The 144,179-nt window shown below is 47.2% G+C and overlaps 2 protein-coding genes across 2 annotated transcripts; one reads left to right on the plus strand and one right to left on the minus strand.

The window, feature by feature from the left end:
* Nucleotides 1-7,980: 7,980 nt before the first annotated feature.
* Nucleotides 7,981-96,542, plus strand: GALNT5 (polypeptide N-acetylgalactosaminyltransferase 5). Its single transcript, XM_075317237.1, has 10 exons — nucleotides 7,981-10,076; nucleotides 44,269-44,435; nucleotides 44,518-44,637; nucleotides 57,198-57,333; nucleotides 60,888-61,007; nucleotides 63,161-63,278; nucleotides 71,185-71,508; nucleotides 87,022-87,102; nucleotides 90,828-90,989; nucleotides 94,048-96,542. Exons 1-10 carry the CDS (start codon nucleotides 8,287-8,289, stop codon nucleotides 94,186-94,188), a joined length of 3,159 nt encoding a protein of 1,052 aa, XP_075173352.1. The 5' UTR covers nucleotides 7,981-8,286; the 3' UTR covers nucleotides 94,189-96,542.
* A 9,550-nt stretch (nucleotides 96,543-106,092) lies between these two features.
* Nucleotides 106,093-142,379, minus strand: ERMN (ermin). Its single transcript, XM_075317238.1, has 3 exons — nucleotides 141,937-142,379; nucleotides 112,225-112,332; nucleotides 106,093-108,916 (listed from the first exon to the last, which is right to left on the minus strand). Exons 1-3 carry the CDS (start codon nucleotides 142,151-142,153, stop codon nucleotides 108,522-108,524), a joined length of 720 nt encoding a protein of 239 aa, XP_075173353.1. The 5' UTR covers nucleotides 142,154-142,379; the 3' UTR covers nucleotides 106,093-108,521.
* Nucleotides 142,380-144,179: the final 1,800 nt, after the last annotated feature.

Here is a 144,179-nt window from a genome sequence, read left to right on the forward strand (position 1 = left end):
TTCAAGAGCACTACACACGGGGCCCTTCAAGAGCGCTACACACGGGGCCCTTCAAGAGCGCTACACACGGGGCCCTTCAAGAGCACTACACACGGGGCCCTTCAAGAGCACTACACACGGGGCCCTTCAAGAGCACTACACACGGGGCCCTTCAAGAGCACTACACACGGGGCCCTTCAAGAGCACTACACACGGGGCCCTTCAAGAGCACTACACACGGGGCCCTTCAAGAGCACTACACACGGGGCCCTTCAAGAGCACTACACACAGGGCCCTTCAAGAGCACTACACACGGGAACCTTCAAGAGCACTACACACGGGGCCCTTCAAGAGCACTACACACGGGGCCCTTCAAGAGCACTACACACGGGGCCCTTCAAGTGCGCTACACACAGGGCCCTTCAAGAGCACTACACACGGGGCCCTTCAAGAGCACTACACACGGGAACCTTCAAGAGCACTACACACGGGGCCCTTCAAGAGCACTACACACGAGGCCCTTCAAGAGAGCTACACACAGGGCCCTTCAAGAGTACTACACACGGGGCCCTTCAAGAGCACTACACACGGGAACCTTCAAGAGCACTACACACGGGGCCCTTCAAGAGCACTACACACGGGGCCCTTCAAGAGCACTACACAAGGGAACCTTCAAGAGCACTACACAAGGGAACCTTCAAGAGCACTACACAAGGGGCCCTTCAAGAGCACTACACAAGGGAACCTTCAAGAGCACTACACACGGGGCCCTTCAAGAGCGCTACACACGGGGCCCTTCAAGAGCACTACACACGGGGCCCTTCAAGAGCACTACAAACGGGGCCCTTCAAGAGCACTACACAAGGGAACCTTCAAGAGCACTACACACGGGGCCCTTCAAGAGCACTACACACGGGGCCCTTCAAGAGCACTACACAAGGGAACCTTCAAGAGCACTACACACGGGGCCCTTCAAGAGCACTACACACGGGGCCCTTCAAGAGCACTACACACGGGGCCCTTCTAGAGCACTACACACGGGGCCCTTCAAGAGCACTACACACGGGGCCCTTCAAGAGCACTACACAAGGGAACCTTCAAGAGCACTACACACGGGGCCCTTCAAGAGCACTACACACGGGGCCCTTCAAGAGCACTACACACGGGGCACTTTTATGTTGATTTTCCTCTGTTTTGGGGTCCATTGTGTTTTGGGTTTTTTGTTTGTTTGTTTTTCAAAATTCAGTATGTTCCAGGTGGTTTGTGTATTTTTTTTCTTTTGTTCCATTTTGTTTTTTGTATTTTTTTGTTTTTCAATTTTGAATAGCCTTCTTTGTAGAACCTGAATAAAATTCTGAAGAAAAAAAAAATCATGAAATTCCCGACATTTTTCATAATTTTTCAGAAGTATTGCTTGGTCACGGAGACGCCATAAGTTGCACGCACAGTGCCTACAGGGAGAGAATAAACTGCCCTTGTCAGTAATACATTCCTGATCTGTCACTAGATTTCAGAACACAAAGTGAGTGCATTATTACCAAAACACCTTAGACCTGATGAGGCTGGTGTACTTACATTTACAATCAATGACAGAGAACCTGTAAAATCCTCCAATTAAAATGAGTGTTATAGGAGACAAGCTACGGCCAGCGCTCATAGGATGCTGATTTTAAAAACGTGTGCCAACCTCCAGAAAGGATTATTAAATAGATTTTAAAAGTAAGTACACCAGCTTCATCAGACCTAAGAGATCTATATAATAATGCATGCCGTTTCTATTGTAAAATCTACTGACAAATCCCATTTAAGAGCCTCGTTTGAAGTGTGACGCCCTGGACTAGCCAGGTAGTCACAGGTAGGCCCTTGCATAACACCCGTCCCCCTAATAATGTAACAACAGCCAACCACACTAAAACCTAGTCACCTCCCTCAGAGCTTAATGGACACACCAGGGGCGGAGCCAGGTGATTGGCCATGCCCACCGAGGAGTCCAGAGGGCCTGAGGCAGGAAACTGCAGTTGAGTTGAGTTGAGTTGAGTTGAGTTGAGTTGAGTTGAGTTCAAGTTCAGTTGTCAGTGGAGAGGAGTAGTGTGCAGCAGACCTCTGCCCAGGTCTTCAGCGGAAAATGACAGGTGTTGGGGTCATAGCTCTGGTACCTAGACTAGGAGGCAGGCGGTGGCCTGACCTGCGGGAGCCGGGAAGACGGCCAGGTGGAACCGTAAGTGACCGGGACAGGGTAGTGGCCCGCCGGTACTGAACCGGGGAGCCGACTGGAAACCGGAGCACAAGGAGGGGTACTCAGACCCAGAACGAGGCCCAGAAGCCACTGGACCACGTCAAATTTACTGATTGAGGTCTGGACTTTAGGTCCATTCCCATCCCAAGACCCGAAAGAAGGCAACAGCTCACCGAGGGGGATAGAAAACCACCGCACAGGCAGAGAGATCCCACGGGCCAGCGCCTGCGGGAAAACGGACTCCACCGGTACATACACAGCCATGGAGTGGACTCCCACTGCTAAGGCACAGGCAGTCTACACAAACATAAAGAGGTGCAGGAGAAAGGCCAGGACCACCAATCCGGGTGGGGGACATGACGCAGCCGGCTGCGGGCACCGACCACCATCAACTTTGTTCATCAGAGACTTGAGTGTGTCAGTAATCGTGAGTACAACAGTGTCATCCGGCCGCGTACCGCCCTGCACCGCCCAACCACTACACTCCCCTAGCGGGTCCCGGGGCCACCATCCCTGCCCACGGAGGGGTTAACATCTTGCTGCACTACCATCTCCCCTGGGTGCCCCGTAACTGCAGCGGTGGTGTCTACACCTTCACCAGGTCCCGTGGGTGGCGTCACGAACTCAAACACGGCTCCGGCCGTACACCTACCTAACCACCCCCATCGAGATCCCCAGCATCCCCTTGCAGAGCGGCGTGACCCCCGGGTCCAGAGGCGCTCGAGCCATCCACCAAACGAGCCCGGACCCGAGCAGCTTGGCTGCAGCTGAGCGCGGGGCGGTACAGAAGCTACCTTTGTGAACAGCTGCACCTTGAGTATAAGCCAAGGATCGCAGGACGGGTTTGCTTTTGTCACATTGGCTTTAATAATTTGGTAATTGATACAAAACTGTATCGATCGCACAGGGTCTGAGTGTTGGGTCATTCTGCAGTTTTGTGCTGTAGTTTTTATCAGTACTATTTTGGAGTCCATAAACTTTATGATCTCTTTATAGACATTTTGGTAAGAGGCAAAGTGACCAAATAACAACCACTGTATGGAATAAATATTGTAACGTCATATACGCAATGATATCAAATAAGTTAATTTATTTTATACATTAGTGAAAGTTGTGCCATTATGAACCCATGTGGTTACAGCAATGTTTCCGTTCCTTCTGGAAACGTTTTCAAGCCAACGGGAAGTGAAATGTTAAGGTAACCACATGGCTTTGAGGTTTGGGATAAAAGTGTACAGTAACTTTTTTAATCCACATACTTTGTGTAAAGATTCTCCAGCAAGAACAGGCGGTCACATGATCACAGCTATGCAATTTGCAGACTTCTGACCACACTCAGACTAGCAGTGCATGACCTCTCTCACTGTCACTGACTTGTTGGTATGTGACGGCATGTATGCAAATCACTTGCCATGCAGTCTCATGACCTCCCGCTTCCGCCACCAGAAATAGAAAATCCTGAAAGCCTGCAGTGCACACACTGAGGATTGAAAAAGTGACTGCAGACTTTCATATCAAGCCTGAACAATCGCTTTAATAAAGGCACAACTTTTTGTCTTGATTTCGAGCTTGGAGTGCAGCCGTTTTTGATATATCTATAGTGATGAGTGACTACTAAAGTGCTCAGGTGCTCTTTACTTGAGTCCAGCAGGTTGGACGCTCTGAAGAGCTCGACTCAAGCACATGACACATCCGAGCGCTTGCGATACAAATCCAAGTACGAAGCGTACCCGATCACCCCAATGTTTGACCAAGTACCCAGTAGTACCGAGAATGCTCGCCCATCACTAGCTACCATTAGTGATGAGTGGGCACTACCATGCTCGGGTGCTCAGTACTGGTAATTAGTGATGAGCGGGCACTACCATGCTCGGGTGCTCAGTACTAGTAACTAGTGATGAGCAGGCACTACCATGCTCGGGTGCTCTGTACTGGTAACTAGTGATGAGTGAGCACTACCATGCTCGGGTGCTCAGTACTAGTAACTAGTGATGAGCAGGCACTACCATGCTCGGGTGCTCTGTACTGGTAACTAGTGATGAGTGAGCACTACCATGCTCGGGTGCTCAGTACTGGTAATTAGTGATGAGTGGGCACTACCATGCTCGGGTGCTCGGTACTCGTAACTAGTGATGAGTGGGCACTACCATGCTCGGGTGCTCTGTACTCGTAACTAGTGATGAGCGGCGACTACCATGCTCAGGCGCTCAGTACTCGTAACTAGTGATGAGTGGGCACTACCATGCTCGGGTGCTCGGTACTCGTAACTAGTGATGAGTGGGCACTACCATGCTCGGGTGCTCTGTACTCGTAACTAGTGATGAGCAGGCACTACCATGCTCGGGTGCTCAGTACTAGTAACTAGTGATGAGCAGGCACTACCATGCTCAGGTGCTCAGTACTCGTAACTAGTGATGAGCGGGCACTACCATGCTCAGGTGCTCAGTACTCGTAACTAGTGATGAGCGAGCACTACCATGCTCAGGTGCTCAGTACTCGTAACTAGTGATGAGCGGGCACTACCATGCTCAGGTGCTCAGTACTCGTAACTAGTGATGAGCGGGCACTACCATGCTCGGGTGCTCAGTACTCGTAACTAGTGATGAGAGAGCACTACCATGCTCGGGTGCTCTGTACTGGTAACTAGTGATGAGCGGGCACTACCATGCTCAGGTGCTCAGTACTGGTAACTAGTGATGAGCGGGCACTACCATGCTCGGGTGCTCTGTACTGGTAACTAGTGATGAGTGGGCACTACCATGCTCGGGTGCTCGGTACTCGTAACTAGTGATGAGTGGGCACTACCATGCTCGGGTGCTCTGTACTCGTAACTAGTGATGAGCAGGCACTACCATGCTCGGGTGCTCAGTACTAGTAACTAGTGATGAGCAGGCACTACCATGCTCAGGTGCTCAGTACTCTTAACTAGTGATGAGCGGGCACTACCATGCTCAGGTGCTCAGTACTCGTAACTAGTGATGAGCGAGCACTACCATGCTCAGGTGCTCAGTACTCGTAACTAGTGATGAGCGGGCACTACCATGCTCAGGTGCTCAGTACTCGTAACTAGTGATGAGCGGGCACTACCATGCTCGGGTGCTCAGTACTCGTAACTAGTGATGAGCGAGCACTACCATGCTCGGGTGCTCTGTACTGGTAACTAGTGATGAGCGGGCACTACCATGCTCAGGTGCTCAGTACTCGTAACTAGTGATGAGTGGGCACTACCATGCTCGGGTGCTCTGTACTCGTAACTAGTGATGCGCGAGCACTACCATGCTTGGGTACTCAGTACTGGTAACTAGTGATGAGGGAGCACTACCATGCTTGGGTACTCAGTACTGGTAACTAGTGATGAGCGGGCATTACCATGCTCAGGTGCTCAGTACTGGTAACTAGTGATGAGCGGGCACTACCATGCTCGGGTGCTCAGTACTCGTAACTAGTGATGAGTGGGCACTACCATGCTTGGATGCTCAGTACTCCTAACTAGTGATGAGCGGGCACTACCATGCTCAGGTGCTCAGTACTCGTAACTAGTGATGAGCGAGCACTACCATGCTCAGGTGTTCAGTACTGGTAACTAGTGATGAGCGGGCACTACCATGCTCGGGTGCTCGGTACTCCTAACTAGTGATGAGCGGGCACTACCATGCTCGGGTGCTCGGTACTCGTAACTAGTGATGAGCGGGCACTACCATGCTCTGGAGCTCAGTACTCGTAACTAGTGATGAGTGAGCACTACCATGCTCAGGTGCTCAGTACTCGTAACTAGTGATGAGCGGGCACTACCATGCTCAGGTGCTCAGTACTCGTAACTAGTGATGAGCGGGCACTACCATGCTCAGGTGTTCGGTACTGATAACTAGTGATGAGCGGGCACTACCATGCTCGGGTTCCAAAGAGTCTGTGATGAATGAAAAGTGGAATCTGATTGGTTGCTAAGGGCAACTGAGTCAGTTCACACTTTAGACTGTTTGATAACCCTATTACACAGACTTTCAACCTACTTTTGGACCACCCTGTATATGTGTGTATATATAGATAGATAGATAGATAGATTAGATAGATATAGATATATAATATATTTTTTACCTTTATTTATATATTTTTCCAATCCTTTCTTTTTACAATTTTCATTAGTTACTTTATTAGTAGTAGAAAAATGGCAGACATTGTGCATGGGGAGGGTGAATAGACTTAATAATAATAATCTTAATTTTTATACAGCAGCAACACATTCCTTTACATACATCATCACTGTCCCCATTGGAGCTCACAATCTAAATTCCCCATTACTATGTCTTTGGAGTGTAGGAGGAAACCCACACAAATCCTTGCAGATGTTAGCCTTGGTGGGATTTGAACCCAGGACCCCAGTGTTGGAAGACTGCAGTGCTAACCACTGAGCCACCACAAGATTGCAGTGCCATCCCCTGATCCACCGTGCCATAAACTCTTAAACACTGTTGTTACAATTACCTGCAGTATCTATGGGGTTAAACTGCTACAATTGAAGTCAGTCCTGATTGCATAAATTAGATTAAGGTGTTGCCTGCAAACTGTTAAGCTTTGCCAGAAACTGATAAAAGCAGGAAACTGTGAGAAGTATCTTGTTTGTTTACTATTATTCTTCATAATAATATTCTGGATTATTACAAGAAATGGTAAAACAAGGTATCAAAATGCACATAAGAAATCACTTTAAGGCTATGTGCGCACGTTTCTGCATTCTATTCCGCAGCGTTTAAGTCTTTGCATGTGCGTTTCAAAACAAAGCCAAAAAGCTGCGTTTGGAAAGCATTGTGCATGCGGAATTCATGTGTTCTGGAGGCTTGCTTTGCCATAGACGGAGTGGGAAAAGCATTGCTTTTTAGAACGCAGCGTTTTGGCAAAATATTTCAGCAGCCGAAACGCTGTGTTCTAAACCGCAACATGCGGATGGAATTTGCACAATCTTCATAGATTGTGCTGGGGACGCAGGACGCATGCTTTTACGCTGCAGTGCAGAACGCAGCGTAAAAGCATGAAAAAAGCACATGTGCGCACACAGCCTTAGGCCCTGTGCGCACTAGACGTTTTTGCTGCGTTTTTACCGCGTTTTTGTGCAGAAAAGCTGTGACATTGCTTCCCCAGCAATGTCTATGAGTTTTCATTTTTGCTGTCCGCACACAGCATTTTTTTGTAGCTGCGTTTTTGTGGTGACCACAAAAACACAGCATGTCAATTATTTCTGCGTTTTTCACAGCGTTTTTCACTCATTGAATGCAGTGCACAAAAACGCAGCCAAAAACGCAGCCAAAAGCACCCGTGGTAGAAACGCGGGTGCGTTTTTTGTGCATTTTTGCTGACAAAAATGCACAAAAACGCAGCGTGAAAAAAAAACGCCTAGTGCGCCCATATATACAGTAAATTTCTTAATTCCTCCCAGTCACACAGACCCTGTGCTGTTTGCAGGTCCATCTGGATTTTATATATACTCTCTCCTCCTGTACCGGTCTGTGCTTATATTGTTCATGATTATTGTATTGTACCCATGGAATAAATGGCGCTATAATAATAAATCATGATAATAATATGCAAGTCAGCAAAAGTTCTGCATGAGGACTAACGAGTAGGAGTGAAGGGGTTAAGCCGGTCACTAATTGCTTTTGCAGTCCTCCTCCTCTTCCAGCCAGGAAGGGGTTACACCAGCCTGCAAGGTGAGGGCTGCTGCACTGCACTGAGGCTTTTTATACTGACACAATTTCCTCATATGTGGCGGCTTCTCAAGTTTCAACACAAGGATGGGTGGAGAGAGTACACGTCTGCTGCCCTGCAACCTTCAGCGAGCGAAGTGTCTCCAAGAAGCAGGATATGGGATGTGATACATTGTAGCCATGCAGCGCAGATGTGCTGCCCTGAAGAGCATAGCCCCGAGAGAGGCGCCCAAGTGCCAGGAAGAGGTGCCCAAGTGCCAGGAGGACAGGCGAGAAGGAAAGACCCAAGACATGCCACGCAGGCAGGAGTGAGCAGGCAACCCAAGAAAGGCTCCTGAGTGACAAGTACTACAACTCCCAGCCACTGCAAGGATGCACAGGGTAAGGAAGTACTTCAGGGGCAGCGGTAGAGCCCTGGCCTTCATATTCGTGGCCTCTATCATCTGGCTGATATTTGACATGGCAGCTCTGAGGTTTTCTTTCAATGAGGTTAACAGCAAGTTGCAAAGAGAGGAACTTTTCCGCAGGGACAAAGTGGGATCTGAATCCTGGAATCCCCCCGGTAAATGGAGAGACTACAGGGACCCCCTGGGAAAGGACGTTACCAAATTAAAAGGCATATTTTACCCCCCTGCGGATGAACTCGCTGGACCAGTTCATGCACTTGACAGTAACGTAAAAGTCATGGCCAAACAGAGGAAAAGGACTATAAATCCCAGGATATTTAATAAAACTTTACCTCCGTTGGAGGAGGCGCGAGCCAAAAACCTGAACCTCGATATGGGGGCTGAGAAGGACAAAAAGCTGGAAGGTGTAAATGTCACAAATGTGCAATTTCCTAATCCTCCAGCAAAAGAAAGGTTAATAGTCAAACTGGATAATACGCCCCCTGTCGTAAAGCTGGGGGATGTGCCCAATCAGGAGGAACCTGTAGGCGCAGGGGACTTTCAGAGTATGGTTAAAAGCAAAGACATAGTAACCCCTAAATTTAGAGCTGAGCTTAAAGATGCTGCGGCCCCCAATGATGGGAAAGAGGCATTGGGGCTCCAAAATGTTGTGGCCTCCAAAAATGGGACAGAACCAAAAGGTGCGGCTGAGCTGAAAGGAGCAGCGGTCCCGAAAGATGAAGCCGTGCCCAAGGATGCAGGAGAGTCTAAAGATACGGGAAATCCTAAAAATGTTGTGGATGAAGCAAAACTAAGGGGTGCAATGGAGCAAAAGGATGTAGAGACCCCTAACAAGGCTGCAGTGCCTAAGGAAGAAAACGGAGAACACCCCAAAGATGCAATAGCCTCTAAAAATGATGCTGCAGGAGCCCTCAATCATGGAGCTAAGCATGAGGATGCTGCGGCCCCCAATGGTATGTCTGAACCCAAAGATATCGGACCCCTTAAAATTGCATTGGAGGACAATGATGCAGTTGTTCCTAAAGATGTCCTTGAACCCAAAGATGTAGGACCCCTTAAAATTACATTGGAGGCCCATGATGCAGTTGTTCCTAAAGATGGCCTTCAACCCAAAGATGTAGGAGACCCTAAAGATCTAGATAATGAAAAGGCCAAAAAATTAGACAATCTCGCTCAACATCCTGATGAAAATGTCGTATTAATTAATAAATTAGATGATAATGACAAAATGGAGAAACTGCCCCCCAAAAATGTCTCTGCCGACATCGCACCTAAACATGCAGCCAATAATGATTTATCCGATAGTGATGCCAAGGGACCCAAATCCCTGAACGCAACTCCTTCACTCGGGCCTGGACCTAATATTACTCATATCGGTGCAAATGTGAAAAACTCCGACTTGATGCTCAATATCCAAGAAGGATTTTTAGGTAAAGTAGCCAAAAAAGAAAAGAACATTTTGGAGAACCTCAAGGAGAAAATTGCAAATAATACCAGCTCCGACCACGTGGTAAAAATTGATGTTAAAAGTGAAGAAATTAAAGTGGAGAACACCGCGATGCACAAAGTATTAACTATTGATATAACTATGAGTCCAAGAAATCCCAGAGCACCGGGCCAGTTTGGGAGACCCATGGCAGTCCCTAAAGAGAGGGAGCAAGAAGCAGCAAGAAAGTGGAAAGAGGGACACTTCAATGTCTACCTTAGTGACATTATCCCGTTTGACCGAGCTATTGAGGATACCAGACCTAAAGGGTAAGAAGTTGATCAATTACCTGAAATTTTGATTGCCAAATATACAAGTGTTTAGTGGGTGCTGAAAATTATGCAAACAAAATCTTACACCATCTATGATTACTTAAGACATTTTTTGTTTTTTATTTGATTTTTTTATTGAATATCATTGGTTTGTTGGTGGTTTCCACTCCTGAGATCTCCATAAACCAGTCGAATAATGGGTATTAGTGCTCACTGTATGGCTGTGCCACAGCTCAGCCCAATTTACTGAGAGAGCTGGACTACCAGGCACAACCACATTGCTGTGCCGAATACTACAACCATGGCACTACCAAACAGGAGACACAAAGGAGTTTTTCTGTGAAAGAATTACTTTCTATTTTTCAAGTATTTTTTTTTAGTATTTTTTATATGTGCAAATTATGAAAAGTACAAGCTAAAACAGATGAGACACACACACACACACACACACACACACACACACACACACACACACATCTAAAAGCTATGAATAAGTCTTACGGAATAAAATTGGGAGTACCAGGGAGCATGATAAATTAAATTAGGATCATGATCACATGGTAGCTGTACCTACATAGATGTGAATGCTCCTCTTACAAGCAATGCTATAATTAATAAGGTTCAAAGCAATAGCAGCAATAAAGAGATCAAAATAGCTTATAAGAAATGCAAAAACAAATTAATAACAATAATCTCCATATATAAAGTTCAGCAATAGCAGCCTGAGAGAGAGATTGCATACCAAAGTGTGTCCAATTTTTACTTGCTCAGGTTGTTGGTATTCCTCAAGGACAAAAATTCCCCTTGTGTCCACCGACGCACGTTTCACCTGGGGGATTAAGTTCCCTGCACACTTAATCTCCCAGGTGAAACATGCATCGGTGGGCACAGGGGGAATTCTTGCTCAGGTTGTTGGTATTCCCCAAGGACAAGAATTCCCCCTGTGCCTACCGATGCACGTTTCACCTGGGGATTAAGTTTGCGGGGAAATGTTTCTATCTTTTACATTTATTTCCTATATGAAAACTACATAAGAGCCAGTATTTGGTGACTTTACTAAAGAAATAATTTTGACTCAAAGTGAGGTGTCATTGGAATGTCCTATGGTTTAAGATTTTATTTTTCATTTCACTATCTATATTAAAAAAAAAAATATTGCAGTTTTCACAGGAGGAGGAGGTGCGCTGTGACATCGTCTATTGTGAATGGTGGATAATGTGTGAATGGTGGATAATGTATTTATCTATTTATATATAGAAGTTTTATCACAGCTCACCTCCTCCTGTACAAGAACTGATATCACCTATTGTAAATGGTTCATCCTGTGTTAGCTACCGTATATAGAGGTGTTATCAGCCTTTGTACAGGAGGAGGATGTGTACTGTGACATCACCTATTTTGAATGGTGGATCCTGTGTTATCAGCTGTATATAGAAGTGTTATCAATCACTGTACAGGAGGAGGTAAGCTGGGACATCAGCTATTGTGAATGGGGGATTGTGTGTTATTGGCTATATATAAAGGTGTTATCAGTCATTGTAGAGGAGGTAAGCTGTGACATTAAGTCATACAGGAGGAGGAAAAAGTGAGCTGTGATATCCCCTATGGTGGAGCTTATCTAATCTACAGTATATAATACTCAGTGATAAACAGAAGCTGAGCTGTGACATCATCTATTGTGAATGGTGGATCCTGTGTTATCAGCTGTATATAGAGGTGTTATCAGTCATTGTAGAGGAGGAGGAGGAGGTAAGCTGTGACATCACCTATTGTGAATGGTGGCGTCTGTGTTATCTATTTATATATTGAAGTTTTATCAGTTCTTGTACAAAATTAGGTGAGCTGTGATATCACCTATTGTAAAGGAGGAGGAGGTGTACTGTGACATCACCTATTTTGAATGGTGGCTCCTGTTATCAGCTGTATATAGAGGTGTTATCAGTCATACAGGAGGAGGTAGAGGTGTGCTGTGAGATCACCCATGGTGGATCCTATATAATCTACTGTATATGAGATGTCCCTAGTGATTACACAGAAGGAGGAGGTGAGCTGTGACATCACCTATGGTGGATCCTGTGTTATCTACTGTGTATAGAGCTGTTGCCTACTATTGTATTCATGTCTGTAATGATAACGATAAATAGAATAGGGCTCCATTACAACTAAATTTAGCCGGTGCGCAGAAAAAAATGTAACGATAACGAGACTTTCGAAATGTCTTTTTTACTTGACAGGAAGCCTTAGGCGGGCTTTGCACGTTGCGACATCGCAAGCCGATGCTGCGATGTTGCAAGCGATAGTCCCCGCCCCTGTCGCAGGTACGATATCTTGTGATAGCTGGCGTAGCGAAAATTATCGCTACGCAGGCTTCACATGCACTCACCTGCCCTGCGACCGTCGCTCTGGCCGGCGACCCGCCTCCTTCCTAAGGGGGCGGGTCGTGTGGCGTCATAGCAACGTCACACGGCAGGCGGCCAATAGCGGCGGAGGGGCGGAGATGAGCAGGATGTAAACATCCCGCCCACCTCCTTCCTTCCGCATAGCCGACGGCGGCAGGCAGGTGATGTTCCTCGCTCCTGCGGCTTCATACACAGCGATGTGTGCTGCCGCAGGAACGAGGAACAACATCGTACCTGTCGCTGCAGCGTAATTATGAAAAAGTCGGAGCCTGCAACGATGATACGATAACGACGCTTTTGCGCTCTTAATCGTATCATCTAGGATTTACACACAACGTTGTCGAAAGTGACGCTGGGTGTGCGTCACTTTCGATTTGACCCCACCGACATCGCACGTGCGATGTTGCAACGTGCAAAGCCGCCTTAAGTCTAGTGTTAGGATTAGTGGCCAATGTATCATTTTTCATGTTAATATGGAAATTTGAAAAGAAAAAAAAAAATATTTAAAAAAACAACATAAAAACAATCCCTGACTTTTAAACAATTGGTAATTTTTTGACCTACCAGACATCAAACTGCTCCCCTCTTGTGCACTGGCAGAGTCTGACACTGCAGCAGCCATCACAGAAATAGTAGACTCGGCCCCAGGACGTTTATTTCTGGAGGAAAGCAGATACGTTTCTTTTTTTCATCTCATTCAACCACGTTAGGAAAATGTGTAGGTGGGAGACCGTTATAGTCCGTGTCGTTGTTGTTACTCTATGCTCTAGTATAATGGGAGAAACAGCGCACGAGAAGAAACCACATGTGCAAAACTCCCAAGTGCTGAAACTCCGAATATCACATTAACAATAGGAAAGTGATGGCTGCGATGGATGAATGAGCAGAAAAGGCTGCTGTAAAACGTATAAATGATGCTGTAATGCGCCGTAACACCAGCCTAGTCTATTATTTATGTAGAGTGTCCATCAAGTGCTGGTTTCTTATACAGTTAGGTCCAGAAATATTTGGACAGTGACACAAGTTTTGTTATTTTAGCTGTTTACAAAAACATGTTCAGAAATACAATTATATATATAATATGGGCTGAAAGTGCACACTCCCAGCTGCAATATGAGAGTTTTCACATCCAAATCGGAGAAAGGGTTTAGGAATCATAGCTTTGTAATGCATAGCCTCCTCTTTTTCAAGGGACCAAAAGTAATTGGACAAGGGACTCTAAGGGCTGCAATTAACTCTGAAGGCGTCTCCCTCGTTAACCTGTAATCAATGAAGTAGTTAAAAGGTCTGGGGTTGATTACAGGTGTGTGGTTTTGCATTTGGAAGCTGTTGCTGTGACCAGACAACATGCGGTCTAAGGAACTCTCAATTGAGGTGAAGCAGAACATCCTGAGGCTGAAAAAAAAGAAAAAATCCATCAGAGAGATAGCAGACATGCTTGGAGTAGCAAAATCAACAGTCGGTTACATTCTGAGAAAAAAAGAATTGACTGGTGAGCTTGGGAACTCAAAAAGGCCTGGGCGTCCACGGATGACAACAGTGGTGGATGATCGCCGCATACTTTCTTTGGTGAAGAAGAACCCGTTCACAACATCAACTGAAGTCCAGAACACTCTCAGTGAAGTAGGTGTATCTGTCTCTAAGTCAACAGTAAAGAGAAGACTCCATGAAAGTAAATACAAAGGGTTCACATCTAGATGCAAACCATTCATCAATTCCAAAAATAGACAGGCCAGAGTTAAATTTGCTGAAAAACACCTCATGAAGCCAGCTCAGTTCTGGAAAAGTATGGACAGATGAGACAAAGATCAACCTGTACCAGAATGATGGGAAGAAAAAAGTTTGGAGAAGAAAGTGAACGGCACATGATCCAAGGCACACCACATCCTCTGTAAAACATGGTGGAGGCAATGTGATGGCATGGGCATGCATGGCTTTCAATGGCACTGGGTCACTTGTGTTTATTGATGACATAACAGCAGACAAGAGTAGCCGGATGAATTCTGAAGTGTACCGGGATATACTTTCAGCCCAGATTCAGCCAAATGCCGCAAAGTTGATCGGACGGCGCTTCATAGTACAGATGGACAATGACCCCAAGCATACAGCCAAAGCTACCCAGGAGTTCATGAGTGCAAAAAAGTGGAACATTATGCAATGGCCAAGTCAATCACCAGATCTTAACCCAATTGAGCATGCATTTCACTTGCTCAAATCCAGACTTAAGACGGAAAGACCCACAAACAAGCAAGACCTGAAGGCTGCGGCTGTAAAGGCCTGGCAAAGCATTAAAGGGAACCAATCATCAGGATTTTCGTGTATAAGCTGCAGCCAGTGCAGTGCTGGCACTATCATGCACAGTGTGTACATACCATCAGGGGCAGCTCGGGTGTTTAGGCAGTGAAATACAACTTTATAAAGTTTGAAATTTCGTGCACTTTTTGATTGACGTGTGCACCTCTCTGTTAATGTCCGGGCGGGTTATGCAGGAGTTCCCCGCCCCCCCCCACCAGCCTGTTCCTCCCTCTCTCCTGAGGTCCGGGCGGGTTATGCAGGAGTTCCCCGCCCCCACTCCAGCCTGTTCCTCCCTCTCTCCTGATGTCCGGGCGGGTTATGCACGTGTTCCCCGCCCCCCCCGCGCTGCCTGTTCCTCCCTCCCTCCCTCTGGCTGTATGTAAATATCTAATCTTCAGAAACATGGCGCCGGAGTGGTCCTCTGCGCATAGCGCTTATCTCCGGCGCCATGTTTCTGAAGCCCGCATTACAGCTTGGTGTCTGCAGACTGCAGAACAGCTGATCGGAGGACGCGATCAGCTGTACCTATGATGACGTGCCGCCTCAGGACAACGGGCCAGGACAGCAGCCTGCCAGCGACATCGGGGGTCAGGTGAGGTAAGTTCACAATGGACTCACATGACCCCGTGACGGCAGTGCTGCGAGACCCGGTCACGGTAGTGATATCGCGTCCTCCGATCAGCTGTTCTGCAGTCTGCAGACACCAAGCTGTGTAATGCGGGCTTCAGAAACTCCGCCACTTCGGCGCCATGTTTCTGAAGATTAGATATTTACATACAGCCAGAGGGAGGGAGGGAGGAACAGGCAGCGCGGGGGGCGGGGAACACGTGCATAACCAGCCCGGACATCAGGAGAGAGGGAGGAACAGGCTGGTGGGGGGGGGCGGGGAACTCCTGCATAACCCGCCCGGACATTAACAGAGAGGTGCACACGTCAATCAAAAAGTGCACGAAATTTCAAACTTTATAAAGTTGGATTTCACTGCCTAAACACCCGAGCTGCCCCCTGATGGTATGTACACACTGTGCATGATAGTGCCAGCACTGCACTGGCTGCAGCTTATACACGAAAATCCTGATGATTGGTTCCCTTTAAGAAGGAGGAAACCCAGCGTTTGGTGATGTCCATGGGTTCCAGACTTAAGGCAGTGATTGCCTCCAAAGGATTCGCAACAAAATATTGAAAATAAAAATATTTTGTTTGGGTTTGGTTTATTTGTCCAATTACTTTTGACCTCCTAAAATGTGGAGTGTTTGTAAAGAAATGTGTACAATTCCTACAATTTCTATCAGATATTTTTGTTCAAACCTTCAAATTAAACGTTACAATCTGCACTTGAATTCTGTTGTAGAGGTTTCATTTCAAATCCAATGTGGTGGCATGCAGAGCCCAACTCGCGAAAATTGTGTCACTGTCCAAATATTTCTGGACCTAACTGTATGTACATTATACAAGGTATATTTTGCACTACTGTTTATAAGACACGTATGGGACACCCCCTTTATCACCTATTTCTAAATCCTGGTGCCCCCAATGCTTTGAGAATGGGGGGCTCAAAGTACTCAGCAGCAGTACTGAGCATGTGCGACCACTGACCATACGGGCGCCGGTCACACATGCTCACTGTGGCTCCATTCACACAGGGCACTTTGGGCCTTTTATTATAAGGTTTAGTGTTGATAGATAATAAATATTTGAGTCAATCCCTTTAAGGAAGATGATTCTAGTCCAGCATTAGTGGCTAAATTATTAATGGAAATCAAGGTCCTGTATAATGGACCTGTAGGAATTTTTGGATCTGTCTGAGTAATCAATCCCTTCATAATAAATCATGCAGTGCTGCAAAGAGACTCCGTGTGCCTCCATTGATGTATTCAGTGTGAACAGAAAGGTCCATAGTAGTGTATGGGCACCATATATAAGACCGTGTAATACACCCTGTATAAAGTGGCTTGAGCAATTGATTTAAGACTGACTATAAAGTGCGGAATGCTCTGAATAATGCAGGAGGTGTGATACTAGTCACTACTTACGGCTAGTATAGACGGAAGGGTAGTCAAACAAGCCAGGAAACGGGAGGACATGACACAACACAAGGAGTAAACATAAATGCACTTGTGAAGCCCCGCCGGTGTTGTGTCGGTGCATTACCTTCAGGGACTCCACGTTGATGGAATAGTCTGGTCACAGGTAGGGAACCTTCTTTTAGGATTTTCGTGACGCCACTCTCGGTATTGCGGTCAGGGTGACCGCCACTGCAGATTAAGGGGTGCCTGGGGCTGATGGTGGGTGCAGTCAGTTGTAGTGGCCTCCCGACAGTGAGGCAAGCCCCAGGGCCCTGTGTAAGTGTGTGGAACCACAAGGCGCAGAATGACTCAAACACAAGCAGAATGTCTTTCAGGGGTTTTGCTCACATTAGGTGGCAGAGTGAGTAACCCGGGCGTAGCTGGGATGAACCAGGCTGGAACCAGGTATCGTTCCGGCTGGCTGATTAGGGTGACTACCAACTCGCCTTCCTTAGCCCTTTGTGTTTTTTGTGGTGACCCCGACTTGAAGTCCCTACGGGGGTCACCCAGGGAAGTTGCTGCTGCCTATTCTCCCCTCGTTTCGGCCCATTTGCTTGTAGCCTGGACCAGGTCACTCCGGCTGCTTGCCTCCTGTGAGCTATGGGCCCTCTCTTTGCTATGTGGCTGCGGACTCTGTGGTGGTGTGGTGTGGGTCTGGAGTGCCCCCACCGGCAGGTTTGGCAGAAGAAAGGTGAATCTATCTCTGCACTGGGACCTGTTACCCTTGCGGGCCTGGTACCTCCCTGGTAGTCCCCTTACTCTGCCACCCCTTTGCTCTCTCTAGCCTTGGGTGGATTTCTGGTGGCACTACCAGGTGGCCGATCTCCCCCGTCGGTTGTCACTGCGCGTACACTGTCAGCTTGTAACAGCCTGCAGGGTCTGCTCCTCACGTCTGCTCTCCCTGAGCTGCACTTACTAACTGGCTCACTACTTCCTCCTCTCCTGTTCTTGCCTACGCAACCTAGCAACCAGGCTCTCTACCACACCCCCTGAGTGGACATGGAGGCTACGCCCCCTCCCTGGAATCTCTCAGGAGTCCCTTCAAAGGTTAATGTGTGAGACCTTTGCGCCTGTGTAGTCACACCTCGGTCAGCCTTCTGGATTACGTGTATTGTACTGCCCCCAGCATGGGTGCAGTACTCAGTGGTGCCTGACCAGGTCAGGGGCGCCACACAGTCAAGTCACAAGCCGAGGATCAGAATTTCAGGAGAGTACGTATAGATCCAGGGAGCAGACAGAGACGTGGTCAGGTAACGGTCCAAGGTCAGAAGCCAGGAGGTAATGACAAGAACAGGGAGCGGGTAGAAATAAGTCAAATAACTGTCCGGGGTCAAGAAACTTTGATCAGAACACAAGAACAAACATAAGCCAAGAGCACAACTGCAGAACCAGAGAGTACGACTGGCGAGGTTCTGGGAGAGCATGCTCAGTAATGAAACAGAGCAATTACCAGGAAGGTGGAACACCTGAGTAATCAGCACCTGTATGGAATCCTGCGCTGTCAAACAACCTGTCAGCTAGTGCTCAAAGAAACACAGCAGAGCATCTCCAAATGCAAGATGCTCTGCACAGAGGAATAATGTCATTGCTGGCTCCATAATTCAGGAAGGTGCGGCAGAGCATCACCTGTGTGCAAGATGCTCTGCACGGAGGAATCGTGACAGGAGGGTTTACAGAATATTAGCTTGCATGTGCCACATTCAACACTGTGATACGGCAGACCTGGTGATTATGACAGGCTGCATATATAATGTCACTAGACCCTTTGTGGCCATGACCTCTGAGGAAGCGCTAGATGTGAAGTGCGCATTGCTGAGGTTGTGCAGTGTGCTCCCGAAATCCATTTGCTTGTTACAATTTCAAAGGAGTTATACTATATAGACTATGTAAACAGAGCTAATGTATTGTAATTATAGTGCTGCCACCATATTACTGTAGGCCTCATCAAACGTCAGGATTTTGCATCAGTGTTTGTTTGCCAAAGCCAGGAGCGGAACCTACAGAAAAAAGCTATAGTCGAATATTGCCGCCTGTGCTGTATTTTGGAGACACTCCTGGTTTTCTCAAATCCCGATGTGTGAATGAGGCCTTACCTTGTTATGGGATAATTAGGGGAGCAGTTGGGGATGAGGGCAGGTGTGTGTGTGTGTGTGTGTGTGTGTGTGTGTGTGTATCTATATATATAATTGCCTTATTCTGTCTGTCTGTCTGTCTATCTGTCTATCTGTCTGTCATGCTCCGAAATTGTGTCCTTACGGTGACACAAAGCTGATTGGCCGCTGGGCTCGCCATGGCCCCGCCCCCCCACACGGATTGGCCTCTCGCCCCGGCTCTCTGCAGGCCCCGCCCCCTCACGCAATGCACGCTCGCTGTGGCCCAACTGACACGGAGCTCCGACTCCCAGGTGAGTACACACACACATCAGATCACACTCACTCTCACACTCACTCTCACACTCACTCTCACACATCACATCCACACACTCACAACATGCTGGGATATCGCTTGCTTCTACACCGGCTCCGTCAGGATCCCGGCAGCGCCAGACATAACCTTGCGATGCTGGGATCTTAACGGAGGCCGTGAAAGCTGGTAACCATTATACACATCGGGTAACTAAGGTCCCTTAGTTACCCGATGTGTATCATAGTTACCAGTGTACACCGGCTCACACTCACACACACATCACATCGCATCCACACATCAAGGTCCTGCAGCTGCAGAACATACATAACATAACAGCACACACACACACACACACACACACACACAAATCAGATCACACTCACTCACATACACACATCACATCGCATCCACATACTCACAACATCCTGGGATATCGCTTGCTTCTCGGCAGCGATACTGTGCTGTTGTGAGCTTCCAGGACCTGCCGGGAGGATCACATGGCCAGAAGCATGTGATATCCCCGGATGTTGTGAGTATCAGCGCGTATGTGCAATATCGTCAGTGTCTGTGTGTGTGAGTGTATGCGATCGGGTGTGTGTGAGTGTATGCGATCGGGTGTGTGTGTGAGTGTATGCGATCGGGTGTGTGTGAGTGTATGCGATCGGGGGTGTGTGTGAGTGTATGCGATCGGGTGTGTGTGTGAGTGTATGCGATCGGGTGTGTGTGTGAGTGGATGCGATCGGTTGTGTGTGTGAGTGTATGCGATCGGGTGTGTGTGTGAGTGTATGCGATCGGGTGTGTGTGTGAGTGTATGCGATCGGGTGTGTGTGAGTGTATGCGATCGGGTGTGTGTGTGAGTGTATGCGATCGGGTGTGTGTGTGAGTGGATGCGATCGGTTGTGTGTGTGAGTGGATGCGATCGGTTGTGTGTGTGAGTGGATGCGATCGGTTGTGTGGGTGAGTGGATGCGATCGGTTGTGTGGGTGAGTGGATGCGATCGGGTGTGGGTGAGTGTCGGCAGAGGAGCACGGCGTGCTGGAGGAGGCTGGGAGCAGAGAGGCTGATCTTGGGGAAGGCTGGGAGGGGGGGGCTGATGCTCAGGGAGGCTGGAAGGAGAGAGGCTGAGCAAACGTGCTCCATCCGCCATACTGCGCACTCCCCATCGTGCTGCATCCCCCATGCTGCGCACTCCCAAACGTGGTCCATCCGCCATGCTGCGCACTCCCAAACGTGGTCCATCCGCCATGCTGCGCACTCCCAAACGTGGTCCATCCGCCATGCTGCGCACTCCCAAACGTGGTCCATCCGCCATGCTGCGCACTCCCAAACGTGCTCCATCCGCCATACTGCGCATTCCCCATCGTGCACCATCCGGCATGCTGCGCACTCCTAAGCGGATGGAGCATGATGGGGGGTGCGCAGCATGGCGGATGGAGCACGTTTGGGAGTGCGCAGCATGGCGGATGGAGCACGTTTGGGAGTGCGCAGCATGACGGATGGAGCACGTTTGGGAGTGCGCAGCATGACGGATGGAGCATGTTTGGGAGTGCGCAGCATGCCGGATGGTGCACGATGGGGAGTGCGCAGTATGGCGGATGGAGCACGTTTGGGAGTGCGCAGTATGGCGGATGGAGCACGTTTCGGAGTGCGCAGCATGGCGGATGGAGCACGTTTGGGAGTGCGCAGCATGGCGGATGGACCACGTTTGGGAGCGCGCAGCATGGCGGATGGAGCACGTTTGGGAGTGCGCAGCATGGCGGATGGAGCACGTTTGGGAGTGCGCAGCATGGCGGATAGAGCACGTTTGGGAGTGCGCAGCATGGCGGATGGAGCACGTTTGGGAGTGCGCAGCATGCCGGATGGTGCACGATGGGGAGTGCGCAGTATGGCGGATGGAGCACGTTTGGGAGTGCGCAGCATGGCGGATGGAGCACGTTTGGGAGTGCGCAGCATGGCGGATGGACCACGTTTGGGAGTGCGCAGCATGGCGGATGGAGCACGTTTGGGAGTGCGCAGCATGGGGGATGCAACACGATGGGGGGTGCGCAGCATGGGGGATGGAGCACGATGGGAGGTGCACACCTCCCCCCAACACACACACACACACGCGCACTGCACAACACACACACACTAGGAATCACAAACAACGCCCTACACAGACACCCACACACACAGGCAACGCTGCACACACAAATATACGCACATACTGCACAACACACACATTGCTCAAAACATACCTCCCCCCAAAACACACCACACCCACACAAACCGCACAACACACACACACACACAACGCTACAGACACACAGCGCTCCACAAACAACGCAACACACGCAACACACATACAACACCGCTCTCACCCCCCGCGACACTCAGAACATGTACAGCGCCCTACACAAACACTTGGTAACTACACACAACAACATCTATATATATAACAAAAATCATACATGAACTACACAATACGTAAATTCTAGAATACCCGATGCGTAGAATCGGGCCACCTTCTAGTATATATATATATATATATATATATATATATATATATATATATATATATTACTGTCTTCTATTTTAGGCTCTTCAAAGTAGCCACCTTTTGCTTTGATTGCTGCTTTGCACACTCTTGGCATTCTCTTGATGAGCTTCAAGAGGTAGTCACCGGAAATGGTTTTCCAACAGTCTTGAATGAGTTCCCAGAAATGCTTAGCACTTGTTGGCCCTTTTGCCATCACTCTGCGGTCCATCTCACCCCAAACCATCTCGATTGGGTTCAGGTCTGGTGACTGTGGATGCCAGGTCATCTGGCGTAGCACCCCATCACTCTCCTTCTTAGTCAAATAGCCCTTACACAGCCTGGAGGTGTGTTTGGAGTCATTGCCCTGTTGAAAAATAAATGATGGTCCAACTAAACGCAAACCGGATGGAATAGCAACCCCACACCATCACACCTCCTCCTCCATGCTTCACGGTGGGAACCAGCCATGTAGAGTCCATCCGTTCACCTTTTCTACAAAGACACGGTGGTTGGATCCAAAGATCTCAAATTTGGACTCATCAGACCAAAGCACAGATTTCCACTGGTCTAATGTCCATTCCTTGTGTTCTTTAGCCCAAACAAGTCTCTTCTGCTTGTTGCCTGTCCATAGCAGTGGTTTCCTAGCAGCTATTTTATCACGAAGGCCTGCCGCACAAAGTCTCCTCTTAACAGTTGTTCTAGAGATGTGTCTGCTGCTAGAACTCTGTGTGGCATTGACCTGGTCTCTAATCTGGTCTCTAACCTGGTCTCTTATCTGAGCTGCTGTTAACCTGCGATTTCTGAGGTGGGGACTCGGATAAACTTATCCTCCGCAGCAGAGGTGACTCTTGGTCTTCCTTTCCTGGGGTGGTCCTCATAAATGAGGATGCCCTCTAATTTCTGAGCGTCCCAGCCACAGGACAAATAGTTAACGTATTGTCAAGCGTTTTTTTTTTGGTTTTTTTGTTTGTTTTTTTTTCCTACAAAAAAGTGATTGTTCAAAACAGACCAAACCTTTTAAATGTTTAGTTCCAATTTACACAGCTTTTATCCTATCCAGAGGGTAGGGTATTTAGAGATCTCAACTCATCTTGAGAACTAGGGTCTTGATTTATTTCAATGTAACAGAGGGTTTGAAAAATGCTTATGGCCACTCCGGGCGCTGCACTCGACTACCTCGATCAGTCATTTAGACTTTGCGCATGCGCACTGCTACTTTACACAATCACCACTTCGCTCAGACAGGAAACTTGGGACCCCCTGCTTTCTTGATTGATGGGGGATTCTACAGTATAGACCCCTTGCAATCGCATGATTATAACTAAGCCTGTTGTCATTTTGGTCCAGCCCCTGGTTTGTTGGGCAACTGAATGGTCAGATCCATAGTGCGCGGCATTGTGGTCACTTATGTGTAGGAACTCGTGCAACACTCAACGTCAGATCTGTACAGTACATTCTCTGCTTTTAGTATGGTAAATCATGCTCAATCACACAGATGAAAAGAACTTATTTTATTTTTTTTCTGCTTTGAATTATTTCTTTGCTCTGGTTTGCCTGTAAATTCCAAGTTTTGTTGTACAGTAGACGCTGCCTTATGTAACACGACCTATGCGGATCGTCACCTGCAGCCAGAGAGGAGATCCGAGCCGGTAGACGGAGCCGACCTAGTTCTGTCATTTTGGTGTTGCCTCTATTTATAACGCTTCATTATGTAAATGGAGAAGATCTGACATAATTAAAGGTCATTTTCTAATAAAGAAAATTACTACTTGTCACAAACCACCGGGGGGGTCACTCAGAAATCCCCCGCGCTGGCTACCAGTACGTCACAATTGGGGGGTAACAAGTGGGTGTCACCCCTCCTTTATACCTCCCGACCGACAGACAGAGCACGTGACGCGCTCTCTAGCGCCCCTCTTATAGTCAGGCCAATTATGGAATTGCCCGACCATAAGCAAGGAGGCCGCTATACTACTTATGCCGATTATTGAAGGGTCCCCGGTGAGAGTAGGGTATATATTCCCCCGACCTCCGCGGGCGGAATATATAAAACCTCCCCGAATCTCACTGGCCTCCCCACAATAATCCTTGGCACAACTCGCTGCCACCAACCGCTTCACGGTAACTATTAGCCGAACACACAGACGTGGGATTCAAGATCGAGATAACAGAACAGCCCAAGATTAATTATATAATTTAATCAGCCTAAAGCACACTAGAAACTACAATATATACAATAGGGAATCTACAGAATATACATATGTCAGAGTACAGTTACAGATAAAGCATGGTTTACAAACAGGTATGCAATTCAATCAGTTACCTTGTGCGTCTGGCCACAGGGGGGCGCTGTAGACCAGGTTTCTAGGAACTCCCACAGATGTTTCCTGCACGTGACCCCCAGCGAAAGAACCCTGGAAAATGGCCGAAGTAGGGTTATCAACCTGGGCAAATCCAGGTCCCCTCCTACCTTCGTGACCTCAGAGGGAGCACTGCTCCACCCCTGGCTGGAGTTATGGACAAAATCCACAACATGGAATATGGCCATAACTTGGCCTGGGAGCGTCGTAGGCGGACGCCAATGCTCTCATTGTGACAGTTATGAATTTAGCTACAGAATGAGAGGACTCATGACTTGTCTACTAGTTCCCCATTGGCTGATATCACGCCTGGGGTATTTCCCAAGCTCCCGCTCCCATAAAAAGGGTGTGCCAGCATCGTCCGCATGCGGAGACACCATTTTTATGGTTGCCATATTTATCGGAAATATGGCTTGCGAGATATGAACCATTTTTTACTGGAGTCGTTCTGTCTGGATACTTCCAAGCTTGCTAATTAGATAGCAGCTCCTACCACAGGGTCACGGCAGGGAGTCCTCCTGTGTCCATTGTTCCCACATCATCTCATCTCCATATCACAGGAGATGGCCATGGAGGTGTAACACCTTCACAGATGCTGGACATTGAGAACAAGAAGGGAGGGGGGCACTGCCAGGGAGTGATGAGCGATTATGACTGGAAGTCATAATTCATCTTCATATCCCGGGATTTGCCTCACACTACTATTATGGGACAGATATGGAAAACTCTAGTTGTATAGGGAATGTGTCAGAAAACGACCTGCTGGTATTGTTTGTGGAAATAAAAAAAAAATAAAAAAGACATTGTGTGTGTATATATATATATATATATATATATATATATATATATATATATATATATATATATATATATATATATATATATATATATATATATATATATATATAATATATGTATGTCGCGGGCGGAGAGGAGGGTGTCAGCACACTACGCTCACCCCTTCTGCTCGGGTCCGGCGACTGCTGCTCAGTGGTGGCTCGAGCGGTGGGCCGGATCCCGGGGGTTTCTCGAGCGGCACTCCTCGCCCGTGAGTGAAAGGGGGGTTGTTGGGTGTGGGGATGATTATTGTCCGTGACGCCACCCACAGTTGTGGTGATTTCACCACCGCTGCTCTATACGGGGCTCCCGGGGATGGTGATGCGGAGCAGCCAGGTGTTGTGTTGCCCCTCCGTGGGTAGGGGTTGGTGATCCCGGGGCCCGGTGATGGCTTGGGAGGTGCAGGGCCCGGTGGGCGCAGGGACGCGGGGGCAGCGCTGTGCCTTGTGGCACTGTGGTACTCACTCAGCCTGAGACGTGGACACAGTTTGTACGGTAAACCAAACGGCTGGTAAAACGGTCCCACGGACGGCTGCACTTGCTCTCCCGGTAGGTGACGGTGATGTCCCTCTTCCTTGCACCTTGGTGTACTTGTTGGTTGCGATGGGTCCCCACCGGTAACCCGCTCCCCGGCTTCAAGCTGGACCGGGGGAGCTCTACTCTTTGCCCGCAGGCGCTGGCCCTAAGAAACTGGTGCCTTGGCGGTGGCGGTGTCTCTTCTATACTGGCTGGGCTGTTGCCTTCAATCGGGACTTGGTTGTTGGGGGATCTACGTCCCCTTCACTGACGGATTTGGCAAATTTGGCGACTCCTAGCCTTGCCGGGGTCCGAGAGGCCCCTGCCCTGGTGCTGACTGTCCTTCGGAACACTGCTCCAGACCGCCGGGCACACAGCCAACGGGGTCCTTCCAGGAACTTCCAAACGGTCCCCCTCCAGACAGTCACCGCCGTCGCTGACCTTGCTGACCTGGTCCTACACACAGCTGGACCCTTCAGGCTTTCTTTCTTTACTGTCACCTCACTTGCTTTCCTCCTTTACCACTTTTCTTCCTTCACTTTCACTTAGCTGTTTACTCTAGCCCTGTCTGGCTACTCCTCCACTCCTTCCACTTCCTCCTCCTAAACTCAACTCCCCGGTTTCTCCCGCCTCCAGAACTGTGAACTCCTCGGTGGGCGGAGCCAACCGCCTGGCCCACCCCCTGGTGTGAATCATCAGTCTCTGGAGGAAGGCAACAAGGATTTTTGGTTAGCTTAGATGTGCCTACCTGGGATGTAGGGTGTGGTGGTGTGTGACCTGTGTCCCCTGGCTTGCCCAGGGCGACATATATATATATATATATATATATATATATATATATATATATATATATATATATATATATATTTAAAAAAAAATATTATTTAAATCACTGTATATTTTTGGGGGAAAAAAATTGTACAAAAATCCCCAAAAAAGAACATTCGGCCTAATATTGAACCCCTACATCCTGTTCTTTTATATAGATGTTAGCAGCAATTGGTGGCCTCAAGCACTGTTTATGTAAAAGTATTTTCTGAGCATGCTCAAATATGGGGCAAAGGTCTACTATGTACAGGAGGAGGAGGTGAGCTGTGACATTTCCTATTATGCATTGTGGATCCTGTGTTATCTAGTGAATATAGAGGTGTTATCAGTCATTGTACAGGAGGCGGAAGAGGTTTGCTGTGACATCCCCTATTGTGCATGGTGGATCCTGTGTTATCAGTCATTGTACAGGAGGGGGAGGAGGTGAGCTGTGACCAACTATTATAGATTCTGGATCCTGTGTTATTTACTATTTATAAAGGTGTTATCAGTCATTATACAGGAGGAGTTGAGATGTGACATCATCTATTGTGAATGGTGGTGGATCCTATGTTATCTAATGTATATAGAGCTGCTTTCAGTCATTGTACAGGAGGAGGAGGTGACCTGTGATATCACCTATTGTGAATGGTGGATCCCGTGTTATCAGTCATTGTACAGGAGGAAGAGGTGAGTCGTGATATCATGTAATGCAAAATCTACCATTCACAATATCTACTCTGACAGATAACACTTTTTATATATTGTAGATAAGAGGGAGAAGGGGAGCTGTGACATCACCTAATGTGAATCCTGTTGTATCAACTATATTTAGTGTTCTCTCTTATTGCAATCCTGTCTGTAATGATATTGAGACTGCTGAAAAGTGTTCTTGAAAGAATAAGAGTGAGTCTAGTACAAGACTGAGTGTCCAGGATGACCATTGTATGAGATTTCAGTTATTTATCCTGATATAGGCATATATACGCCATACTCCGTTCATATGGAAATTTGAAAGAACATCATATAAAAAATACTGATACATTTTAACATGAAAACCATTAAACAGTAGGTAATCTTCTAATGACACTTCTCTATACTTGTTAAAGTGGGCAAATCTGATTTCATCATAACTAGCAAACCATGTAATGAGTATGGGCACTAACGGACACAACCAGAAAAGGGCCCCTGTGTAAGAACAATAAATGGGCCCTTTGCAGTCCAAGAGCTCATCATAATGTACAATACTGCCTGCTTTGGAGGTGGTCTTACCCCTTGGGACCCTATGCAGCTGCACAGGTTGCACCAATGATGTGTCTGCCCCTAAGTATGGGGGCTTTCACTGGCCATTAATGATGAGAATCCTTGTCTTCTCCTGGAAGATAAGTCGGTGCCTTAGGTGAACTGTTCATGCATGAGTCAAGAGACATAGGTGTTGACTGAATTATCCACCAGTTATCTGTGGGCACCAGATATCGCCCATGTCAGACTTTTGTCAATTGGAACAACCAGAATATATTCTGAGGTCCATCCTCCATCGGTACAGAACTTATAAACATCCACTTTTGCCAGATAAACTTTGTTGCTATCCTTGTAGCCATCAGGGAGCTACAAGGTTCTGCATCCTCACCAGGATGCAGGGCCTACCCCCTAGGGCCACAGAAGACCAGTGCCGGCAACACCAAACACTCCACAAAATCACAGTTTTCCCCAACATTCCCCCATAGAATGGTACAGGGCTAGGGTCGGGCCAATGGATGGCCGCCTAGAGGTGGAGCCAGTCCAGTCCACTAGTTGACCAGGTGGGAGGGGCAGACTGTGGACAGTCAGAAAGAGAGAAGACAGTCGGTGTGAGAGAGTGAAGATGGAGGCGAAGAGATGGACTGACTTGGAGTGAGCAGTAACCTGGTGCCCAGGAGGGTAGTTGCCGGAGGAGTACTACCGGAACTACGCACCAATGGGGTACAGGACCCTTGGACAGGCAGAAGCTCCAGGCAGGCCTGATAATGCCTGCACAGCAAGGGGAACATCACGGACCTCGCTGACCCTAAAACTCCAGAGACTCAGTAGCAAAGGGAGAACCGGGGACTGGACCAGAGACTCCATCCCCACAGGGTTAATGTTACCATCATATGGACAGCAGTGGAAGACCACTGGATGGGGACCCCCAGTTGCTCTATGACATGGGGACCCACCAACCAGAGACAGGTGCAGGGGAAGAAGGTACCAGATTACTGCACTGGCACTGGGACAAAGGGAACCTGAAGGTGAAAGCAGCCGGCCTCGGGTAACCAATTATCACCAACCAGCAGTGAGTAAAAGACCAGTTGCACTGAACTCTTGTGTGGCCTACCTTCTTCCAACACCCGTCACATCACCTATCCTCTGGGGCCTGGCCCTGCTTGTGGAGGGCCTATCATCCAGGCTGCAATTAACACCAGCCCCAGTAGTGGACATTGTGCAGCGGCAGCTCCATCCACATAGCCGCAACACCGCAAGTGGCGTCACGTGTGAACACTATCCTAATCCCCGGTAAATATCCCCTTTACAAAAAGCACCCAGGGCACGGAACCGGGTAACGACCACCAAAGTGACATTCCCCAGATATACACCACCCGGGACCAAGTACCCCATATTCCTGGGTGACACATTTGCACATGTAGAATGTATCATCAGTGGGATTTAATGGATTATATGTGATGCGATTTATAAGAAATCAAACCTATAAGCAAACAATTGGCCCCAAAGTCGGCTACAGGGCCCAATATTGTTTCAGAGCCGGTATCCCTCTAATATTCTGGTGGGTCAACCCAACCATTCATGTACTCAATGGATAATTTGCCAGTATTTATAGTCCAACGTTCTTGATTGTGCCACAACATTCCTAGGAAATGATCTACAAAAAAGGGGCCGAATTTATACAAATCCCACCGTAAAATTAGGACTTCTTGTATATTCTAAGGGTGGTCCCAGAAGTACAGTTTAAGATTGTATTATTTATGGCATTGAAATGTTAGTAAGAACATGTATGTATGGAGGGCATCTGAAATGGACTGGCGCAAAAAGATGGAGAGAGTGCCAGAAAGAAATATCCCACAGTCCGGACCTCCTTGCCCCATTAGTTCTCATGGTAGTCACATAGACATGATGAATATTATTTAGCCTTTTCTGACCGACTGGTGAACAATCCACATGACAGCCACCGTCAGAGATATTTTGCAGTGTACGATGGTGTTTTATGAGTCAGACATGGAGTACTGTAATTGCTTTTACTGTGTGAATTAATTCTATAATTGCTGTTAATGCTTCTGAGCTTTGCCAGCCTTGTCTGTTTTAGCGGAGGGTTTTTCTTGTTGATTTTCCAGTTTTACGAGCTTCTCTGAATGCTTTCTAGCTGGATTCTCGTTGTGGGGTTGTATGGTGTTTGCTTTCAGGGCAGACTTTTCTACTCGTTCATGGTGTATACAGAATTCTGAAAATATTACAACTTTACACAGGCAGGTTCCTCACGTAAAACGTATGGGAAAAAGCCTAGAGCAAACAATGACTGATACGTAGGCCAGCGATCTGTGCGCTATCGGAGCATATCCTTATTTACATAGCTCTCTCGTTGGAGGTGCTTATCACCTACACTCTTTCATTCAGACTTGCTTTATCCTCTGTAGGCAGATTACTGATCACATCTGAGCCCCCATTCCTAAAACCATCACAAGCTTTTATCATAAACCCCAAAAAACAGGATTCAGACATTCCCCCAGTGGAGCCATAGACTTCAATTCAACACATGGAGTCTAAAATTTATACTTTTGTGTAGCGTAGACCTCATGGCCACCACCAAATTAGGTCTGTAGCTACATATTTTGGACTCCATTTGCCCTAATTGAAGTCCACGGCTTTGTCCAGGGGCAGACATATCATTGGAGCAGCCTCACAGTGGCCCAAAAGGTTTGGGGCCCCATTTCTATCCCCAAAGCATGTGGAATTGGACATTTTGATGAGCTCTTGGGCTGCAAAAGGCCCATATAGTATTCTTGCACAGGGGCCCTTTTCTTTTTGTGTCCACCAGTGGCTTTGTTGAGGGCACATCTGAATCCTGTTTTCCACGGGTTTAAAAAGATAGCGTTAGGATTGAGGTCTGAAGCCAGTCTTAATCATTTTTGATGCTTCTAAAATACTACTTGTACTACATGACCTAATCATTGTCAACTTTGACTATTGTAGCATCTGTGTCACGGGGTCCTACTCCGATATCACACAATCAACAGAGCAGGAGTTGAGTGAACAATCCAAAGAACATTTATTCCAAGCAAATCAAGAAGTCCATAAAATAATCCACCACACAGAGGGTAAAATCATCCAGTAATGAGATAAATGTCCCAGGGATGAGTCACAATGCTCCAGCAGTCCTTTTTCCAGGCAAATCGGGGTTTCCTAACGGTTCTCAGGGGTGCAGCCTGTAGCTGCAGCTTCTCCCCCAGAGGATGAATCTTCCTGATTGTCTCTTGTCCTTATCAGGCTGACTGAATAATCCCCAAGGTAAACAGAGAGGTTGGGTGGATTCCATGCCCCCATCCCTCAGACCTAGGGACAGAAGCACTGCAGGGGGTGATTAACCTACAGACAGGACAATATACACACAAGGCAACAATCCCAACATCTGAACATACTACAACCCACCATATCCTACCATCACAATCTGGATGGACTTCCAATGAATAGACAGTTCTTGTGTCTACTGTACAATATATAATAGTTCTCAACCAATACAATTCTTTACCCAATTCCTGAGTATGGGCTACCTACTAACAAAGGGCTACCTGAAAACCATGTCAAACTTTCTTAGGGGCCTTTCGTACTGCATTCTGATCTCCCCATCCAGTGGTCCCGTCTACTGTCTGGGTGTCCATCTCCATTAAGTGTATACTTCTGAAAATGGTACACGACAAAGCACATGGTGACTCCGTCTGCACCATTATAGTGAATGGCCCCGTTGGTGTATATATCTGAAACACGTTTTGCGGGGGTTTCGGGTGGAAGCCTCGACGGAACCACTGAACGGAGATCAGAACGCTGTGTGAAAGGCCCCTTATCCATCTTGTCAAAGTCCCCATTCACATCATGCTGTTTGCAATCTTTTAGAAGAGGTAATGTAAGAGATCCTGGAATGTGAGTGTGCCAAGTGCACCTCTGAGAACATTTTCATAACACTCCCACTTCTTAAAAGCCCCCCCCTTTCCACAACCCAATTTGATGCCCACCATATTTGCATTGGTCCAATGCAGATCCATCTCGTGACGGATACTATAAGTTTTTTCGGCTTTGGCATTTTAGGGTCTTTTTTAAGAGAGGTGGCAATGTTTAAAGCTCCCGAATAACAGGCTAGAAGCGACCAGAAAGGTCAAGTAGTCAGGAGGCCAAAAGTGTGTCCTTTTGGGCTCTTCAAGTTCATTTTATTGCGCCCAAAAAAAGAAATGGGATCTACTAGACTGCATTTTTCCATATACATAATTGTATACAGTATACTGTTTTTGTTTATTTTTTACATAGACCGTAATGGGTTACAGCTTCCACAATCAGATGAATGTATATGTAATGATCTTTCATGAAGTTTGCATTCACTGGATTCATCATAATGGTCAATGGGTGGTGGACGCCTGTCATGGGTGCCATCCATAGCATGCAACTTTTAATTTTCCAGTAAGCACTTCCATACCACTCGGTTTGATTACTGGGGACCTCCTCTTTGGATAAACTGTTGTGTGACACACGTGGCCTAACTGCAGCCTTTATAGGAGGTTTGAGGAATTTAGCTACTTGTCTGTCTCTGAACTAAATTGGCACCAAAATAAGTTGAGAGATGGGACAAGCCGGTTTGGCATTCCTCTGTCGGCTTTTCGCAGCGTTTTACTAACATTGACGGAAATAGACTTTGTAGCATTTTTTCTGTAAAGAACATCTTGTACTTTTGAGTTTTGCCATTTTTGTGTAAATATCTTAACAGTATTCAATGGGACCTGGGCCATCAGCACCTGCAGGTAAGCTTAAGGAGCCTAGCCATAAAGGGGTTTGCAAGCCTACGGTACTCTGGGCAATAAACAACTGTTTGTTAAACCAAGAGGCCACCCAAGGGTCCATGTATTTCCGTAGCCAGTGCTTAGAAAACCTTTTGTAGTTGGGAAATTGAAAGATCCTTAGCATTCCTCCAAACTTCTGCTCATAATCTTTTAGCTCGGAGAACTCAATGATGACTTCACTTCTCCCAACACTACCAAAAATAAATGCAGAACTCTCACCGAGAAATGTCCACTCTTTCCACTCATTACTACCACATACTTGGCATTTTACAAAACCTGTCTAATTTAAATCTCCTATTTTTAGGCAACGAGCAGAGCAAAGAATTATTCAAAATGGCTGTCCCTTTAGGCAACCTTCTTAAAGAGAACCTGAGAGCTGATACATACCACTTGATCTTTGGGCAGCACATCTGTGGGATCACAGCCAGGTATGTTTGACTCTGAACTGCTGGAACGTATCAGAGAAAAACCTACTTTACTATCCGTCCAGGGACCAAGCAGCGCAGCAGACTAGTCAGACAGGGGGTTCTCTAGCTTCTCCCTGCCTGCCACCCTCAACTGACAGGTTCTGGACTATACATGCACATAGGCTGAGACCGGTCAATCCAGAACAGTGGGCAACGAGAATCTGCCATCGACCCACCCGTCCGACTAGTCTTTTGCACAACTCTGTTCCCGGCCGACTATTAAAATAGGGTTTTTTCTCTGAAACATCGCAACATTTTAAAGTCAAAGATACCTGGCTGAAATCGTACAGCTAGAGCCTGATACATGCTGTTTTTTAGACTGGGCAATATGTATTAGCTGTCAGGTTCGCTTTAAAAGAGAGTAGTGCCTTGACAATTAGCTAATCCCAAAATGTCCCCCAGCTTTGTGTCGAACAAATAAGCTGCAATCTCTTCTTGTAGAGCACAAAGTTGCACTTGGCCAAGCCTAATATTCCATGGTATGGGGGAGCTGGTGGAAATATCTGTCGGCTTATTGGATAGCTTTCAATCCATTGACCTCCATGTATGAGGGACCGATGAACCCAAAGTTATCCGCAATCCACAGAAGTGGATTACGTGGTCAGGTCTGCCAGAGAGCTTAACTATTTCTGGCAATCCCTATTTTCAAGAGCAGTGGTCGGACCATCGCTGATCAGAAATTTTTCACATATCTTCAAGATAAGTGATAATCTTCAGTGATGGGAATAACCCTCTAATGCAGGGGTCGGGAACCTTTTTGGCTGAGAGAGCAATGAACACCAGATATTTTAAAATGTAATTCCGTGAGAGCCATACTCACCAGAGGGGAGCGGCGGTGGTGGAGCGTGCTCAGAAGATCCCAGGAGACAGGGAAGGCCATGCTGCGGGCACGGAGGAGGGGGTGTTGCGGCTTAAAAGGGTTAGGGTGCAGAGGATCGGCGATACTGCGGGCTCATGGGGTGTTGCGGCAGCGAGGACTATTGATCTGCCAGCGGGCTGCTTTGAGTCTCCCACAGTTGACGAGATCAACTTTAAGAAAATGGCAGCGGCGCGTACACAGATTAATGCAATGGCCTTCAAGAAAATGGCTGCGAAGTCCTATCTGCGCACGCGCCGCCTCCACGTCCATTTTGTTGAAGTCAATTTCGTGAAGTGCGGGAGTTTCAAAGCAGCCTACAGACCAATGGTGCCCGCTGCTGCGACACCCCACGATCCCGCAGCATCGCTAACCGTGCGCCACCACTGCCTCTCCGGTAAGCCATATGTGGTTTGCAAGACGCACCCCCATTTTTTCCCCTAGTTTTGGGGGAAAAAAGTGCGTCTTACAAACCAATAAATACAGTATTTTTTTTTTTAGTAAAGATTTGTCTGCGAGCCAGATGCAGCCATCAAAAGAGCCACATCTGGCTCACGAGCCAAACGTTCCCGACCCCTGCTCTAATGCAATTAACTTATGACAATACTTCTGTCTTAGTTGTTCTATCTTACAAATAATTTGTGTTTTTTTTGGGTAGAAGCTTTCAAAAATCGATCAATTTTCTGCAAATAAAATGTTCTGGACAACATTAGAATCCGTAAAAAATAATTGTGAGTGTCCATGTCAGACAACGTAGATAACATTTACATAATAACAGAAGTCCTCTCTGTGCTGCAATAGTGCGCAGTCCCCGGCACATGAAAGCTGGAGAATTCACATGAAAACTGTGGCTTCAGAAACAATGAAGCGAAACGTAACCCACCATTTATCTAAAAGAAACATTGTAAAACAGCGTTGGAAGAATGACACATCAGAGCAGAGAACAGAGGCCTAATTCTTCACCAGTCCTGAAACGGATCATTTAGTTACCCAATTCCCAGTCGTTTCTTTATCTAGAGCCTTTAATCCTGCATGTGATGTGCTTGACATGGGTTTATGTACACCACTAAGTAGATGTAGATCTAATTTATTTTTTTATTATTAAATTTAATGTTTCTTTTATCTTTTACATGTATTCTTTTTTTTAATTTTTTTTATTTTACTATTATCCTCTATTTAGACATTCTCAACTTTTTTGTTTATTTTTACACTTTTCAATATACACCTTTCTTAATTTTGCATTTTTACACCTCACTAGATCAACAACCCATAATTACATGTGCTAAACATTACTTTCTCCTGTGCACACATTTCTCCCCATCCCAATAGGGTGTTTCCACATCCAACATTTTTGTAGAAGAACATGACATTTTTCATGGTGTTTCTTGTTTGTTTTTGTCTCTTTGGAAGTCTTTTATGAAATAAGAGGAAAATTTTACTATTGCTTTTTCACAGTAAGGCTAGGTTCACATTTCCGTTAAAATGTATCAGTCACAATCCGCGGCTCTGGTAAACAACGCAATCCATTTAGCGGATTCCGTTGTGTCCCATAGACTTGTATTAGTGGTGGATTGCGACTGATGACCTTGCGTTGCATCCGCTGCGCCGCGGTCGGTTGTTTTTTGACTGACCACTGGGCGGGAGCAACGCAGAATGTAACGTTTTTTGGGCCATTAAAATTAACGCACCGCGCAGGACTCCGTCGCCATCCGTCACGCTTGTAATGTATGTCTATGGTGCTGGATTCCGTCGTAATCCGTCTTACGACGGAATCCAGCGCTGGATTCCGTCATGCTCTACTGAGCACGCCCAGCATGTTTGGCACGCCCACTGGGCTGTCCCAAACACAAACGGATCATGACTGATCCGTCATAAAACGGACGCACAGCGGATGTAACGGACGCAATGGATCAGTTTTTTCACAGGATTCCTGTGAAAGGAATCCCGTGAAAAACACATCCGTTGCATCAGTTGACATCTAAAAAACGACTGATCCGTCCCTGACGGATTTAAAACAACGGAAATGTGAACCTAGCCTTAGACAGCGTAAACTTAGACCAGGTGGTCCAAAATTGTTACAGTGGTGCATCTTGCACCTTTGACTTGCTTCCCGCCACCTTTTGGCCTCAAGGTCGGTTGCACACATCTGTGTTTTTATGGTCTGAGAAAAGACCCCAATGTAGAAATCGGCTGCAGGTCTTCTGACCAAAACCCATCAGTGTTATATATGCCTATGCATATACCCGTAGACCGAAAATATATCATGGGCCGCAATCTGACTGCAGAACATGGTCATGTAAAACAGCCGAACTTTTGATCAAAAATTTGAGCTCAAATCTTTGAACTCAAATCAAAGCTCAAAAATTTGGTGCATGGTGTCACTCCTTTTAGTTGATGCAACATTATGCTTAGGAAATGCACCTGTCTCTCTTACTAGAGACTTGTGACAGGATCTGTGCCGATTTTCCATCTGAAACTCCTCCTTAACCGTATTCCCTTTTATTTGGTGCCGAAAGGGTTAATGTCAGTTTTGATTTCTAGCAGCTTCTGACTTTTGGCCACAGGTGTTTCCTGTTGGAGACCACTTCCTTCCTCTATATATGGTCACATCTCCCAGTAGAGGGCGCCGGTTATTCTGAATCCATTCTGTAGCTAGGCCTCAAGGTGGAAGGAGCTGTTGAGCCCTTGTTGCTTTGAAGTGGTGTAGGCTGCAGTCCTGGTGTCTGACAGCCGTGAAGTTTGGCTCTATCCTTTTGTTGTTTCCCCCTGTCTGTCATACCTTCCCTTCATGCTGTATTAGTGCAGCGGTGGGACTAGTGATCTTTACCTGCCAGCTCACTAGCCAGGGTAACTACAGGGTCTTTCAGGGCTTCAGGTATCCTGCAGGGTGACGGGAGTGGAATCTGTTTAGGAACCGGCTAGGAGTCCAGGGTACAGCTGCAGGTGAGTACAGGAGGTGTCTCATTTTCCTCCTCACTAGCATCAGGGTCCACCGTTGTCAGTGTCCCCGGTGTATTCCTTGTTTGTTGTGGTGAAACCCCTGTTTGTTGTGTGTCTTGCCCCACACCGGACCTACCTCAAGTGATTGTGTGACAGCACCATGTTTTGGCACATTCTGGACAAGGTCAAGACACAAACATATCAGTAAATGTTTCTCAATGTTTTGGGGTTTTTTTCGGTTAGTGGCATTTAACATACTCTAAGGGGTACTTTGCACGTTGCGACATCGCTACTGCGATATAGTCAGGGTCAAATCGAAAGTGACGCACATCCGGCGTCGGTAACGATGTCGCAACGTGTAAAAGCCTAGGAGAGAAGATGAACGAGCTTGAAACATTCAAAAATTGGTGATCTGTGTAGCGTCGGTCATTTTCATAATGTCGCACCAATAGGACATAGAATGTTGTTCCTCGCTCCTGCGGTAGCACACATCGCTGTGTGTGAAGCCGCAGGAGCGAGGAACATCTCCTTACCAGCGTCCCGATAAACGATCGAAAAAGCGTCGTAAATCGGTGATCTGTGTAGCGTTGGTCATTTTCATAATGTCGCACCAATAGGAGATACAATGTTGTTCCTCGCTCCTGCGGCAACACACATCGCTGTGTATGAAGCTGCAGGAGCGAGGAACTTCTCCTTACCTGCATCCACCGGCTATGCGGAAGAAAGGAGGTGGGCGGGATGTTTACGTCCCGCTCATCTCCGCCCCTAAGCTTCTATTGGCCGCCTGTCGTGTGACGTCACTGTGACACCGCACGACCCGCCCTCTTAGGTAGGAGGCTGGTCGCCGGCCAGAGCGATGTCGCAGGGCAGGTAAATGCGTGTGAAGCTGCCGTAGTGATAATGTTCGCTACGGCAGCCATCACAAGATATCGCATGTGCGATGGGGGCGGGGACTATGGCGCTCGGCATCGCTAGCATCGGCTAGTGATGTCACAGCGTGCAAAGTACCCCTAAGTATGGAGATTTTTATCTGCTGTTTTTCCTATAGGTTTCTTGTTAAGACTTAAAAAAAAAATCCTGAGACAAGTGTAGTAAATTGAAATAAAAAAAGCAATGAAAAACATATGAAATTCATGGCATTTTTACAGACCAAACAAGCAAATGCAAAAAACAGGTGGTGTGAAGTTAGCAGTATATTGAAAGAATTTGCCATAAAATGTTTGATAGATGCAGGTCCAAACTCTGGAAACTGCAACTATCCTTATATTTGCAATGCCTGGACTGGGAGAGGTGGCCGCACACGTGTGTGGTTTCCTCCATTTATTTCTTCTGCAAAAAAAATGAAATAACTTTTTTAAATTAGGTATTTTGAAAAAAAAACCTGTTGCAGACCCCTGAGAAATTTCCCATTACTGACATTGCCTTGACGTCCATGGTAAAGTCACATGATACGACCACAGCAGCCAATCACTACTCAACGGGAAACTTTTGTGAGCAGTAATTGGCTGCCGTTTTCACGTTTATACACAACATTGAATCACAACATCTGTGACGTCTGACAGTGCAGGATTGGTACAGAATTTCTGAGCCAAGTACTGTGCTAAGTATAAATGAGTACACCCCAACAGATTTGTCAGAAAAGCTTCCTTTTAGAATCAACATTTTCTATTGGATATGTGAAGATCTGAGGTTGTGGGTTGTATTAATCACTTAGGCGGGCTTTGCACGTTGCGACATCGCAAGCCGATGCTGCGATGTCGCACGCGATAGTCCCCGCCACCGTCGCAGGTACGATATCGTGTGATAGCTGGCGTAGCGAAAATTATTGCTACGGCAGCTTCACATGCACTCACCTGCCCTGCGACCGTCGCTCTGGCCGGCGACCCGCCTCCTTCCTAAGGGGGCGGGTTGTGCGGCGTCATAGCGACGTCACACGGCAGGCGGCCAATAGCAGCGGAGGGGCGGAGATGAGCAGGATGTAAACATCCCACCCACCTCCTTCCTTCCGCATAGCCGCCGGCGGCAGATAGGAGATGTTCCTTGCTCCTGCGGCTTCACACACAGCGATGTGTGCTGCCGCAGGAACGAGGAACAACATCGTACCTGTCGCAGCACCGGCATTATGGAAATGTCGGTGAATGCAACGATGATACGATAACGACATTTTTGCGCTCGTTAATCGTATCATCTAGCATTTACACAGTACGATGTCGAAAGTGACGCCGGATGTGCGTCACTTTCGATTTGACCCCACCGACATCGCACGTGCGATGTCGCAACGTGCAAAGCCGCCCTAAGGTAGGTTAACAACACAATTATTTTTATTTTTCCGTCCATGGTCACTCCATTCAATGAGGTCACCTGAGGGCAGGTTACCTGCGATCACAGGTTGAGGATCGTGGGAACTTCCAGCTGTGACCGCAAACAATCTGAGTGACGTCAGCTTTGATCAGTGTGGCTCAGTTATTCTCTGCCTTAAGCTCCCAGCGGGCGTTCATGTTCTATGTGTTGCGGACGGAGGACAGACCACGGCAGGGGGGCTGCTCGGATCCGGGATCGTTGCTGTGGCTCAAGTGGCAGCCGGACCCGGGCTCGTGCAGCCGTCCGTCCTCACAACTGAGTAAAGGGGTTATTTACAGGGGAGAGCTTGTCAGTGACGCCACCCGTGGGTTGCAGTGATTGATGGTGGCACCGCCACTGTCTTGGTATGGGGCGCCCGGGGCCGATGGAGCGGTGCAGCAGGATGGTATCCCCTCCATGGGTAGGGGAGGTGTTGTCCCGGGGCCCAGGTGTAGGTGGGGTGCTGGGACGCAGTCTGCAGGGCTGGACTGGATGGTACCAGTGTACTCACTGTTTGAATAAAGTCACACAGAGTCCAGATAGTAAACCAAGTGCCGGATACCGGTAGCCCCCGGAGGGGTGTGCTCGAGTCCCGCAAACCGGTAGACAGGACAGGGGCCTTTCCTCCTGCACTTCTAGTTTTGTGTCGTGTGTGATAACTAGTCCGCAGGGAACAGGAAAAATCAACTCCCAGTGTCTTTGCTGTGGGAGCTGTGGCCCGCGAGATCTGACCTTTGGGATTTTAGCAGGCACTTGCAGACGCCCTATCCCCCGCATTGGGCTTCCGTCTCGCTCTATCTGGGCTACTCGTGGGACAAGACGTGGAATCTTGTCCCCTGCTGGCTAATTGACAAGGTGCATGAAGCTGTCCTCGCCCTAGGGTCCAGGCACCTCGACTCTGCACGGCCTCCGGACCGGATTCCCGCTGTCGGCACCGGCGGGCTACAACCCTACCCCGGTCCACTTAAGGTCTCCAGCGACCGGATCTCCGTCGCCTGTGGCCCTGCTCTGCTGTCTGCCACCTAGTCAGCTCAGGTAGTCCGGGAGCTACAACCCCTGACTACCACTTCCTTTTTTACTCCTCTCAGTTCCTCTCTCCAAACTAGACTGTTTCTGCCCCTCCCATCACACCTCGGACCCCTAAGAGGGCATCACAATCTGCCTGGCCCCACCCACTGGTGTGTCCCTATTGTCCTGGGGGGGTGACTAGGCTTTTGTGGCTGGTGTTTGTACCTGTGTGTGGGGTTGTGTTGGAAGGCCAAGGAGGATAGAGTCCTGCAACTGGAAGATTTGTGCAGTCTCTGTGACAACCTGGTTTTGCCAGGGCATCACATATGCCCACGCGCGGTCACTTTATATGAAGCAGAGCTGGAATAATAAATGGAGTGAAAGAGGGTGTGTGTTTTTGTATTTTATTTCAAATAAAAGATTTTTTGGGTGTTTGTATTTATTTCTTTTGTTTACAGATTAGTAATGGGGGGTCTCATAGACTCCTCCCATTACTAATCTAAGGCTTAATGGCAGCTGTGAGCCGTTATTAACCCCTTTTTCCCGATTGCCACTGCACCAGGTCAGTTGGGATGAGTCAGGTAAAGTGATGGGATTGTTGAATCTAATGGATGTGACAAGCTTAGGCGGCTGCAGGCTGCTATGTTTATGCTGGAGGTCTCAATAAGCATGGGTCTCCCCAGCCTGAGAATACCAGCACCCAGCTGTTGGGCTTTTTCATGGCTGGGTATCAAAATTGGAGGAGATCGCAGGCTCTTATTTTGATACACAGCCATGATAAGCACACAGCTGGGGGCTGCAGGCTGTAGCCATGTGCTTTATCTGTGCTGGCTATCTTAATATGGAGGAGCTAGGCCACTTGTTTTATTTATTTTTACAGCAATAGAGATGCGCGTGCCCACAAACAGCTCCTCTCATTGGTCGCAGTCAGACACGCTGTCATACAGGGTGGGGCACGTTTGGCTGCAACCAATCCCCAGGAATGCCGGTGGAAGCAGTACATATGTAGGAGGTTAATGAGCAGCCCCGGAAGTAGCGTTAGAGGCACGCAGGAGACTCGGTAAGTATAACGTGCTTGCTCCAATCCCCATATCCCTTCTACCAACATTTTTAATCTCCTGATTTGGGTCCCGATAGACTTGTTTGGAAACCCACGTTCAGCCAGATATCTAGGATTAATTCTGGGCCCGAACCATGTTGTTTTCTTTTGGTTTTTTTTTTAAATCCTTTTGGACCCGCCGATCCCAGGTATCTGTGAGTCCACCCATCATTAGTTATGGGTTTGGTTGAAAAAATGTCTTGTCATAATTTTGAAAATTCTTCTTGTGTTCAGTGAGATATTGATTAAAATCTTGCCTTTCAAGTGTGGGAGGGGGTAAGGGCCAGATTTACATTTTTATACAATATATAATACAATATAATTAGTTTCATACAGCAAATTTGATTGTATTTTCATACGTTCCATCATTTCACAAGGTGTCTGTTCTCTACGCTTGTATAGCTAACTAGGGCAAAATTTTCATTGCATACCTGCGCCTGTGACACATACAGGTGCAGATATGTCCTTGTAAATATCTGAGCCAAGCTGCAACCTTATCACCTACCATGTATGACTTCACCATGACCTGGGTGAAGTGAGCATCTAATCTTTCCTTCTGCGGGGAAACTCCTGCTGTATAGAAAAGAGTAACAAAGGGTTGATATCTTGCTCTGCAATAATGGGAGTCCTGGTAGTTATTGTTTTCCAGATTGCAATTAACCTCTTTTACCCCTTTTTATAAAGTGTTTTTCCTTTTTTTTTTTTCTCATCCTTCTACATCAGTGACAAACATTATTCCCTGTTATGACAATGTGTATATTTTTATTTAATTTTTTTTACTTTTTTTTTTTTTCTTACTAAATGCAAAATTAGGCAACTTTCTCTATGGTCTTCATTAAAAATATTCTACTATTTTGCTGCTGCAGAGCGTCCCTAAGTCCTTTTATTTAGCTCAGTGATTTTGCTAAAAAAAAAAAAGGTTACACAAATCCATCAGAGCTCCTGCTCAGTTCTGACAGTCCTTTCTCCCTCCGTTCTGTCAATGTTATAGAGATAGAAGGAGCTAAATGGGGTGGTTGTCAGATCTCAAGAGTTGAAAATGGCAAAAGCACGTAAAGCTTCTGAGAGGGCAGAATTCAGGCTACAGATAAGAAAAGAAGATAAGTAAAGGATAGAAGCTGTGCTGATATCAGCTAATGCAGATAGCTGGGCTCACACCCAGCCTATATTACTGGGAGGGACACTCCCACAAGAGAATATTCTGAAACTTCAGGCTGAAAACTGCAGAGCAGGGGGTCTGAACATGAAGATTGCAGACTGCAATTTTATTAACTTAAAGTAACCACTTAATACAGTGTATATAAAAATTATTTTTCAGTGTCAAAGGTGACAATTGCCTTTTAAGCTATTCATAGTGTGAACAGGACAACAGCTCAGGACAAGGACGAATCATCACCGCCACACAATTAGAGAAAAAAAGGATAGATCTACCTGTGGCCAAACATTTTTGTAACCCAGACCACAGCATCATGGACATGAAATTGCTGGTATTGAAAGGAAATTTCAAGTCCCAGAGAAACAGGAGGCTATGGGAGTACAAACTTATGATGACCTTTGACACATTCAGAGCAGGAATGAATGTGTCTCATGGATTCATGTCTTTTTACATCAATTAAGAAATGTGCTGCTCAGAGCATCTGGGGGCATCACAGTCCGGACCAGACCCCAATCAGAGGACAATAACACTTTCACACTGCTTATCTATGAACTGCTGCAATATTTACTGCCACAACAGTTTGTCCCCTTGCCATACTGATAGTTCTGCTTCGCATAACTTGTCTTATTTACTGCCCCATTCTATGTCCTGTTGTATATAAATATGTAACTTTTCAGATTTTGTGTTATACTGAGCCTGAAGAAGAGACCCGAGTAGTCTGGAAAGCTGCTATTATTACCATCTTTTCAGTTAGCCATTAAAAGGTATCAACCACTGAGGACTTCAGTTCTTTTAAACAATTTTTTTATTGTGAACTGGTGATTTTCCTTTGTCCCTTTTTATACTTGCTCAGTTCTCAAGAATATAGCTTTGTACATAGTCCCAATTATAGCATATGAACATCATAGTGATGGATTCCTTCACTCTGTAACAGTGGCCCATATAATTATCCCGTGACCTCAGACTATCCTGAGACCGATAATCCTGAGAATGGTGGGCACAAAATCTCCACTGTGAATGGAGTGGTTTTGTGCATGCTCAGCCAAAGCCCGATTTTGCTTTTACAGGACTGATAATTATCAAATAGATAGTGAAAAATAGATGAAAAAAATCATCTGAGTAAAAATGTTTTAGTCCTGTTGTCCACTACTAGGACAACCCCTTTTAATTCCATACGTTTCTCCCATGTAAAATAATAACGCCTATACTCCCTTCTCGTACCGGTGCCCTTTCAGTTGTATACGGGACAGCGGTGCCAGGGCTCGCGTGGGACTGTGACATCAGGTGAGCCCCGCATTCAATCAACGCTGGCTTCCTTCTCCCCACCTTTGAAGAAACAATCAACAGGAAGTGAGTACAATCGACAAGAACTCATTTGGTCCAAAGGTGGGGAAAAGGGAGTTCGCACTGATTGGATGCAGACTCTTGTGTTGTCACAACCCGGCGTGAGCCCCCACCACCACCACAAGCCTGGACACCGCTGGAAGGGTGCTGGTACGGGAGGTGAGTATAGGCTTTATTATTTTACCTGGGGGAAACATCCAATCAAAATGGGTTGTCCTAGTAGTGGACAGCCCCTTTAAGTTATTGTTTTCAGTCCAGAAAGCGGCAATTTGGGTATTTAATTGTTCGGTCACAAAGTGGTTTGAGGCATATGCCATAATTGACTGAGTTGAGATCTCAGTCCTGAAACTGCATCTGTTTGGAGTGTAAATTAATTATATTACCGGTTGTACACTTCCAACATTCATGGTCCAAGAATGGGCGTCAGGTCCCTTGGCCTCAAGTCAATCGCACGATAAGCATAGTTGAGACTTTGAGTGCAGGTCAGGAGACTGTGGCCGGTCCAAACATTGTCATCTGTGCACGGACCATGAAAATCGAATATGTGAAACTAGCCAAAGGTGTCATCCGTAACGGACTGCTTGCACTTTGACGTATGGCAACAGTCATGCAAATTGCCGGCAGTCACCTATCCATAAATATGTCAGTAGTCTTTATAAAACACAAGTAAATGTAACGGAGTTTCCCGGTGATCGTTGCAGGTGTTCCGATCAGTTGGTCCATGATGATCTTCCAAACACCAGTATCATCATGTGTTTTGTAGACGAGGTGTGGTCCGCCCTCATCCGCTCTGTTTTTAGCGTCCTCAACCGATCCCCAGCTCATCTACTCAAAGAGATCATCCTCGTAGATGACTTCAGCACCAAAGGTCAGTGTTATTTTTCGTCATCTCTTATGCAGCAGATTAATTTGATTCGTTGCCTGATGATTTTCACGTTTTCTGTCTTCAGCCTACCTCAAAGACAAGCTGGATGGTTACATGAAGAAGTTCCCCAAGGTTCGGATTCTACATCTCAATGAAAGACACGGGTTAATTCGAGCCAGACTTGCCGGTGCAAATATTGCAACAGGTAATCATACTTTTTGTTTTTATAAGTAGGGTTTATATCCAGTTCTGTAACCACCAGTGATCGGCTAAGATCTGTAGCATTGTGTTCAATTTCCCCACAGCGCCCCCACAGGTGAACTGAAGTATTACAGTTTTGAAAAAAAAAATGGCTGGCAGGGTAGTTGTTATGAATGTTATGTTGGAGGATTGGGTTCCTCCAACGAGAAGCTTTTTGTTGCCAATCTTTGCTCTGTCTAAAAGTTGATGGTTCTTGACCTCTTCCCAACATAAGACATAGTCATATGTCCAATATCAGGTGCAAGTGTATGGAAGATACAGGAGTTGAGCTGACTCCATAGAGGCCAGTGTCGGCAGTTTTGTACAGCCAGCACCTGCCACTAACGACTATTTAAATGCCACTGTCAACCCTGACACTTCAAAAATGCTCCAATAAAGCTCAGTCCAGTGCCATGGAATTACAGTATGTAGTGCAAGTGACCAAAGGATTGTAGATTACTTGAATCCCTTAGGGGGACTAAAAAATAAAGCAAAAATTAATTACAAAAAAAATTACACATATTAAAAGTAAAATCGTCCTTTTTACCAATTCAAAAATTGAAAAATATCAGAAAATTAAAATATAAACTTATTTGTCATTATTATATCGTAACAGTTCTGTATATAAATATAGAACGTTAATGCATCTATATGGTAAACTCTATAAAAAAAATTTGAAAAAATGCCAAAATAGCCATTTTTTAATTTGGCAAAAAAAATGCAATAAAATGTGATTAAAGCATCGTATTATATCAAGAAAAACGACATCTCGCCCCCCCCTAAAATAAATAAAGAAATAAATAATCAAGCATTCACACAGGTTCATTGATGGAAGAATAAACGATATACAGGTCTTAGAATATGGCGACACAAACATCTTTTTTTGGGGTTTTTGTTTTTTTGGGTTTTTGTTGTAGCTGCTAAATTATAAACAAAAAACTTAAGTTTGGTATCTCTGTAAATTATACTGTGCTGGAGAAGTAAGCTGCCAAGACAATTTTACTGCAAAATGATTGAAAGGTGTAAAAACGGAATCTAAAAAGACAATATTGGAATTGCATTGTTTTTTTACCACTTTACCCCACTTGGACCTTTTTTTTCCCTGTTTTTCAGCCCAATATATAGTACAATAATAAAAAAAAAAAGTCATGCCTGTTGGAAGCGCAGGAAGGAAAAATACAATTGTACAAAAACAAATTGTGCTGTCATGGAGGGTTTAAAAAGGGAACCCCGTCTGTATCAGATTAGTGTCTGGTGGAACACAACAGTGGCTCCCAGTGCAGACATCGGAGGGAGGTCAACGGGATCTGAACTTACCGGAAGTGCACTCTTTACCAGTAAGTAGCTGGACATTAGAGAACCGGGAGGCTTCCCCCGCCTGGAAATTCCGGGCAGTATTCACCTGACTGTGAGACCGGCGCAGCATGTCAGCCGCTCTCAGGATCCAATGATGGATTTCTATACTAATTGAACGCTACAAGAATTTGTAGACTATTTTCCAAAACTGCCATCATATAAACCTGTGAAACATTTATGAAAAATGGCCTAAATCTTATAACAACAACACATATTAGATAGTATGTCAGTTGTATATAGCAGAGATTTATGGTGAGCGAATCTGAATCCTGTATAACTGAACTGAATTGTTATAGCGCTGCCATATAATGTGTCGTTATTACTTTGTCGCTGGTTTTTCTATGTTGTTCTGATGCATTAAAAGGGGTTGTACAAGTTTTAGCACAATGTTCTGCAGTCACTCTCTGTGACTGCAGACTTGAGAATCCTCACAGTGCGCACAGCACACACTGTCAGGATTCTCTGGGAGTGGGCAGTCATATGACCGCAAGTATGTGATTTGCATGCTCCCAGCCACGTTATGACTAAAATTCCCAGCCTCGCTCACTACAAGTGAATTGCTGGAAAATCGTAACGGCACGAGTTGTGAGTATTCAGAGTGACTACAAACATTTGTGCTAAACCTCGACAACCCCTGTAAGCAGCTATGCAGTAATAAACTTCATTTTAATGAATAGATCTTGGAATAATAATAATTTCCACAATTGGATGTATAGAAAAAAAATGGTTTCTGTTTGGAGATAATCATATACTATATGTATGCCCCTGCTGTGTACTGTGTAATGGCCGTGTCTGACCGTACAGGAACATGGTCTGATTATACCACATCTCCTGGGCAGGGGGTGACACAAAAAGAGTATAAAGACCTTACAGCACGGGATCACAGATGATTCTCTTTGTGAGGTAAAACATTTCCTTGCCTCCTATTAAACAATGTTTTACCAAAAAAAAAGAATCAGCTGTGAACACATGCAACGTATTCATAAAAATCAAATGCTGTATATCAGTTACATATAGAATTCGATTTTTTTTTTTTTTTTTTTTTTTTTTTGTGTGGACATCTGTCACAAACCACCGGGGGCGTCACTCAGAAATCCCCCGCGCTGGCTACCAGTACGTCACAATCGGGGGGTAACAAGTGGGGGTCACCCCTCCTATATACCTCCCGACCGACAGACAGAGCACGTGACGCGCTCTCTAGCGCCCCTCTTATAGTCAGGCCAATTATGGAATTGCCCGACCATAAGCAAGGAGGCCGCTATACTACTTATGCCGATTATTGAAGGGTCCCCGGTGAGAGTAGGGTATATATTCCCCCGACCTCCGCGGGCGGAATATATAAAATCTCCCCGAATCTCACTGGCCTCCCCACAATAATCCTTGGCACAATTCGCTGCCACCAACCGATTTACGGTAACTATTAGCCGAACACACAGACGTGGGATTCAAGATCGAGATAACAGAACAGCCCAAGATTAATTATATAATTTAATCAGCCTAAAGCACACTAGAAACTACAATATATACAATAGGGAATCTACAGAATATACATATGTCAGAGTACAGTTACAATCAAAGCATGGGTTACAAACAGGCATACACAGTTCCAGCAGTTACCTTGTTGCGTCTGGCCACAGGGGGGCGCTGTACCCAGGTTTCTAGGATCCTTCCCACAGATGTTTCCTACACGTGCCCCCAGCGAAAGAACGCTGGAAAATGGCCGAAGTAGGGTTATCAACCTGGGCAGATCCAGGTCCCCTCCTACCTTAGTGACCTCACAGGGAGCACTGCTCCACCCCTGGCTTGAGTTATGGACAATATCCCAACATGGAATATGGGCCATAACTTTGCCTGGGAGCGTCGTAGGCGGACGCCAATGCTCTCATTGTGACAGTTATGAATTTAGCTACAGAACGAGGGGACTCATGACCTGTCTGCCAGTTCCCCATTGGCTGATATCACGCCTGGGGCATTTCCCAATGTCCTGCTCCCATAAAAAGGGTGTGCCGGCATCGTCCACATGCGGAGACACCATTTTTATGGTTGCCATATTTATCGGAAATATGGCTTGCGAGATATGAACCATTTTTTACTGGAGTCGTTCTGTCTGGCTACTTCCAGAGCCTTGCTAATTAGATACAACTCTTGTTACAGGGTGACGGCAGGGAGTCATCCTGTGTCCATTGTTCCCACACCACCTCATTTCCATATCACAGGACATGGCCATGGGATTTGTTGCTAAACCAGTTGTGTGAAGGAAAGGGGGGGTGACACCAGGAGAGGGCTTCCTGACATACTTGAATATCATGATTTATCGTCATATCTCCGGATTTACCTCACACCTCCCCCCTTTTGAGGGCGCTAGGGGGCAGCACACTCCGGTGTTCCCCCGTGCGCCCGTCCGCGACCTCTCCTTGTCGGGACAGCCCGTCTGCGTTACCGTGGTCACGGCCCCTTTTGTGGCGAATGGTGAAGTTGTATTGCTGGAGCGCAAGGCTCCATCGCAACAATCGCCCATTCGTCCCAGAGACGGTGTGCAACCAGCTGAGGGGATTGTGGTCCGTCTCCACGATGAAGTGGCGCCCGTATAGATAGGGTTGCAGACGCTGCAGGGCCCACACTATGGCCAGGCACTCCTTCTCCATCGTGGAATAGGCAACTTCCCTTGGTAACAGCTTCCTGCTCAGGTACAAGACTGGGTGCTCTTGGCTCGCAGAGTCCACCTGGCTGAGCACCGCACCGAGGCCGAAGTCACTGGCGTCGGTCTGTACTACAAACGGCCGCGTGAAGTCGGCTGCCTGTAGCACGGGCGGGCTGGACAGGGCGTCCTTTAGGGCCCGGAAGGCTGTCTCGCAGTCCATTGTCCAATCGACTGCAGAGGGCAGCTTCTTCTTGGTGAGGTCCGTCAAGGGCTTTGCCAGGCTACTATAGCATGGAACAAACCTCCTATAGTACCCAGCGGTCCCCAAGAAGGACATCACCTGCTTCTTGGTCCTGGGGGTGGGCCAGGATGCGATGGCTTCCACTTTCTCAGGCTCGGGCTTCAGTGTTCTCCCGCCTACCCGGTGACCGAGGTACTGGACCTCGCTCATGGCCAGCTGACACTTTCCCGGCTTGATGGTCAAACCTGCCCGGTGGATCCGCCTGAGCACCTGTGCTAGATGCTCTAGGTGGTCCTCCCAGGTGGGACTGAAGACGGCAATGTCATCTAGGTACGCGGCCGCGTACCCTTCAAGTCCCTTGAGCAGGGTGTTGACCATCCGCTGGAAAGTGGCAGGGGCATTCCTCATCCCGAATGGCATCACCGTGGACTCGTATAGTCCAAATGGGGTAATAAAGGCAGAGCGTTCCCTGGCCTTGCGAGTCAGGGGGATCTGCCAATATCCCCGGCTCAGATCCATGATGGTCAGGTACTGAGCCCCGGCCAACTGATCGAGCAGGTCATCGATGCGTGGCATTGGGTACGCATCGGCGACCGTGACCGCATTGAGCCCCCTGTAGTCCACGCAGAACCGAGTGGTTCGGTCCTTCTTAGGGACGAGGACTACAGGCGAGGCCCAAGCGCTGTTGGATGCCTGGATCACCCCCAGCTTCAGCATCTCGTCAATCTCCTGGCGCATGTGTTGCTGCACCTCCAGGGAGACCCGATATGCTGAACGCCGGATCGGGGGATGATCCCCAGTGTCCACGTGATGGACAGCCAAGTCAGTCCTTCCGGGCTGGTTGGTAAACAACCCCCGGAAGGGGAGGAGGGTGGCCCACAGCTGGGACCGTTGGTCTTCCAAGAGCTGGTGGCCAACCTCCACATCCTCAATGGATCCGCCTGCCCTAACCTGGGCTAGCATATCCAAGAGGGTTTCCGCTTCTCCCTCCTCGGGCAGGTTGCACACGGGGAGCGCACATGCCTCCCGCTCATGATGTGCCTTCATCATGTTCACATGGAAGGGCTTCCGCCTTCCACGGGCAGGGTCCAGGGTGACCAGGTACGTTACAGGGTTGAGCTGCTGGTACACGAGGTATGGGCCTTCCCAGGCTGCCTGAAGCTTGTCCTGTGGTACGGGGACCAGTACCCACACCTTTTGACCCACTTGGTAGGTCCTCTCACAAGCGTTCTGGTCGTACCAACGCTTCTGATCGGCCTGGGCTTGAGCCATATTGTCGTGTACCAGTTGCGTCAAGGCCTGCATTTTGTCCCGGAAGCGCATGACATACTCGATAACCGACACTCCAGGGGTGGCCAAATCCCCTTCCCAAGCCTCTTTCACCAGAGCCAGGGGGCCCCGCACACGTCGCCCGTACAGGAGCTCAAACGGTGAGAATCCTGTTGAGGCCTGTGGAACCTCCCGGTAAGCAAATAACAGGTGTGGGAGATACCGCTCCCAGTCACGCCCATGGGAGTCGACCAACATCTTAAGCATCTGCTTTAAGGTGCCATTGAACCGCTCGCACAGGCCATTAGTCTGTGGATGGTATGGGCTGGCCACCAGATGTCGCACCTGGACTTGCTTACAGAGGGCCTCCATCAGCTGGGACATGAATTGGGTCCCCCGGTCAGTGAGCATTTCCTGGGGAAAACCCACTCGGGAGAAAATCTCCAGCAATGCGGTGGCCACCTTGTCAGCCCGAATGGACGACAAGGCCACTGCTTCTGGGTACCGGGTGGCATAGTCCACTACCGTCAGTATGAAGCGTTTCCCGGAGCTGCTGGGGATGGCCAGCGGGCCGACCAGATCCACAGCCACCCTCCTGAAAGGCTCATCGATGATTGGCAGAGATACTAGTGGGGCTTTGGGGCGTGGCCCCGCCTTCCCCACTCTCTGACAGGTTTCACACGAACGGCAGTAGGCAGCCACATCGGCCCCCATTTTTGGCCAGTAGAAATGCTGGTTTAACCTGGCCTTGGTCTTAGCGATCCCTAGGTGTCCGGCCATCGGAATCTCATGTGCGATCCGCAACAACTCCGTCCGGAACGGATAGGGTACCACCAACTGTCGGTCCCTGGGCCACGCCTCCGGTGAACCCTGCTGGACCGTGGCCCGGTACAGCCGTCCTTGGTCCCAGACCACTCGCTCCGGGTCCGAGTCCGAGGGAGGCTGTGCCGCCTGCTCCTTAAGAGCTTTCAGGCTGTCGTCAGCTTCTAACGCTGCCTGAAACCCCTGACTAGATGTGGCCAGAATCGACGAGACTGTCACATCTTCAGTCAGTACCCCGGGACCTGTGTCCTGGCCTCCACCTGACTCGGCTGCCACTTGGTCAGAAGGGGAAGAGCTATCGGACCTCCGGGAGGCCCCTTGGCTTCCAGCACTCCCACTGCGGGTGACAGCGGCCACAGCCGCTGCGACCGTGGGTCGTGCCTGCTCCTCCTCCGTTCCTGACCAAGTCGCCGGTTCAGGCAGACCTACCTGGCTTCCTGACACCCCGGTTGTGGGGGAACCATGCACCGAGATCTTACCTGGGAGCACTTCCGCTCCTGGACCGGCCCCAATCTCACCTGCCTGTTCCCCTCCTGCAGCAACAGAACCCCGCTGTGAAATCTCTGGGGACCCCACATTTGCTGTGGTAGCCCCCACCCCACACACTGGTCCTCCCCCTGCAGCACCCTGCTCTCTGCTTATCCCTGCAGAGGGCAACAGATCCCAGCTCACAGGCTGGTTACTTGTAGAGGCATTGTCACACCTTTCTCTGACCCCCTCCCCTGTCACAGCTGCAGCTGTGTGTGTGTCTATGGTGTCTATGCAAGCAGAAATATCAGAGTTCACTCCCTCCTCCCTTACATCATTCATAGATAACACATTAACATTGTCCGGAGGCATGTCAGTACTGGCTGAAGGTTCAGCCCTTGCTTGGGGCCCAAACTGGGAGGTTATCTGCCCCAAATCTGTCCCAAGTAGCACGTTTGCAGGGATCCGATCAGTTACCCCCACCTCCCTCACCCCTCGCCCTGCGCCCCAGTCCACATAAATGTCAGCAACAGGCAGCGCCGGGTCAGTGCCTCCAATCCCGGAGACAGCGAGGGTTTTTCCAGGGATCAAGTCTTGGGGGGACACCATCTCAGGCCGCACCAGAGTCACCTCCGAGGCGCTGTCTCGCAGTCCTATGGTCACAGACCGGCCGACGGTGACAGGTTGGAAGCTGTCCAGGGACCTACCACCACCCCCACCCACACAATACACCTTGGGCGGCCCTTGGGACGGGGACGGAGCCGGGGCCTTGGGACGCTGAGGGCACATGGCCTGGAAGTGTCCAGGTAGGTTGCACTGGTGGCACCGTCTTGGTTCCGCCACGGGCCTGGAGAGGGGAGTTGAGGGGGACACCCCCTGCAGTCTAGGGGCAGGTGGGGCAGTCGCAGAATTCATCTTACCCCCTCTCCAGGTGCTGCTGGTGGCCGCTCTCCTGGCCTCAGGGGCCCGGTTGTTGGTGTAGTCATCGGCAAGGGCAGCTGTAGCCGTGGACCCCTTTGGCTTCTGGTCTCGGATGAACTGGCGGAGATCCTCAGGGCAGTTCCACAAGAGTTGCTCCGTGATGAACAAGTCCAGGATCTCCGGTCCGGTGGAAAGCTGCAGGCCTTGGGTCCAGTGGTCGGCAGCTCGGGCAAGTGCCCGCCGGTGGTCAGCCCAGGAGTCCTTTGGTCCCTTCTGTAGGCTCCGGAACTTCTTGCGGTAGGACTCTGGAGTGAGGTTGTACTGTTGGATCAGGGCCCGCTTGATGGTGTCGTAGCCCTGATCTGCCTCAGCAGGCAAGTCCCCAAGGATTTCCAGGGCCTTACCCCTTAAACGGGGGGTCAGGTATTTGGCCCACTGGTCCTTGTCCAGATGGTGCTGCAAGCAAGTCCGTTCAAAAGCAGTCAAGAAAGAGTCCAAGTCTCCATCCTTCTCCAGCACTGGGAAGTCCTCAACACGGACCTTTGGAAGTTTGGTGTCTTGAAGGTCACGTGTGGCTGATGAGGGCCGGAGCTGAGCTAGCTGCAGCTGGTAGTCACGCTCTGCCTGGCGCTCTTCACGCGCTGCCTGCCGCTCCGCAGCCTCAGCCTCACGCGCTGCTTGCCGCTCTGCCCTGCGCTCTGCCAGGAGTCCCTTGTAGCCCTCCTGGTCTCCAGCCTGGAGAAGGGCCATAGCCATTTGAAGAAGGCTATCCGAGCCTCCCAGGCTCGGTGGAATGGCACGTGGTGATCTGCGGCCCGCTGCGGAGCCTGGTGATTCACTGTCCCTTGCAGAGCGGAGGGCTGGCATCTGGCTCGTTGAGGACCCTTGGGTGAGCTGCTCCTCATCTTGTCCATAATTGCCAGCTTGTGCGCTGTCCTCTGCAGAACGGTTTTCTGGCGTCGAGCTCCTGGAGGACTCGTGGGCAACCTCCTCATTGCTGTCCACAGCACCGTCCTCCCTCTCTTCGGCTCCTGCCTTAGCATTGGCCAGTTGCATAGCTCTGCTCCTGGTGCCATCAGCCATTCTTGCAGACTTTTGGTCACTGACACAGAACTGACACCTGATGCCTCCACACACCTTACAGTATCTGCACTCTGACACTCTAGTGTTGAGCTAGTCTGAAGACCCCAGCAGCCACAGCTGCTGCAGGCAGTCTTTAGTGTCTGGGAGTATGGGTCTCACACTCACACACACTATTATCTCGCTCCCACCGCTGCCACCAATATGTCACAAACCACCGGGGGGGTCACTCAGAAATCCCACCGCTGCCACCAATATGTCACAAACCACCGGGGGCGTCACTCAGAAATCCCCCGCGCTGGCTACCAGTACGTCACAATCGGGGGGTAACAAGTGGGGGTCACCCCTCCTATATACCTCCCGACCGACAGACAGAGCACGTGACGCGCTCTCTAGCGCCCCTCTTATAGTCAGGCCAATTATGGAATTGCCCGACCATAAGCAAGGAGGCCGCTATACTACTTATGCCGATTATTGAAGGGTCCCCGGTGAGAGTAGGGTATATATTCCCCCGACCTCCGCGGGCGGAATATATAAAATCTCCCCGAATCTCACTGGCCTCCCCACAATAATCCTTGGCACAATTCGCTGCCACCAACCGATTTACGGTAACTATTAGCCGAACACACAGACGTGGGATTCAAGATCGAGATAACAGAACAGCCCAAGATTAATTATATAATTTAATCAGCCTAAAGCACACTAGAAACTACAATATATACAATAGGGAATCTACAGAATATACATATGTCAGAGTACAGTTACAATCAAAGCATGGGTTACAAACAGGCATACACAGTTCCAGCAGTTACCTTGTTGCGTCTGGCCACAGGGGGGCGCTGTACCCAGGTTTCTAGGATCCTTCCCACAGATGTTTCCTACACGTGCCCCCAGCGAAAGAACGCTGGAAAATGGCCGAAGTAGGGTTATCAACCTGGGCAGATCCAGGTCCCCTCCTACCTTAGTGACCTCACAGGGAGCACTGCTCCACCCCTGGCTTGAGTTATGGACAATATCCCAACATGGAATATGGGCCATAACTTTGCCTGGGAGCGTCGTAGGCGGACGCCAATGCTCTCATTGTGACAGTTATGAATTTAGCTACAGAACGAGGGGACTCATGACCTGTCTGCCAGTTCCCCATTGGCTGATATCACGCCTGGGGCATTTCCCAATGTCCTGCTCCCATAAAAAGGGTGTGCCGGCATCGTCCACATGCGGAGACACCATTTTTATGGTTGCCATATTTATCGGAAATATGGCTTGCGAGATATGAACCATTTTTTACTGGAGTCGTTCTGTCTGGCTACTTCCAGAGCCTTGCTAATTAGATACAACTCTTGTTACAGGGTGACGGCAGGGAGTCATCCTGTGTCCATTGTTCCCACACCACCTCATTTCCATATCACAGGACATGGCCATGGGATTTGTTGCTAAACCAGTTGTGTGAAGGAAAGGGGGGGTGACACCAGGAGAGGGCTTCCTGACATACTTGAATATCATGATTTATCGTCATATCTCCGGATTTACCTCACAACATCCATAGACTTGACAATGCGAGTCACAACCAACATATGAGAGAAGCTAATAAAAGCTGCAAAAATGTTTTTATGGGCTGATCTACTTTGTAAAAAAACAAACAAACAAATGACTCTTCTCTATACTGTCCCATTGAACAACATTGGTTTGAGTACTGTCTGTTTTTTCATAGACAGCACTCCGGCTGAAAATACACTAGTTTATCTACTAGCTGTAGTACCTGGCGTTGCCCGGGTTACTAAGTGTCTCCCTGTCTGTCTCCCTCTCTCTCTGTCAGCCTCTCTCTCTTCTCTCTGTGTCTCCGCGCATGTGTGTGTGTGTGTCTCTCCATCTCTCTTTGTCTCTGTCTCTCTGTCTCTGCGTGTTTCTGTCTCTATGTCTGTCTCTACTGAAATCATATTACCTCACACATAAGCTTCTTATACTAAGAATGTCCTTCGTTGCCTATAGCAACCAATCACAACTCCCTCCTATTAATGACCTGTAGCCCTCAGCTCCATTTACTTTAATGTAAGCAGGTCTTTTTGGCGAATAACTGTAAAGCGCGGGATTAAACTTTTCCATCAAAACATAGTCTATGATGTTCCCTGAGTCACATGAGGTGTCTGTGCAAAATTTTGTGATTGTAAATGCGACAGTGCGGATTCATTTAGTGGATACACACACACATACATACATACATACATACACACACACGCACATATGTACACTCATACATACATACATATACATACAGTACAGACCAAAAGTTTGGACATACCTTCTCATTCAAAGAGTTTTCTTTATTTTCAGGACTCTGAAAATTGTAGATTCACATTGAAGGCATCAAAACTATGAATTAACACATGTGGAATGACATACTTAACAAAAAAGTGTGAAACAACTGAAAATATGTTTTATATTCTAGGTTCTTTAAAGTAGCCACCTTTTGCTTTGATTACTGCTTTGCACACTCTTGGCATTCTCTTGATGAGTTTCAAGAGGTAGTCACCGGAAATGGTCTTCCAACAGTCTTGAAGGAGTTCCCAGAGATGCTTAGCACTTGTTGGCCCTTTTGCCTTCACTCTGCGGTCCAGCTCACCCCAAACCATCTCGATTGGGTTAAGGTCTGGTGACTGTGGAGGCCAGGTCATCTGGCGTAGCACCCCATCACTCTCCTTCTTAGTCAAATAGCCCTTACACAGCCTGGAGGTGTGTTTGAGGTCAATGTCCTGTTGAAAAATAAATGATGGTCCAACTAAACGCAAACCGGATGGAATAGCATGCCACTGCAAGATGCTGTGGTAGCCATGCTGGTTCAGTATGCCTTCAATTTTGAATAAATCCCCAACAGTGTCACCAGCAAAGCCCCCCACACCATCACACCTCCTCCTCCTCCATGCTTCACGGTGGGAACCAGGCATGTAGAGTCCATCCGTTCACCTTTTCTACAAAGACACGGTGGTTGGATCCAAAGATCTCAAATTTGGACTCGTCAGACCAAAGCACAGATTTCCCCTGGTCTAATGTCCATTCCTTGTGTTCTTTACCCCGAACAAGTCTCTTCTGCTTGTTGCCTGTCCTTAGCAGTGGTTTCCTAGCAGCTATTTTACCATGAACACCTGCTGCACAAAGTCTCCTCTTAACAGTTACTCTAGAGATGAGAAGGTGTGTCCAAACTTTTGGTCTGTACTGTACATACACACACATATACACTCAGCTATATATTTGTGTGTGTGTGTATATATATATATATATATATGTGTGTGTATATATATATATATATATATATATATATATATATATATATATATATATATATATATATATATATATATATATATATATATATATATATATATATATATATATATATATATATATTTATATTATTGAATGAAGAACGCTGTAAAAACAATGGCAGAATCCGCCTTTCTTTGAGGGTTTTCCTGTTTTTCAGTGCATTATATAATAAGCTGATTGGTGTAATTCAAACCGAAAACTTGTCCCTTGAAAAAAACAAGCCCTCACATGGCTATGATGATAGAAAAATTGAAGTTAGGTCTCTTGGATGAAGAAGAGGAGGGAAAAAGCCTAAAAATGACAAATCACTCCGTCCTGTGGGTGTTAAAGAACATGACGGCCTTTGGATGTGTGAACATTCCCTTTAAGTCATTCGCAGTGTATAAAGAAGTTCTTTATCTTTTAGGAGACGTGTTGACGTTCTTAGACTCGCACGTTGAGTGCAACGTTGGATGGTTGGAGCCTCTCCTGGAACAAGTGCGAGTAAACAGAAAGAAAGTGGCGTGCCCAGTGATTGAGGTCATCAATGATAAGGACATGAGGTAATGTTCCACCGTGTGTGGAGATCGCAATTACCCGAGTGACACTTTATGGAGGTTTTTTTTTCAATATTAATATTATTTTGTATTATTTTAGGCACTGCTCTCCTTCAGCTGCAGAAAATGAAAATGTGTGAATTTTTATGATCATAGCCTGACATATGCTTTACACAATACTATGTACCTTGTCCAGGGACATCCATAGATTAGAGCCAGTCCATATGGCCACTGTGGGGTCTTTGAAGGAAGGGCAAACAGCCCTGATTGGTCCCATTCCATTTGGAATAAGTACCAATATGGTTGTGACACACAGAGTGCAATGTACCCAGGACACCGGGCATGGGTGAGATCCTCTAACATGTGTCACGGGTGTTGGTGGCCGTGTCCATGTCCTGGGGCTCCAGTGACAGTGAAAAGCACAAGGCTGTGGGCGTGCAGTGGTTTACGCTGGCGTTACTGTGCTCCATGTCAGCTAGGTGGTCAATGCGTGCCCCTTGATGTTGGTGAAGGAAAAACAGGAGCATTGGGAAGAATGTTCAACAGTAAAACAGATGAACTTGTGACTTAAGCTGCTTTCACACCTCCGGTTTTTCCTGTGCGGCACAATCCGGCACTTTACATAAAAAACGCAACCGGGTTTTTTTGCTGCCGGTTGTGTTTTTTTTTTGCATAGACTAACATTAGTGCCGCATTGTGCCGCATGGGCTTGCGTTTCGTCCGGTTTAGCCGATGCGGCGGTCGGATGGAACGTTGCCTGGCACGTTTTTTTGTGCGGCAAAAAAAACGCATCGCGCCTCATACGGCCGATGCAGCGCATTTTACTATGCATGCCTATGGATGCCGGATGCGGCGCGAAGTGGCAAAAACCGCATCCGGCCGCCGCATGCGGTTTTTGCCACTGCGCATGCTCAGTAGCCTGCCGCAAGCTGCAAAAAACGGACGGGCCGCATGTAAAAAACTTATGCAAAGGATGTGGTTTTGTCGCCGCATCTGTTGCATAGGTTTTAGAGCCGGATCGGCCGGCTCTGCTAAAACCGGAGGTGTGAAAGCAGCCTAAGGGAAACAAGAAGGAAAACTTAGTATTGGAAGGGAATATAGACACCAATAAATGTACAAACACCCGGTTACTAAACCAGGATCAGCGTGCTAGTCTAGGGAGTGATTCCAGTAGGACAGGAACCATCAGGAACAATTTACCTAACCAGGAACTTCTGGAAGCACTAGAATGTGTAAATCACTGGGTGTATTAAGGAGCTGTCCCTGGACCAGCACACCAAGTAACAATCTTAGCTGAATCTCTAATTCCTCGTCCTTCCCCCACACGTACACTGTGTGCAGAATTATTAGGCAAGTTGTATTTTAGAGGATTTTTTTTTATTATTGATCAACAACTATGTTCTCAATCAACCCAAAAGACTCAAAAATATCAAAGCCTAATATTTTTGGAAGTTGGAGTGCGTTTTTTTTTTTTTAGATTTGGCTATCTTAGGAGGATATCTGTTTGTGCAGGTAACTATTACTGTGCAGAATTATTAGGCAACTTAATATAAACCAAATATATTCCCATCTCACTTGTTTATTTTCACCAGGTAAACCAATATAACTGCACAAAATTTAGAAATAAACATTTCTGACATGCAAAAACAAAACCCCAAAAAATTAGTGACCAATATAGCCTCCTTTCTTTCTGATGACACTCAGCAGCCGACCATCCATAGATTCTGTCAGTTGCTTGATCTGTTTACGATCAACATTGCGTGCAGCAGCCACCACAGCCTCCAGACACTGTTCCGAGAGGTGTACTGTTTTCCCTCCCTGTAGATCTCACATTTTATGAGGGACCACAGATTCTCTATGGGGTTCAGATCAGGTGAACAAGGGGGCCATGTCATTATTTTTTCATCTTTTAGACGTTTACTGGCCAGCCACGCTGTGGAGTAGTTGGATGCATGTGATGGAGCATTGTCCTGCATGAAAATCATGTTTTTCTTGAACAATACCGACTTCTTCCTGTACCACTGCTTGAAGAAGTTGTCTTCCAGAAACTGGCAGTAGGTCTGGGAGTTGAGCTTCACTCCATCCTCAACCCGAAAAGGTCCCACGAGTTCATCTTTGATGATCCCAGCCCATACCAGTACCCCACCTCCACCTTGCTGGTGTCTGAGTGGAGCTCTCTGCCCTTTACTGATCCAGCCTCTGGCTCATCCATCTGGCCCATCAAGAGTCACTCTCATTTCATCAGTCCATAAAACCTTTAAAAAATCTGTCTTAAGATATTTCTTGGCCCGGTCTTGACGTTTTAACTTATGTTTCTTGTTCAGAGGTGGTGGTTTTTCAGCCTTCCTTACCTTGGCCTGTCCCTGGGTATGGCACACCTTGTGCTTTTTGATACTCCAGTAACGTTGCAGCTCTGAAATATGGCCAAACTGGTGGCACATGGCATCTTGGCAGCTTCACGCTTGATTTTCCTCAATTCATGGGCAATTATTTTGCGCCTTTTTTGCCCAACACGCTTCTTGCGACCCTGTTGGCTATTTACCATGAAACGCTTGACTGTTCGGTGATCACACTTCAAAAGTTTGGCAATTTCAAGACTGCTGCATCCCTCTGCAAGACAGCTCACAATTTTGGACTTTTCAGAGAACATCAAATCTTTCTTCTGACCCATTTTCCCAAAGAAAAGGAAGTTGCCTAATAATTAAGCACCCCTTATATAGGGTGTTGATGTCATTACACCGCACCCCTCCTCATTACAGAGATGGACATCACCTGATTTACTCAATTGGTAGTTGGCTCTCAGCCTATACAGCTTGGAGTAGGACGACATGTATATAAAGTATCAGTGATCAAAATACTCATTTGCCTAATAATTCTGCACACAGTGTATAAGCAAACAGGAAAGTACCCTGGGGTTAAACACCTGCTAGCAAAATTATGCAATCAATAAGGTTAAGTACTGCAGCGGTGACTGCTGCATATTATGTAATACTGTATACTTGTTTTGGCGCCAAAACCACTACTGCATAAGTGTGCACATTTGTCCGCAAAAACAATACTTTGATCTGCCCTGAGCAGGGCAGATCAAAGTGCGCCTGCGCAGAATCTCAATGCCGGTGAGTGTGGATGACGTAGGACGCGTCATGCACTAAGGCTTCAGAAGAAGGATGGTAAAGATGGCCAAAAGAGGAGGCTCCAGTACCAGAGAATGGAGACACCCATTCGACCAGTCTGTACCGCACCGCCACTTAGGTGAGTATTATAAAGTGATTTTTACGTTCTACACAGCGTCCTGGGCTCTTATATACAGTATGTTAGAATGCTGTATATAAGAGCCCGGTGGTGGTGGCCGCAGCTTATAGTCATCAAATCTGGTAACCGGTTCCCTTTAAGGCTGCAAAGCTACTTCTGGCAATCACCATAATTTCTGTGGAAAACAGGGGTCCCCTACTAGACGCAGAGTGCACGTGGCCTTGTGTTTTGAGTTGGCTTCTGCTACCATAGACTTGCGTGTTCCATTCGTGATGTCTTTATTCTCATCTCTTTCACCTTTCCCTCAGCTATATGACTGTGGACAACTTCCAGAGAGGTATTTTCACTTGGCCGATGAATTTTGGCTGGAAGCCCATCCCCACCGAAGACCTCCAGAAAAATAACATCACAGAGATGGATCCAATCAGGTGAATTCTTCTTGACTTTTTTTTTTATTATTTTCATCCATCAAACATGTTGCTTTTTCCATTTTACAAGATAATGGAATTTACAGATCTACAATACACAAATTCCCCGACTTGTGAAATTTCATTTGTTACAATAGATCATATTCAGGGCAGGAGGCATCTACTCCTCACCCAGAGGAACAACAGAGACCCTTGTTAGACTATTTAGTGATGGCATCTGGTGGGTGAAATTACAAACGCGCTTGTGTCTCAAACCGAGGAAAATAAAAAATAAATCTTGCATTTAACAGCAAAACAATAGACTTGGATAATTTATTTGATAGTTGATCTGCAGGGCTGGACTTTTTTCATTGTCGGATGCTGTATCTTTAAAGGGTTTCCATCCCCGATTTTTTTTTTTTTTTTTTTTTAATTTTTTTTTTTTTGTAAATGTTTTAAAAGTATTAATAAAATAATACTCATCTACCAATCCCATGAAGTTACTCTAGTGGATCCTGCCTTGGGTGACCTACCGGGATCCATCATTCTTTAGAGACCAGTTCTGTACCTCCTGTTCCTGCCAAATGGACATGTGACTATTGCAACCAATCCCTGTTCAGAATGGATGTAGAGCACTGCTGTGGCCAGTGATTGGCTGCAAACGTCAAATGCCCATGCTGACCATCAAAGAAACTATTTGGGTTCCTTTTAAACTGTGATGCACGCTTTTATAAATAAAATACGTCTGTTAATGCACGGACCACTGAAAAGGCTTTTTCACCTTTGAGGACAATATTCTTATTTCTTTTATATATATATATATATACTTAGGTTGTTTTTTAACCTGGAAAACACTAAGGCCACGTGCACATGTTGATTATTTGGTGAGTTTTTTTACCTCCGTATTTGTAGCCAAAGCCAGGAGTGGATGAAAATACAGAAGTGGTGCCCATGTTTCTATTATACTTTTCCTCTGATTTGTTTCCTCCTGGTTTTGGCTACAAATACAAGGGTAAAAAAACTCACCAAATACTCAAAGTGTACACATAGCCTTAAAGGGATTGTCAAGGACTTTTATATTTTTGCTCAATCCTTAGGATAGGTAAACAATATCTGATTGGTCGGGGTGCGACATCCACCACCTCTGCCAATCAGCTGTCCCTGGCACTTCCGTCTATCAGCTTTCTCCGGCCAGGTGTCGGGGTCAGTTGAACTGCGGAGGTGACAGGTGTTGGGGACAGCTAATCGGCGCAGGTGTCTGGGTCAGCTGATAGTTGGAGGTGCTGTGTATCAGGATCAGCTGATCAGCGTAGGTGCCAGTTATCGGGGTCAGCTGATAGGTGGTGGTGCCGGGTGTCGTGGTCAGCTGATAGGTTGAGGTGCTGGGTGTCGGGGTCAGCTGATAGGTGGAGGTGCCGGGTGTCGTGGTCAGCTGATAGGTTGAGGTGCTGGGTGTCGGGGTCAGCTGATAGGTGGAGGTGCTGGGTGTCGGGGTCAGCTGATAGGTGGAGGTGTTGGCTATAGCTAATCAGTGCAGGTGCCGTGTGTCGGGGTCAGCTGATATGTGGAGGTGTCGAGGTTAGTTGATAGATGGAGGTGCTGGGGATGGCTGATCGGTGCAGGTGTCGGGGGTCAGCTGATAGGTGGAGGTGGCAGGGTCAGCTGCTAGGTGGAGGTGCTAGGTATCGGGGGTCAGCTGATATGTGGTGGTGTTTGGTACAACTGATTGGTGCAGGTGTCGGGGTCAGCTGATAAGTGGAGGTGCTGGGTGTCTGGTTCAGCTGTGGAGGTGCCGGGTGTCTGCTACAGCTAATTGGCACAGGTGCCATGTGTTGGTGTCAGCTGATGCGTGGAGGGGCCGGGTGTCGAGGATGGCTGATCGGCACAGGTGCCGGGTGTTGGGGACAGCTGATTGGTGCAGGTGCCCGGTGTCGGGATCAACTGATAGGTGAAGGTGCCGGGTACAGCTGATTGTCACAGGTGCCAGGTGTCGGGGACAGCTGATCGGCGGAGGTGCCAGGTTTCACACTTTTCAATATAAAAATCTAGGACATCCCCTTTTAATCAACTTGTATTCAATTCTGTCCTCAAAAATGTGGTTGTGATGTGTTGAAGGCTTTATACAAACTATTACTGTATATTTAGTAACCTAAGATCTTTAAATTTGTTTTTAGATGTCCGGTAATGGCTGGAGGATTATTTTCCATTGATCGGAAATACTTCTATGAGCTTGGCACTTATGACCCCGGACTGGATGTTTGGGGAGGAGAGAACATGGAAATATCATTTAAGGTATTTTTAAATATTAAGAAATATTTTTATACTGTTGTAGCTGTTCTGTTTTGTCACAAGTCAGCTTGTGGGATCACCAGTGAGGTCCTCTGAATTAGGCCTCTTCAGACCTAATCAAGATCGAGCGCTCGGAGAAAAGACCTGCATTCATGTGAGCATGATCAGTTTTCTGTTTATTTAGCTAAGGTACAGTTTATTTATACCATTTACAGATCAATGTGATATTGCAAAAAAGGCTTCTAGCTGGACTTTACAAGTTGCTCATATGACCTTTAAGTTTTAGCAAAACAAAAACGTAGAGTCATGCATATGAGATAAGAAGAAGATAAGAAGAACAATTAGAGACAATAATAATCCTTGAGCTTGTCTCTTATTCCGAAGGCTCCATAATGACTATGAACTACCACCAGATATACTTACTAATGGAACAATAAAATATCTTTAATAAAGAAATAGAGAAACTATTAACCCTTCTATATCAATACCACCCACCCCTATAGCATGTAATGCAGGCTGGGGAATTGAACTGAGCATTACAAAGGGATTAAAAGAACTTCCTATCTTGTAGCCTTGACCAGGAAAGAACCAGATTTTGGGGGAAAAAAAATAATTTTGGTAAGATGTAAAAGCCACAGACGAGTGTTTCGCTTAACTTGAGGTTGGTGCAAAAGAAGGGAATTTTGTTTACTTACCGTAAATTCCTTTTCTTCTAGCTCCAATTGGGAGACCCAGACAATTGGGTGTATAGCTACTGCCTCCGGAGGACACACAAAGTATTACACTTAAAAGTGTAAAGCCCCTCCCCTCTACTATACACCCTCCCGTGCATCACGGGCTCCTCAGTTTTGGTGCAAAAGCAGGAAGGAGGAAACTTATAAATTGGTCTAAGGTAAATTCAATCCGAAGGATGTTCGGAGAACTGAAACCATAACCAAGAACAATTCAATATGAACAACATGTGTACACAAAGAAAACAACAGCCCGAAGGGCACAGGGGCGGGTGCTGGGTCTCCCAATTGGAGCTAGAAGAAAAGGAATTTACGGTAAGTAAACAAAATTCCCTTCTTCTTTGTCGCTCCATTGGGAGACCCAGACAATTGGGACGTCCAAAAGCAGTCCCTGGGTGGGTAAAAGAATACCTCGATAAAAGAGCCGTAAAACGGCTCCTTCCTTCAGGTGGACCACCGCCGCCTGAAAGACCCGGCTCCCTCAGCTGGCATCTGCCGAAGCGTAGGTATGCACTAGATAGTGCTTCGTGAAAGTGTGCAGCCTCGACCAGGTAGTCGCCTGACACACCTGCCGAGCCGTAGCCTGGTGCAGCAATGCCCAGGACGCACCCATGGCTCTGGCGGAATGGGCCTCCAGCCTGAAGGGACCGGAAGCCCAGCAGAACGGTAGGCTTCAAGAATTGGTTCCTTGATCCAAGTTGACTTGAAAGCCTGCGACCCTTTACGCTGGCCAGCGACAAGGACAAAGAGCGCATCCGAGCGGCGCAGGGGCACCGTACGAGAAATGTAGAGTCTGAGTGCTCTCACCAGACCTAACAAGAGCAAATCCTTTTCACATCGGTGAACTGGATGAGGACACAACGAGGGTAAGGAGATGTCCTGATTGAGATGAAAAGGGAATACCACCTTATGGAGGAATTCCGGAACCGGACGCGGAACCACCTTGTCATGGTGAAACAGCAGGAAAGGAGCTTTGCATGATAACGCTGCCAACTCAGACACTCTCCGAAGTGAGGTGACTGCTACTAGAAAAACCACTTTCTGCGAAAGACATGTGAGCGAAATATCCCTCACGACAAACCCTTTTCCAATCCGGATTGAAGAAGGACAGAAAAGTGGGCAAGGCAAATGGCCAGGGAGAAAAACCCCTGAGCAGAGCACCACGACAGGAATATTTTCCACGTCCTGTGGTTGATCTTGGCGGACGTTGTTTTCCTAGCCTGTCTCATAGTGGCAATGACCTCTTGAGATAATCCTGAAGACGCTAGGATCCAGGACTCAATGGCCACACAGTCAGGTTGAGGGCCGCAGAATTCAGATAGAAAAAACGGCCCTTGAGACAGCAAATCTGGTCGGTCTGGCAGTGCCCACGGTTGGCCGACCGTGAGATGCCACAGGTCCGGGTACCACGACCTCCTCGGCCAGTCTGGAGCGACGAGGAGGCGCGGCGGCAGTCGGCCCTGATCTTGCGTAACACTCTGGGCAACAGTGCCAGAGGAGGAAACACATATAAGGAAGCCGAAACTGCGACCAATCCTGAACTAAGGCGTCTGCCGCCAGAGCCCTGTGATCTTGAGATCGAGCCATGAATGTTGGGACCTTGTTGTTGTGCCGTGACGCCATTAGGTCGACGTCCGGCATCCCCCAGCGGCAACAGATCTCCTGAAACACGTCCGGGTGAAGGGATCATTCCCCTGCGTCCATGCCCTGGTGACTGAGAAAGTCTGCTTCCCAGTTTTCTACGCCCGGGATGTGAACTGCGGATATGGTGGATGCTGTGGTTTCCACCCACAGCAGAATACGCCGGACTTCCTGGAAGGCTTGCCGACTGCGTGTCCCACCTTGGTGGTTAATGTAAGCCACCGCTGTGGAGTTGTCCGACTGAAGTCGGATCTGCTTGCCTTCCAGCCACTGCTGGAACGCTTTTAGGGCAAGATACACTGCCCTGATCTCCAGAACATTGATCTGAAGTGAGGACTGTTGCTGAGTCCACGTACCCTGAGCCCTGTGGTGGAGAAAAACTGCTCCCCACCCTGACAGACTCGCGTCCATCGTGACCACCGCCCAGGATGAGGGTAGGAAGGATTTTCCCTTCGATAATGAGGTGGGAAGAAGCCACCCCCGAAGGGAAGCTTTGGTTGCCTGAGAGAGAGAGACGTCCCTGTCTAGGGACGTCGGCATCCTGTCCCACTTGCGTAGGATGTCCCATTGAAGTGGACGCAGGTGAAACTGCGCGAAAGGGACTGCTTCCATTGCTGCCACCATCTTCCCCAGGAAGTGCATGAGGCGCCTGAAGGGGTGCGACCGACCTTGAAGGAGAGATTGCACCCCTGTCAGTAGTGAACGCTGTTTGTCCAGCGGAAGCTTCACTATCGCTGGAAGAGTATGAAACTCCATGCCAAGATATGTCAGCGATTGGACCGGTGTCAGATTTGACTTTGGAAAATTGATGATCCACCCGAAACTCTGGAGAATCTCCAGAGTAACGTTGAGGCTGTGTTGGCATGCCTCTTGAGAGGGTGCCTTGACCAGCAGGTCGTCTAAGTAAGGTATCACTGAGTGACCCTGAGAGTGGAGGACCGCAACTACTGTAGCCATGACCTTGGTGAAAACTCTTGGGGCTGTCGCCAGGCCGAATGGCAGTGCCGCGAACTGAAGGTGTTCGTCTTTTATGGCGAAGCGCAAGAAGCGCTGATGCTCTGGAGCAATTGGTACGTGGCGATAAGCATCCTTGATATCGATCGATGCTAGGAAATGTCCTTGGAACATTGAGGCGATGACGGAGCGGAGGGAGTCCATCCGGAACCGCCTGGTCCTTACGTGTTTGTTGAGCAGTTTTAGGTCCAAAACAGGACGGAAGGACCCGTCCTTCTTTGGAACCACAAACAGGTTGGAGTAGAAACCGTGACCCTGTTGCTGAAGAGGAACCGGGACCACCACTCCTTCTGCTTTCAGAATGCCCACCGCCTGCAGAAGAGCCTCGGCTCACTCGGGAGGCGGAGATGTTCTGAAGAATCGAGTCGGAGGACGAGAGCTGAACTCTATCCTGTAACCGTGAGACAAAATGTCTCTCACCCAACGCTCATTTACTTGTGGCAGCCAGGTGTCGCAAAAGCGGGAGAGCCTGCCACCGACCGAGGATGCGGTGTGAGGAGGCCGTAAGTCATGAGGAAGCCGCCTTAGTAGCGGCACCTCCGGCGGTCTTTTTAGGGCGTGATTTAGACCGCCATGCGTCGGAGTTCCTCTGATCCTTCTGAGGCCTTTTGGACGAGGAGAATTGGGACCTGCCCGTACCCCGAAAGGACCGAAACCTCGACTGTCTCCTCCTCTGTTGGGGTGTTTTTGGTGTGGCCTGGGGTAAGGATGTTTCCTTTCCCTTGGATTGTTTGATGATTTCATCCAATCTCTCACCAAACAAGCGGTCGCCAGAAAATGGCAAACCAGTTAAGCACTTTTTGGAAGCCGAATCCATTCCCGTAGCCACAAGGCCCTGCGTATTGCTACCGAATTGTCGGCTGCAACCACCGTACGGCTCGCAGAGTCCAGGACAGCATTAATAGCGTAGGACGCAAATGCCGATGTTTGAGAGGTTATGGACGCCACCTGCGGCGCAGACGTACGTGTGAGTGCGTCAATTTGCGCCTGACCAGCTGAGATAGCTCGGAGTGCCCATACGGCTGCGAATGCCGGAGCAAAGGACGCGCCGATAGCGTCATAGATGGATCTCATTAGGAGTTCTATCTGTCTGTCCGTGGCATTTTTGAGCGTGGACCCGTCAGCCACTGTTATAAGACGTTTAGAGTCACGTCCGGACAGAGTCCTGGGTTGCGACCTGCGCCCCATCCTCTAGAGGGTCCTCAACCCTTGAAGAAGTCGGGGAAGATTCCAAGCAAGGCTGCTTAGCCGGACTGGGACTGCGGTTCGTGCCGGAGTACCCCACGTCATAACTAGAGGCCACCCCAGGAACACGCTTCGTCGCAGACCGACAGAGGCCTGGGGCGATCTCGCAGTGCCCGGGGCCTGTTTAAGGGACCGGTCTGGACTGCAAACTCTTAGTCTCTTAGCCGACCACTTGTCCATAGCCTGAGACATGGATAGGGAAAATGACCCAGAGAGTTTCTTAGCAAGCTGTAACTCTGTCCCTGCCGCTTGGACCGGGAACGCCGGCGAAGCTGTTATCTGTGCAGTGCCTGTAATATAGGCGCACAAGAGGTTAAAATAAGCCAGTGTTTTGGCACCCTTACTCTTTAAGAGCAGACAACAGCCTGTCGTCCGCAGAGTAATCAGTGAGGGTATACAGCCAAAAACCAATAATGCTGCCGAACAGTGAAATCATATAGATAGACACATATATATATATATATATATATATATATATATATACACTGCGGCACCCAGGGGGTGACAACACCCTAGGAAGACCACCCTTGAAAAACTGCCCAGTGCTCAGTGAGGGGGAAGGAGGATAGCAACGTATGCTCCAGCCCTCCCTACGTTATGATGCAGGTGTCTGCAGGAATCCGGTGGTCTATAGGGATCAGTGCGGGGGGGCGGAGGACAGCGAGGTGTGCTCCAGCCCTCACTGTCGGCAACCCACCGACCCTCCCGCCCCTCTCCCTGACTGGGAGGCTCAGGGGCGGGAGTGTTAACCCACTAGGCCGCAAAAGCCGGGGATTCAAGTAAAACCGCGGCTGGCAAACATGCATGGTCGGCGCGGTAGTCCCGGACAAAGAATGCCCACCGCAATCGCAGCTGCGTCTGAGGCCAAGGTGCTTCAGGCACCGTGCCAACGGGGACACAGAGTACCTGTAGCTGCAGGGTGTCCCTGACGATACTCCGTCTCCGGCAGGGGCTGCGGATGTGGCTTGTAGCCCTCAGATTCTCTGACCCGGATCTCCCTCAGCTGCAGCCAGAAGGTGTTGAAAAAACATGGCTGACGGCGTTCTCTGAGGAGGAGGGAGGCCTGGGCGTGTTCACACAAAAGTGCGGGAATCTGGTGCCTCAGCGTGGGTAGTGAGGGGGGCGGAGGACAGCTCAATGTACTACAGCCCTCACTGTCGGCGTCACACCGACCGTCCCGCCCTTTTTCCTGACTGGCAGGTCTGAGGGCGGGAGAATCCCATACTAGGCCGCAAAAAGCCGGGGATTAAAGTTGAAATCGCGGCCGACCGGCAGTGCACGGTCGGCGCGGTAGTCCCGGACCCACACGCACGCCGCAGTCGCTGCAGTGTCTGTGCCCAAGGTGCTTTATGCGCCGTCCCAACGGGGACACAGAGCACCTGGAATATGCGTTACTAGGCAGAAGCCGGAGACTAAAGTGTAAGCGCAGCCGGCCACAAGCGCGGTCCCGGCGCACTAACACGCCCAGCAGTGCTGCAGCGTGTACGACACAAGCGCCATGCGCCGTCCCCAAGGGGATACAGAGTACCTCGCAGTAGCAGGGCCATGTCCCTGACGATACTCAGCTCCTGTCCAGCAGATTCCCAGGGGCTGCGGAGGGAGCACGGTCCCAGTGTCTAGAGACCGATTATGGATCCCACTTCACCCAGAGCCCTGCAGGGATGGGGAAGGAAAAACAGCATGTGGGCTCCAGCCTCCGTACCCGCAATGGGTACCTCAACCTTAACAACACCCGACCAGAGTGGGGTGAGAAGGGAGCATGCTGGGGGCCCTATATGGGCCCACTTTTCTTCCATCCGAAATAGTCAGCAGCTGCTGCTGAGTAAGTTGTGGAGCTATGCTTGCATGTGTGCCTCCTTCGCACAAAGCTTAAAAACTTAAAAACTGAGGAGCCCGTGATGCACGGGAGGGTGTATAGCAGAGGGGAGGGGCTTTACACTTTTAAGTGTAATACTTTGTGTGTCCTCCGGAGGCAGTAGCTATACACCCAATTGTCTGGGTCTCCCAATTGGAGCTAGAAGAAAAGGAATTTACGGTAAGTAAACAAAATTCCCTTCTTTTTTCAATTGTCTGGGTCTCCCAATGGAGCGACAAAGAAAGATTTTATATTTCTTTGTAAACCGTAAAATGACAATCCAACTTCAAACTGATGATTTGAATCATAGTAAATGACTATAGGAACAGCGCCACTTCTGTTCATGTCCGGTATTTCAGGCACATCTCATTGACATACAAGTGCATCTCCATAAATTTGAATATCATTAAAAAGTTAATTTATTTCAGTAATTCAATACAAAAAGGGAACCGCATATTTTATATAGAGTCATTGCACACCGAGGGATCTATTCCTATATATTATATAGAGTCATTACACACAGAGGGATCTATTCCTATATATTATATAGAGTCATTACACACACAGAGGGATCTATTCCCATATATTATATAGAGTCATTACACACAGAGGAATCTATTCCTATATATTATATAGTCATTACACACAGAGGGTTCTATTCCTATATATTATATAGAGTCATTACACACAGAGGGATCTATTCCTATATAGTGTATAGAGTCATTACACACAGAGGGAACTATTCCTAAATATTATATATTATAGAGTCATTACACACAGTGATTTATTCCTATATATTATATAGTCATTACACACAAAAGGATCTATTCCTTTATATTATATATAGTCATTACACACAGAGTGATCTATTCCTATATATTATATAGTCATTACACACAGAGGGATCTATTCCTATATATTATATAGAGTCATTACACACAGAGGGATATATTTCAAGTGTTTATTTCTGCTAATGTTGATGATTATGGATTGCAGTCAATGAAAACCCAAAAGTCATTATCTTAGAAAATTAGAATATTATATAAGACCAATTGTCCTTCCCAGAGGACATTATGAGAAACACATGGTTCGAGAAAAAAAAAAAAGTGAAATCCTTGGAAGTGGATCCTGGTGGAATCCTCTCCACATTAGACACTGTAAAATTTAAAAAGCTGAAAGGAAAAAAATCTTCTCCGAAAAACCTCAAATTCTTCAAAATTGTATCAGGAAAATAAAAACGCTGCAAAAAAATGTTTTCCAAAGTGGTTTTCACTTGTCATTTTTAAAAGCCTCAAAAACCTCTGTGTGAATAGAGCCTTATTGGTCATCCAATTCGATGTCTTTATTGCCAGCTAGAGCAGAAACGTTCTTATATTTGAGGAACATCCATTTATTTGTATATTTGGCTTCTCCTGTGTTTTAGGTTTGGATGTGTGGTGGAGAAATTGAGATCATCCCTTGCTCCAGAGTTGGCCACATCTTTAGGAATGACAACCCGTACTCCTTCCCCAAGGATCGGGTGAAAACGGTAGAGAGGAACCTGGCTCGTGTCGCGGAAGTCTGGCTGGACGACTATAAGGAGCTTTTCTATGGTTATGGATTCCACCTTCTCCAAGAACTGGTGAACATTGGAGACCTGACGGAGCAAAAGGAGCTGAGGAAGAGATTACAGTGCAAGAGCTTTAAGTGGTACATAGACAATGTCTACCCGGATCTGGATGCCCCTCTGGTCAGAGCTCAAGGAGTGGTAAGTACCGCTAAATATACAGGTTCACAGTCATATATAGGGTCATATATGCAGTTATTTATGGGGTCATGTATACTAATATATAAATACTAATTAGTGCGTGTATATGTATATATATATATATATATATTGTGAGACTGACCGGGGTTGTCTATGACGGCCGGTACGTCTCGCCCCGGTTGTGCTCCCTCCATGTATTGAAAGCAACTCCACTCCACAGTTTATTGCTGTTTCCCTGCAGGCTGAAAGGAGGGTTAAAAGGAAACAGGAACCGGGGTGTGGGGCCCTAGTGTGAGGGAGTGAACACAACTCCCTAAGCTTCTGCCGAAGAAGCACATGTGAGCCATTTCTGGAATCTGGCTTGTTGGTTCTGGTGGAGGATATTCCGGAATACGTGTTGTGTGCTGTTTTGGATTTGGTTTTGTGCAATAAACTGTGTGCTGTGACCATTGGCGCCTGGATCCCGTGTCTTCTGCCGCGCAGCCGACCACGTTACCTCACAGATGGTGGAGAACGCGGGCATGTCAGCCCGGTGAGGTGTAGCATCCATCCCTGGTGACCCAGTAGCGCATGTCCTGGATTCGAGCGGCTATACTACAGCCCAAACCCGGCGGCGACATGGAGGACATACTAAAGCAGCTGGCTCAGGCTAATGCACAGCAACAACAGACCAATGCACACCTGCTCCGGTCGTTGGATCGTCAGCAGCAACAGCACCAGCACTCCTTGCAATTGCAGGAACAAAGGCACCAAGAACAGATGGTCCTCCTGACCAAGTCGATCCGTGCCGGACCGGCAGCAACAACCCCGGGACCGGGTGACGACTAGAGATGAGCGAACCGGTCGTGGTTCGGCTCGAGGTCGGTTCGCCAAACGGGGGTCCCGTTCGAGTTCGGCTCGTCGAACGTTCGACGAACCAAACTCGAACCTATAGGCTATAATGGGAGGCAATCACAAACACATAAAAATGCATTATAAATGTACACAAACAGTTAATAAACATTGCCATAACACTTACCGGTCCCCGCGATCCCTTCTGCACTCTGTCTCCTGCCGCTATTCCATCCGATGATAGCTGAATCCTCCCGGTGACCGGCACTGCCAGCAGAGATGCAGGACCTATCGTGACATCAAAATAGCCATGTGACCAGTCACGTGGCTATTATCTCATTGGCTACAGACTGGTCACATGACTATGATGCGTCATGTAGGACCTGCGAGTGCATCTCTCCGGTACACGGTGCACATATGTGTATCGCCGTGTACCGGCGACATGCTCTAGCACACGGTCGACTCCCCGTTCCGTTAGGTACCGGCTGACACAGCCGGTCATTAACGGAGATCACCGTTGCCATAGCAACGCAGTTAACGGTGACGTCACCGCTAACCGCAGCTCCGAGAGCACCGTTGCTATGGTAACGCGTCTGTCAGCGTTACCGCTGTTACCGCTGACAGCCAGCACTGATCACTCACGGAGGGAAGGCTACACGCTGCTTCCCGATTGTAGTGAGGATTGTAGTGAGGATGAGGTTCCCCAGCCCCAAGTGATGAGCTGGTGAACCTCATCCTCACTACAATCGTCACTACTACTACACTAGTGAGGATTGTAGTGAGGATGAGGTTCCCCAGCTCATCAAGTGATGATCTGGGGAACCTCATCCTCACTACAATCGTCACTACTACTACACTAGAAAGAAAGAAGACAGAAGAGCAGGATCGTGGAGGGCTGACAGGGGGTAATAAAGATGGAGTCTCTAATGTGTCTGTGTATTTATTTCTATTAAAGTATTTTTTCTCTGTGTGGTGTCTTTTTTTTAACCCTTTATTGGAGATTCTTAATGGCCGGGTCAAACGTGCCTGACATTAAGAATCTCTGGCTTAATACTGGCTAGTAAAACAAAGCCAGTATTAACTCATGATTACCCAATAAGCCACCCGGCTCCAGGGCTGTTGGAAGAGTTGGATACAGCGCCAGATGATGGCGCTTCTATGAGAGCGCCATTTTCTGAGATGGCTGCGGACTGAAATCCGCAGCAGAGGCGCCCAGAAACCTCGGGCTAACCTGTGCTGCGGATTCCAATCCCCAGCTGCCTAGTTGTACCCGGCTGGACACAAAAATGGGGCGAAGCCCATGTCATTTGCTTTTTAATTATTTCATGAAATAAGTGAAATAATTAAAAAAAACGGGCTTCCCTATATTTTTGGTTCCCAACCGGGTACAAATAGGCAACTGGGGGTTGGAGGCAGCCCGTGGCTGCCTTCTGTACCTGGCTAGCATACAAAAATATGGCGAAGCCCACGTCATTTTTTTGGTGGGCAAAAAACTTCTGCATACAGTCCTGGATGGAGTATGCTGAGCCTTGTAGTTCTGCAGCTGCTGTCTGCTCTTCTCCATACAGACAGACAGCAGCTGCAGAACTACAAGGCTCAGCATACTCCATCCAGGACTGTATGCAGAAGTTTTTTGCCCCCTGAAAAAATTATGTGGGCTTCGCCATATTTTTGTATGCTAGCCAGGTACAGCAGGCAGGTACGGCTGCCCCCAACCCCCAGTTGCCTATTTGTACCCGGCTGGGAACCAAAAATAAAGGGAAGCCCTTTTTTTATTATTTCATGAATTTCATGAAATAATTAGAAAACAAATGACGTAGGCTTCGCCCCATTTTTGTGTCCAGCCAGGTACAACTAGGCAGCTGGGGATTGGAATCCGCAGCACAGGTTGGCCTGAGCTTTCTGGGCCCCACTGCTGCGAATTGCAGTCTGCAGCCGCCTCAGAAAATGGCATTTTCATAGAAGCGCCTTCTTCTGGCGCTGTATCCAACTCTTCCAGCACCTGCCTGCTATACCTGGCTAGCATACAAAAATATGGCGAAGCTCACGTCCTTTTTTTGTAGTTTTTTGGCAAAAAAAATAAAAAATGCTTCCCTGGATTTTCCATTGCCAGTGAAGGTAACACCAAGCAGTGGGGGTTAGCAGCCAGTAGCTGCTTGGATTACCCTTAGCTAGCAATACAAAAAATGCAGCGGGAGCCCATATATATTTTTTTTAATTATTTATTTAAATAACTAAAAATAAAATGGGCTTCCCTGTATTTTGATTGCTGGACATCACAGTGCTGTAAAAATAAATCTTTAAAAAAATGACGTAGCGCTCCGCGGTATTTTTGATTCTCAGCGCAGATAAAGCAGACAGCTATGGGTTGCCACCCCCATCTGCCTGCCGTTACCTTGGTTGGCAATCAAAATACAGGGAAGCCCATTAATTTTTTCTATTTAAAAAATAGTTAAAAAAAAAAATGACGTTGGGTCCCCCCATTTTTGATAGCCAGTTAGGGTAAAGCAGACGGCTGTAGCCTGAAAACCACAGCTGGCAGCTTTACCGTGGTTGGGGATCCAATGTGGAGGTCCCCTCAGGCTCTTTTTTATAATTATTTTATAAATATTAATAATTACACAATAAAAGTAGGGTCCCCCCCCAAATTGGATCACCAGCCAAGGTAAAGCGGACAGCTGTGGTCTGGTATTCTCAGGGTGGGAAGGTCCATAGTTATTGGGCCTTCACAGCCTAAAAATAGCAGGCCGCAGGCACCCCAGACGTGGCGCATCCACTAGATGCGCCAATCCTGGCACTTCACCCCAGCTCATCCCGTGCCCTGGTGCAGTGGCAAACGGGGTAATAAATCGGGTTGATACTAGCTGTAAAGTCACCTGAGATCAAGCCCAGCAGTTTGTGATGTCATGGCGTCTATTAGATACCCAACATCATAAACTGTCAGTACTAACAAACAAAAAAAAAAAATCGACAAAAGAAATTTATTTGAAAAAACAGTCCCCAAAACATTTCCTCTTTCACCAATTTATTGTAAGAAAAAAAATAAAGGGGTCCCACGACGACTCTGGACCGTCTAGAATATGGGGGGGAGACACTCAGGGAACGTATCCCCCATTTTCTAGGAGTGTGGACCCTTCATGTGAGGAGTGTGGGTGCAATGAATCTGCACTCACTCTCCCCGGGTCCACAGCAGCAGAGTCCATGTCGTAATGGTTGCTACCAAAGCTGCAATGCCCTGCTCATGAGGTAAGGGCATGCCTAATCAGGAGAACTACTGTAGAGGAAGCTCTGCTCACTGGTATATAGGTGCTCAGAGGTAATAATAGATAAAATTAGTGAGTAACCTCGGCACTCTAAATCTCCCAGACTAAGTCAGTAAGTCACAACAGATAGTAATGCAAAATCACTCTTTATTGGTCTGTATTAAGAAAAAAATCTTTCATAAGCATATATGTTTTTGTCCAAAACAAGTTACAAATGACGTTTCGGCCTGAGCCTTCGTCAGATTGGACTTATCTGCATGTAATCATGAAAAATGACAATAATCAGTATCACATAAGAGTGAAAGAACAATAACATAAACTCGAACAATGTAGAGGTACAATTGGGATGCAGCAAAAAAATTGCAACACAGCAAGAAATGAAACACATGATACAAATGTCATAATACAGTACAAGGACAATATAGTAATGACAAATATGGGGTCAGAGTAGACTTAGACAGCTCTGGTACGAAAGAGATGTCAATCGTAAAGTAACATGTGCAGTAGGTGTAGAGCTACAGTATGCATGGCAGAGCTAATGGGTAGACCGACCATAGAAAAAGAACGGAGAAAAAGTGGAGAAAAAGTGGAGAAAAAGTGGAGAAAAAGTGGAGAAAAAGTGGAGAAAAAAATGGAGAAAAAAGTGGAGAAAAAGTGGAGAAAAAATGGAGGAAACAGTGGAGAAAAAGTGGAGAAAAAGTGGAGAAAACGTGGATAAAAAAATGACGTAGGGTTCCCCCTAGTTTTGTAGCCAGCTTGGGTAAAGCAGACGGCTGCAGCCTGCAGACCACAGCTGGCAACCTCACCTTGGCTGGTAATCCAAAACTGAGGGCACCCCACGCTGTTATTTTAAATTAAATAAATAATTTAAAAAAAAAACACGTAGGGGTCCCCCAAAATTGGATCACCAGCCAAGGTAAAGCAGACAGCTGGGGCCTGATATTCTCAGACTAGGGAGGTCCATGGTTATTGGACTCTCCCCAGCCTAAAAATAGCAGGCCGCAGCCGCCCCAGAAGTGGCGCATCCATTAGATGCGCCAATCCTGGTGCTTCGCCCCAGCTCATCCCGCGCCCTGGTGCGGTGGCAAATGGGGTAATATATGGGGTTAATACCAGATGTGTAATGTCACCTGGCATCAATCCCTGGGGTTGGTGAGGTCAGGCGTCTATCAGATACCCGACATCACCAACCCAGTCAGTAATAAAAAAAATAGACGACAAACACATTTTTATTTGAAAAAACACTCCCCAAAACATTCCCTCTTTAACCAATTTATTAGAATGAAAAACAAATCCAGGTCTGGTGTAATCCAAGGGGTTGCCATGACGATCCACACTGTCCCAGTCAATGAAGAGCAGGATGTTCCCCATTGGCTGGGAGAGCAGTGCAGTGACCTGAGCTAACATCAATGGGTCAGCCCAGGTCACTGCAGGGCATGACAAGTGCTGCTGTCAGCGAGGTACATTACCTGCGCTGATCTCCAGCACACTGACAGCACCTGTCACTGAGTTCAATGACCGCCGCCTTCACAGCCAAGTATCGCGAGAGGCCCGTGACGTCACCGCTAGTCAGTCTCGGGTCGGAAGCGAGAGAAGGTGATGTGACAAGCGGCGGCCATGGAGGACAGTGAGAGCGCTGAGGTCGGGATGGCGGGACTTCATCACCGCAGGTAAGCCGAGCGGGACCGTGTGTGTGTGTGTGTGTGTGTGTGTGTGTGTGTGTGTGTGTGTGTGTGTGTGTGTGTGTATATATATATATATGTGTGTGTGTGTGTGTGTGTGTGTGTGTGTGTACGTGTGTACATGCCGCGGGCAGGAGGGGGCGGAGCGAGCTGAGCGGGGAAGTGTCGGCTTCCTGCACGTAACTAGGATAAACATCGGGTTACTAACCAAAGCGCTTTGGTTGGATACCCGATGTTTATCTTGGTTACCAGCTTGTGGCAGGCTGCCAGCGATGGCTCCTGCACACTGTAGCTGTAAAAAGCCCTGCTTTTTGCTGCTAGAACCGTTCTCGAACGTATCTAGAACTATCGAGCTTTTGCAAAAAGCTCGAGTTCTAGTTCGATCTCGAACAGCCCCCAAAATCACTCGAGCCTAGAACTGGAGAACCTCGAACCTCGAACCGCGCTCAACTCTAGTGACGACGGCAGCGTCCGGAAGGCGGTGAGACAAGCGTTGCAAAAGATGACACCGGGGGATGATGTGGAAGTGTTCCTGGCTCTGTTTGAGCGGGTGGCCGAGCGGGAGAAGCTGCCGACCCCCCAGTGGGCTGAGGTATTGTCGTCCTATCTGACGGGGGAGCCCCAAAAAGCGTACCTGGACCTCTGTACCGAGGACGCCATAGAATATGAGACCCTGAAAGCCAAAATTCTTGCTCGGTTGGGGGTGAATACTTATGTACGGGCTCAGCGGGTAAATCAGTGGTTCTATGAGGAAGTCAAACCCGTACGCTCCCAGGCCTATGACTTGCATCTGGTAAAGAAGTGGTTGCAGCCTGACACTCTGAGCCCAGCGCAAATGGTGGAGAGGGTAGTGGTTGATCGCTTTGTGCGCACTTTACCCGTCACCATTCAACGGTGGGTAGGACAGGGCGACGCAAGTACCCTGGACCAATTAGTGTGCCTGGTGGAGCGGCATGTGGCTACGCAGGACTTGATACGGGACACTGAGACTTTGCGTGCCGCCTGTCGGTCCGGCCCCTCCAAGCTTCGGGCCAAGGACCCACCGCTGACACCGGTGCGGGAGTCCGCTACCGTCCCGTCTGAGGCCGCGCCCGCCGTCCCTGAGGTCCGGAAGGTTATGTACCCTAAACGACAACTCGTCAAGGGGGTTTCCTTCCCTATTAGATGTTGGCGGTGCCAGCGGGTGGGACATATGGAAGCCCAGTGTCCACTCGCCACGGAGCCCATGGATTGTGGGGTTACCTGGCGGGGTTCAATGTATGCTCAGGCGGTGTGTACCGCGGACCTTGTCTCCCCGGAGACTGAGCCCCAATTGTGCCAAATACAGGTGAATGGATGTCCGGTTACAGGCTTGTTGGATTCCGGAAGCTTAGTGACCATTGTGCGATCAACCCTAATGGCTGAAGTAAAGGCCACAGGACGTACAGTGGGGGTGGTTTGCATACATGGGGACCGCCGAGACTATCCCACGGGGGTTGTCACCATCACAGCACCCTGCGGTCAGGTGCAACATGAGGTGGGACTTATGAACACTCTTCCCTACGACATGATCCTAGGAAGGGATCTGCCGTATTTTTGGACTCTATGGAAGGGACCTTCTAATTCCCCTCCGGTATTGGACAGTCCGGGACCTGAGCCCGACAATCCCGAATCCGGGACGCCTGCCGTAGGGCTCCCCATGATAGGGACAGAATGTGAACCCGATAGGTCACCCCTAGAGGTATTGGCAGGAGAGGCTGAGATGGTCGAGCCCATCCCGGAGTTGGAGGCGTCCCCGGATACGTTTGGGACAGCCCAACTCCAGGACCCTACATGAATACATGCCCGGGGTCGGGTGACAGTGGTTGACGGGGTGGCACAGGTGCCCGGTGCCCAGGTAAGGTACCCCCATTTCGCTCTTAAGCAGGACTTGCTCTACCAGGTAGATGAAATACGGGGCATGGTGGTAGAGCAGTTGGTGGTGCCCCAGCCGTATCGCCGGCGGGTCCTCGACTTGGCTCATAAACACCTGATGAGTGTCCACCTAGGGGCCAAGAAAACGCAGAAGCGAATATTGCAAAGGTTCTATTGGCCCGGGGTCTTTGGGGAGGTAAAACGGTTATGCGAAACCTGCCCGGAGTGTCAGCTTACCGCACCCCTGGCCCACTTTCGCAGTCCGTTGGTACCGTTACCCATTATAGAAGTCCCTTTTGAACGGATAGGGATGGATCTGGTGGGGCCCCTCGTAAAGTCCGCTCGAGGGCACCAACACATCCTAGTGATCGTCGACTATGCCACCCAGTATCCAGAGGCGATACCTCTCAGACCTACTTATAGCTCGAGAGTTGTTTGCTGTGTTCTGCCGGGTGGGGTTGCCCAAGGAGATTCTTACGGATCAGGGGACCCCATTCATGTCTAAAGTGACCAAAGAGCTATGCCGGCTACTCCAGATCAAGCAGTTGCGTACGTCTGTGTATCATCCTCAAACGGACGGTTTAGTGGAGCGATTCAATAAAACCCTGAAAACCATACTAAAAAGGGTGATTTCCAAAGATGGGAAAGACTGGGATATGATGCTTCCCTATTTGATGTTTGCCATCCGAGAGGTGCCACAGGCATCCACGGGGTTTTCGCCTTTTGAGTTGTTATACGGGCGACATCCCCGGGGATTGTTGGACCTGGCAAAGGAAACATGGGAGCAGGAGTCCACCCCCCATAAAAGTGTGATTGAACACATTTTAGGAATGCAGAACCGCATAAGCGCGGTCATGCCAATTGTGAAGGAGCATTTACAGGAGGCTCAGGCCGCGCAGAGCGGCCGCTACAATAGACAAGCCACCGTGCGGACATTTAACCCCGGGGATCGGGTGTTGGTGTTGGTCCCCACGGCAGAGAGTAAATTCCTGGCTCAGTGGCAAGGCCCCTACGAGATAAAGGAAAGAATCGGGGCGGTCAACTATAAGGTATTGCAGCCCGGTAGGCGGAAACCTGAACAAATATATCATGTCAACCTGTTAAAACCTTGGCAGGAACGGGAAAGCCTGATGGTTGATTTTTCCCCATCTCTCTCCTCTTCGGGTCGTTCAAATCCGGATCCAGCGACCTCCGGAGAGGACGAACCGGAAGTAAGGATTGGAGAAGCCCTCACCAAGCAACAGAGGCGAGAGGCCAGACAGCTGGTTCAGCAGAACCCCGATGTCTTCTCCGAGCTGCCTGGTAGGACCAGTCTGATACGACATGACATTGTCACCGAGCCTCACCTGAAGGTACGCCTGAAGCCATACCGGGTGCCGGAGGCTCGAAGACAAGCCATATCAGAGGAAGTGAAGACAATGCTACGCCTGGGGGTCATCGAAAAATCCCGAAGTGAATGGGATAGTCCCATTGTCCTAATACCAAAACCCGATGGCTCCTTAAGGTTCTGCAATGACTTTAGGAGATTGAACGAAATATCCAAGTTCGATCTCTACCCCATGCCCCGGGTGGATGAGCTGATTGATAGGTTGGGACAGGCGCGATATTTCACCACGCTCGACCTGGGTCGACCAAGGGTACTGGCAGGTGCCACTGACGGAGTCCGCCAAGGAGAAAACCGTTTTTGTTACGCCGGAGGGTCTCTTCCACTATGTTGTCTTGCCTTTTGGGTTACATGGCGCTCCGGCCACGTTCCAGAGGTTGATGGACTTGGTGCTGGAACCCCACCAGGCGTATGCATCAGCGTACCTTGACGACATCATTATTTACAGCTCCGAGTGGCAGACCCACTTGGAACAGGTACAAGCGGTGGTGAACGCGCTCCGAACAGCCGGATTGACAGCCAATCCCAAGAAATGTGCGTTGGGGCTCACGGAGGCCCGCTACTTGGGCTACGTAATAGGCCAAGGCGTGATTAAGCCCCAAATTAACAAAGTTGAGGCGATCCAGAAGTGGCCTAGACCCCTGACCACGAAGCAGGTTAGGGCCTTCCTGGGTATCGTGGGGTACTACAGGAGGTTTGTTAAAAATTTTGCGAGACTATCAGCCCCCTTGACGGACCTTCTCAAAGGCAGGAAGTCTGTCATGGTGCGCTGGACTCCGCAGGCCGAGGACTCCTTCCGGGCCCTGAAGGGGGTCCTGTGCAGACAGCCCGTTCTTGTCAACCCTGATTTCCGGAAGGTAGAAGAAAGCAGCAAATTTCCAGCGCCAGGAGAAGCTTAATTAAAAGTCCACTTTATTGAGTAAAAATAAATAAAAAACCAGCAGGTACAGCATATGTCGGATGACTTACAGAACAACGCGTTTCGACACTCAGGTCTTAATCATTGAGAACATGATTAAGACCTGAGCGTCGAAACGCGTTGTTCTGTAAGTCATCCGACATATGCTGTACCTGCTGGTTTTTTATTTTTACTCAATAAAGTGGACTTTTAATTAAGCTTCTCCTGGCGCTGGAAATTTGCTGCTTTCTTCTACAATGGTACGGCTGCCTAGCCATATTCCGTGCGCAGGAATTGGATACTACCAGCAGGACTGTTGGTGAGCTGGATTTTTTCTCTTTTCTTGATTTCCGGAAGGAGTTCGTAGTATAGACTGACGCCTCTGAGGTCGGCCTGGGGGCAGTGCTGTCTCAGGTGGTTCAGGGGGAGGAACACCCCGTCACCTTCTTAAGTAGGAAGCTCACCCCTCCCGAGCGGAATTATACCGTAGTGGAGAAGGAGTGCCTGGCGATCAAGTGGGCCTTGGAGTCCCTACGCTATTACCTGCTGGGACGGCAGTTTCGCTTGGTGACTGATCACTCTCCGCTGGTCTGGATGAGGTCCGCCAAGGAACGAAATGCCCGGGTTACCCGGTGGTTCCTTTCTCTACAGAACTTCTGGTTTACGGTTGAACACCGGGCCGGAAGGTTGCAGGGCAACGCTGATGCCTTGTCCCGCGGCCCGTGTTTGATGGCGGTAGTTCAACCCCGCACGCTTGAACTGAGGGGGGGGGGTATGTGAGACTGTGACCGGGGTTGTCTATGACGGCCGGTACGTCTCGCCCAGGTTGTGCTCCCTCCATGTATAGAAAGCAACTCCACTCCACAGTTTATTGCTGTTTCCCTGCAGGCTGAAAGGAGGGTTAAAAGGAAACAGGAACCGGGGTGTGGGGCCCTAGTGTGAGGGAGTGAACACAACTCCCTAAGCTTCTGCCGAAGAAGCACATGTGAGCCATTTCTGGAATCTGGCTTGTTGGTTCTGGTGGAGGATATTCCGGAATACGTGTTGTGTGCTGTTTTGGATTTGGTTTTGTGCAATAAACTGTGTGCTGTGACCATTGGCGCCTGGATCCCGTGTCTTCTGCCGCGCAGCCGACCACGTTACCTCACAATAATGTATGTATGTATGTATGTGTGTGTGTGTGTATGTATGTGTGTATATATGTATGTATGTATGTATGTATGTATATGTATGTATATGTATGTATATATATATATATATATATATATATATATATATATATATATATATATATATATATATATATATATATATAAATATTTTTATGCCGTGTGGCTTAGGCCAAAGTGTCAGCTTCAGGAACGGGCGGTCATGTGTCTGGAAGTATGCAATTTGTATACTTCTGACCACATTCCAACTAGACGTTGCTCAATTCACTTGCATTGAGAGAGGCTGTGAACGTCTAGTTGGCATGTGATCATGTGTATGCAAATCACATACATGCGGTCATGTGGCGGCCTGCTCTTGCCGCCGGCATCAAAGAATCCTGAGATTGCACTCACTGTGAGGATTCACAAGTCTGCAGTCACTTAGCCCCAAGCCTGGACAAATCCAGGACAGGGCAACCCGGTGGCTCAGTGGTTAGCACTGTAGTCTTGTGGTGGCTCAGTGGTTAGCACTGCAGTTTTTTGGTGGCTCAGTGGTTAGCACTGCAGTCTTGTCATGGCTCAGTGGATAGCACTACAGTCTTGCAGTGCTGGGGTCCTGGGTTCAAATTCCGTTAAGGGCAACATCTTCAAGGAGTTTGTATGTTCTCCCCGTGTTTGCGTGGGTTTTCTCCGGGTTCTCTGGTTTCCTTCCACACACCAAAGACATACAGATAGGGACTCTAGATTGTGAGCCCCAATGGGGACAGTGTTGCTGACTTAGGTAAAGTGCTGCAGAATATGTTAGCGCTATAGAAGAAAAATAAAGATGTTTAATTATAAAATATATGAAAACAGCAAGTTGTATATGTAATATACATAATGGCCACTGGGGGGCAGAAGAGTACAATTGTTTACTAAATAGACTAAATGTTTGCAGAACTTTTTCCTCTTTTAATTACTTCCGCCACAACTCAAGCTGGTATGTATTAACGGATAAATGCGTGCTATAAAATAAAACACACACAGGTTTGCAGGTTACAGGTTAGTCTGTAATTGACTATAAGGTACAGTCACTACGTCTTCATGTGAGCCCAGCAGTTCATGTCAGTACAGAGTAGCGAAAAGTTGGTTATTTAAAGAAGTTGTCCAGTTACCAAAACTGATTTTTTTTTTTCTGATAAATCTTGCTAATATGTGCCCCTCAACACATCTATTCTGTTTTTTCAGCAAAATTACCTTTTATTGTGCACTAGCAGCACACGGTCATTGCTGGCTCCAGCTCTGATGGGGTTAATCTCTCCTCTGACTTCCTGTGTTCAGCTCCTACAAGTCCCAGAATTCTTTGTGGCTCTAGGGCGGTGTCTGGCTTATCTAACACACCCATTGTGTCTAATACACCCACTCTGCTCCCACCCAAACCCTCCTCCCTGCCTCTTCCCTGTGGATGTGCACTGAGAGAAATCAAAGAGACAGCAGCAGCTCTGCACAGCCAGGGGAAGAAAGTGTGTGTGCGCGTATATACAGTGTATGTGTATGTGTGCGCGTATATATAGTGTATGTGCATGCGTATATACAGTGTATGTGTATGTGTGCGCGAATATACAGTGTGTGTGTGTGTGTGTATATACAGTGTGTGTGCGCGTATATACAGTGTGTGTGTGTGTGCGCGTATATACAGTGTGTGTGTGTATATACAGTGTGTGTGCGTATATACAGTGTGTGTGTATATACAGTGTGTGTGTGTGTGTGTGTGTGTATATACAGTGTGTGTGCGCGTATATACAGTGTGTGCGTGTGTGTGCGCGTATATACAGTGTGTGTGCGTATATACAGTGTGTGCGTATATACAGTGTGTGTGCGTATATACAGTGTGTGTATATATACAGTGTGTGTGTGTGTGTGTGTGTGTGTATGTCATACTCACCTGTCTGCAGGGTCCCGGTGCCATGCCGGCTACCAGCCCCTGTCTCGGTCCCGCCGCTCTGGCTGTGTGCAGTCTCCCCGGGGCAGGACCTTGCTTGCAGGACCTAGCGGTGGATCACCTGATGCAGTCACCTGACGCATCAGCTGATCAATTCTCGCGGTATCGCCGGCTTTTTCGCGCCCGGCCGGCTATCAGCTGATCCTGCCGTCAGGGGACTTCATCAGCTGATTACCGGCAGCTCCTGCAGTGATGGGCCAGGATCAGACTCCGCTGCAGGAGCTGCCGGTAATCAGCACATAAGTGAGTATTTTTATTTATTTTATTTTTTTTGCACTGATGCATCAGCTGATTGTATAATCGGCTTTTATACAATCAGCTGATGTGTCATGTGATTCACGTAGTTTAACCTGACACATCATCTGATCGCTTTGCCTTCCAGCAAACCGATCAGATGATATTGGATCCGGATTGGACGGCGCGGGACCCTAACCCAGGATTACTGCGGAGGGGGGTTTATTTCAATAAAGATGGAGTCACTAATTGTGTTGTGTTTTATTTCTAATAAAAATATTTTTCTGTGTGTTGTGTTTTTTTTTTATCATTACTAGAAATTCATGGTGGCCATGTCTAATATTGGCGTGACACCATGAATTTCGGGCTTAGGGCTAGCTGATAATATACAGCTAGCCCTAACTCCATTATTACCTAGCTAGCCACCCGGCATCAGGGCAGCTGGAAGAGTTGGATACAGCGCCAGAAGATGGCGCTTCTATGAAAGCGCCATTTTCTGGGGTGGCTGCGGACTGCAATTCGCAGTGGGGGTGCCCAGAAAGCTTGGGCACCCTGCACTGTGGATTCCAATCCCCAGCTGCCTAGTTGTACCCGGCTGGACACCAAAATTAGGCGAAGCTCACATCATTTTTTTTTTTAATTATTTCATGAAATTCATGAAATAATTTAAAAAAAAAAGGGCTTCTCTATATTTTTGGTTCCCAGCCGGGTACAAATAGGCAGCTGGGGGTTGGGGGCAGCCCGTACCTGCCTGCTGTACCCGGCTAGCATACAAAAATATGGCGAAGCCCATGTCATTTTTTTTTTCTTTTTGGGTAAAAAACTGCATACAGTCCTGGATGGAGGATGCTGAGTCTTGTAGTTCTGCAGCTTCTGTCTGCTCTCCTGCATACACTAGTGAATGGAGGATGCTGAGCCTTGTAGTTCTGCAGCTTCTGTCTGCTCTCCTGCATACACTAGTGAATGGAGGATGCTGAGCCTTGTAGTTCTGCAGCTGTTGTCTGCTCTCCTGCATACACTAGTGAATGGAGGATGCTGAGCCTTCTAGTTCTGCAGCTTCTGTCTGCTCTCCTGCATACACTAGTGAATGGAGGATGCTGAGCCTTGTAGTTCTGCAGCTGCTGTCTGCTCTCCTGCATGCACTAGTGAATGGAGGATGCTGAGCCTTGTAGTTCTGCAGCTGCTGTCTGCTCTCCTGCATACACTAGTTCTGCAGCTGTCTGCTCTCCTGCATACAATGAACATTTTGAATAAGGAAATGACATCAGACCTTTTTTTTTTTTTTCATCAACAATCTTTAATGGCATTGGGAACTGATTAAAAACGCAGTGAGCAAAAACGCAGCAAAAAACGCACCAAATCGCGGCAAAAACGTGACATGCAGCACCGCAGGTGACAGAGCAGAGCAAGTTGGTGACATGCTCTGCTCTGACACATAGTGTGCTGCATGTCACTGTATCCACTCTGGGACTTGTTGTGCAGGTGACCGGATGCTACATGTCACTAACTGTCTCCACTCTGGGACTTGTTGTGCAGGTGACAGAGTGGAGCAGATTGGTCCCATGCAGCGTCCGGTCACCTGTGCTGCTGGTGGGAGTATATGATCACACTGCCGACACCGCCCACTCTCCTGACAGCTGAGCACAGCGGGCGGGTGGACAGTGTGATCACATACTTGCGTGACAGGGGGGATTTCAGTGGAGGAAACCCCCCCTGTACTCCACACTGGAGCCCGTACTTCCCACAGCTGACAGAGGGTAAGAGTGCGCTCTGCCTTCACCGCTCCACACTGGCGTCCTCCGGCTCCTCCCCTCGATGCTGTGCTGTGACGTGCGGTAGTCACCGCCCACAGCCCAGTCAATCAGTGTGAGTGGCGCCGGCATCCTGTGACGTACCCGTCTAGTTTGAGAGCCCGGAAATGCCGGGACGTCAGAGGATGCCGGCGGCCACAGCTCCAGGGGGTCATGTGACAGGCACTGAGCGTGCAGGATAGCGCCGCTCAGTGCCAGAACTGGAAACAGAAGCCAATGGAGAAGATGCATACAATGGTAAGTGATAATCATTGGGGGAAAAAAAAAAAATGGGTGAACCACCCCTTTAAGTAAATACTGAAAAATACAATTGATGTTTTGATTTTTTTTTTCCATTGCATCGTAATAAAATAAAATGTGATTTAACTTTGATCTCTTTGCATTTTAGATAAAAAATATTGCACTGGGAAAGTGCCTGTCATTGAAAAACTCTACTGTGGTCCTTGAATCATGTGATGCCAGCAAGCAGGTATGTGGTTGTGTATGAAAGCGGACCCAAACTATATTTTCTTACAACTTTTGCATTGTACTGCTCCTCTGTTATTCCTCCTGACTGTGTAGATCCACATCCTATCCAAAGAAGCCTCTGACCTTGTGGACGTCCACACCGGTCTCAGGATTTGGGTTCAGACTTTTAGGCACTGTGCGCACGCTGCAGATTTACAGCGGATTTGCTGCAGAAAATGTGTCTAACATTTATGCAGTCCTTCCCCAGCAAAACCTATGGGTATAAAAAAAAATGCTGTGCGCACACTGCGTTTTGTTGTACCCACGGATTTACCTGCGGAATTTCCGCTGCGGAATTCATGAGCATGTCACTTTTCCGCAGGTACCTGCGTTTTTTGCCATAGATAATGGTAAAAATCCGTAGGGACCAACCTGCGGAAAACCACGGCAAATCTGTGGCAAAACCGCATGAGGATTTCATTGCGGTTTTGGTGCGTTTTTTTTTTTTTTACTGCGGGTGTGGAATTCTTTAAGAGGGTACGGATTTTCCTTGAGAAAGTCAATTTCTAGTGCGCACATGGCCTAAAGCTCTATGCGCTCATTGAGTATTTGGTTGCAGAAATTTCGGCACCATTTCTGCATCTGTTGGCAGAAAAAAGCCGCAAAAACGTTGAAAGCATTGACGTGCTGCAGATTATTTTTTGCACCAAATCTGCAAGTAGAAAACATTCAAAGTATGCACAAAACCTCAAATTTTTCCGTAAACTTTGCTTTAGGCTATGTGCACACAGGCGTTTTTTTTGCGTTTTTTTTCATGCTTCTTTTCCTTGCTTATTTTAATCAATAAAAGCAAGGAAAAAAGCATCACAGCAAAGTCTATGAGAATCGTGACATGCTGTACACACACTGCTTCTTTTTTTCTTGCAGATTTTGTTGCAGAAAAAAGAAGCAGCATGGCAAATGTTTTTTAGGTTTTTTTCTGCATTTCTATAATCCCCTGCAGAGCTTTATTACTAGAGGGGATTATATCGCAGCACTTTGCCTCATACAATCGTGCATACAGGATGGTCCCCACATAGCTTCTCATAAGCCAGATCAGATACCCACAATTTGCACTGACGAGAGGCAATCACCCCGAAACACCGTGTCTGCAAATTGGGATTCTGATCTGGCAATAAATCCTAAAGGCAGCGTTACACTGTATGATATATCGTGCAATCGCACCCGCCCCCGTCGTTTGTGCGTCACGGGCAATTTGTTGCCCGTGGCGTACAAAGTCGTTAACCCCCATCACACGTACTTATCCCGAACGACCTCGCTGTGGGCTGCAAACCTCCTCTCACTGAAGGGGGAGGGACGTTCGGCGTCACAGCGACGTCACACAGCGGCCGGCCAATAGAAGCGGAGGGGCGGAGATGAGCAGGACGTAACATCCCGCCCACCTCCTTCCTTCCGCATTGCTGGCGGGATGCAGGTAAGCTGTGTTCGTCATTCCCGGGGTGTCACACGGAGCGATGTGTGCTGTCTCAGGAACGATGAACAACCGGAGAACAGAAGGAGGAACGACATTATGAAAATGATCGACGTTGGGTGAGTATTTTTGCTCGTTCACAGTCGCTCATAGCTGTCACATGCTACGATATCTCTAACGATGCCGGATGTGCGTCACGAATTCCGTGACTCCGACGACATATCGTTAGATATATCGTAGCGTGTGACGGGGCCTTTAGTCTTATGAAAAGGCTTGTTTAAAAAGCCACTTTTGACTTTCAGGATTGCTACTTCCAATAGGTGGCGCTAGAGTTTGTCTCCTTCCTCACTGGAGGGACAATTTGTACAGCATGGTGTGTGAGGTGATCCGTAGCTCAGTAACCCGGGGTCATCATGATGATGACCTGGGGTTACTATGGCAGCGATCGGGTCCCTGTGATTGCATTACAGAGACCCGATCGCCAGGGAGAGGTATGCAATCCCTCTCCCTGCCTTCTGAATGCTGCGATCTCACTAATTGCAGCATTCAGAGGGTTAAACTGCCGGGAGAGCCATGGGCACCGCTCTGGGCAGTGAGAGACGGGTCCTGGCTGTAAAATCAACCGAAGACCCTGTTTTGATCGCGGGGGTACAGCGCCTGGACTCCCGGGATTGCCAAGAGTAAAAAAGCACAAAAAGAAGCCGGAAAAATTGCATATGAAAAAAACGTGCAAATGCAATAAAAAATGCACTTTTTTTTTTTTATGCTGCGTTTTTCCTGCCAAAACGTGCGCAGAAAAGAATCACATAACAAAGCAACGTGGGCACATAGCCTAAGGATTTGCTTGCAGTTTTGTGACATGACTGCACTCAATAAACACATTAAAAATGCACTGTTTGCACAATCTAATGGTTCCTAGCATGAAATGATGGAGACATAACCAATGTACAGTAGCTTGTGTAATTGCAACTAACGTTTCTTGAAGAGTGACCCTCTGATTGGGGGTCTTGCTCTGAAGAAGACTTGTTGCCGCTTCTGACATGTTTGTTTTGTAAACATTTGTGTTCTTTATAAAATAACAATTCTGAAACCTCCTCTTTGACCTCTACATTGTGTCATTTCTCTGTTATTCCTCCCAAGAAAAGAATCGATAAATTGACATTCTCTTTGCCAAATAGTTGTCCCTTCACAGTCTGGAGCAGCTTCTTGTTTTTGGAATTTTTTACAATTGACTTATGACAAGTGATTTGAGGGGTTTTTATTTACATTGATTAATAGAAAATTGAAAGCAAAAGAAATGCATTGTGTTATGTGGTGGCCACAGACAGAAAAGGGCCCCTGTGCAAGAACAGTATATGTGCCCTTTGCAGCCCAAGTGTCACGCTGTACAAAGGCTGGTAAGATGTAGTACGGCATATTCCCCACTAGGTGGCAGCAGAGTAGTGAAGGAGAGTCAAAGTAACACTGGCAGAAAGGCAGCTGAAGTACAGCAGAGTAACCTCAGCAGGCAATTCACAGGTGAACCACCAGGGGGCAATAGAGTAGTCAAGCAGTCAGGGTCTAGCCAGGAAAGTCAAGTCGCTGCAAAAGGAGGATCAATATCAGGTCAGAAAACAGAATCAAAGTCAGATGCCAGGAGATCAGGTATGCAGAGGGGAACAGAAAGGGCACAGGGAACAGAAATCAAGACCAGAGAGTGAGGCGACACAAACACGGGAAGGAGGATGAACCAGGATGGGTAAACAACTGACAGGAGCGAGAAGTCAGGGACTGGAACAGATGGACGAACAGGGGAGGGTACAGGTCGGGGCATAGAAACAAGGAGTCAGATCAAACAAGAAATCTTACCAGAGCCAGTCACAGGCTGCAGAGCAAAACTATAACCAGTACTGGGATGCTGGTGCAGCAACCAGATATAGTGTCTCCTGAAACCAGAATGAGGCTGATGGGAGTTAACCCCTGACATGACCAGGCCGGGTCTGGGAAACTCTGGAGCAGGGAATATCGGTCCTGGATCATGACACCAAGAGCTCAATCAAATGCACAATTGCACCTACTTTGGAGGCGGAAATGGGCCCCCTGATCCCTTGGGCCCCTGTGGCTGCACAGGTTGCACCAATGATCTCTCCGCTCCTGGTGTGGACAGTGTATGTCCTGGTATTGAACACAAAGTATCACTTTTGTCTGGAGTGCTTCTTTAATACTTATGCACAGTACGTGTTTGCTTCTGATACAGTTTGCACAGTTGATAAGATGTCTTCTTTTTCTCACCACAGAGCCAGCAGTTTAACCTTACCTGGTTAAGATTGATTAAACAGAAAGATCTGTGTATTTCACACGTTGACATCAAGAATAAAGTGACTGTAGCACCGTGTGACAGCCAGGACAGCAGCCACCACTGGTTACACCGGTCCCTGAGCGGAGTGCAGCCGGCGCTGGTGAGTAACGATGGAGCACAGGTGTGAGCGATGATCCTGTGCCAGATAACCAGCCCTGCTTCACCCTGAGTCCATATCACCCTGTCACAGGCGTCATTAAGATAAAGAAAGCAAACAGAGCCCTGCCGATCTGCTGCGGGGACTTGTGGTTCCGTCAGCCTTCACCCTCCGCTGCTAGATCTTCAGCCGCTATCTCACTTTGCACAATTTTTCCTGCTACCAACTATCAAGAATAATCTCCAGTCCTTCACTTTCCACTTAGTGCTACCTGTGATTGCCCTTATTTTCCAAACATGCAAACTTATATTGGGTTGTGCAAAGCGGTCATACATGGTCCACTTGTCCATCAGTATCAGATTTTCACAAGAGTCAGTGTCTGGGAGAAATCCTACAATCTGTGTCCCGAAATGCCCAGATAGACCACCAAACAAACAACGCTAGGTAGATACCTGTAGGTGTAAAGTGAAGGTGTCCCAACACTTTGCTCTAGACAGTGTGTCCACCCATATCCTGTCCACCGCCATTAACTTGAGAACGGTGACAGCTCTAGGAATAGAAGTGGTGTCTAGGTATAGTAAAGTAGCCATGCGCTACGCAGTGAAACCACCTATAGCGCCACCTGGTGGAAAACAACGGAGTTAGCATTTTTATCTTGAAAGCGGAACGAGATAGAGAAAAAAAGTGAATTAAAAAATTGTAGGGCATCATCAATTCAATACGAATCGACCCCTTGCATACATAAATGCTATGATATGAAACCCATGACCCCCCCAAAACATTGAATGCTGGTCACGCATATGGCACTCATTTAGCTTTGATGCTCAAAGTGGCCCCCGTCAGCTGCAATGCACATCTGGACTCTGGACAGCATACTGTATCTTGCTGCACGTTGTGCAATATGGTAGGTGACACGTTTGCACAAGCATCTGTGATACGTCATCGTAGGTCCTGCAGTGTTGGTGGAGGGGTCGCATACACCTGCTGTTTGATGTGACCTCACGGAAAAGTCCAATGAGGTCAGGTCAGGTGAGCGTGGAGGCCACTCCACACAGCCACCATACCCAATGACTTGTAGGAAGGTCTCCATGAGGTATCGCTTCACGTCCACAGCCTTGTGAGTTTTACACGTTCTGATCATTGCATTTCTGTATGTAAGGTGTCGATTCCTATTGAATTGATGATGCCCTACAACTTTGTAATTCACTTTTTTTCTCTATCTCGTTCCATTTTTGAGATAAAAATGCTAACTCTCTTGTTATCCACCGGGTGGCGCTATAGGTTTCATTGCGTAGCACATGGCTACTTTACTATACCTAGACACCACTTCTATGACTATAGCTGCCGCCGTTCTCAAGTTAATGGCAATGGACAGGAAATGGGTGGACACACTGTATAGAGCAAAGTGTTGGGACACCTTCACTTTACACCTACAGGAGCTTTCCTGACCTTCCCAAGTCCATACACGTTAATATCAAGTTGGCCTAAAAGCCGGGATCATAATCTATGGTATAGTTCATCTTAAAGGTGTTGGTCATGTTCTTCCACCAAACTCCACCCCCCATCCTCCATGTTTTGTGAACCTTGTGCACTGGGCACAGTCATGGGGAGTGGAAAGGGGCCATCACAAAACTGTTCCCACAAAGCTGGAAGAATACAGTTGTTCACAATGTATTTTGTGCTGAAACATTAAGATTTTCCATCACTGGAAGTAATGGGTCAAGGCCAACCCTTGAAAACAGCCCACACTGTAAAAGCATTGGGACACGTTCATCCTATCCTTATCCCATAGACCTTTAGTATGGATTTGGTCCCCACTTTACAGCTATTACACCTCCCACTCTTCTCAGAATTTCTGTCCTAATTCATCCTGAATGTGAGGATGGGGTTGAGGTCTGGGCTCTGCGCAGCTGGTCATATTCTTTCACCAAACTCCCTCAACCATCTCTTTATTGACTGTAATGGTCCTTAACCAAACTTTTCCTACGAAGCTGGAAGATACAATTGGGACCTATACCAACTATTACAATTCAATACCCTAGAATTATTCCTCCTCAACCAAACTCTACAGTGGGCACAATGCAGTCAGGTGGGTAACGTTCTCTTGGCATTCACCGAACCTAGACTCCTCCAACAGATGTCAGAAGTGTGATCCATCAATGCATAGAACACGTCTCCTCCAGAGTCCAGTAGTAGTGGCTTTCCACCGCTCCATCAGGCACTCAGCATTGTGCCTGGTGATGTATGGCTCGGCATTGTACCTGGTGATGCATGGCTTGGCACTGTGCCTGGTGATGTACGGCTCGGCACTGTGCCTGGTGATGTACGGCTCGGCACTGTGCCTGGTGATGTACGGCTCGGCACTGTGCCTGGTGTACGGCTCGGCATTGTGCCTGGTGATGTACGGCTCGGCATTGTGCCTGGTGATGTACGGCTCAGCATTGTGCCTGGTGATGTACGGCTCGGCATTGTGCCTGGTGATGTACGACTGTAGCTGCTCAGCCATGAAGCTCCCGGCAGGCAGTGTTTGTGATGATGTTACCAGAGGAGGTCTGGACTCTGAAATTATGGAGTCAGCAGGATGTTGATGACTTTTCTGCCCCCTGTTCCTCAACACTCAGACCCCCACTCTGTAACGTTATGGGGTCTCTCCACTTCATGGCTGTATTGCTGCAGTTCCTTCCGCTTCTCAATAATATCACTCACAGGTGATGGGGGAACATTTATCAGAGAAGAAAAGTCATGAACGGACTTGTTACCCCGGTGGCTCCTATTAGAGGACTGCACTGGTATCAGTGAGCTTTGCACCACCGGCTGCTCTGTCACATGTTAGTAAATGCAGATGGCACAGCAAGGGGCCGCATGTTATGCCCTTCCCCCCCCAAAAAAACTACTTTTTGTTTTTTACCAAGTCTCACTCTTTCACACACCGGATGGGTGGACCGTCCCTGCGTGAGCCCGACAAGTATCTGAATGGTTCGATAGGCAAACATGTAAATTGACCATTACACTGAGGTTATAAGATTTGCTAATTCTTGACTTTTTGGTATTTTTTTCTTAGGCGGATCATTTACTTGTTGAGAACACAAGACATCCATCGTGTCTGGAGGTTGATCCTTCTCACGTGAGACTGCAGATCAACGTGTGCAACCCAATAAATCACCTCCAGAGGTGGAGATTCCAGACGTACTTAGGTCCATGAAGGGGAACTTCTCCCTGAAGGATATTCTACCTTGCGGTAACACTGAGCGGAGCAGATGGACAATAGTGTTACATAGCACTTGGTATTTTTTGGAATTTTTTTTACAATAGGAAGAAATTGGACCTACCTTAGAACTTTGGAAAAACTTCTATTTAAGGTTCCCTAAAAATTGGAAAAAAATTACCAAAACAAACAGGGTGAATCAGGATTCGGGGACTTTTACTGATTTGTGCTTTTAAGCTACAGGGGGCAGTTTTGTTACAAAGAGGATTTGGGGGATATTCTGATGTTTTTCTGATTCAAATTCCTAATTATTTATTCATCTGTAATTTAATTGTTTTTGGGTGACTGGAATTTGAATTCTAAGGATATGATTGGACATTGATCGGATCCCGAACGAAAAACAAACCTTTGTGGGGCATATAAGGACCAGGAGTGCTTCTTTTGGAGAACCCCTTTAACTTGCACAGTTGTGCACATGAGAATGTGATTAATAATTATTAATTATTGAATACTATAATATTCAAAATTACTTGTGAATAAAACCAATTGTTTCTAGGAACAAATAATTAAAATCTGCTTGAAATGAGGGGAAATTCTTCTGCCGGACTCTTGGAGCCAATAATTGTATCAGAAGATGGCCTACCCGGGAATTCTCCGGTGGTCACACCATCCTGTCTGATATTAGAAAATGCGTACAAAGGAGACGAAAGCTGCCAACTGGTTCGGTGTAGAAACTTTATGGTTACAGGGAATATGGGGGAACACAAGTAAGAAATTGGAGGCAATTATTGTATCAGAAGATGGCCCACCTGGGAATCCTCCGGTGGTCACACTGGCCAGTCCAACACATCTGACATTAGAAAATATGTATAAAGGAGAAGAAAGATGCTGTCATGATTCTGGCTCAGCTGCTGTTGAGCTTTTGCTTGTATCCTATCCTGGGGTTTCAGGTCATGGGAGGGGTTAATTCCATTCTGCCTCGTTCCGGAGAACAGGCTGCTATATCCTGGCGTTGCTCCTCCGGAACACCGGAACATCGCCAGTAATAGTCCCAGCTTTGCAGTGTGCATGCCTGGCTCCCATAAGTTAACCTTGATCTGTCTTGTCTCCCTGCTACCTTGTCTTGACCCGTGTCATCCTCTCTGTTTCTCCGTTCCGTTCCCTGACTCCCCGTTCCTGCCTGTTTTTACCCAATTCCTGTCTGTCTTACCCCAGTCCTTACCCGTGACTCCTACACCCTTGAACGTTACTTTGACTTCCCAGCCTCTGACCTGTATCTTTATTCTTGACCACGGCTCTGTCTCTCCCTGCTGCTGTGTACGTGACCTTCCGGCTTCTGACACCTGGCTATCACCTGATCACGTCCTGCTTTCTCCTGTACTATTGACAAGACCTCCTGTTGCAGACCTAGCTTGCTGACTACTCTATCGCCCTCTAGTGGTTAGTCTGCTAACTGCGCACTAAAGCTATACCTCCAGCTTGCTTCAGTGTTTCCTTAGCATAACGTGACATACGCCAAGCAGTTCATTATAGAAACTTTACTGTTACAGGGAATATAGATGAACACAAGTAAGAAACAAATCCAAACTTTTCTTTTTAATAAGATTTTTTTTTTTTTTAAATTTTAAATATTGACTGTAGTTTTTCTTAAACTGAATGCATCACTATCTTCTTACAGTGTGTATTAACTATATATTTGTCATTCGGACATCGGGTTTTTGCCTGGAAATACCATCAGCCCATTTTTCTGGGTTTCTGCATTTACTTATATTTTTTTTAATGGATCTTTTGTTTGTTTTTTTACAATGAAAAGATATTTCAGTTATTGCAGTAAATTAATGGTACTTAGGTGTCGACAATATCACGTGCAAACAGCGTAGAAAACAAGTCCCTGACATTAATCTAAACATGTTTTTTGGGTAGGATAGAGTTAACTACATTGATGGTAAAGAATGTTAATTATTGCCCTTGAGGTTTACAGAAACACTTGCAGAAAAGTTTTGCAATCAACCAACTACTAGGACAGAACATAAGGAAACAGCGCCACCTACTGGATATTCCCAACCATGCATACAGCAACTCAGGACTTTATTTTCTTTTACCTAAGAAAATATGTTCTATAAATATGATAATTTACCAGTGCATTCTATCCCTGCAGGATTGATTGTTAGAGTTTGACAGAGTTTATCTTTAATCTGTCAAAGGAACATTTTATTAGGTTTTTAAGGTGTGTGTGTGTGTGTGTGTGTATATATATATACAGTTAGGTCCAGAAATATTTGGACAGTGACACAATTTTCGCGAGTTGGGCTCTGCATGCCACCACATTGGATTTGAAATGAAACCTCTACAACAGAATTCAAGTGCAGATTGTAACGTTTAATTTGAAGGTTTGAACAAAAATATCTGATAGAAATTGTAGGAATTGTCACATTTCTTTACAAACACTCCACATTTTAGGAGGTCAAAAGTAATTGGACAAATAAACCAAACCCAAACAAAATATTTTTATTTTCAATATTTTGTTTCGAATCCTTTGGAGGCAATCACTGCCTTAAGTCTGGAACCCATGGACATCACCAAACGCTGGGTTTCCTCCTTCTTAATGCTTTGCCAGGCCTTTACAGCCGCAGCCTTCAGGTCTTGCTTGTTTGTGGGTCTTTCCGTCTTAAGTCTGGATTTGAGCAAGTGAAATGCATGCTCAATTGGGTTAAGATCTGGTGATTGACTTGGCCATTGCAGAATGTTCCACTTTTTTGCACTCATGAACTCCTGGGTAGCTTTGGCTGTATGCTTGGGGTCATTGTCCATCTGTACTATGAAGCGCCGTCCGATCAACTTTGCGGCATTTGGCTGAATCTGGGCTGAAAGTATATCCCGGTACACTTCAGAATTCATCCGGCTACTCTTGTCTGCTGTTATGTCATCAATAAACACAAGTGACCCAGTGCGATTGAAAGCCATGCATGCCCATGCCATCACGTTGCCTCCACCATGTTTTACAGAGGATGTGGTGTGCCTTGGATCATGTGCCGTTCCCTTTCTTCTCCAAACTTTTTTCTTCCCATCATTCTGGTACAGGTTGATCTTGGTCTCATCTGTCCATAGAATACTTTTCCAGAACTGAGCTGGCTTCATGAGGTGTTTTTCAGCAGATTTAACTCTGGCCTGTCTATTTTTGGAATTGATGAATGGTTTGCATCTAGATGTGAACCCTTTGTATTTACTTTCATGGAGTCTTCTCTTTACTGTTGACTTAGAGACAGATACACCTACTTCACTGAGAGTGTTCTGGACTTCAGTTGATGTTGTGAACGGGTTCTTCTTCACCAAAGAAAGTATGCGGCGATCATCCACCACTGTTGTCATCCGTGGACGCCCAGGCCTTTTTGAGTTCCCAAGCTCACCAGTCAATTCCTTTTTTCTCAGAATGTACCCGACTGTTGATTTTGCTACTCCAAGCATGTCTGCTATCTCTCTGATGGATTTTTTCTTTTTGTTCAGCCTCAGGATGTTCTGCTTCACCTCAATTGAGAGTTCCTTAGACCGCATGTTGTCTGGTCACAGCAACAGCTTCCAAATGCAAAACCACACACCTGTAATCAACCCCAGACCTTTTAACTACTTCATTGATTACAGGTTAACGAGGGAGACGCCTTCAGAGTTAATTGCAGCCCTTAGAGTCCCTTGTCCAATTACTTTTGGTCCCTTGAAAAAGAGGAGGCTATGCATTACAGAGTGCACTTTCAGCCCATATTATATATATAATTGTATTTCTGAACATGTTTTTGTAAACAGCTAAAATAACAAAACTTGTGTCACTGTCCAAATATTTCTGGCCCTGACTGTATGTATGTATATATATATATATATATATATATATATATTTATTATATATACATTTAATAATTTTATTCATTTATGTAGCTCTATTAATTCCACAGCGCTTTACATACATTGGCAACACTGTCCCCATTGGGCCTCACAATCTAAATTCTCTATCTGTATGTCTTTGGAGTGTGGGAGGAAACCGGAGAACCCGGAGGAAACCCACGCAAACCACTGAGCCACTAATTGCAATAAATAAATATGTCCTGTACAAAGTACGATTTGCTTGACATTGTCTTAGAAACACTAATATTCATAATTTCTATGACTTAAAGGGTTTTTTTCCCCACAAATAAAGTTGATTTTAATCATTAGATCTTGGAATAATAATAATTTCCACAATTGGAAGTGTTTAAAAATAATGTTCCTGTGCTGAGATAATCTTACATATGTGTCCCTGCTATGTACTGTGTAATGGTCGTGTCTGACCGTACAGGGACATGGTCTGATCACACCACATCTCCTGAGCAGGTGACAAAGTAAAAAAAAGTAGAATAATTTTCTGTAATGTCTGTATACTTTTTTTTACTTCCTCGCCTGCTTAGGGGATGTGGTATGATAAGACCATGTCCCTGTATACAGACTTACATCACGGGATCATAGCTGATTCTTTCTGTGAGGTAAAACATTTCCCTGCCTGTTCTTTGCAAAACGGTTTCACCTCAAAGAAAGGATAATTTGGCTGTAATGTCTGTATTTCTTTGAGGTAAAACCGTTTTGCAAAGAACAGGCAGGGAAATGTTTTACCTCACAGAAAGAATAAGCTTTCTGTGAGGTAAAACATTTCCCTGCCCGTTCTTTGCAAAACGGTTTTGCCTCAAAGAAAGAATAATTTTCTGTAATGTCTGTATTTCTTTGAGGTAAAACCGTTTTGCAAAGAACAGGCAGGGAAATGTTTTACCTCACAGAAAGAATCAGCTATGATCCCCTGCTTTAAGTCTGTATACAGGGACATGGTCTGATCATACCACAGCTCCTGGGAAGTGGAAAAAGTTAAAAATGGAGATTATGAGTAGGGTAGAGACACCACATCTATTGACAATTTTCCAATGTGAATGGTCCAATGGTCAATAAACAACCCTACTTGGTAGGTATCAGTAGAAATGACATTTCCTACCCTGTTCACCTCCTGGGATAGAAATGGAGCGTCACTAACCCTTTTAGTTGGTTAATCCCATCTTGGATATTTGTTTATATCCAATGTAGATTTCTAGTCCAATCCAATTTCGAGTCCAATCTCCCACCATGGGCATTGTAGAGGTGGAGGAGCATGCACACCTCTCCCCATTCACATTTATGGGATTTACCCTAAATATCTAAGTTAGGACAACCCCTTTTTAAAAGGTTTGAGAATGTGAAGATATTGTACATTTATATGGGTTTGTGACAATCAATAATGTGGCAAGAATAGATAAAGGGAAACGTCTCGAAAAGAACCCCTCCTTGCGTAGACCCCCACATGCCAATTACTGTAGTTATGTCTTATGTGCTTTGACCTTCTTTGAGAAGACTATCAATTTTGTGTGGTCATGTCAATGTTGTTTCAGAGTAATTGCTCAATAAGGTTCCTTAGATCAAATGCTGGGAACACATCGCAACGCAACGTTCCAGAGAAATCCACCTTGTATAGGAAATGTATCAAATGCTGGGGACATAACGCAACGCAACGTTCCGGGACTTGTATAGGAAATGTATCAAATGCTGGGGACACATCGCACCGCAACGTTCCGGAACTTATATAGAAAATGTATCAAATGCTGGGGACATAACGCAACGCAACGTTCCAGAACTTGTATAGGAAATGTATCAAATGCTGGGATCACATCGCAACTCAACGTTCCAGAAAATCTACCTTGTATAGGAAATGTATCAAATTCTGGGAACACATCGCAACTCAACGTTCCAAAACTTGTATAGGAAATGTATCAAATGCTGGGAACACATCGCAACGCAACATTCCAGAACTGGGAACACATCGCAATGCAACGTTCCAGAACTTGTATAGGAAATGTATCAAATGCGGGGAACACATCGCAACTCAACGTTCCGGAACTTGTATAGAAAATGTATCAAATGCTGGGAATACATCGCAACTCAACGTTCCAGAAAATCTAACTTGTGTTCCCAGCATTTGATACATTTCCTATACAAGTTCTGGAACGTTGAGTTGCGATGTGTTCCCAGCATTTGATACATTTCCTATACATCGCAACTCAACGTTCCGGAACTTGTAATGATTTGTGTGGTCACTTTTGGCTCACTGGCCCCATAAGGACTTGATACATTTCCTATACAAGTTCTGGAACGTTGAGTTGCGATGTGTTCCCAGCATTTGATACATTTCCTATACATCGCAACTCAACGTTCCGGAACTTGTATAGAAAATGTATCAATTCCTTATGCGGCCAGTGAGCCAAAAGTGACCACACAAATCATTACAACCTACAAGGGAAACCTACTCCAATGGGTCACCCTTCCGGTATATAGACTTTGGTAGAAACCATACCGGAATGTTAGTGACATAGATCTTTATTGGACTTCCACGGTAAGAATGTCCCCATTTTTTATGGACTGTTTGCTGACCAGAAACTTACATTTATAAGCGTATACAGTATGGAAATACTTTAATGTACTTTGGAGAAATTTATTTGGACATTGTCGGATATGAAGGGAATAATTTACCGAAAAATGTTTTTCGTCTTTTTTTTTTTTCTTTTTTAAAGATCTTTTGTATATTTTAATGTATAAAATGGGGGAAAGATTAAATAAATTATTTTTGGACAGAAGCTGTAAAGTCATTTCTTGTATGTGTTATATAACATTATTTTCACGAGATTTATGGAACGCAGAGCGAGATCTCGCAACTCTCCGAGGCTTCTGAAAGAGTGAGATCTTGCTCTTTGTATTAACCTTGCGCTGCCACGTTCTCTACTAAACCGTGATGTTACCAGTCGTCCACGATGTCCTGCTTGTGGAGCAAGAAGGACCATAGGGTTTTGCAAATTCTGTTGACACTAGGAAGTGTTCTTGTCACACTTGTCAAATGTGACGAGTGTGGCACGTTCATTCAGACCTATGGGTGTCTGATGCACAACAAAAAACACAACAAAGGGGACATCAGGGACACAATAACAACAAAGGGCGCTGGAGCTAGTGAGAGGAGACAGTGGGACACCTCCTATCCTCACCTGCAGCTGCCGTACTCTCCTAGCCAGTCCCTATACAGTCTCTGCAACTGTCACCGAGCAGGAACCTGAAAAGCCCTGTAGATGTCCTGGCTAGTGAGAGGCAGGTGAGGTTCACTGGACTCACCGCTGCACTAATAAGACACAAGGGAAAGAAAGACAGTCCGGGGAAATGGCAAAGAAAAAAGGATAAAGCCTGAGTTCAGGACAACTCCTCAGCAGGACCTTACACCAAGGTGGCCAGAGAACAATGAGTTTGTATTTTCAGCAAGGATTGCTGGGAAACACCTATACTTAAACCTGAAGGGGCGTGACTACAAAGCAGCTGAATTACTTAGCCAGGAACTGTTGGAAACAAAACTGACTTTAACTCATGATACACTGAAAGAAATTAAACCACGTTTAAATGTAAAGTCCCAGATAAACATAAGGGATCCCAACCCTGAATCCATCAATAGTCTCCAAAAATAGAGAGGCGATCGTGACAGTTTTGATAATTTCCTGGATAATATTTGAGGAAAAAGCACCAGTCTAGGGCTGCCCAATCAGTGAAGCCCCAAATTTTTAATACGGTAGTACCTCTTTAAGTGATGTCTCTGCTTTCTTGTTCATAGAAAGGGGACCTGAACATAATTATACAAGTTTTTTTTTCTATGCAATCTGGGAGCAGATACGGGGGAGGGGGTAGGGGGAAAGACCCTGATTCTAGTGATGTGTCACCTACTGAGCTGTGTGTTGCTCTTTCCATAAAATCAGTGTTTTATCAGCAGGAGTTTATCACTAGAGGACTTGGTGTCTTGTGCTTCCTTGTTCAACCTCATCTTCGCCACTGATTAACAGCTTTCTATCAATATGCAATGTACACAGAAAGTTGCCAATCAGTGTTGTGGGTGGGGTTATACACAGCTCCACGTTCTAAGCTAAATCTGCAGCAGAGAAAACTGTGATTCTATAGAGTACAGAGCACCTGAGCATGGTAGTGCCCGCTCATCACTAGTTACGAGTACTGAGCACCCGAGCATGGTAGTGCCCGCTCATCACTAGTTATGAGTACTGAGCACCCGAGCATGGTAGTGCTCACTCATCACTAGTTAGGAGTACTGAGCACCCGAGCATGGTAGTGCCCGCTCATCACTAGTTACGAGTACCGAGCACCAGAGCATGGTAGTGCCCGCTCATCACTAGTTACGAGTACTGAGCACCTGAGCATGGTAGTGCCCGCTCATCACTAGTTACGAGTACTGAGCACCTGAGCATGGTAGTGTCCGCTCATCACTAGTTACGAGTACTGAGCACCTGAGCATGGTAGTGCCCGCTCATCACTAGTTACGAGTACTGAGCACCTGAGCATGGTAGTGCCCGCTCATCACTAGTTACCAGTACTGAGCACCCGAGCATGGTAGTGCCCGCTCATCACTAGTTACCAGTACTGAGCACCCGAGCATGGTAGTGCCCGCTCATCACTAGTTACCAGTACTGAGCACCCGAGCATGGTAGTGCCCGCTCATCACTAGTTACCAGTACTGAGCACCTGAGCATGGTAGTGCTCGTTCATCACTAGTTACGAGTACTGAGCACCCGAGCATGGTAGTGCTCGCTCATCACTAGTTACCAGTACTGAGCACCCGAGCATGGTAGTGCCCGCTCATCATTAGTTGTAAGTTTGGAGATCCATTAGTTTATATCTTCAGGCCTAGACTAGAAACCTTGCATTGGTTTAGTAAATCTGGTCCACATTACCATAATACTGTAATCACACAGCTTACGGCTCCACGTATGTACAAAGGGGCCGCTGTTCTGCTCGCAGAGGATTCATTCTTTCAGGCCTCTGTGATCAATGCGGCTCTGTTAGTGCTTAATAGGAAACAGAAAAAAAACACAAGAACTGTGATTGTTTATAGCAGAAAGAGTAAAGAAAGACGACTTTATGGAGAATATAAGGCAAACAAATTGCTGCTGTAAATTCTGATTTTTATCTTACAAACTAGTTTAGACATAACAACATTAGGATTAGGTTACGTGCCAGAATTCGAGTTGAAATCTACAGTGCCTTGCAAAAGTATTCAGCCCCATTGAATTTTTCAACCTTTTCCCAGATTTCAGGCTTCAAACAAAGATAAAAAAATTAAATTTTATGGTGAAGAATTAGCAACAAGTGGACACAATTGTGAAGAGAAACGAAATGTATTGCTTATTTTAAGCTTTTTTAATTAACTGAAAATTGGGGGTGCAATATTATTCATCCCCTTTATACTTTGTAGCGCCACCTTTTGCTGCGATTACAGCTGCAGTCTCTTGGGGTATGTGTCTATCCATTTTGCACAGCAAGAGACTGAAATTCTCGCCCATTCTTCCTTTGTAAACAGCTGGAGCTGAGTGAGGTTGGATGGAGGCGTTTGTGAACAGCAGTTTTCAGCTTTTTCCACAGATTCTCGATTGGGTTCAGGTCTGGACTGTGACTTGGCCATTCTAACACTTAAGATACATTTATTTTTGAACAATTTCATTGTAGATTTTGCTTTATGTTTGGGATCATTGTCTTGTTGGAAGACAAATCATCCCAGTCTCAGATCTTTTGCAGACTCCAACAGGTTTTCTTCAAGAATGGTCCTGTATTTGGCTCCATCCATCTTCCCATCAATTTTAACCATCTTCCCTGTCCCTGCTGAAGAAAAGCAGGTCCAAACCATGATGCTGCCACCACCATGTCTGACAGTGGGGATGGTGTGTTCAGGGTGATGAGCTGTGTTGCTTTTACACCAAAAATATCGTTTGGCATTGTGCCCAAAAAGTTCAATTTTGGTTTAATTTGACCAGAGCACCTTCTTCCACATGTTTGGTGTCTCCCAGGTGGCTTGTGGCAAACTTTAACACTAGAACTACTGGACTCGTGACACCTATATAGAAATACATAGTGCAAAATAGTCAAAATGACTACCTCAGTAGTTCTAGTGTTAAACGATACTTTTTATGGATATCTTTGAGAAATGGCTTTCTTCTTGCCACTCTTCCATAAAGGCCAGATTTGTGCAGTGTACGACTGATTGTTGTCCTATGGACAGACTCTCCCACCTCAGCTGTAGATCTCTGCAGCTCATCCAGAGTGATCATGGGCCTCTTGGCTGCATCTCTGATCAGTCTTCTCCTTGTTTGAGATGATAGTTTGGATGGACATCCGGGTCTTGGTAGATTTGCAGTGGTATGATACTCCTTCCATTTCAATATGATCACTTGCACAGTGCTTCTTGGGATGTTTAAAGTTTTGGAAATCTTTTTGTAACTAAATCCGGCTTTAAACGTCTCCACAACAGTATCACGGACCTGCCTGGTGTGTTCCTTGGTCTTCATGATGCTCTCTGCTATTTATACAGAACAATGAGACTATCACAGAGCAGGTGCATTTATACGCAGACTTGATCACACACAGGGGCTTATATGTATCATCATCAGTCATTTAGGACAACATTGGATCATTCAGAGATCCTCAATGAACTCCTGGAGTGAGTTTGCTGCACTGAAAGTAAAGGGGATGAATAATATTGCACGCCCCAATTTTCAGTTTCTTCTTTTTTACAAAAGTTTACAATAAGCAATAAATTCCGTTCAACTTCACAATTGTGTCCACTTGTTGGTGATTCTTCACCATAGCATTAAAATTTTTATCTTTGTTTGAAGCCTGAAATGTGGGAAAAGGTTGAATAATTCAAGGGGGCCAAATACTTTCGCAAGGCACTGTGCATAGAGACACACATCATACATACACACATAGGAAAATTAGAGGGTTTTTTTAATATAGGGAAGTCAGTAGCAGCCTCAGTCACCTCCCCGATTGCCTACAATCCAGCTCCTCCTGGGCATGTGGCTGTGCTGTGGTGATTGATGGCCGTCACTTTAACACTAGAACTACTGGACTCGTGACACCTATATAGAAATACATAGTGCAAAGTAGTCAAAATGACTACCTCAGTAGTTCTAGTGTTAAAAGACATTGCCTCACACTGAGACTACTGTATATACATCAGAGGAGACATGGGGGCTACAGTAAATACATCACAGAGGAGGCTGGGGGCAAAGAGATCACTGGGGGAGCATACGCATGACTGGGTTGCATAGACACTGAGGGGCATACACATTACTGTGGCCAGTGGAGGGCATACACATTACTGGGGCCAGTGGAGGGCATACACATTAATGGGGCCAGTGGAGGGCATACACATTAATGGGGCCAGTGGAGGGCATACATATACTGGGGACACTGAGGGGCATACACATTACTGAGGCTAGTGGAGGGCATACACATTACTGCAGCCAGTGGAGGGTATACACATTACTGGGGACACTGAGGATCATACACATTACTGGGGCCAGTGGGGGACATACATATAATGGGGACACTGAGGGGCATACACATTACTGGGGCCAGTGGGGGCAAACATATACTGGGGACACTGAGGGGCATAAACATTACTGGAGCTAGTGGAGGACATACATATTACTGGGGTCAGTGGTGGGCATACACATACCGGAAATGATGGGGTGTATGCACATTACTGTGGTTAGCGGAGGGCATACATATACTGGGGACGCTGGGAGCATATGCAGCACTGGGGACTGTGAGCATACCCTACTTATTTTGCAAGTAGTTTGGGCAGTATAAATCAGATGACCAATTCCTTTTAAGAGGAAAAAAAGTAAAGTATTGGAGCTGTGCTAATATACAAGCATTCACATCCAGCCTGTATTACTGGGAGAGTCACTCACACAAGAGAAAAATCTGAATCTTGGATCAAATTGTGTAAAAATAAAAGAAGGGATGGAGAACACAGGGTGAAATTTAGTGTAATTTTATTATCTAATGTTAACCACCAAAATCTAAAAATCATTTTTTCATAGTAAAGGTGTCCATAGACTTTAAAAAGGAATCCACAAAAACATAAATCCACACAAATATATTAAATTAATTATCCAACATATACGCAGGTACTGCGGGGGAGTTTATTTCATCAGCGTGCACATTAGTACTATATTCATACATAACATATTACTTACAGTCATATGAAAAAGTTTGGGCACCCCTATTAATGTTAACTTTTTTTCTTTATAACAATTTGGGTTTTTGCAGCAGCTATTTCAGTTTCATATATCTAATAACTGATGGACTGAATAATATTTCTGGATTGAAATGAGGTTTATTGTACTAACAGAAAATGTGCAATCCGCATTTAAACCAAATTTGGACGGTGCAAAAGTATGGGCACCCTTATCAATTTCTTGATTTGAATACTCCTAACTACTTTTTACTGACTTACTAAAGCACTAAATTGGTTTTGTAACCTCATTGAGCTTTGAACTTCATAGGCAGGTGCATCCAATCATGAGAAAAGGTATTTAAGGTGGCCACTTGCAAGTTGTTCTCCTATTGGAATCTCCTATGAAGAGTGGCATCATGGGCTCCTCAAAACAACTCTCAAATGATCTGAAAACAAAGATTATTCAACATAGTTGTTCAGGGGAAGGTACAAAAAGTTGTCTCAGAGATTTAAACTGTCAGTTTCCACTGTGAGGAACATAGTAAGGAAATGGAAGAACACAGGTACAGTTCTTGTTAAGCCCAGAAGTGGCAGGCCAAGAAAAATATCAGAAAGGCAGAGAAGAAGAATGGTGAGAACAGTCAAGGACAATCCACAGACCACCTCCAAAGACCTGCAGCATCATCTTGCTGCAGATGGTGTCAATGTGCATCGGTCAACAATACAGCACACGTTGCACAAGGAGAAGCTGTATGGGAGAGTGATGCGAAAGAAGCCGTTTCTCCAAGCACGCCACAAACAGAGTCGCCTGAGGTATGCAAAGGACATTTGGACAAGCCAGTTACATTTTGGAAGAAGGTTCTGTGGACTCATGAAACAAAGATTGAGTTGTTTGGTCATACAAAAAGGCGTTATGCATGGAGGCAAAAAAAAACGGCATTCCAAGAAAAGCACTGGCTACCCACAGTAAAATTTGGTGGAGGTTCCATCATGCTTTGGGGCTGTGTGGCCAATGCCGGCACCGGGAATCTTGTTAAAGTTGAGGGTCGCATGGATTCAACTCAGTATCAGCAGATTCTTGACAATAATGTGCAAGAATCAGTGACGAAGTTGAAGTTACGCAGGGGATGGATATTTCAGCAAGACAATGATCCAAAACACCGCTCCAAATCTAGGCATTCATGCAGAGGAACAATTACAATGTTCTGGAATGGCCATCCCAGTCCCCAGACCTGAATATCATTGAACATCTGTGGGATGATGTGAAGCATGCTGTCCATGCTCGGCGACCATCAAACTTAACTGAACTGGAATTGTTTTGTAAACAGGAATGGTCAAATCTACCTTTATCCAGGATCCAGGAACTCATTAAAAGCTACAGGAAGCGACTAGAGGCTGTGATTTCTGCAAAAGGAGGATCTACAAAATATTAATGTCACTTTTATGTTGAGGTGCCCATACTTTTGCACCTGTCAAATTTTGTTTAAATGCGGATTGCACATTTTCTGTTAGTACAATAAACCTCATTTCAATCCAGAAATATTAGAGTCCATCAGTTATTAGATATATGAAACTGAAAACCCAAATTGTTATAAAGAAAAAAGGTTAACATTAATAGGGGTGCCCAAACTTTTTCATATGACTGTATATACTGTAGTCATTTTTATTCTGCATTCTCCTTTTTTAATTTGGAACAGTAAATGTAAGCTGCTTATTCGCCCACATACGAGGATGTAATGCAAAAGCAAAAGCGCAAAATCTTCTCTATCTTCTCACAATTTAATCAAACAGGAAATAATATCATCGACCACAAAACCAAGGGTTAGAGGCATTGTATCCAATTTCTGGTTATATAAATGAGGTTAATATACTTTGTTCTTGCTAGATATCAAAATGGGAAGTCCACGTTAGGAAACTACAAAGCTAGACGTTTTTTGGATGAAGAGCGGCTGAACGTCGCCCAACGGTCCTTGAGTTTCGCAATCCAGTTACGGGCGAGGCTGTGAACAGATTTATAGACGGTGGTATAATGCGCTCATCCGTATGGTGCTTGTTACTGTTGCTATATTTTTGTTTTTATATATTTTAACCACTTTGTAAAGTTCAACAATTGACTTATTTCCAGACTTGAGGTATTGGGATAAAATTTGGGCACTTAAGAATATTGGCCTATTTTCTTCCATTGGTTGTACATATATATAAATGTATGGAGCCTTCATCCTTGATGTCACAGATTAACCATCGACTCAAACTCATCAATCCGCTGCTTTGTGTTTCCTTTCCGGATTTTGCGGTATGATACGGTGTCATATTTGGAGTAGCTGTGTCTGGAGATATCTGGTCTGCTTCCAGCCATTTCATTAGGGTCAAGATGTTGGCCATGCGGACTAACCATTCTTCCATTTTCGCGCTCATCGTATGACCCATCCCCATAGTAGATGTCGGTCTCCGTGGATGTATTCTCTTCCTCTGGTTCAATCAGGATATCACCCGTGCCAGTTTGGTGGTGACTTTCCTGATACAACAATATATCTGGTGTTTCCACTTTATTCCCATCTTGATCTTTGTCCTGTTGGCTTATGTCTTCTGGACTTGAAGATGGAACCTTATCAATATCTATTTCTGGGCAAAAATGGAACATAATTAAAGAATGGAATTTATTTTTTGTTTATAGTTAATTTAGTTAAACATGAAAACATCAATAAAGAGTTGGAAAGGGTTCTTTGCAGTTAGAGCAGTCAAGCTATGAAATGCACTTTCCTATTAGGCAGTAATGACAAATACTATGTCCTGTTTTTATAAAACAGCTATATTCATTCTGTATGGCGCTGCTGGAAAAAGCGCAGTGCTTGGCAACCCTATAAGGAATGAAAGGAGCAGCAGTCAATTATGCGCACCGTCACTGACCACGGCGTTCTCACATCACCTCTCGCAGGCAGCCCGAGACTGTGACGAGCGGTGACGTCACGGGCCGCTCGCGATACTTCGCTTGTGAATGCGGTGGTCATTGAACTCAGTGACGAGCGCTGACATCAGGAGTGCAGCGGCTTCCATCACCGCAGGTAATGTACCTTGCTAACCTCCTGAAGTCAGCGCTGGTCATCCCCTGCAGTGACCTGGGCTGACCTCATGATGTTAGCTCAGGTCACTGCACTGCTGTCCCAGCCAATTGGGAACATTCTGCTCCTCATTGACTGGGACAGTGAGTATGGATCGTCGTGGGACCCCCTTATTGGATTACGCCAGACCCAGATTTATTTTTTCTTACCAATAAATTAGTGAAAGAGGGAATGTTTTGAGGATTGTTTTTTCAAATAAAAATGTGTTTGTCGTCTATTTTTTTTTTTTAATTACTGACTGGGTTGGTGATGTCGGGTATCTGATAGACGCCGTGACATTAATAACCTTTGGGCTTGATGCCAGGTGACATTACACATCTGGTATCAACCCCATATATTACCCCGTTTGCAACCGCACCAGGGCAACGGGATGAGCCGGGTAAGCTCCCAGGACTGTCGCATCTATTGGATGCGGCAATTCCGGCCGGCTGCTGGCTGATATTTTTAGGCTGTGTGGGCTCCCAATGACTTGGGTCTCTCCAGCCTGAGAATATCAGCCCCCAGCTGTGAGGCTGTATCTTGGCTGGCAGTGTGACAGCTGTGCCGGTGATCGGTGAGTATGTAGCGCTTGCTCCTACCTATTTGCCACAGTTTCTGTTCCCCATAGTCTTTATATGGGGACCACCATCTGGCTAGATACCCTGGACTGCATGTAATCTGGTTATGTCGATCTCATTGTTGTGTTTTATCAGAAATTGTTTGATCATCAGTTTAAAGTACACAATTTTAAGGGCAAAGGTGTGGTAAATTTGTGCATCCTAGATGCTCGCTCATTACTAGTTACGAGTACCGAGAGCTCAAGCATAGTAGTGCTCGCTCATCACTAGTTACAAGTACTGAGCACCTGAGCATGGTAGTGCTCGCTCATCACTAGTTACGAGTACCGAGCGCTCAAGCATAGTAGTGCTCGCTCATCACTAGTTACAAGTACTGAGCACCTGAGCATGGTAGTGCCCGCTCATCACTAGGTATGAGTACTGAGCACTCAAGCATGGTAGTGCCCGCTCATCACTAGTTACAAGTACTGAGCACCCGAGCATGGTAGTGCTCACTCATCACTAGTTACGAGTACTGAGCACCTGAGCATGGTAGTGCCCGATCATCACCAGTTACCAGTACTGAGCACCCGAGCATGGTAGTGCCCGCTCATCACTAGTTACGAGTACCGAGCGCTCAAGCATAGTAGTGCTCGCTCATCACTAGTTACAAGTACTGAGCACCTGAGCATGGTAGTGCTCGCTCATCACTAGTTACAAGTACTGAGCACCTGAGCATGGTAGTGCTCACTCATCACTAGTTACAAGTACTGAGCACCTGAGCATGGTAGTGCTCACTCATCACTAGTTACGAGTACTGAGCACTCAAGCATGGTAGTGCCCGCTCATCACTAGTTACAAGTACTGAGCACCTGAGCATGGTAGTGCTCGCTCATCACTAGTTACAAGTACTGAGCACCCGAGCATGGTAGTGCCCGCTCATCACTAGTTACGAGTACTGAGCACCTGAGCATGGTAGTGCTCACTCATCACTAGTTACAAGTACCAAGCACCCGAGCATGGTAGTGCCCGCTCATCACTAGTTACGAGTACTGAGCACCTGAGCATGATAGTGCCCGCTCATCACTAGTTACGAGTACTGAGCACCCGAACATGGTAGTGCTCGCTCATCACTAGTTACAAGTACTGAGCACCCGAGCATGGTAGTGCTCACTCATCACTAGTTACGAGTACTGAGCACCTGAGCATGGTAGTGCTCACTCATCACTAGTTACAAGTACCAAGCACCCGAGCATGGTAGTGCCCGCTCATCACTAGTTACGAGTACTGAGCACCTGAGCATGGTAGTGCTCGCTCATCACTAGTTACGAGTACTGAGCACCCGAGCATGGTAGTGCCCGCTCATCACTACTTACCAGACCCGAGCACCCAAGCATGGTAGTGCCCACTCATCACTAGTTACCAGACCCGAGCACCAAAGCATGGTAGTGCTCGCTCATCACTAGTTACGAGTACTGAGCACCCGAACATGGTAGTGCTCGCTCATCACTAGTTACAAGTACTGAGCACCCGAGCATGGTAGTGCTCACTCATCACTAGTTACGAGTACTGAGCACCTGAGCATGGTAGTGCTCACTCATCACTAGTTACAAGTACCAAGCACCCGAGCATGGTAGTGCCCGCTCATCACTAGTTACGAGTACTGAGCACCTGAGCATGGTAGTGCTCGCTCATCACTAGTTACGAGTACTGAGCACCCGAGCATGGTAGTGCCCGCTCATCACTAGTTACCAGACCCGAGCACCCAAGCATGGTAGTGTCCACTCATCACTAGTTACCAGACCCGAGCACCCAAGCATGGTAGTGCTCGCTCATCACTAGTTACCAGACCCGAGCACCCGAGCATGGTAGTGCCCACTCATCACTAGTTACCAGACCCGAGCACCCAAGCATGGTAGTGCTCACTCATCACTGGTAACATAATAGTAACATAATAATAACGTAATAGTAAGATAAAGTTATTTATTTAGGGAAAAATAACTCTGACAAATTTAATAACAATGTCCAAATATATGAATGGACAGTCTGTCTAGGGAATGTTGTCCAAACATAAGGAAATTTCTACATTAATGTATTCAGTTTCTGTATTAGTCGATGGATCTTTATATGACGAGATGATGAATTGGTTAATCCAATGATGGTCAATAGCAGATTGGATACTTTTCTTGAAAGTTGAGTAGGAATTTCCCCCCCTAGTACTGTATAATGCACCCAAAGAAATAAAGGTTACAATAATTTCCATAAATGAACCTACCTATTCTTGTTTGACATCCGTCTTCCTTGAAGTCTTTAAATTCTTTTTCATGGTTGTCCAACACATCCGGTACTTTTTCCAAAATAGTATTATTCTCTTCTTTTCGCTCTGAAAAAAAAAGTCACATAGTGGGCACCGGTGATGTTGCTGAAGATTGCCGAGATACATGGTAAAGAGGACATAGATATTTCATAGGGAAAATTTGTCCTTAGACACCTTGTGTCTAGGGAAGGGGGAGATGGTGACCCCTGACCAAATCTTCCGCTAGCTCCTCTAACCACCCTAGATAGGTTCCGCACCTATGCGCCAAGCAGGATACCTGACCCTGGCTGACCCTGAACTAGGCCCTAGGTAGGGAACGGATGGGATGAGTCAACCCCACTAAGCTCTAAAGAACACACAGGGAACAAACACAGGGGAAAGTATATGAACAACCTATGTCCAGAGTGACTCTAGGAGAAGTGCAGTAACAGAAAACAATGTTTCTCCAGATGAATCAGTGGAACCTTGGTTAACGAGAACAATCCGTTCTGGGAGTGGCTTGTTAACCAAGTTACTCATTCAGCAAAGCAAGATCTCCCATAGGAAATCATTGCAATGCAGACAATTCCTTCCACAACTTGTTAAATGTCCCATCCTGGTCCCCTATTTTGCCCTTCCATACATGTACAAACACGAACAAACACGTACAAACATGCACGCACATACACATATTCTGCTCACCTTACCTTCAGTTCCATCGCCGGTCTCCTGGATCTTGCCGTTCGCCGGTACAGGATGTGTATCAGGTAACCATCGCGACGAGGCAGGAACTTTGGCTGCCACAGCGCTGACGTCAAAGGCAGGAGCCATTTGCCTCTGATTGGTCAGCGCACTGCCTTTGAGTAGCGTCTGACAGCGGACGTTCCTCCCTCATCGCGATGGTTACCCGATTCACATCCTGTACCGGCGAACTACAAGAACCAGGAGGCCGGCGATAGAACGGAAGGTAAAGTGAGCATAATATGTGTGTGTGCGCGTGCTTGTGTTTGCTTGTGTGTTTGTGTGTGTTTGTGCAGACTGCAAGAGCGGGTTAGAGTGCGGTGGATGTACAGAACCGGAAGTGTGTGCGGTGAGTATTTTGCTCATTCAGCAAAGCTTGCTCGCAAACTGAGTTACAAATTTACAGCAAGCTTTGCGAAATACTTGCTAACTGGGTTACTCGTTAAGCGAGGTTCCACTGTACAAGCCGACTGCATGCATCCAAGGCCTGTATAGGAATATAACTCTATCACCAGCAAACACCAAGATGAAATGTGGGTATTGAAGGACACAAGGGGAAGTGATGATGATTAACAGCTGAAAGGTGAGGATATCTGCAGGGTCCTAAAGTAAAGGAATTAACTCCAAGTAGAGAAGATACATAGGATACAATTTATACCACAGCAGGACAAATAGAATGTCAGGGAGCAGTTTGTGCAGCCAAACACTGCGACCTTCTTCAGCCGGACACCACGGGATTGTTTATCAACCGTGACACACCAGTGACAATATTTTACAAGGAAGACTTAACTCTTTCACCCCCCCAACCTGTTTTCACCTTCCTGACCAGGTCATTCTTTTCAATTCTGACCAGTGTCACTTTATGATGTAATAACTCTGTAACACTTCAACAGATCCCAGTAATTGTGAGAATATGTTTATGACATATTGTAGTTCATGTTCTTCATAAATTTAGGACTATGTTTTTGTTTGTGGAAAATATCAGAAATTTGATGAAAATGTTATAATTTTCAAACTTAAAAAATGTTTTGCCCTAAAAACACAGGGAGTTATGTCACACAAAATAGTTAAATAATATTTGCCACATGTTTACTTTACATCAGCACTGTTTTTGAAACATATTTTTTAAGAAGTTAAAAGGGTTAAAATTTAACAGTAATTTCTCATTTTTCCAACAAAATTTACAAAACTATTTTTTTTAGTTACCACATCACATTTGAAGTGACTTTGAGAGGTCTAGGAGACAGAAAATACCCAAAAGTTACACCATTCTAAAAACAGCCCCCTCAGACTGCTCAAAACCACATTCAAAAAGTTTATTAACCCTTCAGGTGCTTCACAGGAACTAAAGCAATGTGGAAGGAAAAAATAACATTTTACATTAAATGTAAAATGTACTTTAGAACCAAATTTTGCATTTTCACAAAGGTAACGGAAGAAAATGCGCATACAATTTGTTGTGCCATTTCTCCTGAGTATACCGATACCCCATATGTGATGGGAAACTACTGTTTGGGTGCACCGCTGGGCTCAGAACGGAAGGAGCATTTTTTGACCTTTGGCGCGCAAAAGTTGCAGGAATCGATAGAAGATGCCACATGTCACATTTTCAAACTCTTGATGTGCCTAAATAGTGTAAACCCACAAAGACCCCATTTTGTAAAATAAACACCTCAAAGATTTTATTTACATGTGTGGTGAGCACCTTGAACGCACAGTTGATTTACAGAATTTTATAATAATGAGCCTTGAAAATGAAAAAATACATTCATGTTGCTTTAACACACACTTTTTTTCACTTGCACAAGGGTAAAGGAAGAAAATGGACATACAATTTGTTATGCAATTTCTCCAGAGTACGCCGATACCCCATATCTGGTGGATAACTACTGTTTGGGTGCAAGGCAGGGCTCAGAAGGGTAGGAGCGCCATTAGACTTTTGGAACTCTAAATTGGCTGAAATTGCTAGTGGATAATGTCATGTTTACAGAGCCTCTTATATACCTAAACAGTGGAAACCCCACACATGTGACCCTATTTTGGAAACTACACCCCTCAAGGAATTTATCTAGAGATATGGTGAGCATCTGGAACCTCCGGGTGCTTCACAGCATTTTATAACTTTGAGCAGAGAAAATAAAAAATACATTTTTACAACAAAATGTTGCTTTAACCCCAATTTTTTTTCATTTTCACAAGTGTAACAGCAGAAAGTAGACATATAATTTGTTGTACAATTCCTCCTGCGTACACCCATAGACTATATGGTGGAAAACTACTGTTTAGGCGCAACGCATGGCTCTGCAGGGAAGGAGCGTCATTAGACTTTTGGGACGCAAAATTGGCTGAAATCGACAGTGGATAATGTTACGTTTGCAGAGCTCCTGATGTGCCTAAACAGTAGAAACCCCCCACAAGTGACATAATTTTGAAAACTAAACCCCTCAAGGAATTAATCTAGAGCTGTGGTGAGGAACTTAAGCCCCCAGGTGGTTCACAAAATTTTATAACATTGCATCGAGAAAATAAAAAATCATATTTTTCCCACAAAAGTATTTTTTAGCCCCACATTTGCATTTTCAGGAAGGTAACAAGAGAAAATGCACCATTCAACAATTTTTTGTGCAATGTCTCCTGGGTACGCGGATACCCCAATTTTTTGGTGCATGACAGGGTCAGAAGGAAAGGAGCGACATTAGACTTTTTGAATGCAAAATTGGCTGAAATCGTTAGTAGATTATGTCACGTTTGCAGAGCTCCTGATGTGCCTAAACAGTGGAAACCCCTACAAGTGACCCAATTTTGGAAACTAAACCCCTCAAAGAATTTATCTAGATATATGGTGGGCAACTTGAACCCCCCAGGTGCTTCACACCATTTTATAACATTGAGCAGAGAAAATATAAAATATATTTTTACAACAAAATGTTGCTTTAACCCAAATTTTTTTTCATTTTTACAAGGGTAACAGCAGAAAGTAGACATTTTTTTGTGCAATTTCTCCTAAGTACAGCGATAAGCCAAGTGTGGACCAAAACTAATGTTTGGGCACACAGCTGGGTTTGGAATGGAAGGAGCAACATTTTGACTGAAATAGATTTTGGAGACCATATTACATTTGAAGATCCCCTGATATACCAAAACAACTGAAACCCCTTGCAAGTGAACCCAGTGAACAAAGTGAACAGGTGGAAAATACACTCCTCAAGGTATTCATGTAGGGGTGTAATGGGCAATTTTAACCCTCAGGTGATTTACGTAATTGTAAAACATTGAAAATAAAAAATTACCATATTTCCACTAAAATGTTGATTTGGCTCCAAAGTTTACATTTTATATGAGGGTAATAGGAGAAACGCTGATACCCCATATGTGGTCGAAAACTACTGTTTGGGTGTAGGACAGTGCTCAGAAGGGAAGGAGCGACATTAGACTGTTGGAATGCCAAATTGGCTGAAACTGTTAGCAGATAATGTTGCGTTTGCAGAGCCCCTGATGTGCCTAAACAGTGTAAGCCCCCCCCATATGTGACCCCATTTTGGAATCTACATCCCATATGTGGTCAAAAACGTCCTTTGAGGCACAGTGCAAAGCTCAGTAGGGAAGGAGTGCCATATTGGAGTGCAGATGTATTTGGAATGGTTTTAGGGTGCCTTGTCACATTGGCCGAGCCCCTAAAATGCCAGGAATGCAGAGCCCCCATTAGTGACCCTATTTTACAAGGGGTCTGCAAGGAATGACACAGACATCAGCCCATTAGAAACCCAATATAAATTGTGTTGCATGAACTTCAGCCTGGAGAAGGATTGTGGCCAAGGAGAAGTAGAAGGTTAGTGGCAATGTGGCTTGTAACATGACTGAGCTATTACTTCCAATACTTTATCAGCAGTGGACTGAAATTAATAATGGTAGGAATTGATTTTTGGTAATATGTAGGGGTATGGGAAGGTATGAGTGAAAATTGACCATTCTCCTGAACAAAAACAATAAGTTATCCTCTTTGCAAAGGATAGAGACTAAATTATTGATCAATGGGAGTCAGACCCCAGGACTTTCATGATTTTGACTTCAACAAACAATCAATGGTCATGTAGGTGCTTGATGTAAGTAGCTTTGATCCTGCAGAGCCCCAGTCTCGGGATTGCCATTTATCACCACCCCCCCTCCCCCAGTCAGTTATCCCCTATCCTATGAATAAGAGATAACACCCATTATAGAAATTGTAGTCAGTGTGGCTATTACATCGATCTGTGGTCATTGTCAATCAACTCTCACTTGCTGGAAATAAAGTTTATTGTGTGACACATTGTTACTTGTAAATTTTAGAATGTTCAGGTGTTCCATTTCACTGAGAGATTAGCAACCATGAAACTTAACAGCGCCACCTACAGGGAATAGTAACCACCAAGTAAAATACACCCTAATTGTGCACTGTAACTACTAAGCGTGCTGTGCCACTGTCATGTAACATCATTTGTCTTCCATTACGATCTGTCATTATTTTGTTTTAATGGGAACTTTCGATCACCTTTTATAGACACTTTTTTTTAAAGAGGGAACATTACTGTCACGCTAGGTACGGGGAAGTTCCAAGCGCACGGCAAAGGGAAGGGAAACCCTGTGTCTAGGGAAAGGGAAATAGTGACCCCTAATCAAACCTACGGCTGATCCCTGGGGTCCTTCACCACCCTAGATAGGTTCCACTTCTATGCAGAGAGCTGGATACCTGACCCTAGGTATCCCTAGTGGTGGAGCTGTGGCGCCCCTGACCTGGTCAGGCACCACTGAGTACTGCACCCATGCTGGGGACAGTACAATACAGGTAATCCAGAAGGCTGACAGGGGTGTGGTACACAGGCGCATAGTAATCAGCTCTCACACATGTACCCATGAGAGGACCCCTGGGGATCCCAGGAGGGGGAAAAGCCTTGACCTTCACTGGAATAGTGGAGGGGGCCAAAAGCCTCCATCTCCTCTCAAGGGGTGTGGTAAGAGAATCTGGTTGCTAGGTGGCGTAGGCAAGAACAGGAGAGGAGGAGCAGTGAGCCAGTTCAGAGCAGAGTCCAGGGAGCTCCGAGAGGAGCTGACCCCTTCCCCTGGGCTGCTGGAGTCTGACAGCGTCCGCGCAGTGGCTACCGACGGGGGAGAACGGTCAACTAGGAGTGCTACCCGAAACCCATCTCCAGCTAAAGAGAGAGCACAGAGTGGGAAGTAAGGAGACTGCTAGGGAGTACCAGGCCCAGACGGGCGGCAGATCCCGAAGCGGAGATAGATCCAGCTTTCTTTTGCTAAACCTGCCGGTGTGGGGCTCTCAAAGCCCACGCCACAACACCACAAAAGCCGCAGCCACGTAGCCACAGTTAGGGCCCATAGCTCACAGGAGGCAAGAAGCTGGAGTGATCTGGCCCAGGCAACAAGCACACGGCAAACGAAGGGGAGTGAGGCTTCAGCAACTTCCCTGGGTGACCCCCATAGGGACTAAAAGTCGGGGTCACCCCAAACCAAAAAGGGCTAAGGAAGGCGAGTTAGTAGTCACCCTCACAAGTCAGCCTGAAGGACACCTGGTTCCCGCCTGGTTCATCCCAGCTACGCCCGGGTTACTCACCCTGCCACCTGAAGTGAGTAAAAACCCTGAAAGACATTCTGCCTGTGTGGAGTTATTCTGCGCCTTGTGGTACTACGCACCTACATCGGGCCCTGGGGCTTGCCTCACTCTCAGGAGGCTATTCCAACTAACTGCACATACCATCAGCCCCAGGCGACCCTCAACCTGCAGTGGCGGTCCCTACTGGCCGCAATACTGAGAGTGGCGTCACGACAAGAAGAAGATCTCCTACCTGTGACCAGATCCAGCCGAGTGGAGTCCCTGAAGGTAATGCACCGACACAACACCTGTGGGGCTTTACATCTGGCGTCACGAACAGGATAAGGACTAGACCTGTTGAGACAGGTGACCATGTGCCTGGGCGGTCCGCTTGAAAAATTGGAAGCGCCGCCATATTGCCACCATGAAAAGCGCGCTGAAAAACAACAGCAGCCCGCGCTGGAAGAAGTTACCGCCCACGAAGAGGTGTGGCTACCCAGAGATCCCCTGCAGAGTTCTGACCTCGCTTGTGAAGAGAGCGGAAGCGTCCAGAGACGGCGGGAAGGAAAGAGAGCCACAAGCCTGCTGCTGCAGAGAGAAGAGATGGAGTCCGGACGTGGATACCCAGAACCAGGCTCTGCTGCCTGGTGGTGCCGGGAGCTTGCTATCTTCTGCGATCAGCTGGAGGCCAGGATTATGCGACAGCTCAGTGAGGGACGCACGGAGCTTCTGGAGATGGCTGCGGCGGTTCGGACCTACGAGGAGGGAGCCGCGCGACGCCTGCCAGATCGAGCGGCGACGACTCAGATCCCGATGGTGCCACTGATGGGTGAGTCCAGAGTTGCCCCGGCCAGCGCAAGTGCTCCAACCCCTGCTGCTACGACCGCGGTCCCAGAAGAGGCGCCCGGCGCGGCGACGCTGAGCCAGGCCGCAGCCATGCCAGGTGCGGCCCGCCAAGCCCCGGCCGCCGCAGCGATGCCCTGCTCGGCCCGCCAAGCCCCGGCCGCCGCAGCGATGCCCTGCTCGGCCCGCCAAGCCCCGGCCGCCGCAGCGATGCCCTGCTCGGCCCGCCAAGCCCCGGCCGCCGCAGCGATGCCCTGCTCGGCCCGCCAAGCCCCGGCCGCCGCAGCGATGCCCTGCTCGGCCCACCAAGACCCGGTCCCTGCAGCAACGCCCAGTCCGGCCCGCCAAGAACTGGCCGCAACAGCGACGCAGATCCAGGCCGCCGCCACGCCAGGCTCGGCCCGCACAGACCAGGCCGCCGCCATGCCAGGCGCGGCCCGCCAAGACCAGGCCGCCGCCATACAGGGCGCGGCCCGCCAAGACCAGGCCGCCGCCATACAGGGCGCGGCCCGCCAAGAGATTGCATCACCATTTTCCCCGGCCTGCAAGGCCAGAGCAGACACCGCTCCCCAGCCTAAGGAGGTCCCTACTAGGAAATCCCTGATAGGTGAAGACTCCGCATACTGGCAGCTGAAGGCTGACCTGGAGGCCAAGTTCCCACAGGAGATGGTGGACCGATACATGCTCCCTCCGAACACCCCTAAGGCAACCCCTGCAGCAACCACGCTGAAGAGTCCACCGCCTGGGCCAGCTGAGGAACACTCATCCCCAGCGCTGCCACGACCAGAGTGCAGCGAAGAACTAAGGGGGAGAGGAGGGCAAGAAGCTGAGGAGTTGCCCCCGGAGCCAGCAGCAGTGCTAGTCCCAGAGCCGGAGATGCTGCCATATTCCCGTTGGGACGAGGAAGACCTGACACCTCCTGCGGAAGAAGATCTGCCCCAAAGCCTCACCTGGGAGCTTGTAAGCTGCACTTCGCAGAATCCAGCCCGCAAGACGCAGCGCCGCAGCAGAACCCAGTTTTCCCCTGCACCGCCATCCCCAGAGCAGAGAGAAGTCACGGCCAGAGACCTACAGGAGAAAAGGTTCCTGAGAAGAGCCAAAGCCCAGGCCAGAGGACCCCTTTGCAGAGGAGTAGTGGAGGACTTCAGCCTCAAGTCAGGATACGGGTTCATCGTAGCACCTGGCATAAAGGAAGGTATCTTCGTCAACAGAAGAGACGTCAGAGCTCATCTGCCCAGAGGACACCCTGGCAGAAACTTAAGAATGGGAGATTCCGTACAGTTTACCCTGCATCAAGGCGAAAGAGGCTGGTACGCGCTAGATGTAGTGCCATGTCCCAAAGAAGAAGAAAGGAAAGACAGTAATAAAGAAAGAAAAGACCAAAGACCTAATGAAGAGATAACCACAGATGAAGAAAAAGGTCAAGAAAGCAACAGGTGCCGCAGCCCTACAGGCCCAAGCCCTGGTGAAGAGGAATCCGCCTAAGTTTAAGTAAAGTACAGCGAGTTTTGACCAGTTTGGAAAGTTTGTTTTGCAACGTTTTAAAGTTCAAGAATGTGCCCACAAAAACTATTGTGAGAAATAAACCTTAAGGCTATGAACTGGCTATAGCCACAAACTCTCGCAGTGTAAATAGTTACACCAGAGGGCACCACCACCACCAGAGTCAGCCTGTTTAGGGGCTTGGCTCGTCTGCAACCAGGAGGAGCCCGTCCGTATATAGGGCCTTGGCTCACCTGCGACCAGAGAGCATGCCTGTTTATGGGGCCTGGCTCTCCACCACAAAGAGGGTACCTGGTCGGCACCAACTGTGGAGGCCGCCTCTGCATCCTGCCAGAAGAGGCTGAAGGCGCGGATCCACCAGGCCAGGTATACCCTGAAACCACCAGCCCATGAAAGCCGCCTCTACATCCTGCCAGAAGTGGCTGAAGCCGCGGCCAACGTGAGAGGGTTTTGGGTGGGTTAACGGACTTGTGGGTGGAGGGTGGTGATGTATGGTACCTGGTGCTTTTAAAAATGTTTTACATGTTTTAATGTTTTATGCATTTTAAAAATGTTGTCTTGCAGCCCGAGGACGTGCTGGTGATAACTAAGGGGGAATGTGGCGCCCCTGACCTGGTCAGGCACCACTGAGTACTGCACCCATGCTGGGGACAGTACAATACAGGTAATCCAGAAGGCTGACAGGGGTGTGGTACACAGGCGCATAGTAATCAGCTCTCACACATGTACCCATGAGAGGACCCCTGGGGATCCCAGGAGGGGGAAAAGCCTTGACCTTCACTGGAATAGTGGAGGGGGCCAAAAGCCTCCATCTCCTCTCAAGGGGTGTGGTAAGAGAATCTGGTTGCTAGGTGGCGTAGGCAAGAACAGGAGAGGAGGAGCAGTGAGCCAGTTCAGAGCAGAGTCCAGGGAGCTCCGAGAGGAGCTGACCCCTTCCCCTGGGCTGCTGGAGTCTGACAGCGTCCGCGCAGTGGCTACCGACGGGGGAGAACGGTCAACTAGGAGTGCTACCCGAAACCCATCTCCAGCTAAAGAGAGAGCACAGAGTGGGAAGTAAGGAGACTGCTAGGGAGTACCAGGCCCAGACGGGCGGCAGATCCCGAAGCGGAGATAGATCCAGCTTTCTTTTGCTAAACCTGCCGGTGTGGGGCTCTCAAAGCCCACGCCACAACACCACAAAAGCCGCAGCCACGTAGCCACAGTTAGGGCCCATAGCTCACAGGAGGCAAGAAGCTGGAGTGATCTGGCCCAGGCAACAAGCACACGGCAAACGAAGGGGAGTGAGGCTTCAGCAACTTCCCTGGGTGACCCCCATAGGGACTAAAAGTCGGGGTCACCCCAAACCAAAAAGGGCTAAGGAAGGCGAGTTAGTAGTCACCCTCACAAGTCAGCCTGAAGGACACCTGGTTCCCGCCTGGTTCATCCCAGCTACGCCCGGATTACTCACCCTGCCACCTGAAGTGAGTAAAAACCCTGAAAGACATTCTGCCTGTGTCGAGTTATTCTGCGCCTTGTGGTACTACGCACCTACATCGGGCCCTGGGGCTTGCCTCACTCTCAGGAGGCTATTCCAACTAACTGCACATACCATCAGCCCCAGGCGACCCTCAACCTGCAGTGGCGGTCCCTACTGGCCGCAATACTGAGAGTGGCGTCACGACAAGAAGAAGATCTCCTACCTGTGACCAGATCCAGCCGAGTGGAGTCCCTGAAGGTAATGCACCGACACAACACCTGTGGGGCTTTACAGAGCCTAAATAGGGAACGAGTGGGATGAGTTCTTCGTTAGCCTCACTAAATACTATAGAATACACAAGAAGGACACACAGGGGAAAAGCATGAACTACTTATCTACAAAGCTTTCTGCAACGATACCACAGAGGAGTACAAGCCACCTGCTTGCAAACAGGGCTTGAATAAACTGAAGAATATCACTAGCACCAGTCCAAAGGAAGGAAGGGGTATATAAGCATGAAGAGAATGCTGATGATCAGCAGCTGGGTGGAAGGCGAGCTCCTGCTGGGTCCAAAAGGGGGAGAGATGAATCCAGCAGGAAAGCTACCTATACCAATGAATACTGACAGCAGGAACAACGGAAAGTCAGGGAGTGTTACGGGGGGCTGTCTGATAATAACCTAAAGGAGTATCAGACAGTCACCGTGCAAAGACTCTGCTGCAGACTATGGCAGAGTGCAATACCTCTGTTAACTCACAGAAGGATATAATAAGTAAGTAAAGCAATTCCTCCCTTACTTGGAGGGTGTGTGGAATGATCTATGTTAATAATCACAGAGACAAAGGCAATGTGTGCGAAATGGCACCTACCTAGGTCCGCTCTAGTGGTGCAAAAGAGACGAACAGCAGCATAAGCCGCACAAAGCTCCTACCTCTGTTCGCTCCCCTAGTGTGCGAGGACACGAACAACTGCCAGACGCAGTATAAGGAACGTTACCCTAGCGGCAACATCCACCTACGAGTCGAACCACAAGGCCCAGCCAGACCATGTGCCTCAGGCACCTGCCTATGTCCGCTCCCCTAAGAGGTAAGGATACGGACATCAGCCAAAGCTGTAAGGTATAAGAACGCTACCCTGCCGGTAGCGCTCACCTAGCATAGACAGAGGAATGCCTAGAGGAACGCGCACAGAGCGTCTACTCTTATGCATGAACCAAGAGGACTGAGCGCCATGTGGCGTGTGTCAGGGTCTTATATAGACTCTGTGCCTCATCCAAGATGGAGGACACCAGAGCCAATCCGCTGCCAGAACGACAGGCGTGACGTCATGCTGGCCTATCACCGAGCAAGGCATCACAAGCACATGACCAGCGACCAATCGGCATAGAAGGTGTCAGAGACATGTGACCCCGTGTCAGCGATGATGTCACCCGCACATGTGCAATGGCTCCAAGATAGGACTTAGTCTCCGGCGCTCGCACATGTGCAGTAGCAAGAAATCTGGACTTAGTCTCCAGCGCTCGCACATGTGCAGTAGCAAGAAATCTGGACTTAGTCTCCAGCGCTCGCACATGTGCAGTAGCAAGAAATCTGGACTTAGTCTCCAGCGCTCGCACATGTGCAGTAGCAAGAAATCTGGACTTAGTCTCCAGCGCTCGCACATGTGCAGTAGCAAGAAATCTGGACATAGTCTCCAGTGCTCGCAGCAACCGTAACAGGGAGCATTCTGTGTAGCCAAATGCTGTGACCTTCTATGGCCAGAAACCACATGTCTCTGTCTGTCACCCGTGATATACCCATGACAATTATGCAGTGTACTGCATGTTGGTGTCCCACTTACATACACTATGTGCTTCAGACTTTGGAACCTGGTACTTGCTAATAAGTGATAACGCTGGATTTCAGAGCTCCTCTGATCTGATGGTTGATGACCGATCCAAACAATAGTTCATCAATATCTGAGTCCTGGACAACCCCTTTCAATAAAGTAAGGTATACTTTGCACACTACGACATCGCAGGTGCGATGTCGGTGTGGTCAAATCGAAAGTGACGCACATCCGGCGTTGCTGTCGATATCGAAGTGTGTAAATCGTTTTTGATACGATTAACGAGCGCAAAAGTGTCGAAATCGTATGATCGGTGTAGCATCGGTCATTTCCATAATTATGGAAGGACCAATGTTACGATGTTGTTCCTCATTCCTGCGGCAGCACACATCGCTGTGTGTGAAGCCGCAGGAGCGAAGAACATCTCCTACCTGCGGCTCACGCCGGCTATGCGGAAGGAAGGATGTGGGTGGGATGTTTACGTCCCGCTCATCTCCGCCCTTCTGCTTCTATTGGCCGCCTGCCGTGTGACATCGCTGTGACGGCGTACGACCCGCCCCCTTAGGAAGGAGGCGGGTCGCCGGCCAGAGCGACGTCGCAGGGCAGGTGAGTGCATGTGAAGCTGGCGTAGCGATAATGTTCACTACGGCAGCTATCACAAGATATCGCAGCTGCAACGGGGGTGGGGACTATCGCGCTCGGCATCGCAAGCATTGGCTTGCGATGTCGTAGTGTGCAAAGTACCCCTGGTAACCTGGTACTAAAATGTATAGATCTTCTCAAAAACATCTGATATTTACCCTGCAAGATGCCGGAAACTGAGTTCTTGCGCTATTTCACAACACTGATTTGATTTTCATGGCAAGCAAAACAATGCTCGACTCAAGAGGTACTAAAAAGGGTCTTTGTTCTGTTGTTTTGTAAATAACAATGGTGCAAAATTCAACTGAGTGATACATTTGTTGATGGAAGATTGTATGTGAGGCTCATTCATCTGCTCTGTGGCTCCCATTTACAATCCATGGACGCCAGGCACAGGATTTCTGATTATTTTTTTTTTTATTGCATATGATTTTAAATTCCAAAACATGAAATTGGTTCAAGTAAAATATATCTTTGTACCGTGTTAGCCAGTAGAGATAAAAAAAAAATGTTTAAAAGAACAGAGAGTCCTCGTTGGTTGATACCACTTTTCAGTTAGCCATTAAAAGGTATCAACCACTGAGGACTCTCTGTTCTTTTAAACAATTTTTTTTTTAAATTGGTTCAAACACCCAACATATTGTCTGCTCCTGATGTGTGTTTTAGTAATACTTGTGTTAGTAAATACCATGTAGATCATTCTGGATCATCTTTTTTCAAAACTCTTTCTTGTGTCGTTACTCTGTTATTCCTCCTGGAAATTTCTAAGTAAATTGACAACTGGGTGTTACCATCCATCTTGTCAAAGGGGTTTGGCCTTACAAAGTGAAAACTAGTTGGACTGTGACATAAAAGGAGCGCACCCCAACTGGTAACACCCAGTTAACCCTTTATGTATAAACTTATAAGAGTGGAACGGCACAACACAGATAAAGGAAATACTCCACAACTGGTATATTATGGGTATTACTGCAAAGGTATTGTAACGCTCGCGGCCGGTGTAGAGGCAGCGAGCGGGTTTAGTGGAACACCTGGACCACAGGGGGAACCTAGGCTTACCCGTTAGAGGGAGGGGCTTAACTAAGCTCTCACCGCAAGGCATACACCAGGTACCACTCCCAGTGTAGTGACCTGGACTGTGGCAGCTGACCCCCAGGACAGGTGATGGACTCAAGTATAGACAGGTACAAACAGGGTGACTGAGGCAGGCTGGACAGGTACGTATGAACAGGAATGGTGGGCATGGCAGAGGAAGTCAGGTATGGTAAGGCAGTTACCAGAGGCAGACACAGGCTTAACGGGATCTGACAACTAGCTAGCAGACTGGAATACTGAGTAACTGTATGTGTTGCGCAGGCACCTACCCTAATGGGAAGGTGCCTTAATTACACTGTGCTTCTCAGCCATAGGCTGAGAGGCATTTCCTGGAAACAGCACGCCGACCCTTTAAGCGGAAGGCCAGTGTGTGCCTGCGCTTCTTAAGTGCACTCCTGGGAACCCTGTGTGACATATACAGGGCCCGGGAGGGGAAGGAGGCACCAGCACACGTGGATGACCAGGGAAGTGTAGGGGAGAACGTCACCCAGCCGGGGTGGTGAGTAAGTTGGCGTCTCTGTAGAGATTCCGGTGCACAGGTATTTACTGAAAGAAATATGCCCAGAGATCTAACAATGCCCTTTTCAGTTAAAAGGCTGTGTTGTAGGAAAAAAGTCATTTATTATGCTATATATTTGGATTATTTTTCGGACCATAAGATGCACTTTTTTTGCCCCAAATGTTGGGGGAAAGTGGGGGGTGCGTCTTATGGTCTGAATGTGGCTGCAGGGAATGAGGGTGCTGCGGTGGAGCGGGTCATCAGGGGCACGAGCAGGCTGTAGCAGCGCCTGCCGTGACCACGTGGGCCCGCTCATTACATGTGCACGCCCATCCTCCCGCCCATCATCTCTCAGCACTGAAGCTGACGCTGACAGGTGGGCGGGGTGATGGGCGGGGAGTGCGCGCATAGTAAAAAGCCAGCCATGATCACCCCTGGCAACTACAGCCTGGAGTGGTCATGTGCGGCTGTATTTACTGCTCCCCGCGCATCATCATCAGCGCGGGGCGCAGTGAATCAGTACACTCACCGTTCCCCTGCAGCACCGCGATGTCCTCCTGATTGCCGGCCACACTGTGTAGAGACTAGCGGGGCTCACAGCGATGACGTCATCGCTGTGCGCACGTGTCCATACAGCGTCGCCGGCACAAACAGGAGATTGCAGTGCTGCAGGGAGTGTGGCCGACTCCACACAGCGCTGCCGGCACAGACAGAGGAGTGACGCTGCGTGGAGCGAGGAAATGTGAATGTAAATGTTTGGGTTTTTTTGTGTGTGCCGCAGGATGATGGGGCACATATGAGCAGGATGATAGGGCACATATGAGCAGGATGATGGGGCACATATGAGCAGGATGATAGGGCACATATGAGCAGGATGATGGGGCACATATGAGCAGGATGATAGGGCACATATGAGCAGGATGATAGGGCACATATGAGCAGGATGATGGGGCACATATGAGCAGGATGATAGGGCACATATGAGCAGGATGATGGGGCACATATGAGCAGGATGATGGGGCACATCTGAGCAGGATGATAGGGCACATATGAGCAGGATGATGGGGCACATATGAGCAGGATGATAGGGCACATATGAGCAGGATGATGGGGCACATATGAGCAGGATGATAGGGCACATATGAGCAGGATGATAGGGCACATATGAGCAGGATGATGGGGCACATATGAGCAGGATGATAGGGCACATATGAGCAGGATGATGGGGCACATATGAGCAGGATGATGGGGCACATCTGAGCAGGATGATAGGGCACATATGAGCAGGATGATGGGGCACATATGAGCAGGATGATAGGGCACATATGAGCAGGATGATGGGGCACATATGAGCAGGATGATAGGGCACATATGAGCAGGATGATAGGGCACATATGAGCAGGATGATAGGGCACATATGAGCAGGATGATAGGGCACATATGAGCAGGATGATGGGGCACATATGAGCAGGATGATAGGGCACATATGAGCAGGATGATGGGGCACATATGAGCAGGATGATGGGGCACATATGAGCAGGATGATAGGGCACATATGAGCAGGATGATGGGGCACATATGAGCAGGATGATGGGGCACATATGAGCAGAATGATAGAGCACATATGAGCAGGATGATAGGGCACATATGAGCAGGATGATAGGGCACATATGAGCAGGATGATAGGGCACATATGAGCAGGATGATGGGGTACATATGAGCAGGACGATGGGGCACATATGAGCAGGATGATAGGGCACATATGAGCAGGATGATGGAGCAGGATGATGGGGCACATATGAGCAGGATGATAGGGCACATATGAGCAGGATGATGGGGCAGGATGATGGGGCACATATGAGCAGGATGATAGGGCACATATGAGCAGGATGATGGGGCAGGATGATGGGGCACATATGAGCAGGATGATAGGGCACATATGAGCAGGATGATGAGGCACATATGAGCAGGATGATAGGGCACATATGAGCAGGATGATGGGGCAGGATGATGGGGCACATATGAGCAGGATGATGGGGCAGGATGATGGGGCACATATGAGCAGGATGATAGGGCACATATGAGCAGGATGATGGGGCAGGATGATGGGGCACATATGAGCAGGATGATGGGGCAGGATGATGGGGCACATATGAGCAGGATGATAGGGCACATATTAGCAGGATGATGAGGCACATATGAGCAGGATGATGGGGCAGGATGATGGGGCACATATGAGCAAGATGATAGGGCACATATGAGCAGGATGATAGGGCACATATGAGCTGGATGATAGGGCACATATGAGCAGGATGATAGGGCACATATGAGCAGGATGATGGGGCACATATGAGCAGGATGATGGGGCACATATGAGCAGGATGATGGGGCACATATGAGCAGGATGATGGGGCACATATGAGCAGGATGATGGGGTACATATGAGCAGGATGATGGGGTATATATGAGCAGGATGATGGGGCACATATAGCAGGATGATGGGGCACATATAGCAGGATGAAGGGTGACATATAGCAGGATGAGGGACATATAAATATAAGGATGGGGATTATATACAAGGCAGGAGGATCATTACCCCCACTAGTACTGGGGTACCTTACTAGAGAATTTGGGGACATTACCCCCATAGTAGTGTCAGCAGCAGATCCTCACCCCATAACAGTATGTCATGACCACATTTTTTGTTGCTTAAAATTTTATTTTCCTATTTTCCTTCTATAAAACCAGGGTGCGTCTTATGGTCCGGTGCGTCTTATAGTCTGAAAAATACGGTAAAGTAAAAAAATAATTAATTATAAGAGTTGTGAAATATCGGACGGAGGTATAAAAAGGTCGCCTTGACGGTGGCTGTTGGGCTCACATTAAACTGGCCATTTTTGTGTGCTAAGTATCTCAATTTTTACATGTTTTTCATGGCAATAATGCATATTCATATTCCTATGTTCATTGCTTACATATCTTAGCACTGCAGTGTGCAACTGTCTCTTTTTTGATGTGCAGTCACGGCCTATCGACCAAAGTTGTGCTATTTCTAGAAAGAATACATTTTTGTAGACATAGTCGTATGTAATGGCTGGCGAACACTACAGTATTAATCGGTGCATGTCTGATGTATCATTGTCACTTTTTAGCTTCTAAAGGCTGCTTTACACGCAGCGACATTGCTAGCGATGAAGCTGGTGAAAGCACCCGCCCTCGTCGGTTGTGCATCACGGGCAAATCGCTGCCCGTGGCTCACAATATCGCTAGGACCCGTCACACGTACTTACCTTCCTAGTGACGTCGCTGTGGCCGACGAACAGCTTCCTTTCTAAGGGGGCGGTTCGTGCGGCGTCACTAAGCGGCTGCCCAATAGAAGCGGAGGGGTGGAGATGAGCGGCCATAACATCCCGCCCACCTCCTTCCTTCCTCATTGCCGGTGGACGCAGGTAAGGAGATGCATGTCGCTCCTGCGGTGTCACACGTAGCGATGTGTGGTGCCGCAGGAAATACAAACAACCTGCGTCCTGCAACAACGATATTTGGGATTAGAACGACGTGTCAACGATCAACGATAAGGTGAGTAATTTTGATCGTTAACGGTCGTTCGTGCGTTTCACACCCAACGACGTCGCTAACGAGGTCGGATGTGCGTCACAAATTCCGTGACCCCAACGACATCTCGTTAGCTATGTCGCTGCGTGTAAAGCGGCCTTTAGTCTCTGCATTTGCTCTGTATTTTTTATCAGTGTTTTAAGAGTTTTAAGAAATTGTGTTATTAGACCATATATTTTAATCATATGGTAACAGTGCAGTATATGGTTTATAGATTGTAATATGTCCAGAGTCTGTGTTTCTGGACATGTTCTTCTACCCAAAACTCCCCCAACCATGTCTTTATGGTCATGGGGACAAAAAAAGGCTTTCCCCAAATGGTTCCCAAAAAGTTGGAAGCTACAATTGTCCCAAATGTCTTATGCTGAAGTGTTAATATTTCTCTTCAATGGACTGGAGTGGCCCTGACAAACTAGCCCCAGAGCATTATCTCTCCTCCACCAAACTTTACAGCGGGCACAATGCAGTTGGGCCGATAACGTTCTCCTGGTATCTGTAATCTCTAGATAGAGAAACATGAACACGTTACCACTGCTCTGGAGTCTGGTGCTTTACACCATTCTATCCAACGTTTGGCATGTGCTTAGTGATGTAAGGCGTGCATGCACTTGCTCGGCCATAGAAACCCATATGATGAAGGTCCCAGAAGGGGCACAGTTTTTGTGCTGACTTTAAAGGGAACCTATCAGAAGATTTATTCTGCCCAAACCTCCAGCATCAATAATCAGAGTCTAACTGCATAAAAATTAAAAAATCTGTCTGAGACAAACTGGGAGACATGAGACTCATTGGGTACAGCCCCAGCCGGCTACTCTCTGCACCAGTCTAGTTGATTAACATGTCTATCCCTATGTACACACACACAAGAAAGACCTGGTCAGTCAACTAGAATGGTGCATGGAGAAGCCAGCCAAGAGCGATGCATGGAGAAGCCAGCCAAGAGCGGTGCATGGAGAAGCCAGCCAAGAGCGATGCATGGAGAAGCCAGCCAAGAGCAGTGCATGGAGAAGCCAGCCAAGAGCGATGCATGGAGAAGCCAGCCAAGAGCGGTGCATGGAGAAGCCAGCCAAGAGCGGTGCATGGAGAAGCCAGCCAAGAGCGGTGCATGGAGAAGCCAGCCAAGAGTGGTGCATGGAGAAGCCAGCAAAGAGCGGTGCATGGAGAAGCCAGCCAAGAGCGGTGCATGGAGAAGCCAGCCAAGAGCGGTGCATGGAGAAGCCAGCCAAGAGTGGTGCATGGAGAAGCCAGCCAAGAGCGATGCATGGAGAAGCCAGCCAAGAGCGATGCATGGAGAAGCCAGCCAAGAGCGATGCATGGAGAAGCCAGCCAAGAGCGGTGCATGGAGAAGCCAGCCAAGAGCGGTGCATGGAGAAGCCAGCCAAGAGCGGTGCATGGAGAAGCCAGCCAAGAGTGGTGCATGGAGAAGCCAGCAAAGAGCGGTGCATGGAGAAGCCAGCCAAGAGCGGTGCATGGAGAAGCCAGCCAAGAGCGGTGCATGGAGAAGCCAGCCAAGAGTGGTGCATGGAGAAGCCAGCCAAGAGCGATGCATGGAGAAGCCAGCCAAGAGCGATGCATGGAGAAGCCAGCCAAGAGCGATGCATGGAGAAGCCAGCCAAGAGCGATGCATGGAGAAGCCAGCCAAGAGCGATGCATGGAGAAGCCAGCCAAGAGTGATGCATGGAGAAGCCAGCAAAGAGTGATGCATGGAGAAGCCAGCCTAGAGCGGTGCATGGAGAAGCCAGCCAAGAGCGATGCATGGAGAAGCCAGCCAAGAGCGATGCATGGAGAAGCCAGCCAAGAGCGATGCATGGAGAAGCCAGCCAAGAGCGGTGCATCATGGAGAAGCCAGCCAAGAGCGGTGCCGGACTAGTCATGTCTAATCCTGGGGTCTCAGACTTGGTCCTTGAGCTTTGTTGTCTCTAAAATGCCAGAACATATTAGAGAAAGACATACCGTGGTTTGGGCAGCATGAATTGAGTGAAAGGTTCTCTTTAATACCAGAGGAGGTCTGGACTCTGCAGTGATGGAGTCAGCAGAGCATTTGTGACTTTTCTGCCCTCTGCTCTGTAAAATTACGGGGTCTCCACTTCATAGGTGAGTTGATGCGGTTCCTTAATTTCTCAATAATATCATTGCCAGGTGATCGGGAAATATAGGAAATGTCATGAACGGACTTGTTACCCAGGTGGTTTCTATTACAGGACGGCGCTGGTATCAGTGAGATCTGCATCACCAGTTGTTCTGTCACATGTTAGTAAAGGCAAACAGAAAGGAGCGGGGCCAGAAGTTATACACCAGGGTTTGAGGGGCCGGAAGTTATAGACCGGGGTTGAGGGGCCAGATGTTATACACCAGTGACTCCTATTACAGGACTGCACTGGTATCAGTGAGCTCTACACCATCAGGCAGATGGCATGGCGAGGGGCTGGATGTTATACACCAGGGGCGAGGGCCTTGATGTTATACACCAGGTGGTGAGAGGATGGAGCTTATACACTGGGGGTGAGAAGCCAGAGCTTATACACTGGGAGTGAGGAGCCGAAGGTTATACACCAGTGGCTCCTATTACAGGACTGCGCTGGTATTAGTGAGCTCTGCACCATCAGCTGTTCTGTTACATGTTATTGAAGGCAGATGGCATGGTGAGGGGCTGGATTTTATACACCAGGGGCGAGGGGCTGGATGTTATACACCAGAGGGTGAGAGGATGGAGCTGATACACTGGGGGTGAGGAGCCGGAGCTTATACACAGGGGGTGAGGGGACGAAGGTTATACACCAGTGATTCCTATTACAGGACTGCACTGGTATCAGTGAGCTCTGCACCACCAGCCATTCTATCACATGTTATTAGAGGCATATGACATGTTGAGGGGCTGCATGTTATACACCAGGGGGTGAGACACTGGAGCTTATACACTGGGGGTGAGGAGCCGGAGTTTATACACTGGGAGTGAGGGGCTGAAGGTTATACATCAGTGACTCCTATTACAGGATTGCACTGGTATGAGTGAGATCTGTAGCATCAGCCGTTCTGTCACATGTTAGTAAAGACAGATGGCATGGTGAGGGGTCAGATGTTATACACTGGGGGTGAGGGAATGGATGTTATTCACCGGGGGCAAGGGGTCAGAGGTTACACACCAGGGGAGAGGGGTGGAGCTTATACAGCTATTACAGGACTGCACTGGTATCAGTGAGATCTGTAGCACCAGCTGTTCTGTCACATGTAAGTAAAGGCAGATGACATGGTGAGGGGCCAGATGTTATACACTGGGGGTGAGGGGCCAGATGTTATACACTGGGGGGTGAGGGGCCAGAGGTCACACACCAGGGATGAGGGGTGGAGCTTATACAGCTGTAACGGGGTGCCAGAAGTGCCTCGGGGATTGTAGTCGTGGCCCCTTCTGCTAGGCTTACCCCTGGTGCCGCCGTCACTTTTGGGACAGGAGATGACTTGGTGGGGCAGAGTGTGGTGGTGCAGACGCCGTCGTCAGTCGTACAGAGACTCTGCAGACATGGATCAATTGAACCAGCAGGCATTTTTATTAAACACTTCTTCTTCACAGAGGCACAACACTTCAGGTGACTTCACACTTTTTGGCTGAGGGGAAAAACCTGTTCCTGACGTCTCCTCCAGTGGGGATGTGCCCGGCTAATCTACTTCACCTGGCTCCCACTACGGCTACCCACAGACCGGACCCACACCGGTACTGCTTCGCACTTGAGGTTCCGCCTTCTCCTCTTCTCTCCGGCTTTCCTATTCACCCAGCTCCCACACTCTGCCCCTTCTCTGCTTCTTCTCTCCCGTCCCGGACACAACTGCTCTCTGGATCTAATTTTTCCTTTACAACTCTCCTTCTCCCTCCCCTTTCTGCTGCCGGCTCCTCCTTTCCTCTGCCCTGTTTCTGTGGAGACAGCCGTCCCACCCGGCCACTAGGGGAACCCCTAAAAACAGTGCATATAACAATAAAACATTTTTATTAAATAGCATTAACCTTCCGGGGAAACTGTACCTCTTTGTAAGGGGTCTGCCCACCCCTTACATACCTCCCCTCTTTAAGCCTAAGCCTCCCGGCAAGGCACAAACCTAAAAATCACATTTAAGTAATAAAGTCGTTGCAAAAACTATAAATATGTCCACCTTAGGGCACACGCAAGGGGCGCACCAGTCCGGCGCCCGGAGTCCCTCCTGGGAGCTCCCGGTCTTAGTAGGTAACGTGCCCGGAGGCCTTCAGTAAGCACTCCCGGTCTTTGTAGATTTTCTGCCCGGAGGCTTTTGCAGCACTCCCGGTCCTAGACGGCAGAAACACAAAATAGCAAAGTTTCTTTTAACCACACGGAGGGAACCCCTGGCTCAGTCCAGCGTCAGGCTCCTTCCGGGCTTAGCAGCTTGAACCGATTGCAAACAGCAGAACTTTTCCGGCTTTGAACAATGCCGGTATTTAACATAAACAGGTCCACTATCTTCCGGTCTTACGGTTCACTCAGGGTGATAAGCACGTTGCCATTCACCCCGTTGAGCCTTCACGTAGTCAGACAAGGACTGACCAGGCAACCGGCGCAGCCTCCGGAAGGGTTCATAGTTGACATTTTGCTCCGGTGTCTCGGTCTCCGGTCTTGTCTCCTCAACCCCCGACGGGGGTGATGGGGTCGCTGTACGGGACGGCTGGGGACTGCCCATGACAATCACCGGGTGAGTAACCAGGCTCTGTTGAATAGCCAGCACCGCCGGGGTCCCCTTCTCTGGGTCAGCGCTCGGTCCGGGCATGACTTCCGGGGCTACGGCCAGTGTGCTTCTCGGGTGGGAGATCTCAGCTAGTACCGGTCTTTGCTGTGCACGCCGCCGGTATTGGCATTCCTCCCACTCGATTTCTTGCTGCCATTGGGCAGGCTCTTGGGTAGTGGGCATCCGGGTCACTCCTACCGCGAATAGGCCCCTGCATCCCACCTCTCTCATGAACCGCACCTTCTCTCCCGGGTATAAAGTGTGAAGGCGTTGTGGTAGGCCCTCAGTGTTCAGGTTCACCCGATTGTAAAAGTAATGGTCACCGGTCTCTTCATCCTCGATGAAGCCATAGCCCTCTTTCTGGTTGAACTTTACCACAGTTCCGACGGTACACTGTCGCTCAAATTCATCACTCCGGGGACCGGCCATCATTTCACGGGCCACGGTCTCGGCCAGCAACCTCTCCTGTACCGGGTCAGGTTCTGGTGATGGGGACTTCCGCCGAATCTGGGACGACGGCTGCACTGGATCCCAGAAGAAACCCCACTCGTCCTTTTCTAGCTCCCGGCCGTATGGTTCTTCCGGGGCCGGAACTGTTACGTGGGTTGAAGATCCCACCGCGACTGGCGGGGGTATCTCCGGGCATGGGTATGGAGTTCCCAGGAGTCTGTTTCCCGACGGCAGCTGTGCGGTGTACGTAGCTTGGACCTCGGACGTGGTCTCTCTGGTCGCGGCGTCCCAGGTCGTGACCCAGGTAACTTTCGTGGACCGCTCCGGTCCTCCAGGCACAGCCGGTAAGTGAGGGGGGAGTCCTTCCGCAGACGCAGACGCAGTCTGCTTCTGGTGTCCTCTGCCCAGGCCAGTCGTGACCAACACAGCCATCGCAGCTTGCTGTCTTTCGGAGTTCTCCATCCTGCTTGCAGTCAGCGTTTCCGGAAAGGGCGTCAGGGTCAGTGGAGATGCTGGAGGAAGTGGAGGCGGGCCTACTTTTCCCGCTCTTGGGTATACTCCACCCCCAGTCTCCCACATCAGATCGACCCCTCCGCGGCGGTTCTTCTTTTTTCCTGGAACACCGCCCACTTCACATGTCTTCTTCAGCATCCTGGGGCCAGCACCTCCCCTCTTTGGGCGGAGTACTCCGTACTTCTTTTTCTTCACCGGCCAGCCCCAGGCTCTTCTTTTGGCGCCAATTCTTCGCGCGCTCACTGTGTCCATGAAGACGGCGGCCATCTTGCCGCCATCTTGTGCCCGGTCCAACGCCTTAGGCACTAGTTCTTCTTCCCACCATGGGATCGGAACCCTTCGCCAATAATCCGGATCCTGTGCCCTAGGCACCACTTGGTCTCCATCTTCTTGGATCGGGACCCCTTGCATATAATCCGGATCCTGCCGAATACGCCACATGTAACGGGGTGCCAGAGGTGCCTCGGGGATTGTAGTCGTGGCCCCTTCTGTTAGGCTTACCCCTGGTGCCGCCGTCACTTTTGGGACAGGAGATGACTTGGTGGGGCAGAGTGTGGTGGTGCAGACGCCGTCATCGGTCGTACAGAGACTCTGCAGACATGGATCAATTGAACAAGCAGGCATTTTTATTAAACACTTCTTCTTCACAGAGGCACAACACTTCAGGTGACTTCACACTTTTTGGCTGAGGGGAAAAACCTGTTCCTGACGTCTCCTCCAGTGGGGATGTGCCCGGCTAATCTACTTCACCTGGCTCCCACTACGGCTACCCACAGACCGGACCCACACCGGTACTGCTTCGCACTTGAGGTTCCGCCTTCTCCTCTTCTCTCCGGCTTTCCTATTCACCCAGCTCCCACACTCTGCCCCTTCTCTGCTTCTTCTCTCCCGTCCCGGACACAACTGCTCTCTGGATCTAATTTTTCCTTTACTACTCTCCTTCTCCCTCCCCTTTCTGCTGCCGGCTCCTCCTTTCCTCTGCCCTGTTTCTGTGGAGACAGCCGTCCCACCCGGCCACTAGGGGAACCCCTAAAAACAGTGCATATAACAATAAAACAATTTAATTAAATAACATTAACCTTCCGGGGAAACTGTACCTCTTTGTAAGGGGTCTGCCCACCCCTTACACAGCTATTACAGGACTGCACTGGTATCAGTGAGATCTGTAGCACCAGCCGTTCTGTTACATGTTAGTAAAGGCAGATGGCATAATGAGGGGCAAGAGGTTATAAACTGGGGGTGAGGGGCCAGATGTTATACACTGGGGTGAGAGGCCAGATATTATACACTGGGGGTGATTGGCTGGATGTTATTCACCAGGGGGTGAGGGGTGGAGCTTATACAGCTATTACAGGATGCACTGGTATCAGTAAGCTCTGTACCACCGGCCGTTCTGTCACATGTTGACAAATATACAAATGGTAACTTATGCTTGAGACACAATGAAACAAAGTCCCACAGTAAATATTGTGAGTGAGGAAAAGAACAAAAGAAGTAACTTTATGAGTAAGGAAAATTGCTACAAATTGGGTAGAACACAGTAGTTGTGTTAGACTATTCCCATACCAAGGTTGGAATACATGTACAGTAGTAATTTGTCCCCCAAAATGATGCAGTCTGTTAATTAAAAAAGTATTTGTTAATTTGTTCTTCTATTTTTTTCCCATGCTTTGTAATTTTTTCAACTGTTGTGGTCAAAGTCAAATGTGTAAAAAACAAACAAACACAGAAATGTGGTCCCACGCCATAGACCATATATTTAGTCATAAAGTTCCATTTGATACAGCATGTGTTTTGAAAATGTAATTCTGTTCATTGCAAAAAGTGGACAAAATTGGCGGCTACTGAGAGCTCGAGTGATGTATGTACGGGAAAACATACGACCAAGACTGAAAATGTTTTTTTTATTTGCTGAAGGGCAAATTGTCATCATTTTGATGACTGTCCTATACATCTGAATGGAGCAATCCAGGCACATACTGCAGAAACATCAAAATTAAGATACATGGAATAGAATTTCCAAGTGCAGCATTCCTATAGGGAATGAGTGGAGCGGCGGTTCAGAATGCGCACAATGATAAAAGTCTCCCGTTCTGGTAATCAGTTGGGATCCCAGTGGTCTCGCTCCTACTGATTGAAAAGTTATCACCTCTCCTATGAATAGCTAATAACATGTTCCAACCGAAATACCCCTTTTATACTTTGGGGGTGCATTGATTTATAAAAATGTGTCCAAACTTGTACTCATCCATGTGGCATATTACTGTGTGCTTTACACACTTTTTACACCTAATTGACAGTTGGAAAGTGACTAAAAAACAATGGATGGTTAAAGAAGGTGTAATCTGTGCCAGACTAATTAATGGAATGCACTATTAATGACATCAAATATTGGAAATGGTAGAATAATAAAAAATGTCTTGAATGTCCAGCAAAAATTGACAAATATATCACACAGTGGGGTAAATTTAGGAAACAGATTAACCATCATATTTGTCCACCAAAAGACAAGCAATCACAGCACAGTTTTCATTTTACCAATGTTGTTTAAAAAAAATGTAAGCTGAGCCCTGATTGGTTGCATTGTTTTTGATAAATAATGCTCGGAATGCGCCACTGAGATAAATTTGGCCCCGTTTCTGCCTCATCTACTTTTATCCAGTCTAAATTTAGGAAAATAGTAAAAAAAAAAATATTCAGAAAAAATAATTTCAGAGATAAACTTTCACTAACAATAATGGAGTTCAAAACTTTTTTTGTTAAACTCCTTGATTTATATCTACTGCATTTCCCTGATCCCTGGGTGGATCAGAGGAATGCAGTAGTATATCTTGACTTCAGTAAAGCATTTGACAAAGTATCTCATACAATCGTTATTGAAAAAATGACCAAGTGTGGAATGGACAGGGAAACTGTTAGATGGATTCGTAACTGGCTTAGTGATCGTAGTCAAAGAGTGGTCATAAATGGCTGCACATCCAGCTTGAAGACTGTCTCAAGTGGGGTACCACAGGGCTCTGCCTGGGCCCCGTGTTGTTCAACATCTTTATCAATGATTTAGATGAAGGTATTAAGAGTAAACTGATTACATTTGCTGATGACACAAAGCTAGGAGGAATAGCTAATACTAGAGAAGAGAGAGAGAGGATTCAACAAGATCTAAACAAGCTGGAACAGTGGGCAGCAACTAATAGAACGGTTATTAACAGGGAGAAATGCAAAGTCACACATCTTGGCAAGAATAATGAAAAGAGCTTATACAGCATGGGAGAAATAGCGCTATCCAACATGTGTGAAAAAGACTTAGGTATACAAATAGATCACAGACTGAACATGAGTGAACAGTGTGATGCAGCAGCAAAAAAGGCAAACGCCTTTCTAGGATGTATTAACAGAAGCATACAGTCTAGATCACGTGAAGTCATTATCCCCCTTTACTCCTCTTTGGTCAGACCTCATCTGGAATATTGTGTCCAGTTTTGGGCACCACATTTTAAAAAAGACATCAACAAACTGGATCAAGTTCAGAGAAGAGTGACCTGAATGGTGACTGGTCTGAAAACCATGTCCTATGAGGAACGGTTACAGGATTTAGGATTGTTTAGCTTGCAAAAGAGAAGACTGAGAGGAGACTTAATAGCGGTCTACAAATATCTTAAAGGATGTCACACTGTAGAGGGATCAGTTTTATTCTCATTTTCACAAGGAAAGACTAGAAGCAATGAGATGAAACTGATGGGGAGGAGACACAGATTAGATATTAGAAAAAGCTTTTTGACAGTGAGGGTGATCAATGAGTGGAACAGGCGGCCACGAGAGGTGGTGAGGTCTCCTTCAATGGAAGTCTTTAAAAAGAGGTTAGACGGACATCTGTCTGGGATGATTTAGTGAATCCTGCTTTGAGTGGGGGGTAAGACCAGATGACCCAGGAGGGCCATTCCAACTCTAATATTCTGATCCCCATGATTCTATATAAAAGTTGTAAGTTGCAAGGCATTAAATTAATGGTGATGTGGCGCTCACGCTTACAGGCTTTGTTTGCTCTACAATTCCTGGTGGATGTTTACTGTTTAAAGAGGAAAATCTTTCTGATTGAATAACCATACAATAAGGTCAACTATAGGTTGTCCCACTTTGACAAATTTTTCTTACTGCAATGCATGTAATTGGTGTGAATGAAAAATTATTTTTGAAATTGAGTATCATTAAAAATGTTGCACTGTTTGCCATCTATAGCCTGATGTTTTTATTGTCTATTGCTGGCTGCAGAACCTGTTAGGCCATCATTGTGAGCTGACTGACTGTTTCTCAGTTAATTCATTTTTGAGCCAGCAATAGATAGTGCAACACAGATGTTATAAACAGCAAACAATGCAAAATTAATTAAATCCAGTTTGCAACTCTTTTATCTGTCTTTTTTTAGCTCCTCTCACTTGATTTATGACAATGGACCACATCAAAGTTGAATGTGCATTAAACCAAAGAGCCTGGAAAACCCAAACGGTACAAAATGTGTAATGAAACCCAGTTTGTAACTCTTTTCTCTCTTTTTCTGGGCTCTTAGCTAATTTTTTGAACATGGACCACATCAAAGTTGAATTTGCATGGAAATAAAGATCCTGTAAAAACTAAATGGTGCAACATTTGTAATGAAACCCAGTTAGTAAGTTTGTCCCTGTTTTTCTCTGAGCTCCTCTCACTTCATTTATGACCACAGACCACATCAAAGTTGAATGTGCAGGAAATCAAAGAGCCTGTATAAGCGAAACGGTGCAAAATTTGTAATCAAACCCATTTTGCAACTTTTTTATCTGTCTTTTTCTGAGCTCTGCTCAGCTGATTTATTACCAAAGACCTCATCAAAGTTGAATGAGGAAGGGGGGGAGAGAGTTTAAGTGCAAAAACGGTGCAAAGTTTGTAATGAAACCCAGTTTGTAACTCTTTTATCTGTCTTTTCCTGAGCTCTGCTCAGCTGATTTATGACCACAAACCTCATCAAAGTTAAATGTGCAGAAAATCAAAGAGCGTGGAAAAGCCAAATGCTGCAAAATTTGTAATGAAACCCAATTTGTAACTCTTTTGACTGTCTTTCTATAAGCTTTTAACTAATTTATGACCACGGATCACATCAAAGTTGAATATGCAGGAAAATAAAGATCCCCTAAAAGCCAAACGGTGCACAATTTGTAATGAAACCCAGTTTGTAACTTTTTTTCCCTGTCTTTGTCTGTTAAATGTGCAGGAAATAAAAAAAATGCCTATAAAAGCAAAACGGAGCAACATTTTTAGTAAAACCCAGTTTATAACTATTATCTGTCTTTTTCTCAGCTCCTCTCACTTCATTTATGGCCACAGACCACATCAAAGTTGAAGGTGCAGGGAAACAAAGAGAGGGTAAAAGCCAAATAGTGCAAAATCTGTAATGAAACTCAGTTTGTAACTTTTTTATCTGTCTTTTTCTGAGCTCTTCTTAGCTAATTTATGACTACGGCCCACATCAAATTTGAATGTACAGGGAAATAAAGATCCCGTAAAAGCAAAACGGTGCAAAATTTGTAGTGAAACCAAGTTTGTAACTTTTTATCTGTCTTTTCTGAGCTTCTATCACTTGATTTATTACAGACCACAGACCACATAAAAGTTGAATGTGCAGAGAATCAAAGAGCCTATAAAAGCCTAACTGCACAATTTTTAATGAAACCCAGTTTGAAACTTTTTTTATCTGTCTTTTGTTGAGTTCTTCTCAGCTGATTTTTGACTACAGACCACATCAAAGTTGACTGTGCAGAAACAAAGAGCTTGTAAAAAAAACTGATGCAAAATTTGTAACAACTCAGTTTGTAGCTCTATTTAATTGACTTTATCTGAGTTCTTCTCAGCTGACTTTATCTGAGTTCTTCTCAGCTAATTTTTGACCACAGACCACATCAAAGTTAACTGTGTAAGAAAACAAAGAGCCTGTAAAAGCCAAACATTGCAAAATTCGTAACGAAACCCAATTGCCGAAATCATTTTAAGCCCCAAATACATGCATTGAAGTAAAATTAAAAATGTCCCCAAAGGTAGACAACCCCTTTAACACAAACATGGTAGACCAACTCTCTGTCTGCATACAATGGGCACACTGTAACACATGGACAAGTTGGAAATGTACAATTATAATATATGAAGAATCTCAAAACCCGGATACTCTACCTTCTTCCTTTTGGTCATTTAAGTCCAAAGCCGATGTAGTAATAATTTTGTCCTCAAGGAGAACGTCAGGATATCCACGTGTAAAGCCTGAATCACATTGGCTTGGTTCACATACGATGGATATATCCATCTGATCCACCACGTCAGTGATCTGCACCGGAATAATTTCGGGCTTCTTGGTCCCATTATACTCAGTTGCTTGAGCTTCTTCTGCCATTATTAACACCTTCAAGATATTTGTAAATCCCAGTAGTAAAAGGAATCAGCAGTGAAGAGTTCTGGGGTTAACACCCTTCTGTTGGGAGCGTAAGGTGGGAAGAACAATGGCTCAATGACATTATGAGGGTCCTCAGATGTTGGGTGATGTTTGGTGGAGACGTCTTGCACCCGTAGAGTCTCCGGTGAATTATAGTGGACACATTTGCCTTTCTTATAAGGGGAACTCGTAGCCCAATCGAGCTTTTGTCTTAGTAATTATTCTACAGCCTTCTGACCATTCTTACAAGAAAGGCTCTTTTGTTCTTTCTTTGTCAACAGCGGCACCGATTGTTCATAATCTTTAATCCGTAGCAAGTGACCATTGCTAGTCACATTAGTGGTGAGCCGCCCGCTTATCACTCACACTGGTTATGTTGTTTTATTAATCCGGCCAGGAACGTCAGTCGACACGGGCTTCATATTTTTAAGCTAATCATTACAGCAGTACCAGTAAACTTAGGTAGAAGATATAATTTATCCTACTCAGTTAACCAGAAAAAAATCCCCAATGAGTATCAATCGTTCATTATGTCTAGTGACACAGTGACATTAGAAGGGACAGTATTACTAGTATTAACCCAAAAATTGGTAGATTTGCAGTTTAGCTAAGAATTAAGGGGTACTTTGCACGTTGCGACATCGCTACTGCTATATTGTCAGGGTCAAATCGAAAGTGACGCACATCCGGCGCTGGTAACAACGCCGCAACGTGTAAAGTCTAGATGCGCCGATAAACGATCGCAAAAGCGACGAAAATCGGTGATCTGTGTAGTGTCAGTCATTTCCATAATGTCGCACCAATAGGAGATACGATGTGGTTCCTCGTTTCTGCGGCAGCACAATTCGCTGTGTATGAAGCCGCAGGAGCAAGGAACATCTCCTTACCTGCCTCCACCGGCTATGTGGAAGGAAGGAGGTGGGCGGGATGTTTACGCCCCGCTCATCTCCGCCCCTCCGCTTCTATTGGCCGCCTGCCGTGTGACATCACTATGACGCCGCACGACCCGTCCCCTTAGGAAGGAGGCGGGTCGCCGGCCAGAGCGACGTCGCAGGGCAGGTAAGTGCGTGTGAAGCTATCACAAGATATCGCATGTGCGACGGGGGCGGGTACTATCGCGCTCGGCATCGCTAGCCGATGCTAGCGATGTCGCAACGTGCAAAGTACCCCTAAGTTTTTAGCCAAATAGGTAATTTTTTTTACTTTTTACAAAATTTTGTTCCATAAATCAATAGTACACATGAAAATGAGAAATTTTGTAACATATCTTATTAGGGAGATCTGCTTTTATCTCCGCCATTCTTCATTCATGGATAAAACGTGTCTTCGGTGAATACCCACTTTAACATTACTGAGATAGGAAATGACAGTTGGTTCTCATAAGGTTCTATGGAGGAAGGAGGAGCTTAAGGCAGACACGAACATTCCGCTGCAAGTTCTCCTAAAATGACAGTTGAAATTTAAATTTTGAAAAAGTAGCTTAACCCCTTACTGATGTGCCGCCCCGGCGCAGACCGGGGTGCTCGGATTCGGGGTGGTAGGGGCTCGAGGGGTCCGGACCCGGGCTCGGCAAACACTCCGATCCTTGAAAGGGGATTATTTACAGGGAGAGGTTTGTGACGCCACCTGCGGATTGCGGTAATGGGAGTACCGTCGCTGCTGGAAGGAGTACCGGAGCAGATGGTGTGGAGCAGCAAGGTGTCAGTCCCTCCGCAGGTAGGGAAGCCCTCGGCATCCGGGGTTTTGGTGGATATTTGGGAGCGCAGGGTGTAGGGGACCAGGGTACTCACTGTGAGTAGTCATGGTGCAGGATGAGGATTATAAAGCAGACACTCACACTGAAGATAAACCAGAGACTCTGTGCATCACAGTCACTACGGGGAGCCCGTCCAGGTATCCTCTCCCACCGGTGTCACTTGGTAATCCGGAGCCGCCTACGGGCACAATTTAGTTGTCTGTTGTGGCCCCTTGGCTTGAAGCTGTTAGA

Source organism: Anomaloglossus baeobatrachus, chromosome 7 (genome assembly GCF_048569485.1).
Source record: "Anomaloglossus baeobatrachus isolate aAnoBae1 chromosome 7, aAnoBae1.hap1, whole genome shotgun sequence".
Classification (NCBI taxonomy): domain Eukaryota; kingdom Metazoa; phylum Chordata; class Amphibia; order Anura; family Aromobatidae; genus Anomaloglossus; species Anomaloglossus baeobatrachus.

Bases quoted from the DNA above. Each gene is read 5' to 3' on its own strand.
- GALNT5 (XM_075317237.1), top strand. From the start codon at position 8,287: ATGCACAGGGTAAGGAAGTACTTCAGGGGCAGCGGTAGAGCCCTGGCC. The intron at 61,008-63,160 runs GTGAATTCTTCT...ATTTGTTTTTAG, and splicing joins ACAGAGATGGATCCAATCAG to ATGTCCGGTAATGGCTGGAG. The intron at 63,279-71,184 runs GTATTTTTAAAT...CCTGTGTTTTAG, and splicing joins ACATGGAAATATCATTTAAG to GTTTGGATGTGTGGTGGAGA.
- ERMN (XM_075317238.1), bottom strand. From the start codon at position 142,153: ATGGCAGAAGAAGCTCAAGCAACTGAGTATAATGGGACCAAGAAGCCC. The intron at 112,333-141,936 runs GTAGAGTATCCG...TTTTTTTTTCAG, and splicing joins AAATGACCAAAAGGAAGAAG to AGCGAAAAGAAGAGAATAAT. The intron at 108,917-112,224 runs GTAGGTTCATTT...ATTTTTGCCCAG, and splicing joins CGGATGTCAAACAAGAATAG to AAATAGATATTGATAAGGTT.